The sequence below is a fragment of the Botryllus schlosseri genome, chromosome 8 (genome assembly GCF_051294905.1).
Source record: "Botryllus schlosseri isolate E-star chromosome 8, Bs_hap1, whole genome shotgun sequence".
Classification (NCBI taxonomy): Eukaryota; Metazoa; Chordata; class Ascidiacea; order Stolidobranchia; family Styelidae; genus Botryllus; species Botryllus schlosseri.
In genome coordinates, this window is record NC_137243.1 from 15,343,377 (window position 1) to 15,447,347 (window position 103,971).

Sequence of the window (103,971 nt, forward strand, 5' to 3'; positions counted from 1 at the left end):
TCGAGTCGAGTAATCGAATATCACTCGTTATGACGTCATAAAAGAATGTAATACGTCAAAACTCAAATATACTATGTACCGTTTATGCCCCCACAAGGAATATATTGCCTTTTATCCGTCTCATAAATGATAATTTGGTATTTTTCCGACCATACCGATTTCATTCCACTTGGTGACAATGTTGTGAGATCATCATGACTTCGGAAATGTGCTACGTCCAGTAATCTTCGTAGCTTCGTACTATATGTTTCGTATGCTACGATACCGCCAATCAAGGTTTCAAGGCTTCACCAGTGAAAATTAGTATCGAAACTATAATTCTCGTTGATAAATTAACTTTCAGTGGCGAGAAGCGTATAATTTCAGTACTCGAAAAAATCGTATTTTATTACTCGACTCGAATCATTAAAATAATACTCGATTCAGATTCGAGTACTCGAATCATTGTGCCCAGCCCTAGTGTTTATACCCGAGCGATACGAAAAAGGGTGGTTTGCACGAAAAAGGGTAGACTTGCGCAATGCGCGACAGGATAGCGAAGCTGGTGCAATGCGGTTGGGGGCGATTATTGCGCAATACGTCAAAGGATTATGATGGTAATCAAGCAATACGCGACAGAGAATTACGAAGCCAGGATATTGTGCAATCGTATGTGGGTCACATGGTAATCCCAGTACTACGAGCAAAGTGTAGTTCCTTCGTAACAGATACCTGAGGACATTGCACTAAGGGCCAGCGGTCTGCCACACTGGGAAGCGTTGTCTCGTATCGTGCGCAGCTCACAGTTCAAAATAAAATGACGTTTATGATCATGATATTTCATGTAGTATTTGTACTACTTTAATAAAATATTACTTATTCTTTTTGGTAACCATGAGCATCGCCCATGTAAGTCAGCGCGGCGTTGTACTAACCCAACGTAAAGTTTCAAAATCTAGAATGTTGTTCGCAGACTACAGGCTAGCAGGGTATTATTCGTCACCAGCACCGTAACTGCCGCACCCCAAACCCCCCAATTGGGGGGGGGGGCTGAGCTCGAAGGGGGCCCAAAATTATTTCGTGAATTAGCATAAATCAGAGAGTATTTTTTGAAAATCTGTGCAATTTTTTCGCGCTGCGCGCCAATTCAAGTAGCCATTTATCTATATTATTGGGTATTGGCCCATTACCGCGCCACGACCAACCAAGACATACAATAAAGTTTTAGGCCAGATAACATGCGACTTCAAGAAGTGTGCCAGAACGATCGGCAGCGAGAAAAGCTTGGCCGAAAAGGTCTATATATGCCCTTATGCAGACCGAAGACTTCTTTATATATGCTATACAAAATACATAGGTTTAATTGTCTATAGGCGCCTAAATGACTGGCGCCGAATGTTCCTGTCTTTGCAATCTGAACCTCACACGACAAATACCATCCTTCTGGGAAAAATTTTATGCCAGTGAAGAAATACCAATTCGAAATCGTGTGCGTCTCTTAGTTTAGAAGCCTACGTTTGGGCGATTCTATATTTTTTGATATAGCAGACCGGAAGTCACGAAATAACATCATGTAACGAAGTCATATCAACGGTTCCGCCCGCCCGAAGATATTTAATCATTATTTACGGGCCCTCCCGTTTTCAAGACATTTTACTCAGCTCTACCGGAAAATCTAATTACCTGAATAGAGAGGTCAATAAATCGATAGCATAATATTTATGCAATCGCCGATCTGATCGACCGATTTTATCATGAATTATCGAAAATTTTCGCGTTTCGCGCTGGCTCACAATACAGTTCAGATAATTTCGTGACAAACGCGAACAACGTGATGGGGGGGGGGTCGTTTTATCACCCTATGGGAGCCCTAGACCCACGTTTTTGGGGGCCTGACGAGATGCTGTTTCGTTCCTGCCAACGGGTATACGCCTGAAGATGTTTAATTATTATTGAGTGGTCCTACCTTTTCAAACACACCTCACTCAGCTCTACCGGCAAATCTGATTAGGTGAGTAGAGAGAAGATAAAAATTGATAACAATATATGCAATTCCTGATCATTCTGACCGAAGAAATCATGAATTCCAGAAATTTTTCGCGCTTCGTGCGCTTAGGCGACAAAAGCTGATTCACTGAAGAAAGTCTCAAAAAACATGATGAATAGCGGTAAACAGTGTATCGGCGGAGGGGGGTCTGGGGTTCGGTCTATAACCCTATGGGGGCCCAAGACCAAAGTTTGGGGGGGGGGCCTGACGAAGTGCTGTTACGGCCCTGTTCGTCACAATAACTACTAGGACTGTACGGTGAGGCGATGGCGACTTGGCATTGGATTTCCCAGCGCGGGAGGTATATTCTTGTTAACTCCTGCAAAATGCCACGGACAAAGAGGCATTTTCAGGAAAACAATAATTAAGATCAGAATTGAAATTAAAAACATAGGAACATTTCACAAATTAGATTAGAATTAGAGCATATGAAACATTTCACAAATTAGACTACTGGCATTTCGTTTTAACTATAGATAACTAAGGTAAACCTTTTTTACCTTAGTTACCTATATTTTAACTCAGTGAAATTAGACAGCTAGAATTATCTAGTCGTCCAAGTCTGCTTCAGAGAGGCTGTATTTCAGCTCAAGTTGTATAATTAGGAGCCTACGATAACATTACCCAATTTGGATTCGGACGTATTGTTCCTCAGTTAGCCAAGCTTTCTGACTTATTCTGAAAACGCTACATCACTTAACTCGAATCGGGATCGAATCACTCGGCTATTCCATTTTGCCCATTCCTAATCATTGGATCGCATTATTTCTACCACAACTCGAGCAGGAAAAAGATTTATTGAATACTATACAGGTACGTCGTACAGTCATAGTTATCGAGAAAATTCAAAAAATCATGGTGTCGGCTACAGACCGCGAAGATGCACGAAGGACAGATTGTCATCAATCCCAACCCATGTAGGTCGATCATAAAACGATAAGTCAAGGTAGTTCTTCGTAGCTGAAAAAACGGCTGTCTCCAAGGACATCGGGACTGCATATCGACCGGAAATGAACGCATCTATTTCGAAACGCGAACGAATAGCGCGGATTTCAATTAGTACTAGAAACCTTATCTCGGAATTGCAAGAAACGGAAAACTTGCTGACGATTCAGAATTACGTCATAATGTGATTAAAACGTCACAAACACAAAAATACCGAAGCGTATCGGACGTAAAGCATCACAGCGCGAAAGGGGCACAAAACTATCGAATGTATCTTCTAAAACACGGCGTTATAAATATGGAAAATGCACGGGAGGTAGTCTTGACACACTGCGAATTACGAGAACGATCGCGGTCCTTCGCCGGCCGCCATGTCGTCTTGGATATGCCCGTCGGCTTCTTCCTTCAAAATCTGATGCTTACGATTTGGCGAAAACGGCCTTCTTGGAGGGCCTGAGCGGAAATTACCGGAATTAAACAGCCGTATTAGAGTGAAAATCGTGAAGGGAACACTTACCTATATAGCTTAGAAGAATAGGTAAAAATATAAGCCCGTGCGCCGCGCCCAGCAGCACGATCGCGAGGTACATTCGGAAATAGAAGACGCGGAAAATCTGCGAGGTGCTGAATGCCAGTACCGTGATCCCGACAAACTTGGTAAGAGTGATACCGCTGAGCACCTGAAATAAAAAACAAGAAGCCGGTCAATTTCAGTCCAGACACTCCCAGAACTATCACAACAAGCATTGTATTCAATATTCATATTGCCAAATTTATTCCGCTTCAAGCTTTTCGACCGACTCACATGAGTAGGTCGAAAGTCAGTAATTGCAATTAAACGAATTTGAAATATCGATAACGCTAGATATTGTTCCAGAGTCAGTCGAAAAGCTTCCGAGAGTAATAAATTTGGCAATATGAATATATTGTTTGTTGCGATATTGAAGTTCTGTACAACAAAAGACCCCCTCACCGAACTGCCCATTTCGGACAGGGCCTCCTTGGAACGGAGCAGCCTCGTGGGCTGACTGCTGAGAGCGAAGGCTCGGGTGATGTGAGCGCAGAATTCCACCGATATGCCGACCGCCTTTCAAAAGAATCGGAAATGTTAGACGTGGGGCGAACACAGCCTGACTCAATTGGCACAGGAGGACCAGAGATGGTGAAAGTAGTCACTATTGCTACTCAGAGATAGGTAGAAGTAACGCTGTATATATCTTCTCAATGACAAGTATAACTAAAAATTTCCAGCATATTCAAAAACCTCTACAACTAGAAGTAGAAAATAGAACGTCTGTAGAGCACTTATGTATTCCAGAAAACACACTAGATGGGGGTATTTCGCCCATTCGATATGACACAAACTAATCCCAAATCTACTTTCTACCAGAAACCGAGAAGTGACTATTCTAGATTACTAATTGGTTCGCCGCTGCTTTAGATCGTAGAGCAGATCAATAGTAAAGCAATTCACAATGAATAAATAAAGACATTCGACTCCACAATCGATACAATGCCAACGGTACAAAAAATTGGCCACTTACCATGACGAGGTTCACCAAAGACACCGCGTTCAGAGGTATGCTCCACAAGTACATGACGCCGAACATGTTAAGAATGATCAGCGAAATGGTGAACACCACGTTCAAAGCCGACAGAACATCCAGGCCCATCATCAGCAAAACAATAATAAATATGACAAGAAGGGAAATGCCTGCGAACACAAATCGAACAGGCGGTCATAAATCTCCCCATATTAAATCTCCCCAATTTTTGCTACTTACCGAGATTGAAAATGGTGTCGTGAACGATAGTAAGGTATTGCTCGTAGTAGACATAAAATATCGAATAAGGGAACACTTCCACCGAGCTGTTCAAAGCGGCCGTCATATTTGCGGCGAGCGCGTTGGCTTGTTTCAAGCACGAGATGAAGTCGGAAGATGTCTTCGCCACAGTGTGATACGTCATGAAGTAGGTCGCTAAAGAAGATAGTCATTTGTTTTATTACCCCTCTAGACACTGCTGTCTATAAACATCGGTACCTCCTACATCCGTCTTCAGATCAGTGCCCGTGGTCGTCTTGTTGATGATTTTCACACCACTGCCATATGCTGCGTGGCCACTGAATGCAGAAACAAACGGTTTCAATGCCAAATTGATATCAACGCAGCAATATTCAGCGACATGACTAGCTGTATCGGAGAGTGAATGCATTGTCTTCCTATGGAATAACCACGGTCACGGTAAAGGTGCTCGTATAAATCCGAATTTATAGCAAAGCGACAGGGTCATTCAACTACAACCAGCAAAATTCATTTAGCAAGATAACCATACCCTTTGGCACACTGCGTCTCTGGGTTGTCGTTCAAAAACCACGGCAAGAACTCCATAAATTCTTCGGCGGTCGGCCGCGGATGTTTGCCGACTTGGTCCATGGATCGGCAATTCGTACAATTCGCAGTAGACGGGATGACCTACGAAATGTACAGTCGATTAACAATCAAAACATATGTTTCTATTCGTCTAGCAGGCACGGGGTGGCCGGTAACAAAGTACTTCACTTTTTTAGCCTACTCAATGTAGGTATCGCAAACGCTCACTACTTCGACAAGTTTTCAAGCAATTACTTTCTAATTCACCATAAATTAAATAGTTTCCGGCTTCATTAATCATTCCGCAATAGCCGTCTACAGAGGTGGTCAAATTAGTTAGCATTGGTTCCAAAAAGTAGATTTTGTCGAGGGCTAGCAGAGATCTCAAGTTGCATCTTCACGACTAACACAAAATGACAATGACAGTATAAAATAGGTGAATATCCAGCGAATATCCAGATACCGCCATTCCGGGCTATTCTGGCAAATCGTTATAACAATTTCACTTATAAAACCGCGCAAGCCTATCCTAAACCAAAACTACACTCTACCTGTAAAAAATTAGAATTTTTCCTACAAAAATGGTTGAGTATTCAAAAACATACCCGCTTGATTAGTGCAAGTCAGCAAAACCTACCACAGTACTTGAAAAAGTAGACCCACTGACTACGTCTGGTTGTATATACTTTGTCGTGTCATAAGTTAACGTCTTGACTGTACAACACGTGACAATTTCTGAACATTTTTATAGCCAGGGAAATCGCTGCTAACACGAGTGAGCAAACCGAATAATGTCCTACCGTCGCATTGCAGAACATGTCATTGTCATCGTTGTAATATCTGCAGCACGACGACTGCGGCTTGAGCCAGCTGAAATAGTCGTCTATCCAAGACGAGGCCTGGTACGCGATGGTGGAGCTGCAGGAAGCATAAAGGTTTCAAATTGATTCGCACCAGGGGTAACTACCTAGCCACTCACTAATTCGGCATTTGCGCCGCTGCCGATATTTTCTGCGTCAGTGAATTATCATTGCAGCCGTTTCCACCACAGATTTTATTAGATCCGTTCACTGTTTTATAATCGTATCCTTCGGGCACTACGAAATATACCGGAGCGCCGACCGCGAGGTAGCTAAAACGAAGGCAAACGGTTTAAAAGTTTACATTTGAGAAGTAAACAGCAGACCACCTACTTGCTGATGCCGTCAAAGTAATCTAAGACGTACGAGTCGCTGGGCATGGACAGGCTCTGATCCAAGCCAATCTCGATTTTGTGAAGCACAGCGCCGCTGAAACACGCGATTCCTGAGAAAAAAGGAGATTAAATATTAGAAATAATAAAAATATACTTGAAGAGCTAGTTGGAGGTACAGAACTTCAATATACATATATACAATACATACATATATTGAATAATATATTCATATTTGTGTGCCTTGCAGTCGAATTTTACCGAAATACACCAACCTAGCCTGTGCCAACAGAAGGAATCCTGTACCATCTAAAAATAGCACATTGAGCACAAGCGATCTCTCCGCCCTGATTATTCGAAATTTCGTATCAGTTACGTCATATTTGATTATACAATTGTTGATTTACAATTTTCTTTCCAATTCTCTACTAGTTGCTGACGATCACCCCTGACGAGTGTCAGCAAAAATATTTGAGCTTATTTCAATACGAATATACTGTTCAAAATTATACTTTTTCGAGATATCTAACTCTTGATGTTTACTTATGTATGTGTGTAGTCTTGATGAGATGCACCCGAAAAATTCCCAGGTTTCAAGACATGTATTCTTGCAGCGGGTGTTGTAATGAAACAAGATCAATTGGGACACAAGTCGAAGTATTTACAATGTCGAAGTGAGCACGCGTGAAATCCAATTAACAGAGTGAGCAATGTCCACTCTTTGGTGTGCGTGTGTGTACTACTGCATCAACAACACCCGGATTAAACATCAACGTTTATGCACATACTGATTTAATCTGCACCCGGCATGTTAGTTTTCGACCAAACTATGTAAGCAAAATAAACTAAAAATAGCACCCCGGCGAACACTAGTGGAGATTGATTGTAACCGACCGGTGACTAGGCACGAGTTCCTAAAATAACACAATGTGCACAATGCAGCATATTAGCACTATTCTGTGGAGATATCCGTCTCCATGCTGCTATTTACTGTTACCGTTCGCCTTCACTCAAGTTTCGTTATTTAACATAAAAAAACTTAGTCAAGCATATGTAAGGGCTTCATGGGAATTTAAAGTTGATTTAAAAAAAAAAAATGGATTAATTGAAAAATCCAGTTGCAAACAATTGGAGTCGTGTATACACTGCTGTAGTAACTTTTGACTTTGCATCAAATTGATTACGGTTACAGCAATCATCGACAACCGCGATCACATCCTCACCCATGAAAAAGACAAAGAAGATAGGCCGGACGTAGTCCCACAAGACAAAAGGGGCGACCACGCAACGCATGATTTTGTGTAGCAGCCCTTCTGAATTTTCCGGTGACGACGAGGTATCTTTCACGCAACAGCAGCAGTCGTACCGGTTGCTATTCTGTAAGTAAAGACAGTAGCTGACGAGAATGAACACAAAACTTTCAGCCACAAAGCCCAAGACCAATTACAAGAGTAGAGAAGTCGAACACGTAAAGAATGATAACGTTCGATTAAAAAGAAATTTCCAGGCTACCGTGCCCCACACGTCCTTACCTCTCTCTTTGCATCGAGCGCGAGAACGGCCACAAAGCAGGTCATTTGCAAGAGAAAGTCGGTAAGCACGGCCAGGCCCGCGAACAGAGAAAACGTGCGGACGGCAGGCATCGTAGACATACCACCTGTTACAAAACGAACAATTATTATGAATGTGTTTCAGTCCCCGAGCTTCAGAGTCGAAGTTTCGTTAAATTTTCTCCCGCCAGAGTCACCGAGTCACAGAAACTTTGCTCCACACTACGTAGTCGGAAAATACACACTGGCTGGAGTCAGAGTTTCCTAAAATGCCCCGAATCCGACACCAACCACTTAGAAACCAAATGATCTAATGGGTTACAGTTACACTTACAGAAATTTAATCAAGTTTCACACCTAGGCAGACCTTCACAAACGTAAATTCTTCCTATGAGTGCAGTTATATTTAAAAATGTTGATTTTCTTGGTAATAAAAACAATCAAATAGGTAACAAATGCATAATTTCCTGAAATGATTCACAAGAATGTTGGAGTCAAGAGTCAGTCGGTACTCGAGACAAAGTTATGTCCTCAAAAATATCAAAAGTTCAAAAGTCACGAATCATACCCAAGAAAAATGCCATCGATTCAGACAGCGACGACATCAGCATGCTGGGCGCCACGTCGCCCAATATCCGTCCGATTTGCTGCTCCACGCTTTCTCTCGGGTCCCTCTCGTCCCTGAAAAATAGTAGAACAGTCTCAGTAAGGGGCGATTCCCGTGCGTTTCCCCCGCAAAAAAACAGTACCTTTGGTAGTGTTGCACAAGAATGAAAATATTATCGACACCAACGGCGAGCACGAGAAACGGCACGACTTCCACGATAATCAACGTCAACGGCACCCCGGCGTAGCTGAAGATACCCAGAGACACGCCCACCGAGCAAAGCACGATGAGAACACCGCACAGGCCCACCGACAATTTCAACTCGATCTGTCGACGAAAAATATCAAATTTACACCCCGTGTCCCGATTTTTTTCTCGCGTGTGCGCATACCATGAGGCGTCCGAATTGCAGCGTTGAGAATTTGCCGAGGAATATCGCTACGTATCCGAACATGATGATGTACGACACGGCGATGGTGATCATGTCGGCGCCCGACTCGCGGTTGATTTCGTCCTCGATGGACCGTTCCGCCGAGAAGGAGATGTTCAGGTTGTCGCTCGAGTAATTTTTCATAAATTTCAGGTACCTGAAAAACGGGACGACGGCTTGGTAAGTTCTGTTCACTATCGAGTATGGATAAATTGAGTGACTCAATTACGAATAGAGTATATACTTCAAAACGAGTCGACTAGTCCAGTATAACTCATCATGATGTTATACGAGTATGGATGACGAGGAAGGTTCAAATATGTACATGTACGTACAAGTACATACAGTTTATGCGACCACAAAAAGAATGCCAATTCTACACCTCATTACAGATAATTTGGTATTTTTATGAACTTTAATAATATATGCACTTCATACGCAATATTGCAATTTGCAAAATACACCGCTCTAGTGCAATAACAATTGATTAATGACATCATGTATAAAAAAAGCCTTCTTCAGTGAATTCTTTATAGTATACCGAGAGATCAATGCGTTCTAGTTCCCGTCAACACCATTCGGGTACGATTGGCATTGAAAAATGTAGAAGTGAAATCTGGAAGTAGTGACCTCCAACCAGCAGTGCTGCATGAGAGTGCAATTTCTCAATTATACCTTGCGAATGCAATGTAGGATAATGCCATCCCTGTCCCATGGGGATGACACCAATAAAACTACCAATCCAGATCAATCAATCAATCAATCCAGAACTCTAAAAACCACAAATACAATCTTACTCTTTCTCCCACGCCAAGGCTCTGCCCAGCTTCAAAGGGTCGTTGTAAATGTTATTGACAGAAAAGGTGATAACCGCCGCGGTGGCGTTGAGATAATTTTTGCCGCCGAATCCGCCGAGGCCCACCCACGGAAAGACGGGACCGCCGTAGGTGCCGAGACAGCTCATGTGAAGTTTGGTTGTGTCATCGACGGACGTCGGACCACTGAAGGAAAAAAAACATGCGATGAAGACTTGCACAAAGAACGGTTGATCGATTGGAACGGATTCATTTCGTTCAAAACAGCGTTCAAAGGTCACTTGGCACATGGAGGACGAGTCTGGATTTCGTGTCAAAGTCCAAAAATGTTTGGTAAAAGGATATCGATACGAAATCGGCACAAATCAAAAAGCCATGCTTCCAAACATAATACCACCAACAGCTGTATCGACATATTGAAGATATTTGATTATTTGTTCTTGCCCATCAAATCAATAAGAAGTATCACGTGTCTTTACTCTTTACGAGTGCGAGCAAGAATTCAAGTTTTCCTCCCGCACAACAGCTTGCCCTACTTCTAATTCTCAACACCATTCGTTTATAGTCAGCGATTATACCAAGTTGCAGTTTGACCGCTTGGCGTGCCCATTCATAAAAGAACAATTCAGATTTTCTTTCTGCTTCTCAGATATCGCGTAATACGTCACACATTGAAACATGACTCAACGATTCATTGAGCGTTGCGAAAACAAAGTTTCGAAGTCCGGTGTTACTGAGAGCGATCCCATGACTGTAAACGTTTAAATTATGCAAAGCGCAGCAGAATAAGATTCCAATACGCTGTCGGATAGAGAGGTATAGAACACACCTCACGTGACATAACGGTAACACAGATTCCAAATCAGCATATTCTATTCTAGTACAAGGACTTTATGTTTATCACAAATCAGGAATCCTCGGGCAATTAAACGTATCTGTTACTGTACAGTAGGACTGTTCAAAAATGACTTTTTTTCTCAAATCGTACTGGCTACTTGATAAAATTGTTAGGTTACCTAATTTAAGCCTACACACAAAATTTGGTTCAATTCCAGCCAGTAACCGCTTTGCTACAGGAGAAGAAAGTTTCTATTCATTATATAAAAATAAATAAAAAAAATTAAAAAATTTCTGTTCACCCCATGAAAGTGTTGGGTTGTCTAAAGAAACGATGCTCACCAAATTTGGTTCAATTCCAACCAGTGGAAATGGAGTTATTGCCGTCGAAAAATTTGGATTTGAATAAAATAATATTTACAGTGGGCACCACCATACTAAATAATTAAAGAATTGGCCACCGTAAATACTATTTTATTCATAATCCAAAGACTTTATCGCCTTTATACCTTATTCAAATTTGTGATCAATTTTCAACTCACGGTGCATATCAATTTGGCAGTGCAGTGAACTTCGATGCCACTTATGTCGAAATTATTGACAATTGGTAATAAAATATACAACAGACACCGATTCAGCAATATCAAGCTCACTTGGTGCACGAAATCAGATGGTCGTGGAAATCGGCTTGAAGCCCGAAGAAGTCCGAGAAAGTTTTATGGAGGTTGGTTCGGTTGTTCTGGAACCAGTTCAACGGCGACATGATGGCACAGTTCTGATTGTAAGGCGCCAGCGGCTTCAAACAGATGTCTTCCAAGGTGATATTGCGATTTTCGTCAGGATAAAACGCGGTGATGTTTTCAACCGCCAGCTGGAGACTCAGAATCTGGCAAGAGGTAGAATCGATTTCAATTCACAATTTAAACTGTGCGCAGTTTGGCACGCTACCAAACAGTATAACCTGTGCCGCTACGATCAATACAACGCGTGTCTTAACGTCATTAGCAGTAGTGTACTGATGCCGAACAAATAGTTACTAGTGCAGGAGTAGTTGGATTCTACTTTAACAGCAAAAAGCGCAGCACACCTCATCAAGAACATCCCGAAATCCCAATATCGGTCCAAAATGGACGTATTTAATATCCTTCGGGTCCGTGCTGTCCGTGTACAGCTTGTAGTCCATGCCTGTCCAATTTTTTGCCACTATGATCAATTGCTCGGTCCTGAAAAAGACCGCAAGAAAACTATTGATACAGACACGAATTACTTAACAGCGGCAACACACAAACCTGTAAAAAGGCTCAAAATGACTGTCGAAGTACTCTTTCTGTATCCTAGCTTCGCTCTCTGGCGACGACCACAATTCTACAGGGTCGGTGGTCACTTGCATCTTCACAAGACCAGAGGTGCATACGGCGACAAAAACGACACCTGAATACAGCAGAGTGTAAAACTGCGACTGTAAGATTTCAACCAACAACAAAACCCACCGATCAGGATTATCAAATACGGGCGACTGGCACAAAAAGTACCCCACCGACTGAACACACTATGCAGGACCCTGTCCATCTTCATGCCTAGCTTGACGCAACTGGATGGAACATCATTGCTAACGACTTTCGGAGAGTAGTAGGGATCTGCGTTCTCTAACAGCGTGTTACCGTACGTCGATTTCTGATGCTTTGATTTGTAAATGTACGTAGACACATTGCTATACACTGTACAACGATTGAAGGTCGTAAGGCAAACTATTTTCGCGTCCCGCTACAGGCTACACTCACGGTATACGAAAGACAAAGACACAAACACAAATGTCATGACGACGTAATACCCGTCCAGTCCAAAGATAAGCCACGGTTTTGCTGGCGGTGGTGGAGAAGGAGGTGGCCCAGAGCAGCTGGCGGGACAGTCGTTACAGCTGCACCCACCTTAAACAAGAAGAATTTGATCATCTGGCTGTGGTACATGTATGCGACATGCAGACAGCTATCGCAATATCAAACATACAGCCGTATAGGCAGGCTTGCCATAACATCCTTATCAAATATTTGTCCTTATTTGAAGGGTGATGTCTTATAAAACTACGTTATCCTCATTTCTAAGAGTTGTCCTATTTTCACTCGTGTCCTTAGTTTGTCTTATTTTTGGCAATAACGCCACGACTAAAACTGGGCGAAAATGATGAACTTATCTTTGGCCATCAGTTTACAATTTACAAATTTCACGGTTACTCAAGTCAGAGTTTTTGGCTGTCCTTAGTTTTTGATCCATATATTGCTTTAGCATTGTTGCGATCGACCATTTGGCTAGTCCTGGGACAGGCCAACAGAATTGATTGGCTTGACACACGGTACACACTTGACTATGTAAATTTCTCCACAATCCACCACTATCTGAATCTAAGCCAATATGCATTCAAGGTTATAGTACTGAATACACAAGAAACAAGTAGGCCTACAGTTGTTGCTAAGCGGAATAGGACAAAGAAATATTTAGACTTCGAAATATAAATTGACCATAAATGTATTGGTAACCGTAAGATATCTATAACGTGAAATATATTCGTGCTGAATAGTTTCAACTCACCATCGCCACCGGGAACGCTCTGGTTGCACGGTATCGCTGGGGCGTTCATCGATCCCCCCTCATCTCCGGGCTTCAGGTAATTCACATCGATTTGAAACGGGGCAAATCCGTTGCTCGCTGAGTTCATGTAAGATATCCATTTCTGCAAATTTTGCAATGTGAAACAGATCATAGAACACGAAAGGAATCAAGCAGGAACGTACCTCGGCCGTGCATTTATCTGCGTACGGCCCGCAAAGTAAATCTACCGCCGGCGCATTGGTCGAGGGATTGGTAACGTGTTTGCATGAATCGAACATGCTTTCTGCGTAAACGGTGGAGATATTATAGTACATCCCGGTGACAAAAGTCTTGTCCGAGAAGCTGTGGTAATTCCCGGCAGCTATAAAAAAGTACGATTAGGAGTCCTGAAAAGGGCGGAAACCTGGTTAAACCCTACATCCGTTCTGGTACCCTGTCGGGTTGGTGTAGACACTTTGGTTCGGACTGCATGTCATGTAGCAGAAGAGCGATACAAAGTTATAAAAGCACGTCGGACATCTGGAGAAAGCCTGGTACGGCACTTGAATGTTCGATTTGATGGTGTTGAGTTGGGACGAATCGCAACATGTCCGTGTTTCGTTGCCTGCGAACACACACCAAAGAGAATCATCACGGTATGGAAATATATATATAAAACTACTGCTCAAAGAATTAGATGTGCATAAAATTGTCTAGAATTCACTCAGTAGCACAAATGTGACGCTTGTCGAGGCAGGCACAGGCACAAAACCAATTTCAACGATAGAGTAACGAAAACGAAAGGTAAATTAAACCTAGGGTTGTGATGGTTTGTACCTGAAGTCATAGGCAACTTTCAAGATAGGAATAACACTACATAGGACAGTCAACACTGCATGGATCTAAGTGAAACCATGAAGTGATTTTTAAGTTACGGATATCCCTTTTGGCCGCGACCATTTCATAAATAAACAAATAGATTGACAATTCTACAATTAATTAATATGACAGGACACTGTGTAGGCAACCCAGGCAATTTGGCTTTCCAAACAGAATTACCTCCTTAAGGTATATACAAACATAAGAAATTACGTAACACACAGGAAATGTAATGTCATTTCCTATGTGATTTGTAAACTGATTAACACAACCCTAATGTTGGATATTATTAGTCATATATGTCAAATTATGTCATTATTACCATTATAGAGCATTGGGCAAACTTCCAGCAGCAGATCAAGATCTTTTGAAGGCAATAAGGGAGCTTTATCGTTGCTGTAGCAGTTTAGATTCTTATTAGTCTGTGTGTTTGTGGCACATTCTCCATACATAATGCATCGTCCTTTTTCATGTTTCACTGTAGGATTACTCGCGACCACCAGTACCTGAAGTAAAACGCGATTGAATAGGCAACATTGTGTCAAGAGATACAAGTGTGGGTGAAACCATATTAAATAGTGGACATTAATAGGCCACAAAGCACATAGGCCAAAGATCAATGAGACCAAAGTTCAAACTATAGGCACAATATTGACATGCACAAACAAGCCAAGTGTGACATATCTGATACCCGAATCATATAACACCAATATCGGCAATATGCGAACCCGAATGATATAACACCAGTTTTGGCAATATGCAATCAGATCATTTCAAGTCTACATGCGTTCAAGGGTCAACCTACAATGATGAATAACAACTTATATACGCAGGTATAACTGTTCAAATTGACAATCATGTTCCTGTGGCACAGTCACCACTGTCACCAGTACATAATTAGATAACACAGGTACGATCTCTACTACAGGATTGTGAATGTGAAACAGCCATTACACCAGGGTCATATATGGATAACTGGGGGGCCATACTACATACATATATTCGACATAGGCTTTCTGTACGGTCGCCACTGAATTCCTGTTGAATTCGGCGCTTAGTGATTGTGATAATTAGTTACTATATACCCTCTTCATTAAACGATGGCTCATTCATGCACCGTAACCAATGCTATTGCTGCATAATAACTAAAGCTGGGCAAATTGAGTACCTACCTAATGACAAGTCTACACCATATTAAGAAAATTTGGTAGCCTACTATTGGTAATATCAGTACTCCCTGTCTAACAATTCACGATAACATTAATTTTGGAATTTTGGAATACAACATTGATGTATCGCTTTTACAAATAATGGCAGTTATTACGTTGCTAATTACATTTCTAATGACGAATTCACTGGTAACTTACTCTAGTTAAGTTTTTGCAAGCACACAATAATCTGGAATTTCACAAACATTAACAGTATCTCAATAGCAGATAAAATGAATAACCAGTGTGGCAAACAGCATTAATAAATTTCCTTTGAGTCACCAATTAATTTCATTTGTTCATTTAGTAATATTTTAGCTACTTTTATCTGTTCAGAACTCCACAAGATTGTGACAGAATGAAATCACAGTCAAAGTGTCTAAAAGGCTTGGTATAGTGCATCAATGACACTCCCATCACTTGTCGCTTAAGTCCTGATATCAGTTTGGACTCAATGAAAGTCAGTCAGTCAGTATATTTTTATTCATTTCACCAAGAAACACAACAGACAAATCGTTTGGGAGACGGCAGGCGACCGTTACGTTATTCAAGTAATCATAATTAAGCATAGCTGCATGTATCAGTAGGCCTACTCGGCATTCGGTAGTGACGTCTGACGTGAAACTATCATAGGCTACACATACAATTTGCCAAATGAAACGACACTTTCCATCACAGGTAATTCAAAAATGTTAACTCACTTGGACAACGAGAAGACACAGAGAACATATTGAAATCACACGATCCATATTGGACAGACCGACAACCAAAGCAGTCGGGCCACAAGCTATTGCAACTTGCACTGTCAAACCAACTAACAATCTGTAAAAGTAAAGAAAGAGTTGATGAAATAATTCTATTGGTCAACGGTCAATTATTGGCCAATGATACCCTAAATATAATGATTTTGAATCCCATTTTACACCATATAAAATACATGAAGTTCAACTTGAACTACTTCCCCATAAACAATCTTGCTGGTGGCAACTCAATCAGTGATCTCAATACAGTATACAGTAAAAGAATGAATATTGGATGAAAACTAATAAAACTGTGAATCACTCATTTCAATCAAGATTACACACTGATGTTTCCGACACTCCACAAATTCCGCGGCTGTCAATTACCAGGGCCGACGTATACTAGACAGTCTCACATTAACCGAGTGGTTGACGCATTTACAATTACGCAAAATTAACGCACGTTATATAGGCGTCATCACGATAGTCACTCACGACACAGTCACTAGACCAGCCTGCCGCTGGCTGTCTTTCAACAACTGACTACGGACAGCATATAACGCATTTAGTGCGATACTGGCTATAGTATAAACGAAAATAACGTAGCACCAACAACCCAGGATTCAGATTGTACTATACGACAAGCAAACAACGCGACCACGGCGTTACGTTAACGAAGCTTCTCCGCAGACCCGCCCCTGGATACCACCTAGAAATCACGCCACTTTTTACGTAATGAATGAGTTGTGTTCATCCAAGCATCACCACCAACATATTCAGAGTAATGTTTACATATCTCAGTGAAGAGAGAAATCATCTGTTATAGTGAGCACTAGATGGTGCAACTGCAGGGCTTCGGAGCAGCCGTAAATTTTAACTGCTCCAGCTCCGGCTCCGGAGCTTTCTTCTATCATACATTATCTCCGGCTCCAGCTCCGGAGCCGCATTATTACCACTGCTCCGGCTCCAGCTCCGGCTCCGACAATTATCGAATAAGTCTGTCTATATATAGACATGGGTGGCCAACCGGCGGCCCGCGGGCCGAATGTGACCCGCGAGAGTCTTTATTTTCATCGAACCAAAATACATAACAAGCGGCAGTGATGGTGGTACAGAAAATATGCGTGCACAGTATTCGGTATTAGATAGGAATGATCGATAAGACCGTGAAGGTCATCTAGTCTGATCACACCAGCATCAAACAGGTACACTTGACTCTGAACAGTCTGGCTGTAAAGAAATGTTTAGTTAAAGGAAAATAGAAAGAAAAATTAAACAACGGTGGCAAATGATCAATGAAGCAATGTCTGGGCGAGGTAGGGCAACAGTGTTAGTGTAACGACAAGAGGTGATCAAGTAGGGCTTTTTTGAATCTATTATAAGGCAATTCACGGATATGTGGTGGTAATGCATTCCAGATGATAGGTCCCGAGTAGTCGATAGATCTCTTAGTTAGGTTGCTATTGGGTGGGGGTAAGTAGATGTTTCCTTTAGACGAGGATCTCGTGTAATGGGAATGGACATGTTTAGCAGGTATGAAAAAGTCATCAAACACAGGAGGCAGACTATTGGAAAAATATTTGTGAACAACTTTTGATACTTCGAAGCGATATAGTTCATCAACTCGCAAAATTCGATGCTTACGGTAGTAAGGCGATAAATTGGTACGTAAAGGTACAGATGAGATCAGCCGTATCGCACGGTTTTGCAGGGTTCGAATTCTGCACAAAAATGTTGTGCATGCATTTCCCCATACTAGGATTCCATATTGCAGATGAGAGTGGAAAAGAGAGAAGTAGATGGTTCGTAGCACTGATCTGGAAACCAAAGATTGGAGACGGGTCATTATTCCCACACACCGAGCTAGTTTTGATATTGTGCATTCAATATGCTGCTTCCAAGACAATCTGGAATCAATGGTGACGCCGAGATATTTTGCTGAGTCACATATTGAGATTTGTTTATGATTGATGTTCACAGTGAAATCATGACTGGCATTATTTAAAACGAGCATCTCGGTCTTATCTGCATTCAAACTTAGTTTGTTTGCTTGGAGCCATCTCGACACTTTTGGGAGTTCCATATTCACAGATGCATGCAAACCATCGACAGTGTTGGAGGTTATGAAGAGGTGAGTATCATCAGCAAATAGCGTTGTGCGGAATAAAGATGCATTAACAATGTCGTTAATATAAATGAGGAAAAAAGTCGGTCCAAGGACTGAGCCTTGTGGCACTCCACAAGTTATATCTCTGGTAGTCGTTCTTAATGACCCCAGTTTAACAAATTGTTTGCGGTTTGCCAGGTAGCTTTCAAGTAGAGTTGCTGCAATACCCCTGATTTCATAGTGTTCTAGCTTGTATCTTAAGATTCTGTGGTTAACTGTGTCGAAAGCTTTGCGGAGATCGATAAAAATGCTGCAGCCACTTTCTTTTTGCCTGATGGTTTTGTAATAGTCCGTTACAATTGACAGTATTGCATGGTTGGTGTTGTGGTTGGATCTGAATCCATGCTGAGTCGGAGACAGTACTGCATTCAATTCAAAAAAGTTCTTTAGTCGGCAGTCAATCAGTTTCTCAAAAACCGTGGCAAGATTTGGCAAAACAGATATTGGTCGGTAGTTAGAAATTAGCTTTTTACAGCCTTTCTTAAACACTGGCATTACTCTGGCAGTTTTCAGTGCATCTGGGAAAATGCCTAGACGTATCGACTCATTAAAGAAAATGCATATAACATCACCAATAATATTAAAGACTAGCTTCAGAAAGTGAGTTGGGATGAGATCGGGTCCTACTGCTTTGTTACTTTTCATTTCAGATAATACGATCGCAACTTCTCCTTTACTTGTCGGCTCAAGAAAAATGGATTTCTGAGGGCCAGGACTCAAGTACGAGAGAAAGTCATCGGAGGAGTCTGGTATTGAAGCTGCAAGATCCGGACCAATGTTGCAAAAATACTGATTGAACTTTTCTGCTACTGCAAGCTGGTCTTTGATGATGCTGCCATTCTCGAGTAGCTCGATGTCATCAGCACTCTTGGGAGCATTACCTTTAGTTAGGTTGATAATTTCTCCAATGGTTTTCCATGTGTTCTTGGGATCTTTGGAGCACTCTTCAAATCTTTTTTGGAAGTATGCTTTTTTGGCATTTTCTTTCATATGCGTCACTTGGTTTGCATATTTTTTGTACACTTTTTTGCCTTCGATGGTGCCTTGCAGATAGTAGTGCTTATGCATCCAATCCCTTGTTTTGATCGCAACTAGTATGTCATGACCAATCCAGGGTTTCGATTTCAAGCGCCTTGCATTGCGGTTGACTTTCCTAATTGGGAAAGATGTGTCGAGGGCTGCCCGCAGTTCCTCAATAAATTTTTCAAAATGGCGGTTGTAGTTGTCAGTTGTGAGTGGAGGAATTTTGTAGTTGTTGAAGGTATTGCTGACAATTTCAATATATTCCTCAATACCGCGTGGGTTTAAGGGCGTTCGAGATTCAAATTCTTTAGCACAATGTGGCAGGGCCAATTTCATGTGGCAGATGATGGGATAGTGATCGGTCATACTGTGTTGGAGCACAAAAGGGGACAGGTGATATTGATGAGTGTTGCAGTAGAAGTGATCTAGTAGAGTTTTGGATTGATCAGCTATTCTTGTGGGTTCAGTAATTATCTGAGCTATTCCATAAGAATCAAGCATTTCACGGTACCTTGTGTTAAAGTTGGTGGTCTTCAGCAAATCAATATTTATGTCTCCCATAATAAATATTTGTTCGTTAGCTGCCGTTAGCGTTTCCAGAATATTTGAGAATTCGTCAAGAAAAGTCTCTTGCTTTGTTCCTGGGTGTTTGTAGATGACTGCCACTGTGAGAGCTTTTGGTACATGTACTCTGACAAATATATATTCTACGCCTTCGGTTTCAAATTTTACGTCGGGCATCATGTCATATCTCAGACCTTCGTTGATGTATAGTCCAACACCTCCAGCGTTCGTTTTAGATGGCGAGTGTAAAAAATTGAAACCTGTCAGGTTAACATTAGTCGTTGGATGTTCTTTCAACTTGGTCTCAGAGATTCCGATGATGGTTGGTGAGCAATTGAACATTTTAAACAGGGGGGGAATTTCATCTAGATGAGCTTGGAGGGATCTTGTGTTTAAGTGTGCAAGTAAAATTCCTTGAGATGATGGGATATCACTACTATTCGTTGAGTTGATAGATCTGCAGTTGCTCACGTTGAAAAAGTTTTGAGCCATTTTTTAGGGTGGGTTGCGTTTGCAGTGAGAGAGCAGTATAGCAGTTTCTATTTGAGTTTATCAAGGTCATCCTTTGACTCAATGTGGATTCTGGGTGCGCCATCATTCTTTTTCATGTAGATATTTCCATTTGCAGTCCAGAGGTATTTGAAGCTTTTTTTTTGTTTCGCAGCTCGCGCTTCAAAGAAAACATCTCTTCTGTAATTTGTTAAATTTTCGTTTAGGAAGAGTTGCTTCATTCCATCTACACCAAAGTCCTTGATATCCCTTTTGGCCTTTTTCACTTTGAGGAATTCTTTTTTTGGTTGCTCTGAAGAGAATTTGGCTATAACGGGTCCTGTTTTGTCCTTATTTTTGAAGCGCACTCTATAACACTGCACAATCTGTGGCGCAGTAATCTCAGCTTTCAAGGCGTTAGCTATTTTCATGATCGTTTCAGGCAGATTTTCTTTTTCGGAGTGGGGAACACCATGAAATTCCAGGTTGTTGTTTCGAGATTGCTGCTCCAGGTTGTCGTTGGTGCGTTCTAGGTCACATATTTTTTTGTTCAGGAATCTCATAGTTGACTCAATTTTTTCGTGTTCCTTGAGCATGGATTCTTGTGAGGCGAGTTCTAGATTTTTTTTGGTCTCCTCAAATTCTGCATTCATGAATTCCATGCCAGTCTTGCAAGATTCTATCTCTTTTCGCAGCTCTTCTACGGCAGAACCAGATTTTTTGATATCTTCAGCTGTAGTCTGCAGTTCTGAGATGATGTTGCGCAGTTCCTTGTTTTCTTCCTTTAACACTTTGACTTCAGCGAGTGTATCTTCCAGTTTTCTGTCCATCTTTTTCAGTCTCAGCAAGATGACATCTTCGTTTGTTCCGGGCTTTGTCATTTTGTTTCTTGGATGGGTATATAGCCTAGAATATAGCCTAGATTACTTTAAATCTTAATACAACCAACAACACACGAGCATGGATACACGTGAGCATAGGGAGGGTTTTGAGTGGGCCGCGAGGTAATTTCCTATTATATTATCGAAATCCTGTTATAATTTTCGAAAATGAATTGCTCAGATTGTGAACTTGCAAGGCCAACCTAAAATTACAAGTCTGGCTGCGACACTTGGGATGTTGATGACTAATATATCAGTTCCGACGCATTGGCAGATCCACGGTCCAGTCATATTTTTAGTAAATCGTCGTACATTACAATAAACTAATATAGTAGTGAAATTTTTCTTCACGCTTCGCGTATTTAATTGTCACACGATTTCTTGCTTGGTAGCCTACCCCCTCCTGAATATGAAAAAAACGCCTAATTTACCCGATTGAGTCTAACTGTATTCGCAATTACGGAGAAAGTCTTTTCGCGTTTGCGCTCGCAGAAAGATCGTCGACGATGAAATATAGGCACAAAATAATTGTCGCATATTACCGGAAACCTTCGATATCGATGTATCCAGACGCCGAATAGTCGTGTCCTTGCTAAATGAGCCCAGAGGGAGGTATACAGTAGACCCGCAATAAACTAAGTAATGATATTATTGACCTATAGGTCATTTATAGACTTTGAAAATTTTACTCGCTTGGCGCGGCTAGTGGACCGCGCACTCGTTCGTCAATTGCATGTGCGCCTTTAGCCGAAAAGGTTGGCCATCCCTGGTCTAGATTAATAATCTACCCATAGCTTAGTTATCCATCGTAATCTAGAGTCTGTCAGCCGTCAGTAACATCGGATGCAGCAACAAAGACATACGTGCCGCCGTGCCGGCTTGTGACGTCATAATGACTACTTGTCAATCGTAGATAACATCATAGTTGCACCAGAACGCACTTTACTCCATGCCATTGCTGCGAACAGCATTAAAATTCAGGCCTGCTGTTAAATTATGTGAAATCAGCAGATGTGGTTGGTGCATATAGCATCTTATGAAATACGTCGGAGCCGGAGCTACTCCTCAATAACGGGCTCCAGCTCCGGCTCCGGCTGAATTTTATGTAGAGCTCCGGCTCCGGCTCCAGCTCCGGTGAAAATACACGGCTCCGGGGCTGCGGCTCCTTGCTCCGGCTCCATGTCCAAAGCCCTGGGTGCAAGCACGCTTCGAGGATGTTGATCTTGACATAGTGTTCTAAGGAAATATGATCTAATGATCTTGGTAATCGAGTCAAGCTAAACTCGAAACTTCTTTCAGGTCTGGCGGACTGGCGCTGGCCTAGAAGTGGGCCGTGCTACAAGTCTGCAGCTACGAAATCAAAAATAAGGAATATCGGCCTTGTGTAAATGACCATGACCAGTGTAGTCGACAAACACCATGATTATCACATACAAACAAACAAACCCTTCCTATCTTTTTCTTTCAAGTAGTAGTGAAGTGACCCGAGTCTGATCTGTGATTTATTAACCGTCATCAAGGTTTACTTTACAGAGAGTCTTTATTTTCATCCAACAATATAGGCTATTTCATTATAAAACATGATAATTCATCTTCGTTCAGAATTTCTATCACCGTGTTGAAAGTATAATTTGACTGATGTGCATTTGATGTCATTTGGTACTGGCATCAGACGATAGGTTATCTTTAGTGCTCTGTGTGATACGTAGTGTACGAGCATAGCAATTTACAGCGTAGCATCGAGCACCAGCCATAAGAATTGCAATGTGTTTTATGTTACTCGTCCTTAGTAACTTGTGCTAAAATTATGTTGCTTTGTCTTAGCTGCTTACCGTTATCCTTCCTGCCAGCGCCCATAAGTGTCGTAAGCTGCGTTCCCGAGCTCAGAATAATTCGTGTGCCAGATTTTCATGACAGTCGTTTTCATTCAGTGTGTTTGTGTGATGTCTGCTCTTTATTACATCGCCTTGGCCCAGGGGATGCCTGATTTCAAAGACTATTCCAAGTCGTTTCAACACCTTCCTATCTTTTCATCGTATCGCAGTCATGTGGAGTTTTGAAGTGATGAAAATTCTTGATAAAACTGAACTGAAATTGGACAGTGTGTTTTTGTGTAGGCTATATGCCTTAAATTGGAATTCATCCTTTCTTCCAACATAGGCTTTGCAAATGTTGATTGGAAAATGCAATCCTGCCCGATTGTAATCACCAAACAATTGCCGCGACGCAAGCTATACTCGAACGGAACCCTTTTGTGTTTGTCGTGAACGACGAGTTACTGCGTGAATACGGACTTATTGTGTGTATTCTTACCTGCTTGATACACTCGTATTCTCGAAATGTAGCGCAATTTCTCTCGTGGAAGTCTAGTTTCACTTAGCTCATACGTCGAACCACGTTCTCATCTCATTCTCATTTGCTTGGTAATATCTCATGGTGGGTCGCAACATGAAACATGCATATCAAAAGCGGGTTGCAAACTGAAAAGGGTTGGGAAGGACTGCTCTAAAGGAAACCAAGATTTGTCGGGTCAGTCAATGTCTTGGAGCGCGAAAATAAAATGCGCCTATTTTTATGTTGAATAATATAATAATCTTGACCCGTCTTCGAGCTTTGCCCCTCCCCATTGAGAGGTTTGCGGTACGGCAGTTACCTGGCTACCTGGACCGGTTCTTATGACAATTGAAACGACCTCCTAATCGCTAAATATTATACATATGTTACTCATATATCTCTTTTCTAAAAATGAGAAAGAAATGTAAGAATTATGCCCATTCTGACAGAAGTGTAAGTATGACCTATCGTTTAATAATAAAATAGGATTCAATCCTATAATATATTTACTATAATAATCAAATTATGTCTCATTGATGTCTTTCAGTGCCGATTTTCAAAAATTGCGTTGAAGGCGTGCGGAACATATGTTAATCCAAATAGTCCTGTGTCGAAAGAGGGAGGCGCACATTTTGGATCAGGTTTCACTGAGAATTTTTGAAGTAGGCTGGCGAGGAATATGAACATTTCCATCTTCACTAGCTGGATGCCGAGACAATTTCGCGGGCCAATTGAGAAAGGGATCACACGATCACACGAAATGTATTTTCCTTCGGCATCGATGAATCTCTCCGGACGGAACTCCTTCGGATTTTCAAAGTCATCTTCATTGTAGTGGATGGCCCATATATTTACCATGACCTGAAACATCATTTAAGCCAATGAAGTAAGTTGCAGTGGTAATATATCTATCCGGTGTGGGCAGAATGGTCAAAGTAGTCAGAGTTGCTACTCAAGCATAAGTAACGGCGTAAATTTCTACTCAATTACAACTAAGTAGAGATTTCCAAGATGTGTCAAAAGTACTTTTATAGTTGAAGTAGAGAATGAAATGTGCGAGAAGTGATCAAGTAAATATTTTTGAAAAGTATAGATTTGGTCGAGGGTACGCGTTTATATTTAACTGTTGATTATTATAAATGACTTCATTAGAAATCCCAGGGTGCGCCTCTGCAATTAACGCAAAATGACGAAGGATGTTACAAATAGGTACAATCTTCAAAAACACCAGGGATATATAGAAGTCAGTCATTCCGGAGTTCTATATATCCCTGGAAACACGTTCAGAAATTACTGTGATGGGTATTTCACGAGGTTGTTGCGACCATTTTACACATCACAGTCACAAAGTGATGAAATGCCTACATCCCAAACCACTCTGTACTTTCAAAAATATAAAGTAGTTAGGCATAAAAGATGTTCAAGTCAAAGTGGAAGTAGTCAAAAACATTAACACTCGAGAAATAAGTGCAACTAGGCAAAATCTACGCGAAGAGAGTGTGTAATCACACGCCAAAGGTGTTACACTAAAACAGAACTTAACTCAGAACTATATCGCGGTTATAAATCCGACTTGCCTATACGTGCAAGCATCATTTGGATTAAAATGTTGTGTTTGATTTATACCTTGGTGTAAGTATGAGGTATGCTCTGGTTACTTTTACCACGGATGTATATTCACGCCCGTATCTTGGGTGGTACATATTGGTCTGGTATACATTTTTTCGCCAGGAGTGTTGAATATTTCGTAAGGGTAGAAGTATACATCGTTACTGGCCACCTCTGGATGGAAGCCATACTTGATTATAGCTATAGGCGCGAAGGCCTCACCGCAGTATCTTTTGGGATCTTGAACTTTCCTAGTTTTACATCAGCGGTCGTCCTTCTAGGCGCCATCAGCGGAAGGAGAGGGCGATGTCGTAGTACCTCTTGAACCCACGCGCAAAAGAACGGCATATGTTCGCGGTGGCGCATACTCGGGTGATCCTGTCCTAAAAGCAATAAATATATGTTAATCGCGTAAAACGCCCGGAAAGAAGAGGCGGTGTGAAATCGCTGCATGTAGGTACAGGTCGGTATTAACCAGACACTCTTTATCAACCCTACCTATATGTCAGTGGTAGCTCAGCAGTGTTGAATGAAACTACTCACTCTTCAGGCCTTCATTTTCTACTTCCTCTTGAAGTAGTTTTGACATGTCTTGTAAATAGCTACTTCTACTTGTAATTGAGTATATATTTATGACGTGACTAGTTGAGTACCATGCTGAATAATTTGACCACATATTGGCCTATACGTTGAAATATATGGAATTCGATTCACCAATCACGCTGTCAATTTCTTCCTGAAGTCTTTCCTGATATTGAGGCCAGTGTAGCAAGGAAAGCAGTGACCACCTTATGGAATTACTTGTTGTATCCGTACCGGCGACGAAAAGATCACGGACGTAGTGATATAACTGCCTTTCCTGGAGTTAAAAATATAGAGATGTTCAGAGATGTATACATGACAAACAAGCCTTGATGAGTCAGGGGTGAAGACGGCTTATTCTGCGTGGCGAGATAGCGTATAGTGGTATAAGCAACAGCTGCAACACCAATAGGTTGTGGATTCAAGTCTGACCGAGGTCGACTCTAGAATTCCTACACAAGTGTTGAAGATTATCTAGGCTCCTATCCTCGCCATCTCATCCGCGTAAGCGGTGTCTTAAAAAGCTATAAGTAGTAGTGGGCCGTGCTGCAAGTCGACAGCTACGGAGATATCGACCTGATGTCGACAAACGCCGTGAATACCACAAACAAATAAACCGCTTATTCTGCTTATGACGCGAAAAAAGGTCAACTCAACGCAAAGTGGAAACGCGGTGGAAACGCGGAAACCGGTTTTCCAATCACTTCCTCGGAAAGCCTCCCATACAATTTTTTGGAGTACTCAAGTATGTGTGGTAAATTAATATTAGGCCTACTCAATTACCCAATTTCCCCTCCAATTTAATTGTACTCTATGAAGTGATTTCTTTGAATACTGCTATACCTGTGTACCGTATACTTGTGGTAGGCCCTATATTGGGTCTAGCTCGCAAATTGAGACTTATACCAACGTAGAAAATTTCCGACAACTCGTCTATTCATGTAGCATGCAAAATAATTTGTTCGAGATTTTACATTCTCACAAATGGTGACACTATTTTATAGACAGCATAATTTTCAATATAGCTCTGAGCGATAACATTTCTTTGTAGTCAGCGATCAGCATTAAGGGATTTCTAAATTCTCGCACTTACCGTAAAGATATCCTGACTTTTGTCCTTATTCATCTCATTGATGAAAGCGTCGATAAAATCTCTTGATACCCCCTCCTTGAATGTGCGTTTGTGGTCCTGAACTATGCCACCAAGTGTGTCTGTTATGCAAGAGGAAGCGGTATTTTACGGAACTGGTAGTGAAGCCCGTTTTATGAATAAAGTGGTCTGTGTGGTCAAACGGTCGAACCGCTTCCTGGATCAGAGCTTCATACAATTTCCGAGTCGTCTCAGCTTCGCCGAATCACAAGATTTGACACAGCAGGGCCCCTTATGCAAATTTCTCCATCGCATAGTATTTACCTTTATACATGAGGATCAGAGAATCGGTTTTTGGAGCTTTATGAAGGTCCCGGCATTATGAAGCTACAAAGCCGATTTTGTGTCGCAAGAAGGAACATCTCAACAATCTCGGAATATTTCTCATATGTTTTGTGCTGTTGTTTTCGGTTATTTATATCCGAATTTATATGTCAACATCACTATCGGTATTGATAATCGACACTAATTCGAACGGATATTTCTACATTTTATACGTTATCCGTTGTGGACACATTGGACTTATTCCATTTCAGTTATCCTATCGCTACAATCATAGCAAGTATACCAAATATGGAGTCAAGGTCCTCAAATTGACGCTTGTAAGCTGCCCTGAACATCGGGAAAAATCGAAAGGTAGGAATCAATGTCATCAACGCCAACAAAGTCGCATCGATGCTATCTGAAAAGCTAAAAGTATATGGTATCGATATTGACGTCACCAGGCCATGTCTTGCATAATTGCAGGCCTGCATCAGAATGTAAACAAACCTTCTGCGCAGTCTTGAAACAATATTACGAAATCTTGGGTCATCGTAAGAGAACCTGGAGCCCATGACGATACTGCAAATTATGTTGGACACTGCATTTGTCAGCACTTCCTGGCAATTTACCGGTTTGTTCTTAATCTTTTCGAATTCGTGAATCATGTGCTCAGCCTCCGTGTGAATCCTAGCCTCCAAGCTGCTCTTGCCGAGACCAAATCTAAAAAAATAAGCAATAGGATTCGACATGTCATGCTTCTCTTAAGATCATTCCAGCTATCAAATCCTGTAATGAAAACAGAGTGCTGGGCTTTCTCCTGATTACCGCTCACCAATTGATTGTAATAATGCGTGTCCGTATATCAGTCATGCTACCAGTTTACCTCACAGCACAGAAAAGATGGGATAGTGATTTAAATGCAACGTCGAGTAAAGGTATATTCAAACCGTATTATTTGAATTACTGTAATGACAATATGGGTTCGTGTTTAAAAAGAACTGTATGACGATGATGAGACATCATAAAACTTGAAACAGTAGGTCACAAGCAATAATATCAAATATACATGAAATAAAGACCAATGCGGCAACGTATGGCTTAATAATGTAATTAAAAAACACTAGACGAAGATTAGTGATGACAATGAGTTTCCGCTTGAAAAAATTCGGCTAATAAATAGGAATATATAGCCCAATTGTATAATGATGTTCTGTAGTCCTTGCGCGTCTCTGTGTACACGACGAAGTCAGCTGTACTGGGAGCTAGTTAGCTGTATGGGGTTTTTGCAACATTTTTTACAGCTTCCGACAGCTTCCTATAAATACTCAGTCAGAAGTTTTGTAGTAGGCCTATGGTGTTTTAAGCTGTCTGGAGTAATCTTATATTGCAAATTTTGGCAACTTTTCTCCATTTTTTCATGCAACATTTCTGATTTTTCATGCTTTTTTTGCAACTTTTTTCAATTTTTCATGCAACTAACTTCTTACTGGAAATATTTGGCACTATATGTAAATAGATCGCTTGATTAATTCACTGTCGTTTAAATTTGAGGTCCTCTCTTGACGGACATGCAGGCTAGCCCGCCGAAAATTATATTTTCGCTGGGTCAATTTTTCAGGCTATTGACTTTGTCGAAATCGCCAACACTGAGTTTTGTTACAGTGTCTTGGATACGGATCGATTCCAGTATCTCATGCCCTAATAATTTCAAGGAACTTGTCCATAAATGCAAATTTTCAGTGCGACGTTTGTGAAAAATAAATGCAACATTTTACTGCTAATTTTGTGAAAAATATAAATGCAACTTTCCACGGATTTGACTACAACAAAAACTTACCCTAAATTGAGAATCAACTTATAGAATAAGTATTCAAGTTGAATAAATTATACTGCAATGTATGTGGTTCATCAGAAAAGTAAACGGTCCGGTCAAATTTTAGTTTCGTATTCGTGCCACCGTCAGCGTGACCCATTTATCGAAGACTCCGCTAACAATGTTCGCGCCCCTACACAAGGGTTTAACGACACTAATTTAATATGTCGGTCTCTTTCAGTTGAATGGAACTCACCCTGATAGAGTGACTAATCCAAATCTCCGAAGAGTTTTCCATGTTGGTCCGGAGTCCATCATTATGATTCCAAGACCCTCTGATATTCTCTTGGTAACAAGCAAATCAGGCCGCCCAGAAAACTTCTCGCTATTCTTCACAAGTGCCTGTACGAAAAATGTCGCGCTGGTAATAATCATTGTTATAACAACAGCTTATTACGATGCATCAATATAATCGATAATTTTGTTCCGGGAAAGACGACTGAACGTACATATGAGGTATGTTGATATTTAAGATGGAGTAAAATCCGGGAAAAGGTCAATTTTTCACAACATTGCGGTTGGTTGACTAAAAAAATAGATCCACTTTCGTTCGAACCACGAATTTCCTATTGAGTGTCACTCATGCCTATTTTCACTCGATTCCATCCACTATCTTAGCTCTAAAAGCTGTAAAGGAGGACGAATTGCCAAAAAGGAGGGCATTTAGGCGTCCTAGGGGAAATTTTCAAAAACCTGAAAAAGGAGGACAAATCCTCCTAAAGGAGGACGTATAGGGACCCTACGTTTTCGGAAAGACAAAAGTCTAACAATACATGGACGCAAATCCCCACTCCGATCCTATTGCTATGCGAATAGTCTAACATGTGTCATTCATTTTAGCCGCGCAATAAATATACTACATGCCATTTCCATATTACTATTGACTGCTATATTTTCGCGTGAGGAAATGTTAATGTATCCGTATGCATAATATAGTTCACTGTGACGTTGCCAATTCAAATGAAATGTTAGAAGCTAAATGATTTGTTAATGGAAGATTTGTACATAGTCTTTCATATCGGGCGACGTGCTGAAATATAACTTGGTGTGATGAATGTTTAAGTTCGATTTATTTGCAGAGTCTTATTGGTGACCGAGTATATAGGCTTGTAACATGTCACCTGTTGCACGCAGTGATCGACCAATGCGTTATGTATATTTAGCTATCAATATAATCGTCGCTTGACCGATGTGATGGGCATTGTTCAAGAATCCTATAATGAACATACGTTGAATACTTTTCCTAATCGGAATCTGCAGAAAGTATCTGCACCGTGCCATCTTCTTTTGTAGTCAGTATGTAATATGAATTGCAAATACGGCATCCGCCCTTGATATTCGATTTATAGGCTACATATAGTATAGCGTTATTCATTTTCATATGCCTATGCCTATATAAGGCCCATTCTATGCGAATCGCATAATTAAGGGATATCATAAAGGTTATCCATTGGTATATTGACTGTATAAAGTTATTTAAACCTATGAAACGGCGTTTCCGAAATCTGAAGAAGCAGCATGAAATTGTTGAATCTTACTTCGCGCGCTGACTGGTAATCGTTGATAATAACCCACTCCCTCCAACCCATCTGTATGGAAAACACGCTTCCATATTTCAAGGAGTGATGCAAGTATGTTATTGACGGATTCGGGGACATCGTCAGCATCGATCCTATACCAGGCAACCCAAGTGGCCCTGCCGGATAGTTTCGCCCATAGCTCTTTTTCAGCAGATATCGATATGTGTAAATCAAAATTAACGCAGTTAAACCTACAACGGCTAAAGCAGCATCCATTTCTATATTTTGTTGTGCGATAGAAAAATAAAGTCATAATTAACCGACCCGTTTAGGAATCCTTAGAACAAGGTATCCCTGAACCCGCGACAAGCAGAAACAGGTCGAAGTGATGGCAATGTTGAGCAAGCGACAAGATCTTGAGAACGACGAACTGACGATAAAAATAAGATACGACCAGCATCAAACAATATAATCTGAACGGGAACACCTTTCGGATGTAGGGATACAAAAGTAAAAGCCAGCCGTTATTCATGCAATACAATAAAGTGTAAAAGCTATGCAAACCTATACATCGTTTTTTAGTCAATTTCATTATAAGCGAAAAAGAGATATTTAAAAGGAGCGACAGCAAAAGATAGATGTTATATTCTTCACGTCAATGTTTCCCACACAGTCACACCTTCATCGTCCCACGTGATGTAGGCAACTAGCGTTGGCAGAGTTGACTGCGAATGTACATTGTACACAATATACTTATTTCGTCAGTATGCAAAACCTGGTATCCCGCGGTTTAAATTTTATCGGTTCTCTCGTCCGTGTACGGTACACTGTACGACGTACGTACAGTCGCAGGTTACAGTGACTTTTCAATCTTTTCATGGTTGCTTTGCTATATAATGTTAATAAACTGTACCGATACTTATGGTCTATCTATATAAACGGAATCACAACTGAAGACAAAGGCAATTCTAACAAACACACTTCCAGCAATCTCCCTTGCAAAGCCATCGAGGTGCAGTTTACTCCGTTTGTGACCAGCGATCAGCTGATCACCAACCGCGCAGCGGACATACCCCAGGCTGCTTGATTGAGCAATGAGCATATGTTATTGTGTATATTGTGTAGTGTAATCGTGTGCCGTCGCAAAAGTTCACGAGATCGGTTGTGTGCTAGGAAGGGTCAAAGGAAATAATGTTTTACTTTGTAAACACCATTACTGCCAATCAGCTATATTTCAGCAAATGATCGAGAGACACCATCTATGGGTTATAGGTGCGTATAACTATAGATAAGTAAGATAACTAACTTACGGATAGATACGCAACACCCGTCGTCACGCTCTCTTGCCCGGAGGAAATTACTGCTCAGCAATCTGAACCTGGCATAATTGCTAATCCCATAGCTGACGACCTGAGCGCTCAAATTAAATAGAGTTGATCTTATTTGAAAGCTACTGTCGCGTTGATTCTGAAAATATACATTAAAAGTTCATTAAGGGGATGGAACCAGCTCGAAATAGCCTTCAAAGTCTGAAAATCGGCATTGTTGCTAACAATAGCAGCGACGCAGCACAATGACCATAACAATGACCCTTGCATGGTTGCGATCGTTGACAACAATCAGATTTTTAGACTTTGAGGTGTATTTTGAGTGGATTCCGCTGCCCTGGTCAGATTTCAATGTATATTTTCGAAATCAGTGCGACAGTAGCTTTTAAATAAGATCAACTTTATTTAATTTGAGCACTCAGGTCATCAGCAATGGGATTAGCAATTATGCTGCGTTCAGAATGCTGAGTAGTAATTTCCTCCGGGCAAGCAAGCGTGACGACGGGTGTTGCGTATCTATCCGTAGGTTAGTTATCTATAGTATAACAAAGCTCCACTAGATATAGTCAATTCTAATTTAAATTTACAATACGAAGTTTTCCAAGTATCCGTGCATAGCTGATTGCTTAAGTAATATTTTCATTGTGTTAACATTAATATGCATATCAATCAATCAATCAATCAATCAATCAGGTTTATTAATATTTTCATCGTTTCAAAACATCACAAGACTGCGATACAATGAAAAGATAGGAAGGTGTCGAAACAACTTGGAGTAGCCATTAAGATCAGACACCCACCTTAGCCTAGCCTTAGCCTAGCCATAGTGACGTCACGAGTATCGGATCATTTTATCGTCTTTTATGCTCGGGAAATTGATACGGCTGGTATAATTTGACGCACTCGATATATTATACCCAGGGCAATTTTTTCGACCTAAAAACGGAAGATTTTGACCTTAAAAATCAGAATTTTGACATTTTTTGATCATAGAAAAACTTAATTTTGGCCAAATTTTTACTTAACGTATGCAAATCAGGTGTTTTCCCACATGATGTTAGAATTGTACTACTTATCTTCATTTCTGGTTCGAACTGTCTGTCCTAACGAAGTAGTTTGGCATGGAAAAACTTTTTTGACTCAAAAACTGACAAATTTATTTATGCGAAATCTGGCCCTATGAAGAATTCCAGTAGACATCACGTCTTATGGTAGAATAAATAATTAAAATTTGTTGTAGTAGCCTACAAAGAAAGGTACTGTCCTACATTCTCGGGTAGAAAGTGTCTGTCCTTACAAAGCAGCTTGCCAAGAATGGAACCTACAATCTCCATAATGGTCGTTGCCCCGAATATTTCAATGACTTCTTTACCTCTGAATCAAAAGCGCACAAGTACAACACACGCGCGTCAACGTCGTCCAAATATCATATGATCGACCGAAAAGATCATCGCTCTATCAAATATGCCGGACCTAATGTGTGGAACAGTATCCCGCCGGCCATCCGGCAGTCGACGAGCATGTGCACATTCAAGTCGAAATACAAGCAATTACTACTAAATAAATACAGTCCATCCTCAAGATTACCGGACCACGACTGACCTATCGATCTCGCTTCCCATGACATGCCGCCCTATTTCTTGTCGCTTCCTTTTCCATACTATCTTCTTTACTTTCATTCAGTGTGCATGCCTCCTCTTTACATCGCCTAGGCCAAGGTGGGTGTCCGATTCCATAGACAACTCCTAGTCGCTTCGACATCTTCCTTTCATTTCATTGTATCGCATTTTTTGTGGTGTATTGAACTGATAAAATTGCTAATAAACCAATGATGATGATGATGATGAGTACGCGGACGCATGTACTCCAAGATCATATAGAAGTGCCATTGCTGCAAAATCCAATTTTCATTTGCAGAGCCTCAGTGTAGTGGGTGCAGGGATTCTGCAGAGTGCAGACTGTTAATTGCGAAGTGGTAACTGTGTGCGTGTAAGTATCCGTCATATTATGTGCCAGAATATCCGTTCGTTCGGTCAGCCACCCACCGACTGAAGCGGCATACAAAATGTAATGCAGTATTTATCCTAACTATATAAGGATGGTATAGGAAGACTTGCAGCTAAAGTGCCTTACAAAACGGAGCTGTCTGAGTCAAAAATCATTTTTTACCTTACAGTCTGGCGTTGCCGTTGGTCTGTCATTCTGACCCACTGCGATTGATTTCGCAGTCACATTTCATTCCTGCATGGCAGCAGAATCTAGTACTGCAATATATCATTCGTATGTCATACCGTAGGCTATCGGGCTATGATATAGTTAAGGTCTAAGGTAAAAAAAATTTGTTTTAGAACTACTATTTAGAGTTTGGGTTAGCAATCTGTAAGTTGCCAAGTTTAGACCATGGACCCTGCTGAATGCCTGCTTGTTCTGGGAGATCAATCCAGGCCGTCCAAGATTTCAAAGAAAGCCACACACGATTCATTAAAAAATGAATTTCAAAACCAATATCCGCATCAAATTCATGATGCAGTTCCAGTAGTGTTGCAGATCTGGGACAATGATTGGAGTTATTGGGTAGACATACCGACCACTGATGATATTACATTGGTCTCTGGCAGCAAAGTAAGGATGATCCAGAGAAGTAATGTTGGTAAAAGATTGGGTAATTTGAGTCAAGATAGTTGTGCATTTTTTTGTTGTGATATGCAAGAGCGGTTCAGACCAGCTATTGCTCATTTCGAGGACATCGTTCTGGTATCAAAGAGGTTATTGGATGGTGCTTATGCACTCGATATACCTGTTCTTGTCACGGAGCAGTATCCAAAAGGATTACTAAAGACGGTTCCTGAATTGAACATCACAAAAGCAAATGCTGTTATCGAAAAGACGGTATTCTCAATGATGGTGCCGGAGATGGAAAAAAAGCTAGAAGAACTGGGTAACCTGCAAAGTGTTGTACTTTTTGGTGTTGAGGCGCATGTATGTATTCAACAAACAGCATTGGACCTGCTTGCTAGAGGAATCGAAGTTCATGTAGTGGCTGATGCTACTTCATCAAGATCTGATGTTGATAGGCACATCGCTTTCGAACGCTTGAGATCTCATGGAGCTATCATTACTACGGCAGAAACTGCCCTTCTGCAACTTGTGAAAGATAAAAATCATCCAAAGTTCAAGGAAATACAAGGGTTGATCAAGGCAACTCCTCCACAGAATGGGCTGTCAAGCTTGTGAACTAGCTATTCACCTGTTCCTTAACAAATTATGATTTATTATTGAAATTTGATCATGTCAGATTCTTCCTACTCGAGTAAAATAGATATGCAACATACTCTCAGTGTATTATAGAAAAGAAATATACTACAATTCCGTAATATTGATAGCATAATCACTAATCAGGTATTTAGACTTTTGTTTGCGAGGAACCATGTAAGTGCAAACATAACACCGGAAGGCCTATCTAAACTTGTACAATCATTCAGGAAATCATGTATTTTAGTGACAGGAAGGTGGAATTCTTCTATCATTTCTCCTTCGGATTCCAGGCCACCCCCATCCTGCACCTGTTGAGAAAAAAGTAGAAGTGCAAATAAGACACAAAAATGAATATAGCCTAAGCCACTAATGTTAACCCACCTTCATATCATTAGTGACTTCGACATAATAAAGCGACTGCACACTTCCATGAGTACCAACTCCCGACCTATTTACAGAGTATGGTTATTGCTTATACTAAATCTGAATGTAAATCATCTGATCATCGGTGTCTCACCTAAATCTAGAGATGAGTTTGAATTCTTCAGGTGACACTTTATACCCCGTTTCTTCTAATACCTCCATTGATGCTATTTCCTCAGTTGTCTTTCCTGATTTGTCTATTATGCCAGCACAGAGCTCGTACAAGAAGCCACGTTGAGCAGATACATCTTTTGATATCTCAACCACTAAATATGCAGAACCCGTTGTATTTTATGACAATATGTTTGGAGAAAAGTTAGCCTACCTGTTTTTTGAGTCTTCAAATCATTTCGGTTCTCGTGTTGCTTGTGGCATTCATGCATGTAGACAGCTAAAATTGGTCTCCCCGAATAATTATAACAGAACAAGGTGCTTGAAGGTCAACATTGCCACCTTACCTGGCCGAAACTGTCTAACCATTACAATGCAGTTGAGACTTGTGTTAAAAATCAGTATTGCCACACTGTTCAAGGAAAAACGATTGTTGAGAAAATCTATTATCAATGGGGTAAGACTTCAATACTTGCCTATCATGAACCCTGATGTAGTCCCATTTACGTTGTTTTCCACCCTAAAAGTATACCAGCCAGTTAACAGAGGTAACTATTTCGGGTAAATAATTCAAAGAAAAATACCTTCTGAGTGAAGACTACTTGCATAGGTCTTACGAAGGCCGACTCCCCGAGTTTCCCTACTGAGTGGATCTCCACTTCATCCATGTCTTTTCAAGAATTGCTTCGGATCAGAATATTGCCCAAAATCTATATGCCGTGGTCGTAGCTTGCAGCTATATGTGCGACGGAAGACCGTATTACATGGACGTGGTGAAAGACGACCGTATGCTAATATTGCTAACTGAATATAAAAGTCATGCCCGCTTAAATTCGTTGATCAAACTTTATGGTCAAGCAATACCATAGCAGTTAGCTACGTTGAAGATAATTATGGATGGATTGCTGAATTTAGGCGACTCAAATTTGCTGACGTACCATGGCGCGTGACAACCGCTTGGTAAATCATATACCTCGTAGCGGCTAGAATGTGTGCGGTCGCATACAGCTCACGCATTCTGTGTTGCAGCTCGTCGTGATTCCTAGCAAATCATGTCTAGCATAAAGCCAATCCGATATGGAGGAGTGATATACGTGAATGGAGATAAATTAGAAGAATACAAGAAATTGCATAGCGCCGTATGGCCAGATGTGCTGGATAGACTAACAAAAAGCAACATAAGAAATTTCACGATATATTACTGTAAACAGCTGGGTGTGCTCTTTTCTCATATGGAGTACATTGGAGAAGATGTCGAGAAGGACATGGCCGCGATAGCGGCGGACTCAAAAACAAAAGAGTGGTGGAAGGTGAGTTGTCAAAACCTAACCTCGTCAAACTACAGCAGGATTATGTCGCGAATCCGCAATTACGAGAATTCTATCTAATGGTCCTTGTCGCGTACGTGATAATGAGTTGTTGAGTTTGGGCTCTGCGGTATCGTGTTTGAGCGTCTTTCACTTGTCACATTTCACTCTGGTCGATATGATCAGCTCGGTAAGGTTCGGTTACTTAGCAATTTTCATCCGTTCCATACACCACAAAAATTGCGATACAATGAAAAGATAGGAATGTATAGAAACGACTTGGAGTAGTCTTTGGAATCAGACACCCACCTTGACCTAGGCGATCTAAAGAGAAGGCAGGCACACTGAATGAAAAAGTAAAAGAAGTTACAAGAGAAAAAAGCAAGCGACAAAAATGGGGTGGCATGTCACGGAAGGCGAGATCGATAGGTCAGGTCGTGGTCCGGTAATCTTGAGGACGGGATACTGTTCCACACGCCAGGTCCGGCATATTTGATAGAGCGATGATCTTTTCGGTCTGTGAAGATTTGTGTATCGGATCGATGACGTCTGCTGCACTGCGTAGTGTAAGTGATGAAATTGCAAATTGATTCAGCGTTCAAGTCTTCGATGTTCGTATTTTACGCGTGAACATTGTATGCTCAAGAACCCCAAAGTTGAATTACGAACGAAAATGGTCAAAATGACATATCGGTGTAGGTTGTATCAGTATAAGTTTATTATTATTTTCATCATTTCAAAACACCGCAAGACTGTGATACAATGAAAAGATAGGAAGTGTCGAAACCAGGGCTGCGGAGTCGGTAAATTTTACTACCAACTCCAACTCCGACTCCACATATTTTCAATGGACCGACTCCTGAGTCTTTAAATGTACCGACTCCGACTCCTGAGTCTTTAAACCTACCGACTCCGACAATATTACCAATTACCAATTATATACCACAGTGACGGTTAAATGACTATCATATAACCATTAAACAAATGCAAACATATAATTAACGATGGCATGTAAAATTGTTTCATTGTGACACAGCTCGAATTATTCACTATGCATGAAAGATTGCCTTTCTAAATATCCTTCCTTTTTTCATATTTTATCAGTTTTTATAGAGAGAGAGAGGGATATTTATTGATTTGTCCAACCGTAAAGAAAACAACATTGGCACATGAAACAACAATAGATGAACTTAACGGTATGGGACAGGGTGTGACCGATATGACGCTGTGTAGGGTCAACTGGTCTGATCACACCCTGCATTAACAAATACAAATATTGTGTCATAAATTTGGATGCATCTGGTTGGGATCAATCAATTCACTCAGCATAATAATAAAATACTAAAGAAACTACAAATTTGGTGTGAGACAAGCGGATCACGGACTCTCCAATAACCTAATATGTAGGCTATGTATCATTCAAACACGACATGTAGCCCATCCTGTACAATTAAAATGTAGATAAAACAATCGAAGTGTTGATCTTATGTATGAGTCAGCAACTATTACAGAGATGCATCTTATTCTTTTCTCATTACACACTGTACTGCTGATTACAAGCGCGCACACTCTCACTACTAATATGCATTGGTCATAAACGAAATTTAGGAAGTAGTCAAATAGCATATGTCTAGTCTACATGCACTTAGTCAAGTAATCAAGGATTAGGACTTTAAGTCTTTCTTAATCATTTGTTCGACCCAAGCAGCTAAGCTACACTGCAAATATTTTTAATTTTGTCAAGTGGGAAGGAGCGTTTGGTTATATTTACATCAATTTTACAACGAGACGATATATTTACTCTGTCACGATATCATGGTATAATTCCAAAAATTGCATCAATTTGTGACTGCATCGCGAAGATGCATATTGCTTCTTTCTTCCTCCATGCAACTGAATCGTAATTTGCAAACAATGTCCAATTTTATCTATGTCAGGGATGGCCAACCTTTTCGACCAAAGGGCAACATGAGATTTACGAACCATTGCGCGGGCAACTTGAATGTTGAAGACCTTTTTTTAGTGGTCCGATAGGAACGAACCGAATTATAGGTAGGCCTAACATTGAAAACAAGACTTATATAACTACGCTTTAAAATTGATAACAATTATGTCATGAAAAGTCCGTGTGCAACTGTACAGTGTGTAGTCGTGCCCTGGTCGCACGAAGCACGAAATATTTTCCAAGGCAATGAATGAATTCGATCAATACCCACGAGGTAATTCTCAAAATTAGTTATAACATCAGGTAAAATTGCATGGCCAACCAAAATTTGATTAGCCTGACCGCGAGATTTGATGATTAATAAAACATCAGTTCCGACGCATTGGCGTAACCAGGGTCCAACCACATTTATCGCAGATCTTCATATATGACCATAAAGTAGAATATTTCGTGGCAGATTTATTTGACTTGGAATTTTTCTTGGCACTTCGCATGATATTTTGTCACTCGATTTCTTGCTTTTAGTATTGGAGCCCCTCCTGAAAAATATAAATACGCGTAATTTACAGAATTGAGACTATAACTATATTCGCAATTAGGAGATACGGTGTCGTCCAACATGCGACTTAGCTTGTGCGCTCGCAGCGAGATCGTCGGTGATGAAACATTTGCACAAAATGATAGATGCATGTTCACCGAAACCTTCGATATTGCTATGTCTAAACGCCGAATAATCCTGTCCTTGCCAAATGAGCTCAGTGGTATACAGAGGCGACGACCAATATATGCAAGTAACATATTTATCGATCGAAATCATTCATTACCTTTGAAAAAATTATGTCGCGCCTCGCGCGACCACGACGTGGATGCACACTGCACAGTTGCACACAGAGTTTTCATGACATAATTGTTATCAATTTTAAAGTGTAGTAATATAAGTATTGTTTCAACGTTACCTAATTCGGTTCGCTCCTATCGGACGACTGAAAAATGGTCATCAACATTCAAGTGGCCCGCGCAATACTTCGTAAATCTCATGTAGCCCTATGGCCGACAAGGTTGGCCACCCCTGATATAGATAAAATTGGACATTATTTGCAAATTACAATTCAGTTGCATAGAGGAAGAAAATAGCAATATGCATCTTCGCGATGCAGTCCAAAATTGATGCAATTTTTGGGATTATACCATGATACTGTGACAGAGTAAATACATCGTCTGGTTTTGTAAAATTTTTAAATTGATATAAATATAACGAGACGCTGCTTCCCACTTGACAAAATTAAAAATATTTGTGGTGTAGCTCAGCTGCTTGGGTCGAAGAAATGATTAAGAAAGACTGCATTTCCTAGTCCATCAATACTTGAGTAAGTGCATGTAGACTAGACATATGCTATTTCACTATTTCCTAAATTTCGTTTTTGACCAATGTTTATTAGTAGTGAGAGTGTGTGTGCTTATAATCAGCAGGGTTGTAACCAAGTCACGAGGTTCCGAGTCACAAGTCAATGCACTTTTATAGTTTTGACTCGAGTCAAGTCGGGTCATTTTCAATTCATCACCGAGTCAAGTCCGAGTCCAAGTCACGGTGTAGAGTGTCGAGTCCGAGTCATAGTGTTTTGACTCGAGTCCGAGTCCAAGTCATTGTGTTGACTGATCAGTTCCGAGATAATGTCATGTGAAACCCACTTTTTACAACCCTGCTCGGTGATATCGATAGCTTCACATTCATAATACACTAACTTTCCTCACTTTTAACACTTTTTGGTAGCATTTTCAAGTACCAGTACTGACGGACGATATAACAACAGTGTGAAAACTTTACTATTCTTCGAAATTACAATGAAATGCCTGTCTTGGCAGACCCAGTCTCGAGTCATATGACTTGGTCCGAGTCATGCGCAATGACTCGAGTTCAAGTCGAGTCAATACACAAATTGACTCGAGTCAAGTCATTTTTCATTTTTAAGAAAATGACTCGAGTCAAGTCGCGTCATCAAAAATCGCGACTCGAGTCATTACAACCCTGATAATCAGTATAGTGTGTAATGAGAAAATTAGTAAGTTAGATCTCTGTATTAGTTGCTGACTAATACACACGAGCTACAATTCGATTGTTTTATCTACATTTTAATTATACAGGATTGGATATATGTCATGTTTGAATGATTCATATATATTAGGATATTAGAGACTCCATGTTATAAAATATGAAAAAAGGAAGGATATTTCGAAAGGCTTTCTTTCATGTTAATTGCATAATGAATAATTCGAGCTGTGCCACAATGGAACAATTTTCCATGCCTTCGTTAATCATGTGTTTGCATATGTTTAATGGCTATATGATAGTCATTTAAACGTCAATGTGGCATATAATTTTCAAAGTAAATTGGTAATACTGTTGGAGTCGGAGTCGGTGTTCTCTTAAGAATATAGTCAGAGCCGGAGTCAAGTCGGTACGTTTAAAGACTCAGGAGTCGCAGTCGTATACGGAAAATGTGTGGAGTTGGAGTTGGCGGAAGGCGTGATCGATATGTTAGGTGGTAGTTTGATAATCCTGAAGGCTGACTAGTGTTCATTTAGAATAAATTGCTTGTATTTCAACTTGTATGCGGATATGTATTGACTCTACCGCTGACCTAGACCTGTCGGGTTCATTTTCCCTTCGCTCCTGGCCCAGTCACCACATTCAGTTTCTGACATCCGTTTCAACATTTTGACAGGTATGCGAACCCTGTCAAAAACCCCTTCAGTGGGAGGGGCCACCGCCTTCCGAAGGGGGATCTGGTGGCGGTAACGATTGGTGGACTCCTCTGGAAGAAGTTTTCCATGACGGCCATACTCCCAAATCATTCAACTGATGGTTACAAAAGCAGCGTCGTATTACACGCGTACTATACCTGATCTCATACACTATCAACTCTGTATCGGATTATATCTCTTGCAGCCCAGCCCACTCTATATTTGCAACTTCCTATTATGTGGTTTCCTATCGTTGTTTTGTGGTCAGAGAATGGTCTGAAATGTGGCATGCAGCATTCCAGCAATATTCGTGCTCGTATAAGTTGTGAATTAAACGAAGATGGATGTAAAATTTAAACTTCGGAATTTGCTAGTGGGTATATCCGCGAAAAAAGTCATCAAATATTCTACTTCGCAAGGCATTCTGAACCTCTCTGCCGCACCAGAAACGTCCACGCCATCAATATAGCCTACCCAGGGATTTCAAGAACTAGAATGTTCTAGAAATCCCTGAGCCTACCAATTCTTTTTTACAGGATTCCATGCCCATTTGTGTTATCGATATGGTTATAATTCCGTCAGCAACGACATCGCAGACAAAACAGCTTCGGCATGCCCTGAACTGCCGTCTAAATAAATTTGACTGACACTCATTAAAACCAGGCCAGCATGCATAAATTTGTTCAATAAGTGTCGTTTCTGTGGAGCTAACTTTGACTCCGCATAGTTGAATTTCGTTTAATTTTGCATTGTGATGGAGTTGGTATTTGTGACGCAACCATGCTATCTGTCAAAACGAGACTGCAACTCAGGAGCAAGAGCAAGACAGCATTGTTGCGTCACAATGTCAAACTCCCTCAGCATGCAAAATTCAAGGCTGATTTTGGGGGTGTTTCAGGTAGGGTTACCATACGTCCTCCATTAGGAGGATTTGTCCTCCGTTTTCGGGTTTTTGAAAATGTCCCCCGAGGACGCCTAATTGTCCTCCTTTTTGGTGATTCGTCCTCCTTTACAGCTTTTAGAGCTAATATGATTGACAGAGTGTAGTGAGAATGGGCATAGATGACGCTAAATATGAAATTCGTGGTTCGACCAGCGGAGTCAAAGAATGAAAAATGTGGAAGAAAGACTGTATATTTCTGGAGCTGATCCGGAAAGTTTACCTTTTTTTAGTCAACCAGCCGCAAAGTCGGGAAAAATTTATCATTTTTTCCGAATTTTACCCCACAATCCTGAATCTGAAAATTTTGTCAGTGTCCTCCTTTGCCGGTTCCAAAATATGGTAACCCTAGTTTCAGGGCCATGGGCAGAATAAAATTTATTCGTAATCAGTACAGCAGCAGCTTTCCTTTGACACCAGTTTTAACAAATTTAGCGCTCGGCAAGCCGATCAAAAATGGTCGTTAAATTACCTTTGGCCCAATGGAAAGTATGACGTAACCCAAATGCAGTGAGCCGTTCAATCGCGCTGAGTAGGACTATAGATAACTAACCTACGTAGGTTAGTTATCTATAGCAGGACACAATCGCAACCACGCAAGGACCATTGTTATGGTCATTGTGCTGCGTCACTGCGATTGTTTAGAACAATGCCGATTTTCAGACTTTGAGGGGTATTTCGAGGGGGTTCCATTGCCCTGATCAGATTTTAATGTATATTATCAGAATCAACGCGACTGTAGCTTTCAAATAAGATCAACTTTATTAAATTTGAGCGCTCGGGTCGAAATCTATGGGATTGGCAATTACGTTGCCGTTCCATGCTATGAAGCGACAACAAATCTTCGACTGTAGCATCACTCGACCGTGAATCACGTGATGCGCATCTATCCGTAGGTTAGTTATCTATAGTAGTACCGCGGTACTGTACAACAAGTTACTAGTCTGCGCTCGAAATTATCGGACCACGATATCCCATATCTATATCTCCCACATACTAGGATATGCCACCTAATTTTCATGTTATTTTATATTCTGTTAGTTTTAAGCAAGTGGTTCATCATGACCATTTTACATGTTGGATTTAGGCTTACGTGTTCAAGGTCAAAGTGGGTTGTTTGATGTCGTCTTGGCTAATTCCTACCGATGGCAATCTTGTGATTATTATGAAATTATTGAGTAAGTAAGCCAAAAACGTCATTGCGAACGCTTCGCCCGCCTAGTTCGGCCAAGTCACGGTCGGATTACGCCTGGTCATGGAAACACGGCCGACATGTACAACGCATGCGTCATGGCCTTTCGGTCGTCCGTCGGCCGTGCATGGAAACGAAGTATATGATTCTACCTTCCAAAGAGCCATACATGTCAGTCAACTGTAAGTCACAATTCGTGATGTCATGGTAACACAAATTTGAACTCAGTACATGGAATTCGTCGTGTGCGCCATATTTACTCTTCAAAAACTCGTACTAATCATGCTGGTTCCCTTATTTGAGCAAATGAGCATGCGAAACTTGTGTTACATACATCTTTTGTAAGTTCTTGGTAATTGTATTACAATGAGAACCGTATGGCCAGGGGAGGCAGTGAGGCAGTGTTTCACCTGTCGTCGGGATTAGAGAAATAAAATTTTGAAACCTTCAATGAATTATTGGTATTTTCTATCGATATTCAAGAATGGCTACATTTTGAACATTTTTATTCATAAAGTCACGCCATTTGCGTATTTATTGTTCGAAAAAGCGCTAAAGGAGAGGTAGGCACAGGTGAGGCATGGACGGACCAAACCTCACCTGTGATAGCACAAATCCTCTTAAATATCTTAGAATATATGATAACTGAAAATAATCGAATGCAATCGTTGCACTAATTCCGAAAATCTAAATATCGATCGACTTCCCAATTCTCAAAGTATTCGGCGGTAACATAACGTTGTACTATACACGCCTACATTTTAACGGCAGTGCTACTAAGCTACTTAGTAATCAAGAACGTGGATGGCTATATGGCGTTGTGTCTTTGTATGTAATATGAATTTGTAATTGTGAGTGTCACTTTCATCGCAGTTCATTTTTCGCCGTAGATAGGGAAGACAATATGTATTTGAAAACAGCATTGTCATAGAGACGTCGCCATGTCTGCTATTCTTTTTGATCAACGTATCGTGCAAACCAAGATGTCGAGGCGGTCGCCGTCGCGATCGCAACTTAAATTTGATTATTTTGAAGAGTGGGGTCCGAGCCCCTGACCCTAAATACGTCACTGTCTTGACCTCTCAATGTGATGTTTATACTGCAATGAGAATAATTATTCTGACCGTGGTGAATAATTATTATCAAGTTCCTGCATATTGATAAATTAAGTACAAAAATTAAACAGTTGACAAAAGAGCCATATCTTATACCCAAAAGAGCCATATATGGCTCGCAAGACATAGGCTCCCGACCACTGGCCTATAGCATTCTAAATGATGCCAAACTCATTTAGGAATATCGATACGGCATATTGGTAATGTTTTATCCCACACGGGTCTGTCTACCAAAGATGCATTGAACGCGCGGATCTCCAATCAGAACAAATCCCGGATCACAAGAGAAGTAGCAGTAAGTGCCCACGCTTCCCGACCCTACGCGTACTCGCGCTCCATTATTTAGACCAGCAAGCTCCTCACAGCGACCTGTAAGTAGAGAAACTCCATAATGAGATTTACATCTGTATATATTTTCAGCAAACATGACTAATCTTTCACAACTATTATAGCGCGCACTCCAGAAATGATTAGATTTCCTCACGTCCGCATATTGGTGGATCAGCAGACCATCCAGTGGAATTGTTGCACGTAATTACGGCGTCTCCAATTAGTCGCACCCCGTCCGGACAGAAGTAGGTACATACGACCCCGTCTCCACTGCTTATACACGATTTTCCTCCCCGTTGAGATCCCATTGGGATATTATTACAAGGATGTCCTTGCCGATTTTTAGACGGCAAAGTTGCATGTGTATTCTTCGGCTTTCCTGGGACTGTCAACAACAGGTTGTACTCGATCAGTTACAATTTCAGGCTAATAGGGTTGCCATACGTTCGGACATGTCCGTAATTTCAGTGTTGAAACTGCGTCCGGGAGGAAATGCTAAAATATGCTTAAATGTCCGGAATTTTTCAGACTTGAAAGGAGCTGAAAATTTTTTCGTGAATCAACATAAACAATAACTTTTTCTGTGGCAGATTTATGCTACTTGAAATTTTTCTTCGCGCCATGCGCGATTTAGTGTCCCCTGCACTCGCAAAAAATACAATAAAAATATTTACAAAAATAACCTTCATTTGCGGAAATTAATCGCAATTATGAGAGACGATAAATATTCCTAGTGTCGATTAAGGCCGTTTTGATGCTTCAGTCAAAGACGTTGATTCTCAACCTGGGGATCATTTGCCTTTTTTCTGGGGATGTTGAACGTAATCAGCTTCCAAAATAGGCCGTGAGCAAGTCTGGGCAAAGGTGCTGACCGGCTTAGGTCCCGTGCTGACCTTTTTCAGTACTCAACTCACCTCACAAAATTTCGAGGTGAGCTATGGAACATTTTCAAATTAGAATTGAAGTCGCGATCATAAAAGGTTCGAAACCACCGGATGTGCAACCTACTGGTGCGGACCGGCATTTCGGCTCATGAATATAGTTTTATACGTGTGACATGGACAAGACTTATCGATGTACAATTATCCAGGGTTGTAATGACTCGAGTCATTTTCTCAAAATCCAGCAATGACTCGACTCGAGTCAATCTGTGTAATGACTCGACTTGGACTCGAGTCATTGCGAATGACTCGGACCAAGTCATATGATTCGAGACTCAGGCGGCCAAGACCGACATTTCATTGTAATTTCGAAGAATAGTACTCTAACCACACTATTGGTATTTCATCTATTTGTAGCGGTACGTGAAAATGCGACCAGAAAATGTTAAAAGGGAGAAAAATTAGTATATAAATGCGAACCGTTGGTTATCACCAAACAGTTTTAAAAAGTGGGTTAAACAAGACTTTAACTGGAAACTGAGCAGTCAATTTATTGGCTTGGACTCGAACTTGGGTCATAATACCATGACTCGGACTCGACCCTCTGCTCGCTGACTTGTACTCGGATGTGACTCGGTGGCAAATTGAAAATGACTCGACTTGACTCGAGTCACAACTATAAAGGTGAGATTGACTTGTGACTCGAAGCCTTGTGACTTGATTATAACCCTGCAATTATCGTCCCTGCATTATCGAAGTCATCACCTCCACCAGCTCTACCGCTATAACTCTAATCACGTGGGCGGAGAGAGGATTATAATATTATATAATATATCTAAGAACCAATGGTAATAACAGATTTCATTCACGAAATTTAACAATTTTTCGCGCTCGGCACGAATAGTAACCAGAGGCAAGCCCCTAAGAAGTAGAGTTTATCACCCTATGGTGACCCCAGACCAGAAGTTTTTTTTGGGTGGAAGGGGGCTGACAAAGTGTTGTTTCGGTCCTGGTTACAATATGTAGGCCTAACAACCACAGAACTGTGCCGACCAAACAGTGTTTACAGCAGCCAGGGTGTCAAACATACGACCAACCAGATACTTTTATACGGGTCGTGAAGAAGTTTATTGCAGACCATATGTGAGAATGCCAACCATATAGCATTCACCAGAGATCAAATTAGAGATGACCCAATAACATGAGAGATAATTCACGGCCTATGCCTAGAAATCCTCTCATCTTTACAATCGATAGGCAAAGCATTGATAGTGTGACATCAAATTGACAGACAATGTGTTTATACCTCATTTTAAAATCGACTAGCAAGCGCTAAAGAGTATCCGGATTTTGAACCACAAAAATAATGTAACCATAGGCTAAGGCTCACGGGCATCCTATATAATATCACCTGTGAATGAAATTATGGGCGATTCTGTAGTATTTCCTTCGACTGGAGCAGCTACACACGTCGGAGTGGGGCTGAAGAATGGCCTCAATCTTCTTTTGATTCTTCTACACGTACTTACGCTGTTGCCTTTCATGGCGTAACCTGTTTACGGCAGGTATACAAATGGAATTATAGATTCTTCGAATATATTATATAGACGTCAAATTATCATCCTTTTCATTTGGCAGCTACGACGTGTTGAGCTGCGTCACCATAGTTATAAAGATAGCGATCCTTCCAGGATCTATGAGTCACAATTAATTTGAATAACAAATGAGAATGGCATTTATTAGAATGACAAATAATAATTCAAGTTCAGGTCGGTCGGTTTTGTTTGACTGATAACTCGTTTGAATGACAGATGATTCGAGTTCATGTGTAGGTCGGTTTCATTTAAGTGACAATGCCTATAATCGACATTCGAGCAGATGTATTCTCCTTCTAATTTTTCGGACGACTCAAGTATGTTTTGCCTACCTACACTACTTGATCATGTGGTTACGTATTTGGACTACTTACACTTCTACTTATAACAGTTTTTCAGTAAAACACGTTGAATTTTGTAAAGTAAGAAAGTAGTTTAGGATATGTAACCATCATCAGAGGTAGTCATTTACGAAGTATTTCTACTTCTATCTTCCAGCTTTCAGTTTCCGAGGCAAAACTAGGCATTGAATACTTACTTTTTCAATTACTTAGAAGCCGTTACTTCCACGTCTATACTTGAGTACGAACGGTGACTACTCTGGCCAATGGCCACCTATGTCCATCATTTTTATGAGTAATATCGTTCTAATGACTGGGCGAAATAGCTCATCGCTGTTTTATTCCTCCTACTACTCTCAACATCAACATCTTAATTATTCTTAGCGGTTTCAAATGTTTCATCGTTCCACGGCACAAATGTTTTTTTGCATATCTGGACTTTATGTATAAAGTAGACGTAGCCTACTTAATGTTGCGCCTTTCCCGAAACAGCTATTTTGGGGTGTCTGAACTTGCGAGCAAAGCATAAACTCATGATGAATGAATAATTTTCCATCGTTTGGTGATTACAAATTTCTATATCTATACCTGTATAGTCTGATGGCCACAAATGAAGCAAAGGCTTGCTAAACCAATACTTATACAAATACGTACATATAGAACTCTGCACATTTGCAGTGTGCAGCAGTGTGCGATGTTCAGTGGATATTGTATATTATCATAGCCGGACTTGTACTACTGGATTTTCAAAATGCGCAACTAGAACTAGAACTAGAATTATACTCACTATTTTAAACTCGCAACTATAGAGATACAACTACTCACTTTTCAAAATCCGCAACTAGAACGAGAACTAACGACCTTTGAAAATCCGCAACTGTATCAACCACAGAACTATACCGGCGTTCCCAGACGCACACGTAATACATAGTAATGTAATAAATGTGTAGTGAGATGTGGAATGCGGTAGATTTTTGTTCTTGTGACTCAGTGAAAATTACGGGTTTCTCGAAAGCTTACATATGTGTGTAATTGAATAGTATATTCATATTAAAATGAACCCGAATATTTTCTGCTGACACTCGTCAGCGATAATCATCAGCAACTAGTAGAGAATAAATATGTGTGTAAGAATTCCCAGGTTATTAAAGGTTAAGAATCGCACTGAACTAGAGTTAATTCTAGAAATAGAACTACTCGTTTTTCAATATCCGAAGAGCTTCTTGTAGGCACAGAACTTCAATATACAATTGAATAATATATTCATATTGAAATGAACCCGATTATTTTCGGGTGACACTCGCCAGCGGTATTCGTCAGCAACTAGTAGAGAATTGGAAAGAACGCTGTAGCCTATATCAACAATCGTATCTCGAAATATGACGTCACCAGCATGAAATGAGGTCTGAAATAAAATAGCTGAAGAGCTTCTTGGAGGTACAGAACTTCAGTATACAATTAAATAGTATATTCATATTGAAATGAACCCGAATATTTTCGGCTGACACTCGCTTGTATGTTCTTTCCAATTCTCTACTAGTTGCTGACGATTACCCCTGACGAGTGTCAGCCGAAAATATTCGGGTTCATTTCAATATGAATATACTATTTAAAATAAAATAGCGCTCAATGTACTATTTTAAGACGGTACACGAATTCCTTTTGTTGACAAAGCTTGGGCTGATGTATTTTGATATGATTTTCAATATCCGCAACTAAAACAAGGACTATTACTAAAAAAACGTTAGTTAGTTGACTGTCAACAAACTATATGGAAAGTTTTTACATGTACTAGTATGATCAATTGATCATGGCATATCAATTCAACCTCTGATATGGAATATATCAAATGTTAGTTTGAGTATATTTTTAAAGTTCAGCTCGAGTGTCAATCGCGTCTCGAGGTCAAATTTAATCTGGCTTGCAGCGTTTGTCATAGAATGGCGCTTACTGCTAGAGACACGAACAGCTATTGCTTGCGAGGCAAGGTAATATATAGGGATACGATCCTGATGTCCAAACATGGAACACGAGTTTTGGGAACACAATAGAAATTGCGTATGATGCTGCTCGAAACAACTTAATTTATATATGTCACTCAAACTATAGATAACTAACCTTCGTAGGTTAGTTATCTATACTACTACGTAGGTTAGTTATCTATACTACTACGTAGGTTAGTTATCTATACTCAAACGAATAGAACGACAATTTTAGATGCGTCACTTAAAAACTCTCGATTACGTCACTTGCAGTTGATCGCTCATTCAGGGAATATCGCAATCCATTTGGAAGTATATAGCAGGCGCTACGAATCACCAAGTTGTATAGGATGGGATTGGAATTCTCTCTGCGTTATGCCTCAGCATGGACCGGCTCCGGGATCCACATTTTGCGGAGTAGCAACTGGAAGTTAAACTAGCCTATATGTAGCCGTCAGGTTGGCAATTTAGAGTTTTTAGAAAATCATATATGAGCCGCTGGAAATTTGTGACTCCAATGACCAGCACGTTACATATGATCGAGATTATTGGTTACGGTCATGAGCAGGACAGATCTTGACAAAATCAACAACATCCATAACATGCATGCATACATACCGAATTCACAAATGAACTGACAACTCGATCCAATTTCTCCTAGAAAATTTGTGAATGTGCATTCCATCTCGCCGTGAACAGGCGCGATTGGCTTCTTAACACATCGGTTCATTGGCCTACTGCGTCCTGATAATAATGTTACAAAACAATCAGTGCTTTTCCAAATGTACGTGACAATGAACCAACCTATGTTGACATCCCCTTGACACCAATTTTTTTTCTTGTGACATTCTAATCCACTGCAGCAGCATCGACAAACCGAATTCGGTCGCCTTTTCCGACATTGCAATTTATTCTATAGTGATATGCGTAGGGTTATACACATGTCCATTACAGCCGCAACCCTAAACCCATAATTGGCAGGGGGGGGGAGCTCGAACTGACACAAAATTATTTCGTAAATCAAAATAATGTCGAATATTTTTCGGCAGAATTATCTGCCTAAATATCTTTCTTCAAGTCTCGCGCGATTTAGCGTCACCAGTTTTATGGATTTTAGCATCAGTGCCTAAAAAAACTAAAACTAATAACCACAAAAACACATAAGTTACCGAAATGAGTCTAACTGTATTCGCAATTTTGAGAGAGAGGTATATTCTTGATGGTGCTTGAGGACGCAGGGATGCTTTAGTCTAGGGGTGTAAACCTGCTGGTCCGGGACAATCAGGCATACAGGCATTTCGGCTCATGAGAGTCATGAATAGTATTGAAGATGTGGCATGAACATGATTAAGCTGTACAGTAGAGTTGATAAAAAATAACTCTTTTTTTCCGGATTCCAGTAATTCACTGCTTGAATTGTCAGGTTACCCTACAAAGGGCTGCTCACCAAATTTGGTTCTATTCTAACTACTATAAGCCGCTAGAGACCCAATTAAAATTTTTAATTTATTATTATTATTTTCTGTCAACACCATGAAATTGTGGAGTTGTCTTCAAAAACGATGCAGAACAAATTTGACTCGATTCCAACCATAGAAGCGAAGTTATTAGTGCTTTTCATTCATAATTCTGGGAATACCCACCGCATGGCCTACTAAAAACTAGTAGACCATGCCCACCGTCAATGCTATTTTTGGAAATTCAGAACTTTCAACTGCACTTCTACAGATTGGAATTGAGTTAAATTTGATTTGCATCGTTTTTGAAGACAGCTCAACAATCTTATGAGGCTGACAGAAAAATTAAAAAAAGATCAATTTTTCATAATATATTAAAAATTTAAATTGACTCTGCGGCGGCTTATATTCGTTAGAATTTAATTAAATTTGGTGTGCACCGTTTTTTAGGGTAGCCTGACAATTTAATCAGTGAATCACTGGAATCTGGAAAAAGGTATTTTTGAACAACCCTACTCCATGCTTGCATGCTGACCTGAAGTTTGTCATTGTTGCAGGCTTGAGACTGTTTGCAACTTTTGGTGATCATTGATCTTCCTCGAAACCCACTGTGGTATCTTATTTCCGTTGCGCAAACCATCTGCATGAAGAAATTAGGCTATCAACCCACGGTTGAGCGGAAAGTATTGTGCTGTATAACGCGGATGTGACCCAATATCTCGAACCGTAGGGCAGGCATCGTTTCTCCACGACGTGATTGTTCGTCACAAGGCCAATTCTCCACGGGACAAAATTTGGGATGCTTTTGGGCGGTTCCGGGACCATGAGCAAAATAAAATACATACGTTCAAAATCAACCCGCAGTAGCTTTCAGTTAATGCCGGGCTTATCAAATTGTGCAGTTGTGCACCCGTTCAGAAAGGGCTATAGGTGCCCTCATTCTCTTTGAGCAGATGGAGATAGCCAGCGAGCTGTGCAAAGTGCTTGTGTCTGCGCACCTGGGAATGATACCATGATGCAACTAATACTTACTTCTTGATCAGATTGGCAAGTTATTATTTCGCCTTTCTGTACGCATTCGTCAACGGAACGAGCGTTCGTGCATCTAAGACAGTCCAATCCTACACAGGCAAGATGCAGAGATTTATAAAAATGATGACACTGATTTTTATAATTAGATACAATCCATGTTTTAGCTATTTCTTATGTCTTGGCCGAACGTTGAACAGACCTCTGGGCGGCATCTATCATGGAATGATTTCTAAAAATAATTGAATTATTTCAAAGCTCACCGTCAACATCGCTGAACGTAAACAAAAATCCAACAAGAAACGTTATTGTAGTTGTACAACACGGCCTCATATTTTCCACGACCTGCATCTTTTCCTCGCAATTTAGAAGTAAATAAATGGGCTTCTCGCAGTTGATGTCTTATGTGAGAGTCTACGTGACTCAGGGTGATCTCGAACGAATTGATTACTTCCGACTTGTGTCCAAATACGAGTCGAAGCTATTCGGTAGTGATTCAGAGATGAATAGGATTTCTACGCGAAGACATTCGCGGCGGAATCACGTGGTTGACCCGTGTGCGTACGATTGAACGTATGTCACGTGGCTTCATACCCTAATGTTGAGAGTAGCTAGTCTTCAATCCGTTGTGACATCACCTGCATAATAACTCCATTCCGTTTACAATTCAAAATTATCGACAAATTGTTTTGTAACATTTCATCGCGGAACCAGGGAAGCTTTCGACGCAATTTAAACATAATGTCTCGTCGGATCATAGGTTTTGTGAAGTATGGCATAATTAGTTCCAGGATATCACAGTTTTGTCATATTTTCTGCTGTCCATTGTAATGATAAGATCGAAGTAGAATATTCATGGACAATCAGTCACGCAGGTATTCATAAACACATGACATTAAGTGCTGAGAATTCAATGTCAATTCTGTATACCTGGCATGTATCCAACGGCATATGCTTTAGAAACACTCAGCACCAACGCAGCGCAAAATTCACAAGAAGTGAAGATGTAGGTTTACAGTTCCGCGACACGTGGCGCTTTGCCTTGATTAATACTCCCAGAATAATTTGTCATTTATTTGGTGATAATTAGAATTCACAGTAATAATAATTTTACTATAAGAATGTGCGATCGTGGATTTATCGTGAATAATATTTGATATCACTTGATTACTGTACTATGGTTGGACGAGTATTCATTTAAATTTAATACAAACGCAAAATCGGCGATCCTTCTTAATATAACGTCAAACCGTTGCTGTAACGGGATATCAGACGAAAATGCAGGTTTAAATGCTATAGGCTACTGACGATACCACAGGCAAAGCTATCTCGCCTTTTTCTTATCACACATGACTTTCATAAAATGAATGGTCGAGTGTTGTTGGATCTTGGGCTGTCGGTATTGGTGTCGGTTATTTAAGGATTCCATCATGAAGTTGGTCGTGTGCGTACTTGCCTTGTTGAGCGTCCTCGAAAAAGGTAAGTGGAACATGCTGCATTTCTCATCATTTTGCGTGTTGTTGTTACTGTTGTTTGTTAAACAACAAATTTGGTGCCTATCACCTGATGATCTTTTGCACCACGGTCGTGAATCATGTTAATCACATAAAATGTAGTTACGCTAAATAATTCCATATTACTGTAAATCCTTTCAACAACAGGGCTTGCACTGAAATGCTGGACCTGTAATCGTGCTTTGACGAACGAAGAATGTCAGATTAAGGGTTCAATCGCCACTTGTAAGCCAAATCAAGTAAGTTTAAATATGGGAAACTTGAACATCATCGGGGATATTTTTATGCTATACCATGAGGTCGATTACATTCCGGTGCCATTATTTATAGGAAATCTTTCTCTGAGAGCCTATTTTCCAATTTCAAAGGAAAATCGACAAGACAGGCAACGCGATTGCATATCAGCTTGCAAAATGTAATTATATAATAGAATAAATGCAACTATGCAATAGCTAGAACTATGGTTCCGCAATCATGTCACGTGCTGTGTTGGCGAGTATACTTTTTTAAATAAATACTAAAACAATAACATATTACTTGCTTCTGTGACATAGTATCCGATAGTGAGCCACGGTATCACTGTTGAAGTTTGTAAACATAATTTAACCGACAACATCGGGTGAAAAGAGGATACGAAATGGCAATAAATAGTTCTAAATCTCGATAAACCAGATAAACAAGATGGTTGCCGTAGGCAAGGAAACAAGTTTAGTACGTCATCCGTTTGTGGTGGCAATATATCTGACACCTCGGGTTGCAATATTATCCGTCGCAAAGCCCAACAACGCACTGGCAAAGCCTTCTGTTGTGGTCGGTAGTTTATTTTAAAGTCCGATCGTTTGATGCTAAACGCGATGATATTTCAGCATCCGTTCATCCTTTAAATTACTCTTATTCACACCTTTGATGGATGTGAATGCTTTCACGATGTCACTTCTTTCACAGGCTTGCGTAAATCAAGAAACCACCAGCGTCGACGGATCGAGATATCAGATTACGAAGCGCTGCCAGAATAAGCAATTCGAAGCGTGCCGTCTCAATGATCGAAGGGTATGAATCCTAGAAAGTTGTCTTTAACTGTACAGTGTACATGATGATAATTTTTGGCGTCATTGTTACGCAGAACCCGGGAAATTTCCGAACGTTCTGCAAGCAATTTCCTAAGAATACTATCTGTTCATGCTGCTGCGACACGGACCGCTGCAATGGCCCGCAGGTTGAATGCAAAAATGGTGAGTGATGTCACGTTACCGTAACATGCTCTGTCGGGTCGGGAAACTATATGTGGATCGCGAGTCAAATATGGCTCATTTGATGATGGCGAATGCGATTAGAAGAATAGAAGTCAACAATTTTCAAGTGGAGCAATGGCATGACAATCTTTTGTATAAATTGTCAAGAGAAAACTTACATCCGTATAGACGGTCGTTGCACGTTATGTTACATATTTCATCGTGAAGTAGCCAAACTATAACTCGACCACCGGTGTAAGCTTGGTATACACGCTAAATCAATTGTTTTGGCAGGCGGACCAAATAGATATAACAACTCATTCGGTATTGGTAACGGCGATACGTAATAATCATATGACGAACTGAAAGCAAATCGTGTTAAATGTCAGGATATGCATATTTTGGTGCTATTTTCAGAAGTGGTCACAGTAGTCAAGAAAGCTACTCAAGTAAAAATAGAAGTGGCGAAACTAAAATCTACTCAAGTACGAGTAGAAGTTGTCCTTTCAAAAGCATCCTAAAACTACTTCAGGTAGAAGTAGCGACGCTGAAATCTACTTGAGTAAGCAAGTAAATAAGTATAGTGAAAAGCAGTCGTAAATACACTCTTATGGGCAGTCAAAAGCCGGAAACTGAGCACTTCGAGCGGTACAGAGAGCTGGATTCGTGCTGCTCAGTACAAAGTTTCCACAGATTAGAATTAGACCGCATAGTGGGATGCAAATAATAGTTTTGCTTTGGAGAAGCGGCTCTTAACTTTTGTTTACCCTTGTACAGTTCAATTTCAAATAATGTCATGGAATTGTACCCTCCGCCTTATTGTAAGGCCTGTAGTTCACGCGAAAAGCAATACGGAGTTGTATCAAAAACGGCATTACCGATTTGCGCGGTGATTGTTACGTGAAACAACATAGCTCGTAAAATGCCATTTAATTTTACTTCGTAATTTTAAACAAAAGAACTCAGATTAATTAGAAGACCTCTCTGTAACGATACCGTGCATATATTTGATATATTTGATATAATTTGTCCATACAGTTTCAACGGTGGTTGACGCTCGACGGTCTAACGCTAAAAAGTCAAGTACTACTTTTCCCCTATTTGAACACTCGCTTTACGGCTAGAATGCTAGATTACGATTAGATATTCCTACTTTTTTTTCCGAGCCACATTGTCTGTGATGAAACATATCATATGGGTGACAATACAGTATGAAATTAACCTGCTATCTAAATGATACTGACCATCACTTCCGTGAAAATATACTTGTTATTCAATTTATATTTTGCGCGGAGCACGACGAAAATTCTGAACTTTCCTTAACTTTTGTGATAGTTACATTATTGTCGGTACTCCCAGGAAAAAAAGACCCTAAATTTCTCCTTCTCATTCTCTCTCTCTCTTTCATTGAAAGAATATAATACTTCTACTTCACAAACTGTTGATAAGTATATAAGTAGCGAAAAATTAGGTCAACTTGAGTAAGTACTGGAAGTAGATCAAAACTACTTGTGTACTTAAAAAAGTAGAAGTACTTCGTTACTGACCACCTCTGGTTATTTTGGCCCTTCATTCAGTTATTTTGTATTTTGTTACACTATATACCTTGTTCGTATTACATTCCTTGTCTGGTCCACATTTAAACTACCACTTGTAGCATATAGTTTGATTTCAGCAGATCGGGCCATCCAAGCTACATAGATTGTACCGTAAAATCTGTCGCAGGCTCCCCATTACCCAAAATTATGATCTTCGCCTGTACGAATATACGGTACATGAATCGTCCAAAATATACAGACGTCAATAGCGAGAGTTACACGGATTTCATTCCGACACAAATCGCTGGTGCCGAGGGTGATAACGGAAATCTGCTGTAGATACAACGTGTATAAATCAACGAACATGGCATCAGATTTAAATTTCATTGATCCACTGTACTTGTGACCTGTGATAATCACTATTTTTTTTAACCAAAATCCTTAAATTCCAGTTGTGACTTGCCGACAACCCAACAAACCAGGAAACGGCCGCATACAATGCCAACAACCAATCACCTACGGAAGCACTTGTAATATCATATGCAACAGGGGCTTCCGACGGGTTGGCCCGAAAACTGTAACCTGCACTAATGGAACAAGTCAAGGATACTGGAGTCCACGCCAATCGATCGCTTGTGTAACCGAGTCTAGACAGCCAACTCAACGACAACCGAGACGATGTCCAAAACTGATCGCGCCCGTCAACGGCGGCATGGTGTGCGAAAATCAAGGCCGCTTTAAGAGTGAAAGCTCATACAATTACATGGGTACCATATGCGCATTTAAATGCGATATCGGATATTTCCGCAGCGGATCGGACACGGCTCAGTGTCTGGATGGAGGCAGATGGAGTGTGATGGTTCCCAAATGTCAAAAAGGTACGTGCAATTCTCCTCCTCAAGACGCTAACCGTATCGACAGCTGCTCCGACGGTAATTATTTCGGAACCATATGCGATATGAGCTGTCGTGCAGGTCACAGGCTCGTGGGCGCATCATCAGTTTCGTGTCAAGTTTTAAATGAGCTTGTCAGACAGGGGCAATGGTCGACGGAATTCCCTCGCTGTGTCAAGGCAGAATGCAGGCCCCGATTAACGAGACCCGTAAACGGCGCCATGTCATGTACGCGAGGGAATACGCTTGGAAGCTTGTGTACCTTTTCGTGCAAAAAAGGATTCCAATTAACAGGCTTGGAAATGACCGTGAACGGCGCGGTCGAATGCGTCCAGACCGGAGACTCCGTCGTTTGGAATGGGGAAACCCCGCGATGCATGAGACTGCAATGCCCACGGCCTGACATGCCAGAAAACGGAAATGTAGTTTGCGGCGGAGATGGCCGCTTGGGTACCAAGTGCGTTTTCAGTTGCAATCCCGGGTTTGACTTGGTCGGGACTCCGAATGCAACAGTGCTAGGCGAATGCGTCCGTGCGGTTGGTGCCGGAGAGGTAACGGCTAAAATGACCGTTGAATCGATCGCGTGTGCTGAAGTACGCTGCCCGCCAGAACGAACGGCTCCGAAGAACGGACAGGTGTACTGTTCAAGAGTGAATTTACAAGACAGCATATGCATCTTTTCGTGCAATGAAGGTTACGATATGGACGGTACCACGGATAGAATGGTTACAAACATCTGCAACTACGCAGCCGACGGTGATGGAGTTGGAAGATGGAGCGCCGATCCTCCGACATGCGATACAAGGTTTTTTTGCGACGTGACACATGGTGATCCTGAAAACGGAGCCGTGGATTGTTCAGACGGTTCTTTCTCGGGAAGTATTTGCACATTTACATGCGATGACGGATTTGAGCTTTACGGTGCGTCGGTTATTACTTGTAGAGATAGAAAGTTCGATGGCGATGCCAAAGTGGAATGGACTGACGAAGCACCGGTATGCGTTGCTAGCACCTGTCCCGAGCTGTGGTACGATCAAACGAGCATGATGGTTTCTTGCAATCGTGAAAAACAAGCTAACGGCTATCCAGTCGGGACTGACTGCACGTACCAATGTTCTGATTCAATATACTTCATTGATGCAACAGACGGATCGGCGAAAGCTATCACGTGCACCTCGAAAAATACATGGAATACACCATCGGCGCCGAGATGTATCTTAAAGAAATGTCCGCGACTGCCGAAGTTAGAAAACGGAAACGAGCCGATGTGTAGCAGAAGCAACTTCGTATCGTCGACCTGCGTGTTCAAATGCAACTCCAAGTACTCATTATCTCACAACGAGGCAATCACCTGCGATTCTGGCGGACGAGGCGCCAAAGCCGGAAAATGGGATATTCAACCGCCAAAGTGTATACTGAACGAGTGTACGGAACTTCCACCAACTCCCCGCAGGGGCGTTGTGAGCTGCTCCAACGGCGCTAAACTTGGCTCGATGTGTACGCTGCAATGCGACTCCGGCTACGCCCCTAGAATTCCGGAAATCGACTGCCGAATGACGCAGCGCATGGTCGAAAGCAAAATGGTCGAAATGCCTTGGTTCGTGGATAGAGAGAACTTTTGCTGTTCCAAATGCCTGTCCGAGTTATACATAACTTTGGCCGTGAATGCTCGGTACGAACGCGGTCTTCAGGACGTGGTCGACTTTGTCAAGATATTTCTCCCGCAACTTTCCCAGCGCAACAACCGCATTGTGTTCTCTGCGTTCTTATACAACTCCGTGGTCGACCAAGAGACGGTGATCGACCGATTCGAATTGAAGGAAAGCGACAACCTGCCTGTTTTGTTGTCAATGCTCGTGGATTGGAGCGTGAAAAACGAGGGGAAAGGTAATATCTTGCTTGCTTTTTCCAAGTATTCGAGTAGATTTGCGTACTTCTCGTACTTACCACAGTGGTTGTGTTTTAGGCCACTTCCACTTCTACTTTGGACAACTTTCTAGATTACTTTGGATTTATAAAGTAGAAAGTAGTTTTAGGACAAATTTGCATCACTTTCATGATCGAAATTATTATACGAACCGAGTGAAACCGTCCCGGTATCACGGTAACTAAATATATGGAAGAGTGCACCTATATACGTGTGGCGCCATTTGTCATTATGTGTGACTCACGCAGATACATCTTACAATTTCCAGTAGCCATTTCCGATGAACTGGTGACAAAATGTGGCACCCTAATAAAATCTAAGTTTTAAAACTATTATTTGAGTAGTTTTCGGACCTTTCATTTACTATTTCCACTAGAAATTGTTTTGACAGGTCTTGGATATCGCTACCTCTAATTGTAGAAATGTAGGAATGTAGAGTAGAAATGTACGGCGTTCCTTCAACTTCTACTTCGTAACAAACGCTTTGCTTTGACCACCTCTGAGTATAGGCAAGTGGTAAAAGTGTTGGTGAAAACGATTTTGCGCTCTATAAGATTTCCCTGTCCTCTGACTTGAAACGAATAGTTTAAAGGGGTTCTAAATTGCATTCCCAAAATCGCGATGGCCGAAACTGTTGCTTACGTCACGCTAAATATTTTAAAACAGGAAACAACAAAGAGTGAACTTTACACAATCACTAAAATATTCCGTTGGGCTGATATGATACCAATACATTTCAAATTTTGCCGGATGGTCGCAATCTGCTGGTCCTGGGTATCATCTGACTGCATTGATGATCTTGCCCGTCGCTCAGTCAGACTCTGCATTTGGGATTTCCAGATCGATGTGAATTTTCCGCAATAATAAAAGTTTCTTGCGTATAGAGACAGGCATCAACCCTGTTGACAATCACTGTTTCACTCAATTGAGGTTGCATGTCTGAAAGATCGTATGCGCTAAGGCTGATATAACGTGTAATGAATAACATTGTCCGTTAATCTCGCGATGCAGCGTAGCCTACACAAGTGACATAGATAACGTGAAATATAACCTATATATATAGGCTATATATAATATATCGATGGTATTGCTGCGGCATACCCTTTTGTTCCACCAAGTGCCGGACATTCAACCTTGTCCCGTCACGGGATTTAGGATCGCCACATAAATACGACTTGTTTACGAAAACATCTTACACTATGTTACAATACATCGAGCACATATTTATGCATTGCATTTGACGTCTGTACACATCTTGAATTTAGAACCTAACGCCATGGGAGCCCTGCGGTACGCAAACTCGAATTTTTTCGCTACCTTGAACCCGGGTGCTGTAAATTATTTGATAATTGCCGGTGACGAATCTCCCAAATACGACACTGGTGCACAGCTACAAAGCATGGATGAGAGAGGGATCAATGTGAGTATTGAGTATAGTTATTAAATTAATTTTGTAGTGTTATAGTGTACTGTACACTGTACAATGTACACTATAGGCTACACTGTACGACTGTACGTGTACGTGTACATTGAGCTTACTCTCTGTTATTATGGAATTGATAATTTACATATTGGTGTTATAGTTAATATAATGTTAGAAATGTCAGAGTTTTGGAAAAGGGATGTACATTGTACAACCTGTTTGTCAAGAGGAAGATATTTTAATAACTTGGTGTGAGTGACCGCGGACCGCACACATGCTTTCTATGTAGTAGCCTAGTTGCAAAGCCCACCATCTAGTTAAGCATTGGTGACGGTATAGGGGCGATATATTGGACTTAAAGGAAATCGTGCAAAGCCCCAAAATATTTTTCAGGTTATTGAATACATTTTGTCAACATATTTATGCGCAAAGTTAACGCTGCCACATTTTTAGCAATTTTAGTGATTATGGCCCGTTTCTCAGCTCACTTGAGCTTAGTTTAAAACCTACCAGACGAAGTTAAATTAGACATACAGCCAATGTGCGGGCCACCGCACACCATTCAAAATTGGCACTTCTTCACGGGCAGCGCGGGTTGCACAGCCCTGTTACAGTGTGGAAATAAAGCTGAAGGCGAGTGAAAATTAATTAATATATTAGGTCCCACTGATCCAACTACCAGTTCCTAATCCTCCATTCATTTATGGAAAGAGACTGGCTGTTGTTTGTGTTACAACCCCGAAAGTGAGAGCTCTCCACGCTGTGCTGTATTCTGTCTTAATATTTGCATATAGGTTACCCGTCCGCTCATTTTCAGATAATTGCCGGCGTCACAAATGACTTTGCCAGAATAACATGGGGAAAGATTCTTGGAGACGATGGAACTGCAACCAATCTGAACGCGAATGAAATCATTAGCATAATGGATAACGCAGCTATTGACAGCGGATGTTCCACCCTATCCCCAGAATGCGCTTGATGAATGAATAATACCGACTACTGTGTTGGTATAGTGAATAGAGTACGAATTTCCGATTGATCCGTCTTTGTTCATTTCGATTACTATGAAATTGTCAAGAGTGAAAATAAGGTATCATGCAAATTTCTGCAGTCGACCAGACGACTAACAGATTATATAATGATTATCGATAATACGATCGATGAGCAATATCATAGATGGTTGTAATTCGTCAGAGCTTTACCCGATATTGAAATACTTACTGACATTGTTCTTTGGAGTGTTTGAAGCGAAACAGTGTGTGACAACGACTGAAAAGTTTTGGTACCGGTACATGTAACGAACTTTACACACAAGTGTACCTGACTGAAAGTCGTTCCTTGATCGTCGGTACACAACCGTACGCCCACTTACCGTCACTATACACGTGCTGTGGGTCGTAAGACACAACTTTGTCACAATATCTACTGATAGCCATCGAAAATGAATTTTCTGCCTTAATCGCGTCGAGTGAGTTCTAAAGTTAAGAAAGGCGTTCGGGGAATTTTGTAAAGGGTTAAGAAGTGGTGACGATTGACCTTGATACCACAGATAAACATGGATTGGAGTGGTAACTTGCGTGAATATATTTTATAGGGATGGTATAGTATAGGGTTACTATACGTCCTCTTTTAAGAGGATTTGTCCTCTTTTTTGACTTTTTTGAAAGTGCCCTCGGAGGACACCCTTTTGTCCTCTTTTTTGAGATTTTGTCCTCTTTTTTTATAATTTTGGTCATACTTATAGCAAAATCCGACTGAAATGCCGTAAAACAGCACCGAAGCGACGCTCCGGCGGGTATTTCGGGAGCTGAGCGGAAAAATGACCTTTTTTTTTAGTCAACCGACCACCAGGTGGGTAAAATTTACCATTGTTTGAGAATTTTCCTCCGGTTTTGCAAGTCTGCAAATTCTGAAAAATTGTCCTCTTTTTAGATTTCCAAAATATGGTAACCCTAGTATAGTAGCGTAGCAATACTCGACGCCGAATACATTGTCCGTCTGGCCTAGACCGTTGCGGCGTAAGCTTATATTCCCTTGCAAGTCCTCGTCGAAATTGTTGGCAAAGCGACGGAAGATATTGATTTTCAGGGAATATTATATCATTTGATTGCCCCAGTTGATACATTTGGCGACGTTCAAAACGTCATTATATACTTTCAGCATGGTAGCATTATGTGGCTTGAGTCGTCGCTAGGTATATCGTGTCGCCTACATTAATATAGGCTCTCATTTCACTGAAATGTAGGGTTGGAATTAGCAATATGACGTCACGTGACGTCATGAGGTTCACGTTCGCGTTCACACAAAACCATTCAAAAAGGTTCGCGTTAACACGAACCTGAACATTTCAGAGGTTCACACCATCCCTAATATTTTAGCTACAGTGCGAATGATGTGAGTTTCTGAGGAAAATGGTTGGTCCCAAAATGCTTTTCACACCTTCCCCTTGAATTTGAGACCGAATCATATTTAGAGCCCCTTCCGAAGTATGACTAAGAATAACCACGCATGGCGCATTGGTGGTAAAATTTATTGATTTCGATTTCGAAATGTTGTTATCTAGAGAGAAGCGGATATGTGTTAGTAAGGTTATGGCGTGCACTGTTCTCAGGAAGCACCACCAACATAGCTTGACAATAACGAATTCAGGCTTGCCCCCTGTCCATTGAAGGATTTTGCGAATATGACTCCCCAGCCGTCAGAGAGATATGATATTCTTTTTCGCCTGCACCATCGAGATGCTTTTGACGACGGTTGCGATACGGCCCCATGAGGTCATCTAGTCTGCGCCCCGGTTTTTTTCTCCTCCATGCTATCCGTGATTGCTGAGCGCCTAGGAGGATAGCTGCGGATACCAATTTTCGAGTCTTTGGTATGACCCGGCCGGGGATCGAACCCATGACCTACCGCTCTAGAAGCCGGACGCATAACCATTACACTATCTCACTCGGTGATCATGAATAATTGCACACGGTAAGAATTTGCAAATCTTAGGATGGTGAGAACGTTCGGCTAACTTTCGTGTTCGCATGAGAACCTCGATAATTCAGAAGTTCGCGTTCGCAAACGAACCTTGGTAGGTTCTATCCCGTGAATCATTTAGTGGATTGAAAACAGTTCCTATAATCTCGATATATGTGATCAAAATTCCATGAATATCTGCTTACTATATTACTCGCTGTGTCAGGGTGGCAGTAAAAAGAGGTGTGCATTTCAGTTTGGAATTTCTGGGATGTTTAGTTACCGAAACCTTTTAAAATGCATGTAACCCGAGATCGAGCTATTGCGTCATCAATAGAATAAAAAATACTATACAATACCATACATTGGGTTATAATTTTCATCTGAACAAGCTACACATACAATGTACAATGCGATAAGACACAATGCAATGTAACGAACAGATAGGAGGATGTCGAACGACACGCATCAGTAGCGATCCTTTACTCAAACATCCACCTCGGCCTAACATAACATAACATAACATAACATGGTTGGATTATATTTTTGATCTGAACAAGTCACACACAATGTACAATGCGATAAGACACAATGCGATGCCTAGATTGCCCGATATCACAGTTCTTTTTCGGTGTTGATCTTTTTGAAGCCGCGGCCCTTTCTACTAGTTCTTTCCATTCTTTGTGAGTGCTTTTTTTCTTCGGGTCTTTTTTTCTGGGCTTTTTTGTCGCCGTAAGAACGGCGACAGCGGGGGAAGAGGAGCCCAAATGAACCTCCGACGGGAATCGAACCGGGTCCGCCTATATAAGGACCATAATTTATCAATATCATGGTGAAATATATTATTAAAATGTATAATCAAGTCGCTGCAGTATTTGATTTTTACTGCGCATTTTATCAATATTTTATGAGGCATTCGCTGTTGAAACTTTCGTGGCCTCGTGGGTAACAGGTAATGTTGTCGCGGATCGGGGAACGTAGTTTGCCCACCTCTGATATAGTGTATTTTAACCTTTGCTAGGGTGCTAATTAAGTAGGCCTATAGCAGTGGTTCCCAACCTTTTCCCACCCACGTACTATCTCGAGGTTTTATTCAGTGCTCGCGTACCACCTACATAAGTTACGCGCCGAATGGGGTCAAAATGTTTCCACCGTATTGAGCTGCCGAAGGCAGCGAAACAGCGAATAAACTGTCCATTTTAAGGCGCAGTATATGATTCCTGTGGTGGATCCGTTTGAAATTCTTGTGGTCAAATATATTAAAACGGAAAGTGGTTAGGTAAGAACCCGGATGCTTTACGACCAGATCTCTTCCCCGTAGGCCGTCATTGGTGGCATTGCCGCAACCCACGACGACGACCTTACCACGACGACGACGCCTTCAAAAAAACTTCAGATCAGGGGTGGCCAACCTTTTCGGCCAATGGGCCACAGGAGATTTACGAACCATATAGCGCGGGCCACCACTTGAATGTTGATGACCATTTGTAGTTGTCCGATAGCAGTGAACCGGATTAGGTGACGATGAAAACAAAATGACTTACTTGACTACCCATCAACAAAATCGATAGCAATTATGTCATGAAAACTCGGTGTGCAACTGTGCAACCATTTCGCACGAAGCGCGCACATATTTCAAAGTCAATGCATGAATTCGGTAAATGATATTGCTACTTGCATATATTGCGGGTCACGTCTGTATATACCGCTGGCCCCCTGGCTACGCCAATGCGTCGGAACCGATATTTTAATCATCAACATTCCAAATGTCGTAGTCATGTTAATCAAATTTTGGTTGGCCTTGCAAGTTCAAAATAATTGCCTGGGCAATTTATTTTTTGCAAATATAACTAATTTCGAGAGTTACCTCGCGGGCCACTCAAAACCTTCTCGCGGGCCGCAGGCTGGCAGCCCCTGCTCTAAATCAACGCCACCTAACTAATAACTCTCTTCGGTCGAAAAACACAGAATCTACTCGCGTACCACCTGAAAAACCTTCGCGTATTACCACCAGTGGTACGAGCAGGACCGTAACAGCCGCACCCCAAACCCCCCAATTGGGGAGGGGGGCGAGCTCGAAGGAGGCCCAAAATTATTTCGTGAATTAGCATAAATTATAGAGTATTTTTCGAAAATTTATGCAACTATTTCAAAATTATTTCGCGCCACGCGCGATTTCAAGTAGCCAAATATCTTGATTATTGAATACTCTTCCCCCAAGAAAAAATACGCAAGATTTTTAGAAATGGGCATATCGGCGTTGACCATTACCGCGCCACGATGCACCAAGGCATATAAAGTTTTAGGATTTGAAATCGTATGATCTTTTAGGTTAGTACGTTTGGACGATTCTATATTTTTTTTTATTTAGCAGACAGGTCACGAAATAACATTGTGTAACGAAGTCATACCAACGGATCCGCCCACCCGAAGATGTTTAATTATTATTTACGGGCCCTACAGTTTCCATGACACCTCACTCAACTGTACTGGCAAATCTGATTACGTGAGCAGAGAGGACAAGAAATTGATAGCAATATATATGCAATTCCCGATTTTATCATGAATTACCGAAAATTGTCGCGCTTCGCGCTGGCTTACTAAGCTGTATGCAGCTATTATTTCGTGGCAGAAGCGAACAACATGATGGGGGTCTATGGGAGCCCAAGACTCAAGCCTATTTGGGGGGCCTGACGAAGTGCTCTTTCATTCCTGCCAACGGGTATACACCCGAAGATCTTTAATTATTATTGAGCGGTCCTACCTTTTCAAACACCACCTCACTCAGCTGTACTGGTAAATCAGATTAAATGAGCAGAGAGAGGATAAAAATTGATAGCAATATATATGCAATTTCCGATCATTTTGACCGATTCAATCATGAATTACAGAATTTCTCGCGCTTCGCGTGTTTTAGGCGATAAAAGCTGACTCACTAAACGGACACCCAATGTAGACGATAAGTAGCGATAAACAGCGTATAGCGTGAGGGAGGTCTGGGGGCTTCGCCCCCCCCCCAGAAGTTAGGTTTATCACCCCATGGGGGGCCCAAGACCAACGTGTTGGGGGGGGAGGCTGACGAAGTGCTGTTACGGCCCTACCACAGTTTGGGAACAACTGGACTATAGCATATTATGGGAAGGTGGGGCACATCGGGAACAAGGGCACAATGGTACATCATTGATATTTTAAAAACCCGACATCAAGAATAAACATACCTTCGATGATTTTTAGTGTCAAATCAGTTGTAATCCTGATGCTGTTTGTTTTCGCCTGTTTGAGAAAATGGCGAGTTTTTCTGTTTTGCTATAGGCTATGCTACCTTTCGATTGTGTTTCGGTGGGTATTTCTTGTTTATTGTGTTTAAAATTTGCACACAGCTTAGTTATAACAGTTTTTAATCACGCTGTATGCTACTTTAGGGGCATGCTTGCGATTTTAAAATTGATTGGTGGTTTTGTTCTGAAGAAGCGGGTAGGGCACATCGAAACATATCGGGAGCACAATGAACCCATTGATATCCTAATAATAAGGAATATTTATTTCAGGATCGTCCCCACGCCCCTTAATAATCATCCCGTGAAGTGTCACGCATTAAATGGAGTAAAGTTATTTCACCACCCCCAGTCCATCGACAAGCCTGCAGAGATCTCCATGCAAGTTTTCTTGCTATTCCAAACACTTCGAAATATGAACATAAACTGGTCTTTGACACCTGCTCATCGGTACTTTTCTTCAATTGTTCTCAGTGGTATCATATATTTTAATCCTGTCCCATTTCCCCACCGCTAGTCCCATTGTGCCTCGACTATGGGCATAATGGGACAAAATGCACGTTTTTCAAGTGGTTATGCTTTCGTAATTATTTCGTGTTTTCGAATCTATTTTCTTTAAAAATATGCAATTTATGTACGTTCAGCGGCTCGTTAAAGTTCACTTGTATTTCTGAATTTATGGCGAAAAATATGTTTTGGGCCTATTGTGCCCCACCTTCCGCTATGTGTCGATAATGAAATCTTGTGACCTGGGGCCAGTGGGGGTTGGATCGACATATTCCCGAGTCAGACTCCGAAGTCAGATCATGTTTCTTCTAAATAATATCCAGCTCGCTAGTTGCTAGTAGCCTACTCCACTAACTCCAGCCGTATATGAAAAGTACGAATCCTGCTCCGATCCGGCTCCGGCCAGAAACAAAAAAATCCGCCCACTTATCCACTGCGGCTTCGGCTCTATGCACGACACTACCCGCGGCGTCTGTCAAGTCCGGAAAGTCTTCTGCTACCCATTTGAAGTTGCTAAGTTGTGTACCCCATATTTTATAGCATGCATGATGATGCCATTTCAAAGTCTACTCCAAGTCGTTTCGATACCATCCAATGGATTCCTTGTATCGCAATCATGTGGCGTTTTGAAATGATAAAATTATTCATAAACTCATACTGACCCTGCTGCTCATCTTAAACGATTTTCGTATGGTATTAACGTTTCAATCATTAGATCATGTTAACGAGTAAACCTTACAGAAAAGTTCCTTTATACCGACAAGATAGCGTATTGGTTAAGCGTCCGGCTTCTTGATCGGTAGGTCGTGGGTTCGATTCCCGGCCGGGTCAGACCAAAGACCTGATTAGAAACACTGGTATCCATGGCTTCCCTGCTTGGCGCTCATGCATTACCGGGATAGCATGGAGGGGTGGTGCATGACTTAGAAAGCCGTAAAAGGCTATATCTGCACTTCCTTGTCCAGCGGCATATGCACATCATGCACTCATGGTATGCATATGCGCAGATCGTGTGTATGTGAATCATGAGTCGGTGTATATGCCGCAAAAACATCAAGGACAAAAATAAACTACGTCCTTTCCTGTCCTTTCCTTTCCTTTTCCGCTCTTCATATAGCCTACGACCTAGCAAATGCCCACTGATTGCTGGGCAGCTTTCAGACAGCTTTTCCCACTCACGAATGTCTTAAAGTATACAGTTCATTTTTGGAGTCTGGACATCGAATTTTCAATCGCGATTAGTCGTTGGGTGATTGGTGTAACTACTGCAATTGTAAGTGTATTATATCCAGGGATATCTAGAACTTCTAGAAATCCCTGATTATATCATTACTAATCTGCACCTATATGTCGAGAAAATTGCGAAGTTTTTTTTTATACAGTGCCTCAAACTAAAACTGTCAACAGTCTGCATTTCGCTGATCGCTGAAAAAATACGAACGGACGATATATAATACCTCACCTCCAGATGTCCTATGTCGGTCATAATCCCTGCTTCCGAAAGGAGCCATTTTACAGCCGAGAGAGTGCGCTGGGGAGCCTTACGAAATTTGGCAATTACATGGATCGGTGCGCGAGGTCTTGTAGTCGGCTTTTGTTTGCGTAGTGTTTCGATGCGCTTTCACGCGCTGTTGCAGTCTCGCACATTCGAGGTGGTATTGAGCAGGACCGGAGGCGATAGATAGGTGTCGCGTTGCATCCGATTTCGGGATCGTTCCCCTCGTTACTTTTCGTATTTACGGGCAGAAATGCTACAAGTAGGTTAATTGGAAGAAACACAGATTACGCCCACCTCGCCGTTCGAGTTGAAGCGAGGTGCACATTTCAGTGTTAGCGTCAGTCAGGTGAACTTGAGTTTACTTCTAAGACGAGCGCGATATTATTGGAAATGCTACCGAGGTCGTCCCATGTCTGCGGTCATTATCTGGGGTGCAGCGTGCGATGTCTAGCTTTTAATGCGATTCCCATAACTTTCGTGATCGTAAGTCGGAAACAAAACATTGGGATCGGCTTCTTCTTGAGAGCAATTCCAGGGCATATATTGAGATGCATGTGAGATCGCGGTCCTGATAGTGTCAATCGCAGGTGCACGGGAATGACATATATTTGTTACCTATGTCTATAATAACGGTGCCTGCTGCAAGATAAATTTTCGCCCGACATGCGGAGTGTCGACGTTTTATTTCGCAGTTTTAACTTTGCGTCGGCTTACTTTGGTCTGGAAATAGCGAGTCTTTAAGCGTGGCAGTGCACATAACCCAAATACAATATCTTGAAGTGTCCATGACGCCAAATCAATTTGGAAATATTGAACTTCGCCGCTCTTAATCACCAGTTCTATCGACGCCCGCACTAATCACATGCAATTAGATTGACAAGCGTCACGGAAACGGCTGTATTTGAACTTTTCAACTTTGGCCCGTCCTTCATCAATATCGCTTCGGGTTTGACATTTCTCTGCGCCCGAAGAGATTATTCCAATTCGTTATGCACCAGCGCCAGTTGACGCTTGCTCAGCTGTCAGTCAATAACGAGAAACGAGAAGGAAACAATATTAAGTTGCTATTGACATCTTTGATGTACCGACTGAGTATTTCAGTTCGACAGCGAGTGTACCGAGGTGATGCTACGGTCGGTATTAATTCTGTAGGTAGCGGGTAACTTGCGTCCGTGTAAATATGATGCGATTTACGATTCGTGTAATATGATAAGTACCATGTTGTGATTTTTATTTGCATTATATATCCCTCGACGTGCTATACCATGTTTACTGTCGCTAAATAGCTATGTAGTAGTTAATCGCATGATAGTGTTGCGATATTATGTACTTTCCGGTATTTTACGGAATTATACGACCGCGCTAGCATCAAATTGTAAATCAAGCCTATCTTTCGTGACTGCTGATAGAAGATATTGGTAGGTATCTGTCCTTGTCACATTTGTATAACTTGTAGCGCGTCGAGGATGTCGGAAATGCAGACACTGATTGTCGCGGTAAACCCATTCATTCCCGTGAGAGATATGCTGCTAGTCTGTATTTGTGTATTTATCGGAATTCCGTTGACTGCCGAATACATGCGCGTCTTATATCAGCTCTTTGGCTGTTGGCGAAAAGGAATTGAATTTCCATATCTATCAATGGGTACCGGTATATCAAATTTTTATGTAGCACCCTCTTCTCGCCACGCCATGTCTAGCGCGGTTCCCAGGCGAGCGGTTCCGTTTTTAGCGCAATGAATCGACACGCTCTTGGATTCCCCTGCCAAGATTGACTTGTTGGTTCTCTGCCCTACGTAATGATAGACGATATGAAACCAGTGTCAGTTTGATATTCTGTACGAGTGCGCATCAAAATTCATTACATGTCCCGCGCCATCTGGCAGTTACAAACGAGGCAAATGATTTCAATCATGCAATATTTCCTTGAGAACTAGAAATAAGCGTCTAGTCGGCTAATTTCTCGCAGTTTGGCGCTGATGCGTGGAGAGATTTCTCGTCGTGCAGCCCAATCACGTATGTATTCAAGTACGTACTTCTGCCGTGGTGGAATCGCGGCGGATACATCCGTAATTGATGAAAAAAGGGGAATGAGGAGGCCTCCCGCGTTGTAGCGATATGCGTGATGGATCGGGCCGCGTGTCACTGCGATTGATTGATTGACGTGTTTTCCATTCGCGGACAAACGGTGAAACCGTCACGCAAATAAAAATCTCTTGATAATGAAGCGATGTCAAAGAAATGTGAAGAGTCTAGCCTTCGGTCGAGAGCCCTCGACCGCTGCCAACAACCTTTTAACCCCGTCGCACCACATTGATCGGAGATGCGCGGAGTTGTTGTTTCGCGCTGCACCACTCGAAAATATATGTAGCTAGGGCCGTAAATCTATGTTTTATAACGACCTCGTCGCATTGCTACGTGCCGCTATCTCTCATTAACCAAATTCGGGCGAAATCATCGCGAGATACTAATTGCTTAGCTGTGTAATTTTCGCGTTAAGTTATATCTTATAATGCACAAAAGCATCCAACGATATGCCGGCGCGGCGATGCTTTTATCTTGATCCCGATAGTACGCTGGTCGTAAACGCTGTATCTCTTTATTTATCAGGTGTTAATTTGAGAAGTAAAATTTGCGAGGTTTAACGCGTTTTAACGTGTCGAGATTTATATCCGTCCCTGTCGCGCTAAGCTGCCCACTACGGGAATGAGAAGGACCACGGCTTTCTAATGCCTGAATGCTTGCTTCAAACTAAGGGTAGCGTCACGAGCCCTTTGAAGCGTCTGAGAAATTTGGAGATGCCAGGAGAAACCGCAAAGAGGAATTGCTTCTCTTCGGGAGCCCCGATGCAGCAGAGTGCCGACAGTCTGGGCAGGAAGATCAAAGCGGAGAGAGGCTGTGACGGTGACAGGCGGAACGCGTCGTCACTGCTTTACACGCTGGCTGCCGCAGCGGCATCGCGAGATTCGCCCCCTAATCTCGCTGTGAAACAGGAGAACAGATCGTCACCCAGGTGAGCCGCTGTTTTTTGATGCCGCGCGCTGCCCTTACTTGCATGTCTGTTATTGCTTCCGGTACTCGATGTCGGTGAATTTATGAACGAAGCTAATTGCGACTATTGCGTGCGTGATAACGCGTCTTTCATCGTGAGGTTTGGGTTGAAGTTGTGTTTGAACTTTGATGAAATGATTGAGATATATTTGAGAGGGGCTTTAACTAGGAATTTCGTTTATAAGCTTATATTTTCAAAGCTATATTTCAACTCTCGTCGCGTGTGTTCATTTGGAAGAGTCCGTTGCCGAGATACACATTATATTTACGGAAGGTTGCATCCTTATTCGTATTGCCAGTTATATATTGTAGTCCGAGTGATAGCATTCCGAAAATTCTATCAGGAGAATACACTGCTGGTGCAATTTTGAAATGCCAAGAGGCAAGAAAACGGTTACCCGACATTTCAGCATGCAACACTGGACTGACTGGAGTATGTGACTATATAACCCAAAACTAACACTATCCCAACGTCCCAACCCGCACCCTACTTCTAAACCACGGGCTCAACCAGGGTTGTAACCAAGTCGCAAGGCTCCGAGTCACAAGTAAATCTCAGTTTTATAGTTTTGACTCGAGTCAAGTCGAGTCATTTTCAATTCACCACCGGGTCAAGTCCAAGTCCAAGTCACCGAGCAGAGGGTCGAGTCCGAGTCATGGTATTATGACTCGAGTCGAGTCCAAGCCATTGTGTTGACTGCCCAGTTTCCAGTTGAAGGCTTGTTAAATCCACTTTATATAACTCTGTTTGGTGATATCGAATGGTTCGCATTTATAATATTCTAATTTTCGTCATTTTTAGCAGTTTCTGGACGCATTTTCAAGTACCAGTACCAATAGACGAAATCCCAATAGTGTGATTACTTAACAATTCCTCGAAATTACAATGAAACGTCGGTCTTGACCTTCTGAGTCTCGAGTCATATGACTTGGTTCGAGTCATGCGCAATGACTCCAGTCCAAGTCGAGTCAATACACAAGTCCGAGTCCGGGTCGAGTCATTTCCGTATTTTGAGAAAATGACTCGAGGCAAGTCGAGTCATCTGAAAAACGTGACTCGGATCGGACTCGAGTCATTACAACCCTGGGCTCAACTGTCGCATGCTATTTTGTTGCATGCTCATAAATGTCCAGATTGTTCACGGACTAAATGCAAAAAAACTAAAAAGCATCTGTTTTCTTATATTTGCCATCACGAAAATGCATATGAACAATTCTCTTTTCAGCGCGTGTGACTCGATCGGGGACTGCCACGACGCGTCGGACCAGACCACGGACACCGCGTCTAGGGACGACGCTCAATCGCACGCAAACGGTGCCGAACGGGACATGGATTCATACAACGCTTTCCAACAGAGGATGCAGCTTGGATCTGGCGGTGAAGATAAAAACGGTGAGAAAATTTTACGGCTCTCGCACCTGAAAGTCACGTGACCCCGCTGACTTTATCGCAACCGTTGCGGTTGGGATTATGTCGAAGTATGCAAAATAAAGGGATAGTGCATGGGCGTTGCAGTCTGCATTCTACAACTTACCGTAAGTCAGACAAATACCACTTGAGTTTGCATTTCGATGCGGATTGTCTAAGTGTATATGAGATAAAAAGTCGATGCAATGTTAGATATTCGACGTGAACGCGGTTCAACTCAGCGTCGAACAAAATGAAGTACAGATCTCGACTCTAAGTGGAAGGTTCTGACATGCATCGCGCATATAGATGCCGGCGTATAAACCGTCGCTTAATACCGGAGGCGCTATCGATAATAGAGACGGGTTGAGTGACCATCGTCAGGATTCGATTTCTTTATCGCCGCGCCAATCAAAGGCACCGCTCATCGCCTCGACCGATCGGATTTGTTATGCCTGACCCGCTTTGACCCATCGCGACCCGTGTTTGAGCTATCCATCAATCAAACGGCAAATTGCGATAGCGCGATAGTTTACGGAACGGCGTTTGTTAGCGGGAGATAAAGCAGGATAATTTATTACACGCCAGCCGTCTACGTATCAAACCCTCGTCTGTCAATGACAATGTGTCGACAGTGCCTCGCGCGCGAGATACGGCACACGCGCTAAAAGGCATCCCAAACAAGGTGTCATGCGATCGCCGTTCTATCGCCGTGTTTGTGAAGATAACGATGCCGGGCTAAGACCTTTTCGAGTTCAATTTAGGGTCGAGCGAACACGATTTCTGACTTTTGGCGGTGTGTTTAACTGTTTACGCCTATATCTTTCCCCTGCGAGGCGTATTTTACATAGAACAGGCAACGGGTGTTTACACAATCGAAAGCAGGATATTTCGTAGTCGCCGGTGTTTTATGAGGGACCGCACGATAATTGACATCATTCTCTTGTAATTCGACGGATGTGAGGAGACGGTCTCGCGCTTCGAGGAAGTTACTGCTGATTTTATCTGTAATCTGCCTTATCAACGTGTGTAAAATATTTGTGTTGCAAATTCGAGAGTGTTTCTTTCCGCTCTATGGGGAGGAGACCGCAACTCGAAACCGATAAAATCTGTGGAATATGCAACAGAATAATCAAAAGCTACTCCTGCACTCATGTTGTTTTAATTCCGCCATATTGTGTAATGGGGATGTCGTCAATATGTCATGTTACGCAGCGGTAATAGCTGAATCCGTGATTTTGCCAGGCGTATCCGAAATCATCGCGATTTATGAAAGATTTGTTTGCTCTGCGCACCAAAACACGCTTGAGAAGTTACCTGTCAGCAGTGATCAACGGAATTCCGAAAGAGGACCATTTCTCTAAAAAACAACACATTAATCCCCTCGGTATTTATTGGTCGGATCGGCGCGAATATTCTATACGCCGTGGCAGCTTAACAGCGTTTCTGTGAATGATGGCGTTGATTGCTGCGTTCAACGTGACTAGCGTTTTATATGTGCTCGTCTCAGCGCGATTTAGCTACCGGGTGTTACTGGAATCTGAACCCGCCGTTTGATGCACTGATGATTTTTCAATTATGTTTTCGACGGGTGCTGTGTTGGTTGCGAGTGTAAATGTACACCACGACGACAAGCCGTATATCACACGGTGCGGACGTTTCAATTAAATACCGCGCGCTGGTTTTAGCTTGTGCTGCTCGAGCAAAAACTTCATTTAAGTGTCACGTCCCGAGTGTCGCGTTTCTTCTCCTCCTGTCAATGCGTGTCTGAAATGATAACCCATCATCGTACCAGCAGTCTCGCGTGACTGCCCGTTCCATTCATTGATACGCCTATCATGTACTTGTGTACATGGGCTGGTAATACATGTCTGCGGATTGAGATATATTCCGAATTCAGGAAGAAACCATTCTGTTTAATTGAATGGTTGACGCGTTTTGAATTATTGGCGATTTGCCGTTGACTGTAAGTGAACTGGATTGACTCGCTGCGAACTCGATGCGACTGAGGTTAATTTCATCCAATTTTCTTATTAGAAGGTATATTTTTGTGGGAGGCCGTCACCACGCGATGCTGATATTTATGGACACACTGAGTGATTTTTGTAGCTGACGGCTGACGATTGTATTTCCATGACTAGCCTCGTGACACAGTGTGAAATTTCCTATGCGGAGAGTACACAAACCGGTATAATCCGCGGGGCCATTACGGCTTCCATTTCAAAGGGCCGCAAATTCTTGATCGGTGCGTTTGGGTGCCTTTATATTCATAGCCTGTTGTGCCTTCGAGCCTTTAATCCCTCTATTTTGTTACGCAGCACGCACACTTTAAAACGAGCTAATCGCGACACTTGTCAATCATACTGAGACCGTCCGCCCGCTCAGGAATAATAAGGTTGGCTTTCCCGCTGAGAGACAAGCCAACGGAATCGGCCGAAAGTAGGATTCGCGCGATTGATTGATTGATTGACTGACCAAAATCCCGTGTTTACTTATAAAAACGTCCGGATTATGCCATGAATAGTGCTGCTTTTATCTGCGCCGTAGATGTGTGCTAGATTAAGACGTCGCTGGAAGGATTGCTGTGACGTGTGGCAATATCACAGTATTCAAGCTTTGCTGCGAGTCTTTTCTCAAAATACCAAGATTATTGCTGAAGTTTTGTGTTCTTCTCATCATACCGCCATGTCGCGTAATCTCTGCCAATGTGGTCAATAGACAGATTATAAGACTGTGTTTGGATCCTACAGCACGCCGAGTTTCAATTGTGACTTCGTGTTTTGCGATTGCATGATGATGACGACATAAAGATGTTATGTCATGATGCAATCTTTCTGGTCGTCCGCATTCGCCTTTAGGTAGATTCATATTTTTTTGCCAAACCAGTGAAAATACGGTACGGACCAGGATGACCGCGAGGCCTTAGTACACAGTTGCCACCTTTACTGGTTCTTCGTATCGATGCCGGCCATTGTGGATATTTCTGGCGTATTACATACCTAACATTCGATGACAGCATTACGAGAATAGTATTCAGTTTTGAAAAGCTTCTAGCGATTCATATATCACTCCCTGGAAATATTGGCATAAGGGTTATGAGGGTCGGCCACCCGGTAACCTTGTCATTTCCGCTCGTTGAGCCGTTGACACAAGTCAATTTTTCACGGCCACGCGGATGTCATTCCCCAATCAAGTTATGTTTTCCGCTTCCTAGAGCGCGAAACGTGACTTGAAGTCTGTCACGAACTCGTAAAGTCATTTATTAAATACCGAAACATATTAAGTGATGTTTTGAAGCGATATTACATCACTGTCTTTCAGAAAGTTAATCACTATACAAAAGAGTTTTCGTGTGTCGGATAAGTCTTTTCCGGCGAATAGCAAAAACAAATAGTCGCGTTCTTTAATTCTTGTTTGACGGGAGAAAGAGTGAGCGGATATCTTCCCTGCGATGCTCTATCGAGTTGACGCCTGAAAGAAAGAATACTGATTTGATATTGAAGTGGTGCCAGGGGTTGATTCGAGCGTGTTGTGACTAGAGCCAGACTGATATTGGATTTTTGGGCCGATACCGATCAAACCGATATCTATCACCTTCACAGGTAACACCGATATTTCAATAAGGTGAAATCAGCCTCAAAAGGCCCATTTTCAAAACTTCAGGGCATTTATTTCAACAGCTTTATAGCCCTTGTCATACTTGAACATGAAATAAACTAGAAAGGCTGCATCTGGGCACCTTGAAAGTGTAAGATATATGAAATATAGCAATATTCGTTGTCTAACCTGGGCCTACGTTCCCTAAGTATCGTAAGCCCCAGTCTAGCGGTCAAGAATTATAGTTTTATGACTTGATACCATCATGTTGTGATGTCACGAAAATTGCCGACATTTTTTCACCTACAATGGCCGATACCGATCATTCTTTCAAAGTCTAATATCGACTCGATATTATCGGCGAACCGATATTCGGTCGGGCTCTAGTTGTGACAGCCGTGTCCCCGTGTCAATGACAGTTTACGATTGTGCGCACTCCCACATTTCGAGATCGGAGTATTTTGCCCTTGCGATACACAACGTTGTATGACTAGTGAGTGATCTTTCTTTTGGTCGTTTTAAGCCTGATTGGAGTACATGCTGAAGTTACAGTACGGCGGTGTCAATTAGCTATATGCTTTCGTTCGAACCACTTTATTCAATATCAGTATTGCCCGTTTTTATATCCATAACGAAGCCAGGATCAATCATGTTTTCATGGCTATCTGCTGGGAATAAAATATAGTCAATGTTTAGGTTGACCGCACGTCTATCTTTGTCGATGAAGTCTTCAGTTAATGTGTGAAATCTAACCTTCGTTACGTTGTTCCCATACTGAACTACGTGGGAAGCATTCGACAAACCCATCGATCAGATTTTGCGGAAATGCGAATCCGTTCTATCCGGAGCATCTGCGTTTGACCAGCAGATTTTCCGACCACGTTTCGAGTTACACCTCGCGGGCCATGACGCCGTCAATTTGACTTTGATCGAGCGGGGATGTCGCCTGTTTCGTGTTCTTGTATGTCCTTAGCCGTGTAACATGGTACACAGCAGGGTAGTATCGATTTGCTGTCGATTGTAAGGTGACCGACAACCGAGAGACCTGTGTTTGCCATTTCAAACCTTCAATCAAACCCTCTCTAAACGAATCGGGGATTTGTCGCCCAGTACTCAGCCGAGATCGCACGCCCGATATTCCGATATCAAACTCGCGTGTTATCTTTGGCGCGGTACTCTCGTCAGCGTAGGTGCTCCATTTTAAAAATCCCGTCCGTGCCAGCATACGTCCCCGAAACCGGCATTGCGGTAACGCGATATTCGCCGCATCAATCTTGCTCGTACAGCCGTCGGCAAGACCGATGGCGCAACTGACAGCTGGCAGCGGGTGGAAGAGCTTGCCACGGAAATTGAAGCCGCTTGAAGGACGCGCCTGGTACCAATGTGACAAGATTTATTGAAGTGCAATTCATCACGGCTTTGCGATTAGCTTGTTCGAATGGGCGGGACCTGTCGCAGAAGGAAACGGTTGGACGTAAATTTCCGTAATGCTCTTCCTACTCCGATCCTTCGGCATGCTATAAACCTGAAATAACATATGGTCATCACTACAAGATTGCCTTAGAAGATTGTTCTTAAGAAGATGGCGGTGCCCCTGGTACTGTTCTAGAATCGGACTCCGCGCCATTCAGGTTAATTGTTGTATCGGTGAGGATGCGTCACAGAAGCACAGGACAAATAACGTATCGGCGTATCGGCGGAAAAGAGGTTGTGTTCAGGGCATGATATCTCGTCTTTCAAGTCTTCCGAGCTTCCATTTATTGTCTCCGTGGCGTGATGCTCCACAATCGTGCCATTAATCATTCTTCCTTCCACGTACTCGACTCTATACATGTCATCCGACATTGTCTTACTGTTCAACAAATCTACTGATAATAATGTGTTTTCGAGTGTCTGCAAATCGTGTTGTGTGCATCGCGCATTCGCTGGCTGCGTGTCGAGATTTGGAGATTGCGCACCGTAATATTGTAGAAGACCTGTCACAAGGATAGCTTAGATCAGGATACGTTACAGTGTTTACAGATTGGCTGTAATCAGTGGTGTTTTTTCAATTGATATGATTATAGTAGTAATATCTTGCAAGCTTGATTGGCTGACACTCACTTAACCTGTGTTGGTGATGCTGATCCACATGAGCAATATCCCTATGTCGATATGGAAGGATGATTTAAGTTGAATTTAACTGATGTCTGGGTCTTATTGAGTCCTCCGACAGACATGTACCAATTTAACCAGTGGAGATGATAACAGAAACGGTTTAATAGAAGTGAGCCTCACTCGCAACCCGTGGTAGCGGCTTGTCAGTTCCACCTTTCTGCGCGGACAGCGTGAGCAATCTCAGCGATTTATATTACATAATTTATCTGTGCATTCGCTAGAACGTATCGATATGTTTTAGTGTTGCCGAAGCAGAACAACCAGCTGCATTTAATGGAAGCGATGATGCAAAGACAGCGTCAGCTGTACGAGGAATATGGCCACAGCAATTGGATGAAAATGCAGGTAACGAGCTCACATTCAGGAAATATAATGGGGTGATTGATATCGGATAAAATACTTGGACTTTGTTGACGTTGATGTAAAACGTGCGATTAGATCGGTAATACGTTGCGATGTCAATTTCTCCCGTCCATGTGCTATTTTCGTGTCGTGTCCGTCGTGTTTATAAGTGCTTGTCAAAAGCGGACAGAAAGATTCGATTATTTTTAGCGGTGTTAATCACTGTCGTAAACAGTGTCAAATCTGAAACCCGCGTTTATCCGGCTAATCTAGCACGGCTCTCGCCACAATTGCGGCGGTATCTTGATCTGAAATCGTAGCATAGTCGTGTTTATCGTACACTCGGAATAAAGTTCAGCGAGCATTAGTAATTGCTATTGTCTATCAGCAATTTTTTTATGCGAAGGTAATTGAAATATACGTATCTGTCTGCGGCCGTCCCTTGGCTGCTCCAAACACTCGCTGGGGCTCGGTCGGCATAACGAGGTTATTCGAGGAAATTGAATGAGCCGATGACAGATTGTCAGCAGTCGTGTGTCCTTTTGAACTTATCCGAGTTTGACACGAGGATTGACGAGTCCGTATTTTCTCCCGTTGCGTTTTGAGCATAAACACGCGTCCGGCAGAATTCTTCTATGCTTTTAAGCGCATTTTTCTTTGCATACAACAACAATAATGTCCAAACACAATAATAAATGTGAAAGCATAGATTTCCGAATTTAATTTGTCTCGCATTGTGTTTACGCTTGCCCGACTGTTGATTACCGCGGCTTTTTATGAATTGCAACGAAAATTTCAATTTGTAGCGTGACCACACTTAATCACGAATTTGCATCATCGCGTTGCCCCATTACTCCCGATAACGACATTTTGCCGCGGCAAATGATGCGATTTCCTCTCGTTTTGAGTGTTTTTACGGTTTCAAACGCAGAGAAACGACAGCAATTGTCTCAGCAAGAGCAAAGCCAAGCGGTACCGATGGTGCGTTCAGAAGGACCAGGAAAGCGACGCGACGGAAGAGAGTCACGTGAATTCGTCGGCAGCGCACCTGGGCGCGTCGTCCGAACACCATCCGCCGGTGAACAGCAAGAAGAAAATGCAGCCGAAGCGTAGCAGCGCCGCCACGAACGGACCGATGCACGTAAGGCAATTGCTGTTGTATCCAAAACTGTGCTGGCAGTTATTTGGAAATCATTAGCGCAGCTCGTATTTCTGCGAATATACGCGTAGGCGAGGAATTTACGTTTGGATTTGAAATATGCGCGCGATATTGTTTGAAGATTTCACCACACTCGCCAATTGTAATGCCAAGTTATTTTCATGTAGTACCTACCAATCTCACTTTCTATTCCATCAATTATTCAGAACGATCCATGCATCGCTCATTTGAATGACGGCCAGCAATCGCTTTCGCGACTTCGGACTTTTGAGGTTATTAAAACACTGGACGCGGTCCGTTTTCGATGTTGAATAACTTGCGTAGGCGTGATTTCGGGGCGCCAGAAATTGACTGTGGTCAAACGCGTCGGATTGACTTTGAATTGCTATGTAACAATAATGCTTCATGAATATTATCGATCGAAGAGTCAAGCAGTGCCTAACGGTGTAGCAATATTACTGGTTTGATATTTTCCATCTTATTGTGTCGATAATTTCAAAACATCGGACTAAAAACAGCTAACCTTTAACACTGCCGCACGGCAGTATTATTCCGCCATAAACGTGTTCAAGTGCTAGCTGTTAGTTCCAGGCGTTGTTATTGCAAGCACGGCCTTATGGAGTGATGTATTCGTGACTGGTGACAAGTGCTTGCGCGGTTCCAAAGCTAATTAATCCCTCTGTAATCACGCTCTGGCCGTGGATGTGCCGTCCTCTTTTCGATGTACTACACGGCCTTGTCGAAATTCCGCGCCTGTCTCATTTCCATGTAAGCGAATGATTGATGCGATAAACAAGAGCTTTCTAAATGAGACATGTCACTTTCTAGCATGTCGCAGCGCTGGTGCTTTCACGATTATCGGCAATGTTCGTATGATGAATGTGCGGGTTTTGATTGTTTTTATGTTTTAATAATTTCGTTGGAAAGTACATAAAGCGGCGGTTTTCAATTTCTAAATTGATACAATGCGATGAACGGCCCATTGTGGCATATGATTTTCTCCAAAAGACATTGCATATCTACACATCAGATCTTATTGGCTGGACCGTCTGTAAGGCATCGCCAACAATTTACCCTTGATACAACACACAGTCATTTTTATAATGCGGATCGTTATTCCGACTGCTCGAAGATAATCGACAACCGGTCGTCAAACTATATCCGTTTGATGTGGGTGTCGTTCCATTGAAGGTCGGACGTTTGTCTATAAAAAATTACAAAAAGTTCATATCGCCACTCTCTACTGCGATAATCGCGATGACAGTCTTCATCTGCCGGAATCGTATATTTTCCCAGAGTGTCCTGTTTGTATAGCGGCCTTTCATCTGTCGTTTTGACGTGTTTGACAAGCGTTTCTCTCGTTCAGGATAAGCTTTACGGGACCGTTTTCACTGGTGCTAGCAAATTCCGTTGTCGGGACTGCGGGAAGTCGTTTACGACGCTACTCGACCTCACCGTCCACATGAGCAGAACGGGTCATTACCGAGATCAAAACGTTGCGGAAATGAAAGGTGCGCGTGCCTTATATTTGCGATTTTGACCCCATACGCTGCAGCGTTTGCTAATCGACCGCAGGTAACGACGATGAGGCTAACGGCAAGTTTGCCAAACCGAAAAAGCGATCCATCATGGAGTTAGACGAGAAAGAATCGGCGGAAAAGGTTCTGAAATGCCTCGGGTGCGGACATTCGTTCGACTCTCTCCAGGTACTGAATATCGCGCGTTTTTTTCTATTCGGATAATATTCTAATTTCTCTCCCATTCCAGGATCTTACGGTGCACATGATAAAAACCAAACACTACGAGGACGTACCCACTCTGCGACTTTACAGTCAGAAACAAGACTATCCGGCCATGCCTTCGAGCAGCGGGCCGTCGCCGTCCGAGGATAAATCAAACTCAACCATAAACTCTCAATTGAGCTGTGCTAACAATCCGGCCTACCCTGTCCGTGACACTCTGCCAGAATCGGTACAAGTTTCGAGCGGTTATCACGACGCGGCGGCGCATGGTTTTATGAGCAACCCTGCGTTTTCAAGTTCTTTTACCGGCCACCCTAACTTCGCTAACATGTTGAACATGGCGGCTCTCAGACTTTTGGGTACGTTCCCACCGTACATGATGCAAATGCCTTTTCCGAACGCGATGGCCGGTTACGATATGGCGTACGCCGCTGCCGCCGCTAGGATGTTTTTGTCCTCGCCTTGGCTTGGGCAGCTTCCTGGGATGACTCCGGGAAGCGTGTTCCCGCCATTTTTGAATCCTGCCGCTATGCAGTCGGCAATGTTTAGTCAACCGGGCCAGCAATCTCCGTTTTCTTCCGATCACAGCAACGTACCGCCGCATTCTTCATCCAGTTTATCTTCAAGGGGCGCGTATATACCCAGTCCGGATCGCGTGAACGCACAGAGCAGTCGAGAATGGGATGATAGCGAAAGACCGCAGTATCTCCGTTGCGTACAGTGCGGGGATTCTTTCGACTCTTTCCAGAAAATGACGGATCACATGCGCGAGACCACGCACTTTCCAATCGCCATGACGCCACCCAATGAGGACGCGCGGCGTGTGTCACGTGGTTCCTCGAGCGTTGAGCCGGTTGCGCGTTCCTCGCCTCGCGACAATGCGTGCATCGCATCCGCGTCTCCATTAGAACAACTCGCCAAGTTTGCCAACGGTAAATCTCTTTCCGACATGAAAGACGACTCGATGGTGCGTCATCGGCAAGATGCTAGTAACTCGCACCGGAATTCACATTGTTCCGGATCGCCCGGGTTCAGCAGCCCACGTTCCGCGCGAAAATCGCCTGTTGATATCTTGACCAACGATCGTTACATCCGACCGCCCACTCCACAGAAAGGCAACGAAGCCGGCCTCACCGGTTCCGATTTCATAAAATCTCTGGAATCCACGATACAAAGCGCGATAAGCCGCGTGAACCAGCCGTGCGCCTCGCCGCCTTCTGAGCAAAACCAAGTCAGCGCGCGGTCTAGGGAAGCTGTCTGCACTCAGAAATCGAAAAAGCAGTATCTGCTGCAGTCCGTCGCGCCACCAAACGCACGCGTTCACAGAAAATCGCTTCCGAACGATCCGATCTTGTCGCACGCGACCGCGGACGACCGCGATACGAGTGCGCAGGAAAGATCTGCGTCTGACGGAGAGGAATATTACCGCAGGTGTTTCGAGTCTAGAGACAGAAAAATAGATGAAACTGTGTCGTCCGCTTCGCCGCCGTTGGACCTCACTAATCGAGGCGTGTCCGACGCGTCCGTTGCGTGTGTAAATAACGGATCGCACCTAGACTCCGCCGTGAAACGTGCGCGACCGACGGATGAAGGTTCGTGCCCGTCTAATGCGCGGAAGCGATGGGAGAAGAAGAAAATGAAAGCTTCCTCGCCTCCGTCGCCAAAAAAGTCGAGAAAAGATACCGTAGACACCCGTGACGCGTCTCCAGCTTCGGTGTTTTCGAATAGCGGATCCGACCCGATAGCGGAAATGCAGAAGATCGTCAATTCCACGGATGCTGCTACGGACCATAGGCTGAGCGACACTAAACAGCGGTCCAACGCGGCGGGACAGAAGAGGAAAACGGGCACGCCTCCGAACGGTGTTGGTGACGGGAAGTTTTACAGACCCAACTCTGTTCTGTCCGACTTGGTGCGACACGACGACGACGAACGCGCCTCAAACATCAACCCGTTGATGCAGATGGAGCATCTCGTGAATCTTAAGTTAGGTTCCGGGAGCTCTCTAGAATCGTCGAATTTAGACAGGAAGGTAAACATCGCCAAAACGTATCTGCCAGCTCAATCCGACTCTGGTTACCAGTCGGCGAACGGAGCCAGTCCGATGTCGGCGTTGCTGAATCTTTTTCAAGGCACAGCCGGCCTGCGTAGCTTCTCCGGTCCCGACGCAACGTGGAAGGATCCCGAGAAACGCATCGGCATCACGCAACATAATCACGACAAGCCGTCGAACTCGCCGGACCCCCACTGTCGCTCGCAAGCGAGCCGGCTCGACGAGAAAATGGCTGAAATATTCAGCAGCATGATCGCTAAGGAGCGCTCCGCGCGTGGAAACGACGGGAAGTCCCGTGACGCGTCGCAATCGCTTTCTGTTCCGCAGCGAATTCAACTGCAGGCGTTCTTCGCGTATCACTACGGCAAGGAGGAGCGGATACGGGACGAGGATTTGAAGTCGCTATCGGGCGAGTGCGGGATATCGGTCGGCGGTATAAAGGTGAGAGGCAGTTCACAGCGGGCCCGGTTTTCGGTTTGACGGATTATGACAGGTTGTCGTTTCGCGTTCGCGTAATAGGCCACTCGAACAGGACCTGACCCTTTGGGATTGTAATAGGGAAATGTAGAGCTTATCTGATGGCATTTCGGTCACTCCGCCACTTCGAGCGGCTCTTGAACTTTCTTTGGCATCCGCAACCAAACGAGTATGCTGAATTCGTAGACGGATTGCCGCGCGTCGGGTACCCATACACATACAAGTGTAATTCAAAGTCGGGCGTGTATTTTACCCTGTTGCTAGATATTGCAAGCGTCCAAAGTTCTCGAAATACCCAGTCTGTGTTATTTTGCGTAAGCTGCATTCTCGCTGCCCTTCGGTTGTTGGAATTCTCACAACTTTGTTTGATTCATTGCAAATTCCAACTGTTGACTATAGTGGCTATGAACTGGTCGGGTAGGGCAAAGCGTGTACCTTTTGCTCATTGCAGCATTTGTGTTTTGTTTGTTGGGATATTTGATTGCCTCCTTTTTTTAAATCCCCAGACGGCGTCCATTAAAGCATTGTAACCTATAATAGACCTTTTCATTACGGGCCTATTTATTGTGCTTGTTGATGATCGTGTGTGTGCTACCGTTAAGTGCAATAACCTTTCAATATATCTGAATGGAAGTACGTAGTGAATAGAAATTGCGAATGGAGCAACGTTCGGACAAACGCTACTTGAGTTGGGGATCTGGAAGTCACTTGTTTTCAAACCGACGCCTGTACGATTTTGAATATTTAGTGTCAACACAAGTTGATCTTATCGATTGGGTCGCTTTGTCGGAAAATTCAATCCAAGATGAGAGGTAATTATCAGGTCAAGTGCGGCGCGCACTCACAGACTCTACTAAAATCATTCCTTTTCATCTAGCGGCGTTCCGTACCGAAACACGATGGACCTTGTAAAATTTTAACGCGCGCTAAAACGTCGATAGTTACTATTAGTTGGAGACTGTAAAATATCGGGCAAATGTGATTGGAGGTCGGAGATTAGGCTTTGCGCGAACGCTGAAATCACGAATCGTGATTTTTTCACGAAATTATAGTACCTTTACCGAAATATAACCGACGCAAGTCATTATTATGCCTGTCCCTTCCCCTTTGTTACTTGTCGTCCCGGGTATCATCCGTCATGTAGAACACGCCGTCGTAATGAAAGCGCGCGTCATAAAGTCCCCCTTTGAAGGCGCGGAGCGCGGTTGCTGAGGATTAGCAGTCGACAAGTCCTAGGCGACTTCCTATGCGTTGCGCGTACCCATGAGCGATATTAATCTCCATCCACAGCAGTTTCCTCACGACTTGATAAGAGCTCGTGATTGATGAGATTTAATAACGCGAATCGTACATCACACTGGAAATCAGGCGCTGACATTTTCGCTCTATTGATTGTTGCACGGCCTATGTCGGGTTTTATGGCATACGGCGTTTGATTGACTACGTCACCGCGCCACCTGGTTGGCCTTTTTGCTTTCGCCGTTTGGAAGCGTTAATAATAATCAGCGCTGTGTTTGCCAGTTACCATGTAACGGCACCATTTCCTAAACTACTAACGGGACATCAATCAAGGAATCTGACAACCGTAGCTGCCGGCATTTGGATATCAAATGACTAAAAAGAGCTTTGCTATTATCCGCCATCTGTATCGAATATATCTAATGCCGAAATTGATTTTCGGTAAAATTGCGTCGGCGCGGGCCGACATCAATCAAACGCCGATGAATCGCGTCATCAAAGCGCTTATAACAAATTTGACGGGCCGCGCAATAAATCTCTCGTCCTAATAAATTTCGGTGCTGCTTTTTCAAGCCCGCGGTTATGTGTGTAGGCTCGTGAAAGTGTGGTGAATTTATGTCGCAAAACTTAACGACGACAAATGTCGTTTGGCGGCCTGTCGCGCAAAGTACTGTTTTTATCGCCGTGCGCTATATTTCGGCATCGTGTCGCCCCCAAATCAACTGTTTGTCGGCGCAAATTGACGACTTTCTAAGCATCGACTTACTGATACTGGCAATGTAGTCGTTGCCGGGATATTCTAGAAAATTGCTCTGTCACGCAGCAGCTAGAACCAAGTTGTCGTTACAGCGACATCTCGGATACTTATTAATACGGTAATATTACAGTGATTACGCGGCGTGATGAATATTAAACTCGGCTGTATTGATACCGTCATTAATTTTACATGTCATTTATTGCCCGCTAAATTCCGAATAATTATATCCTGTATCCGGCTGCGAGAAAAGGTTTACCGTTGCGCAGAAAAAATGTCGCCGTCCTTAAACGGTGGTCTATGCACAATGTGCAATTGCACATAGATATATTCTGTACTGACCACAGTCAATCAGAGCTCCTTGCGCCCGGGAAGAACGGCTCCTATTTCGATTGTATGCATAGCGGAGATTTGGGATTGTGACCTATGGAACTTATCGATTTCGTCGAGCTGAAGGTTACAAACAAAATGTCTGCGTCGACCCAAAGTTACTTCGTGTCCCCAAAACAGACCATATTTGGTACACGCACGGAAGTGGCGGAAGTCGGTGTTCGTTGCGTGTTAAATAGAGCATATGTTAACATGCAGATTTAAACAAATTGACCGATTGAGACCACACCAGGGTCATCATAGCGAACTATCGAATTATTTTCATTACCACAGTGTTATCGGATCTGCTCCATACAAACATATTGCGTTCTCACCGGTTATTTAAAAATATTTTAAGATCCTTTTTCAAAACAACGCTACCAGAAATACAGTCGTTCGGTACGATATTTCAACACAGCGGTGTAGGTAGAGCAAAGGCAATTGATGGGTAGAGATTAGTTATAAAATCGTAACTTTAATACTAGTTTTAGTGTATATTGCATACGTCTAGGTTTTCTGAATGCCCCGGTTACGCGGTAGGCTTGTTATTCCTGCCGCGCGCGCCTGTAAGTAAATCGCGTCATGTTCCTTTGCAGCGTTGGATTCAAGACACCAACGGCGCGCTCGCGGAAAAGAAAAAGTCCGATTTCGTGCTGCTGTCGGAATCCGGTTGCAGCCCGGCGTTCTCCTGCACGGCCTGCGCGTCCAAGTCGGGCCAGCGACTGTCTGCCAGGGATTTCCTGCACCATCTATCAATTCATATGCGTAAGTAATCGGAGTGGATGTAAATTTCCTTCCTGAGACAAGCGATTATTGACATTATTGCTCGCAGACTGTGCGGGTTTCGCATGCCGCTTATGAGTCATTATGCGATCGCACTTTGAGATGCAAATTAAATGCAAAACGCGCCATTTCTGTCGGTCCGCGCCCGTAACTCGTGACTCCGTTTCAGGTGACATCAGGGCCGAGTGCTATGACAGCGCTGTCGCGTCTGGTCGAAACACCGATGAAGGTGGATACAAGCCTGAAATGAAGTTCAAAGGAGAAGTACATTTCAAGTAAGGACGAATAACTGAAATGTCAACGTTACTTACCATCAAATTCGTAGCTCGATACGAAGACCGTTTTCTCTCCTCTCATGACCAACAATGTTTACGTCCATGTCTTCAAGCAATTTGACATGAGCGGCGTTGAGATCGCTTGTCCGCATGTTCGAAAGTAGTTCTGAATTGCGGCGCTCCATTAAATTGTATAACGGTGCCGAGTCATTTCTAGGACGACTGTGACGTTCTCTGTGTTTGAGCGCATTAGCAGCGTATCTACCGCCTGTGTTTTGATGACGTGTCACCTGCAGCACGATTCTGTGTTATAAAATCGGCCCGGAGAACGGACTTCCTCGGTAGAAAGACTCCAACACTCGTTTTCAAACGAGTCTAAACCTTGTGAATAATCTCTGTCGCTTCATAAACCACAGGAGCTGGTATTGAGGATAATAATGCATTAAAGTAATGGAGTAAGTAATGTAAGTAAAGTTAAGTAATGCAATGAAAGTAACTGAGTGTAAAGTTTACGTTGCAGTAACAATCCATATCCGATTGTGTGGTAAAATATCGATATTCCTGTTTCGGGACTGACATTGGCACATCACGACCACGCATTGTAAATTATTATTTAATAATAAAATTATGTTAAGGTGCTGTTAACAGCGTTGGTCTTTTGCACCACAAGCCAATAAATTCCATCAACAACACTATCTAACTTGCTAGTTCAGTATAGGATATTGTAAATAAATGGCGGAAAGATGCGTATTAGCCAGATTCCCACTATGCCGTAGCGCGCAATTCAGGCCATTACCACTCTATGCTACCAAATTTTGCTTTCACGCCCATTCCAATGCGTTAAAAATAGTCAAATACACCAGTCCACGTGGAGATCTGTCTTAGCACTCCCGGCGTTGTAGTGTGATTTTATTAAGTGTATACCACCCACCATTTAGCGTCTTCTTCGAGTGGTACTCAATACAGAAACCACCCCACCCTTGGGACATATCTCCATAAGAATTGATGCATATTTGAGTCGTTTCTGCCGATTGGAATGGGCGTGAAAACAAAATTTGACATCACAAAGTGCAATTAACCCGATTCGAACGGTAAATTTTGGCGGAAATCGGCGAATGCACAATTTTCGTTACAGTGCGTCCTGGCGGCAGAGGCCTCACGCTATTTCAAGCTATATATTTATGGTGCGAGTCCTACGGATCGAATATATTATTCTTTAATCAATCATGCCGTTGACTGTTGAATCGCTTTACACAAACCCTTGCGTTTTCGGAAGAAAACAGCTTTTCAACGCCTGTTCGGCGCTCGCGCATGATCAAACACCACGATATGTTTTGTCACCGCTAACATATCGCACAGGCGCGCCGGTGCGTCATAAATTTCACCATGTAGGACGCCCTTCGGTTTGATTTTCCGTTCCCTGTAACGAATCGGTCGATGACATCCGTCGACAGTCGATACCGACGTTTGGACATTGGTAATCGAATATGAAACGTGCATTGTCGCGGAGCTAGCGGTACTTCTGTGGCCATTATTACCGATAATGGATGTAAAACATTCGAAGAAATTAGTCGTCCATTATTCAAATTCGAATCGCTATCTTCACGTTAATGCGACCGACTATAATTGGCCGCGCGAATTGAGCACTAATCAGCCCTCGTGAACTGCCTCATTAATCCTGTCGCGCGACTTCGGAATGAAATTTCGTTCGCGGTCAACGATACGCGCAATCCGGCCTGTCAAGATTTTCTCGCCGTTAAAATGCTGGTTTATTTTCTCGCCGGCGGAGCGCACATTTTAAAATGGGGGTTGCGTGAATCAGCCGGCGCCCGCCTGTGTTGGATATGTCAGAATCGATTTCGAGATGTCGATAAAATGAAATCTTAAACACCGAAACGGAATTTGAATCATCGCCCGTCTGTATATAGGCGTGTGAGAAAAGCGGCTCCCGTCTTGACACGGCGTTTTTATTCGCGGATTTAATTCCTCGGCGGTTAGCTCCTATATCTGACAAGCCTTTCGCGCCGGTATCTGTGTTTTCCATCACGGGATCTTCCGCAACATCAAGGTGTCTTCCTGCGCCCGCATCCATTTCGGGCGATGGACGGCTCTCACGAATTAGATGGAATCGCTTTTGTTTTGGTTGATTTGTATGAATTTTTCACGCCGGTCGGAAATCGTGTTTGCAATTAATAATTTAAAAAACCGACCGTGCTGCGAGACGCCTTTTATTTTATGGGGATTGGGGATTAAAGAGTCACAAACGCGGCGGCCGTACAGATAGGATGTTTACCTCGCCCGCAATCAACGTGCCTAATCTCAGCGTTGGCTTGGGAAATTTAAAATAAAAGCGTTCGTTTGTTTGACGTGAGAGAGATTGGATGGGAGTGATTGGATGGGAATGCGGCGCGCTATCTACGGTAGATGCACGCCGGCTCTCAGCTCGGTTCAGTTTATTAATGATTTAATCGTTTCAAAACTCCTCATGATTGCGATAAAATGAAAATATAGAGGAAGGAATCAAACGACTTGTAATTTTTTTATTCAGAGACCCACCTTGGCCTAAATTCCGAGAACATGTAAATAGGAGTCATGTAGAGTGCACTGAATCAAAAGTAGCATAAGATGGCATAAAAAGGACACGCGATGAAAATGAAGTAGCGTGTGTCGGTGGACGAAGCCGATGTAACATCTTAGTCGGGAAATTTCGGGCGCTGTCATTCAGTAGAATCTGCTTGTATTTTGATTCGAATGTGGACATGCTCGATCGGCGGAATGCTGTTCCACAGTCGCAGTCCGGCATTCTTGATAGCGACGCATCATTCCTACCCGCCTATGTATTCCGTCTAGTGTTTTGTGAATATCTACGCCGATTCTAGGACTTCTTAAAACGTTTGTGGTTCAACCACATGTATTTTTATATTCTCTTTGGTTGCTTTATATTCAGTGTGTACTGTATAATATACATGCGCAATTGTGCATGTCTCTTATTTACATCTTCTAGGCCAAAATGGGTGCCTGATTAAAAAATTGCTCCAAGTCGTTTCGACTCCTTCCCAGCTATTTATTGTATTGCAGTCTTGTGGTGTAATGAATTGACTAAATTAATAATAAAACTGATGCTGCGTAATCGTTCGTCATAAACTGAACCAGCACACTTCGACGTGAGACGTATCAGTTAATTCCAGATAAAGGCCTGTTTATTTATAATGTCGCACAACCGACCATTAGTCCATCAAACCGACTATTTGCGATCGATTCGGATTGACACATCCGATATCATTCATACCTGGCGAAGGCTTGATTGTCGTCTCGTGCTTTTTGACCGCTAATTCGCGTTGCGACGATGCTAACCAGCCGCGGCATATTAAAAACGACCAATCTTAATGACAGGTCTTTAAAGTCGGATCGTTCCGCGACCGGCGAGGCCCGGTTTTCGTTAACAGCCCACGTTGCCGGATCGCGTGTCAGAGCGACGGAGTCTCCGGATCCGGACGCGGTTGCTGGGCAACCTCGCGGCCGCGTTGACGTGATTGAAGAGAGCCCGATCAAAGCACCCGGATGAGTTATTATGCCGGAACCCGGTAACCGGGTTATAAAAGTGAGTCGTCTTTCTTTGTTTTATCCGATTGAAAGCGCGGGTTGTGCTTGTGTCCACGGCTGCTCACCGCCGGATTTACGGGGTCAAGTTATTGCCAACGTGGAGGTAAAGTTTAACAATCGGCGCTGTTTCGATCCATCCATCACACGAGTGGGAATGGGCGGATGGTGCCTCGTTCTCGCGTTTCCTGCGTTTCTAAATTGGTGGTTTCGGTGCGGCGTGGGACGCCATCGATCAATCCACCTGACAAACTCTTGCGATAAACGTCGACTGTTTAGCGTGGATGGCTGGATTTATACTATAATCTGCATCGCAAGTCCAAAAGAATTTTTATATAGTTTCAATAGTTTCTTCCAAAGATGAGACATTTCTGTCAATAGTGATCGACCCTCGCAGTCGCCACAAAGCACTAATAAATAGTTTTAGCCCCGTAAATAGGACACTAATTTGAATAACGCGTAACTGGTAACATTTTCTTGTTGCCGCTAAAATGATGCATATTTGAATTATACAAGTTATGACCAGGGCAACTTTTGTTTCAATAAAATCGCGAGAAAGTTGCACTTAATTTAAACAAAAGATGCTGTAAAAAGTTGCATTTAATGTTTTCGTTGAATTTTTAGTGCGTGAGATGCTTGGTTCCTGCATAGCTCTCAAATTTGTTACTTTGCCATTTTACTGACGGTCTGGCGACTAGCGAGACCGCCAAAAATTACATTCTTATCAGCGCCTTAATGCCCCCTCCGATATTGCCCGATATTGATCAGTCCTAGAGTCATGGGTATGACGACATTTTCAGTCCATATTCGATGTACTGATTCTAATTAACACGGGAGCCGCAGGAGAACCGGAAGGCGTTTCAGTTCCCAGATTTCAGATCTAGCGTATACCAATATTCGTACATCCATATGCTCGTGTATACGTCATTCGGTACCTTTTAGATTTCAGAAAACGTAAGCAAGGGTCATGGGGTGCTACGCGTTAAATTCGGATGCGATAGATGTGCGTAAATTTTAAGTATTCCATTTATACAAGTTTTCTACCGTGTCTTTGCGTATTCCGCGCGTGTTTTGAACGTGACAAGGCGGATTGTGACGATATTCCTTCTGCGAATTCGACGCGAGATGTGCGTTCGGGGTTCAGACAAAACACGGCCCGAATAAACTTATGTTAGATATTTTCATGTTGAAGGCCGTCATTGTGGCATACATGTGATAGGTCATTCGCTCCGCGGTGGAATGTAAAAGTGGATGTATGGCAAGCTCCAAATAAACTTGCCATGATACAGAGGGGAATTCTTCCCAACTATGTGACATCTGCGCTGGATGTTCGACTTTGAATTTCCCGACACTTGCTGTTCACGGTGATTGATAACGTCGTATTCAAAATGGTCGTCCGACATTTGAGCATGCGACACAATGAAAAACGACACTTTTCCATGCCACACTTTAGCGCGTGACCCCAAAATTAACCCTTATCATGACCCCAACCCTAACCTCAACTGTGACCCTCATGCTCAAGTGTCACATGCCCAAATGTGAGTTGCTATTGTGTCGCATGCTGAATTGCTGATACGCCCGCGGACCATAACGGTGTTCTCACCAATTTTCTCTTTGCTTCCAGACAGTACTAAAGCGTTCCTATCGGAGGTCTTATTCTGTGCCGGTTATAGCTCAAGAAATCAGACTTGTAACTTATGCACGGAGAACAATACGTTATTATTACGTTCAACACGGCCATCATTATTGGCGAGGTACTGGACAACACTGTGCTGGTAGAAATAAAGTTGACTGTCGCGGGACGAGGCTACACCTGGAGACTTCTGTCTCACGATATAGTCGCGTTCTATATGTTCTTGCCTTATTTATTTTACCCTGGTCTTCCTTCGATGATTATTCTCGTGGTGTTCTTTACATGTTTCATATGACGTTTGAAATACATGTTAGTTTTTATCGGTAATCCTTGTGACTGTCGCGTATCAGAACACGAAATCGTGCGTAGTGGCTATAGTGGTAATTTTAGTGTCAGGATGCATGTTGTGTAAGGAAGGTACACCTCGCTTGCGGCAGGGCGTGTTATATGACTTCAGAGTCTGGAGTGTGAATTTCACGGCAGCAAGGGCCCATTTTCCATTAATCGCGGTCCGCGCCTGTCCCGAATGTCTTGTATCCGTGAGATATTCTTATCGAGAGTCTGTTGGCAATCTAATCACCGTCTCGCCAGCATATGATTTCACTCCTTCATTATTAGCGTCGCGTTTTGCCGATGCCGTTGTCGGAAATAGACAGATAAGAGTTTGGGTGCGAAAGGTAACCCTGCGACAGTTGAAATTCTTCGAATTCTTTCATTGTCAACTTTACTGTTGAAATGGCTTGTTCAAGTGTTCATCCGTCGTAATGCGTACAGTGAATTAGCATGGAAATCACTTTGCGATTCGATATGACTGAGGCGTACACGCTTCAAATGACTCTTTATAGACGCGAGGGAATTATCGTGTTAGAGAAATTCTCGTTGATTCCGCTCGGTAACACGATTAGCTCTTTTATCTTCTATTTAATCGGACAAGGAACTATGTATATCTGATAGTTGTGCCATTTGCAATAACAAGACTGCTCGGGACGTATCTCAGTGTGGCGACCTTGTAATTATCCGAAGTCTGTAAATACCAGACGCCGTGGAAAATATGTGCCTAATTCGACCTAAATGTAATTTATTTTCGTTTGATATCACGATGAAAAATTTTGCTACATAACGACGAGGGATCTTTGAACTACACGCTCATAAATCATAGCCATATGCGGCTCAGATTATGTTCAAGATAGCGTCACCGCCAGGTGGTAATCACAAAGGCTGTGAGATGTCATTTGGGGAGATATTTAGATTGCTGTCAATCTAGTCTCGGTAGTTAGAAGGAGAAACGGACGGACGCTTGATAAACACTGTTCCGAATGGGGCAAATTGGAAGAGGTGAAATCGTAGCTGGCTATTACGCTATATTTATACCATGCATCAATACATTTCACTTTAATACCGTTGACATCTATTGATGTCAATCAGTGGTGTTGAAGTAGTCGTGGATTTGCGCTTAAACTAGTATTACTGTCAAGAATTTGAGTACCAGACAATTCACAATGTCGTGTAGATTTGAGTCCCGGGCCACGCGCATGCCGTCGTAAGCCGGCTGGCCAAATATTTGAGGGCGTTTGAAAGGTTAAGCTGATTCGAAGAATGAGCTAGGTAAACGTAAGCGGATTAATGCAATATGCGTTTCCATCATAATACAACAGGATCTAGTGGCTTTTGATGACTTCATTGATTATTCAAAGGCCCGGTACATTTGAGTGCTAATAGGCTACCACACAAAGTCTGTAACAGGCATGAAATGTCTCTGGATTGGAAGTCTACAATGAACCTGGCCGAGACGGTTCCTCCATAACAAATTGCAGAGTAACATGTTCAAATGCATGGGGCGATGGACGATCGTGGATAGCTTCCAGCACGCTACTTTAGTGTTTCATACCAGGCATGGCACGATTACTGCACCAATGTAATCGATTACGATTACTTCTGAAATGCATGATTACGATTACAGTAAAATCTTGCTGTAGTGTAGTCCAATACGATTACAGAGAATAGTATAGTCATCGGCGTTTGAAAGGTTAGGCTGATTCGAAGAATGAGCTAGGTAAACGTAAGCGGATTAATGCAATATGCGTTTCCATCATCATAATACAACAGGATCTAGTGGCTTTTGATGACTTCATTGATTATTCAAAGGCCCGGTACATTTGAGTGCTAATAGGCTACCACACAAAGTCTGTAACAGGCATGAAATGTCTCTGGAAGTCTACAATGAACCTGGCCGAGACGGTTCCTCCATAACAAATTGCAGAGTAACATGTTCAAATGCATGGGGCGATGGACGATCGTGGATAGCTTCCACCACGCTACTTTAGTGTTTCATACCAGGCATGGCACGATTACTGCACCAATGTAATCGATTACGATTACTTCTGAAACGCACGATTACGATTACAGTAAAATCTGGCTGTAGTCGAATACGATTACATGGAATAGTATAGTCGTGATCATTCACGAATCGATTGCATTTATTGCTTCATTTAATGTAATCCAAGCCCTCAGCGGATATTCGAAGACAATACGGTTGAGTTAAGGATGCATCATGAGATGATTTTTTTTTCTTAAATAGTCGCGTCATTTGCTTGTTGCGTGACAATACATACGAAGTAGAACTTCATCTCAGACAACTTGACGCTACCAATAATTTGCTTTCTAGCTACTATCAGATATCAGTACGTAGAGGTATTATTATTATTATTTTCAGACATTGGAGTGGTACTTATTGTCAAAATCATCCACTGACATGTCTACGTCAGTAGTAAATCTCAAACTGCGGCACCAAATTATTTCAAAATCGGATTGTAGGTAGCACACCCTGGCTCTTCATTAGGGCTGTTCAAAAATAACTTTTTTTCTGGACTCCAGCCATTCAGTCATTAAATTGTCAGGTTACCCTAAAAAACCCTGCACACCAAATTTGGTTCAATTCTAACAAGTATAGGGCTCCGCAGATCCAATTAAAAAATTTTAATTTAAACAGGAAAATTAAAAATAAATTTCAAATTTTTCTGTCAACCCCATGAAATTGTTGAGCTGTCTTCAGAGATGATGCAAAACAAATTAGACTCAATTCCAACTAGTAGAAGCGGAGTTATTAGAGTTTTTCGTTGATAATTCTCGGATTATCCACCAATCAAGGAAAATCCGAGAATTATCAACGAAAAACTTCAATAACTCCATGTGCCTAATAGCAATGAAACGAAGTGTCCATCATTGTAGGGCTTACATTGCTGATAGTACAGTTTCACTCATACAGCGCCATGTTTCAGTTTGGATCGGACAAAAGGGGGGAATGGTAAGAGCGAATTATAGCAGGGTTGGTGTACGTCTGCAGAACAGGTCACATATGGAGGTATATTCTTTCCTATGATTTCTCTGTATAATAGGTCTGGTCCTAAAAATATTTCTTTTCAAATTTCACTGGCGTTGTTCATAACTTCTTAGGTTGCCTAAACCAACTCTGCACACCAAATGTCGCTCAATTCCAACCCGCGTAACATAGGACGAATTATAATTCGAAATTTCAACCATTTTATAAAGAATATATATATATTAACGGTGGCGAATTTCGTCACATCGCCATCACTTCACATCGTTTTCCAAGGATGTCCGAAGAAGAATGATACTTTTTTCGTGCGTTTTCATCTTGAAAAGGGCCTGTGACAAAGTTTGGTTAAGGACATTGCAAATCAATGAACAAAATGATGACACTGATTCGCTGGAGATTTGTCAACTGCATTGGGATAAACTCGGTAAAACGACGACGTCAAGCTGGTGTCATCGATTTGGTTTTGGGAAGATGGATAAGGATATCCCCAATTGCAAATAAATTTCTTATATATTTTATTCATGGCGTTTCCAAGGGCCTTGGTGAAATCGGAAATTGTAGCAGCAGCCATCAGAGATGGTTTTTGTGATTCGATTGGATGATCGATTACCAATCAAAATTCTTGGCATCTTTTAATATTCAAATTGCTATACGAACAGCTTGTGTACGAGACTTTTTCGTCTACGTAGAAACCAACCCCACGATCGGACTTTTGAGCCGGCTATATTTGAAATTGTAATCTTGAAGGTTCACATTATTTTTGATCGCCACAAAGTTAGGTTTGCTGTTCAGGGCAATAAGAAGGTTTCTATAGTTCACCATTTGCATCCCGTGTATTGCCCGATATGCGGGAAGAATATCTCCCATAAATTAAACTTGAGAAAGCATGTGCTCGGACACTATACGAAGTAACTAAGTACAATTGTTCAGTTTATGGTCACAAGTTTACCGCAAAAAAATGGTTTGGAATATCACATGAATGGTCAAGAGAACTTTCGAACTGAAATAGGTACGATTCTGAGGTGTGCGGAAAATGTCTACTACCAAGACGGCAAGCTACGGAATAAAAAGGAATGAGATTGGCTTGGTGTGAATGACCATAGCAGTCGACAAACACCATGAATACCACAAACAACAAGAACAACAACATGATGAAGTTGCGACCCTGTGATATTCGAATTAGTGTACTCCTAATTTTGATAGACTGTGTGGATATTATTGGTTACGACACAATCAGTGAGCATTGAGCAATTGGCAATGATGTAATAATGAGCAGAGATATTCACAAATCCGACGCTCCATCTGTAAATAATTTGTTACACATTTGCTTGATCAGTTTATAGGATGGTCCTCGCAAAACTGAAAAGCTTTGTAATCGTCCTTTTGCAAGCAATCGATGCTGTATCAATTTTGTAGGATAATAATCGGGGTTTCATAATATCGCATCCTATAAGGCAAAATTTGTACCCACACTTCGTTGTTCTGCTTATATCGATAATTGTAGGAACGACATCAATATATTTGATTCAAGATTGCATGGTTCCATCCAATAGTGGGGACTACTGTATGGAAACGTGAAATTTGAGTTAACATCTGATAAGCTTTTGTACTTCCATCGCTAAATTAAGTACCAAGATGCTCATGTGTTATGTAAATTAATTTCATAGTTTGCTGATCTGGCATTTGGCCATCTGCAATTCAAGGAATCACAACTCGAAACATTCTTAATCCTATCACACCAACACAAACACTCCCCGATATCTTCTTCGGTTGAGTAAACCCCACTTTCTCGAACACCCATCCACATCATACTTTCGTCAGGGTTCCGCACATCAAATAATACCTTTTTGATACAAAAGTATTCAGATGTAGGCGGCTCCATATCTCATCACTCTGAAGTTGAAGATGAATTATGTAACAGGTTGAAGGTAACAAACAACCATGACAGGCCGGCATGAAGTTTGACGTCATAGACACGCGTTTCGTGATAACAAAAATCTATTGAGCGCATATATCACGGAATGGACTTCGCGTCGAGTACCCTTCCGCGTTTTGAGTTGATGTCGGCGACTTCGAGCATGTTGTTTACAGCGGATGACCCACACGCTCATATCAGACCCACACGACCACGGCCATTTATCAATCCTACAGCGCGCTTGACGACGGACGTCCACATCGGGCGTACCTTCTGACGAGAAGTCTCTATAAAAGCGACGACTGATCCGAGGTAACGTCTTCAAACGTGATGCGGGCTCATTGCGAATCACATATTATTCCTCATACTTTTCCAATCGTGTCTGTCAATCTGTCAGCACATTCCTTGCGAGCGGATAAAAACTTTACTCGCGCAGGGTGAAGTCTACGCACGCATCATCATCAGTATTAATCTGGTTGACGCTGGATGGCGAACGGTGCGTTTTTCTTCTTAAACGGCTTAACCGAAGTCAATTTATCACCTGCTTTGCAGGCTAAATAGAAGATACGCGGGGCCTCCCGCGTTGCTGTGATTCCCTCTGATAGATAGGTCGTAATGTTGTAGTGGAATGATTGACGGAGTATTCTCGACGTGAAGCGAGCAGCATTTGACTAAGAGCCATCCCTCACATGTGCCTACAATGGAAAATCTCTTTGAAATCTTGTCCGGCAATTTGGTATGACGCCATCTGAGTAGGTAATGGAGTAGGTCTGTTGCGATATCGCGCCCAATCCGTCATTCATTATTCCAATTCGGTCATGCCATTCAAGTTAGTTTGTTTCATTTTGATACACTTCGAGGATACTTGAAATGCTTTCTCGTGTTGAAAAATGTCAAATATTACAGCGCGGTATTGATGCCGGATATTAAACGATCATGTGCCACCTGTTGTAGCCAGGTTGCAGGGATACTTATATGCCATACTGGTTATCATAACATTTTGTATTCATTTCCAAAATTTGCACTGGGAAGATTACAAAACCGGCAATATCGCGCAGTACGAACGGTAAATCAACCACTAGTCGGTCTTTTTTACGGAATTATTATTTCTTAATATTGCCCGGGCCATCTAGTCATTCCTATTGACACGGGTGGGGTTTATGTTGATGTATATATGACCCTTTGTTGACCGTTCTGTGACTGATCAATCAACGTATAACAGTGAACTGATGGTCGATTTACTAAATGTCATGTTCTAATGAGAAAAGAAGACATATATATCACAATTAGGTCTTTTTGATATGATACTACAATTCATCACTGATAGTCTGTCATCGCAGCTTGATACAAGAGCGTTCCCTTTATTTGGTGCAATGGAAGGTCATATTCTTCCATAGAGACTTTCCAACCGGGGTAATAAATGTCTGCAACGCGTCAATTCGCGTCTAGGTTATGGTGGGGTCATCACATAGTCCCTGATGGCTGACAAGAGATTTGTTGACTGAATAATATATCATCCGTGTTGATAAGAATTCTATGCGCTTGCGTATAGAATCGTGTTTGCCCGGGCTATCTAAAGACCGCGGTCCGGCACTCCAATGCAGTGATGTAGATATATGCTCAACTAATTCTCGCTCATCGATAGAAATGATTCGGCAAATCATTCATTACTGCGCGGAAGTGCAAACAGCAGTCTTATCGTATTTCAACTGACATATGTTCTCTTGACATATGTTCTTGAAATCGTGAGAAAATGTCTTTACGTCGCTCTTGATCGATGGGGGAGTCGGCTAACATGATTGTCGAGATAAGTATCCCGATCGGAGATGGAAGTGCGCGTATTCAGATGTGTACTTAGTCTTGACATGGACACACAAAAGACAAAGGAAGCTATCTGTCGCTGTCGTTATTGAAAGGTGAATGGAGCTCTCGTTTTAATTATAAATGGGCGCATTTCAAAACATGGACTTCCCGTGAAATATGATTGAAATGATTTCGCTTCGGATCCATACTCCGTGTGTGGTAACCAAACAACGCAATCTTGCTTGCGCGAAGTTTCATATCCGATCACTCTGTCAGATGAGCACCCCATATCGGGAAGTCGTGGTTCGTATGAGTCATGGAAGATCGTGTCCACCGTTAAGTGATAAGAACTGCCTGCAGATCATACTAATATTTTGCACGCTGCCAATGACATTTGACTGATGCCATTTCGATCATCATGATAAGCCGGGCAGTAAAAAATTCTAATACCCATATCCCGCAAAACACAATACGCAGAGACAAAATATTTTTGTTACTTATGCAGGAAGCGGTATCTTGATACTATATGCTAATACGCATTCGTATTGCATGTGTGGATTTTGGAATTCAGTCAAGGTCAGGTCACATATCGGCGTAAAGAAGCAAATATTGCCGGGTTTGAATCGGGCCAAGATTTTCCATTTCATATGAGAAATTTCACTGCGAAAAATAGTGAGTTTGGACCATACAATTACGGTAAACTCCTTGGCGTTGACTGTAATAGATTACCAACATAACGTGGTCGTATCCACCATTGCCTGTGCAAAAGTTACCCGTGTATATTCTTTATAAGCGAGAAGGTTAAAACTCACTTCAACTTCGTCCCCATATATTAGAAGAAAGGCAAATCACATGCATGTTTTTAACTCAGTGAATCATTCACAAACCAGCGTTTTGATTCGGGTCGGAATCCAATATTGTTCCCTGTTTCATGCCCATGGAACACGCGTGTCGACCTTATAGCTTATGACTAGGGCCATTTAAAGTCATTAAAGTCATATTTTTTTCTATGCAACAGTAAGTCGTGAAATCAATTTTAACGCAAAAACCGCATCCATATGGGGTATATTAAGAAAGTTATAAAGTCATATAAAGTCATATTTTCCTGGTTAGGTCATATTTGAGTTATAAAGTCATATTGTTGTATACTTTAAATAAAAAGTGCCAATTGAAGCAATTACGAACTAAGAAAGTAAGGAATTTCTGATTGAACGAAGGCAAACTGTAAGGTTAGCCTACATAACATTACTGTCGCAGACCTATGAGTTCACACATTGCATTATGAGGTCACACATTGCATTGTGTTGCTGCACAATCTGTTTTTCTACTGTGCACTGAAGTGGGATGTCATTTAAAGTTCAGAGATTCCCACAAGTGAAAGAAATAGTCAACGCATGGGAAGCTGAAGGAGTTATTGTAAAGAGCGTCAAAGATTCAGTGAACGATCCAAAGTTGACGAGTCAGTTAACAGAAATATGCATACACTACAATATTTCAAACTTGATACTGAAAATGGAAAGTTGTACGTACACTATCAAAGACGCTCATGCTGATCTAAATGCTCTCGATTTCGGAAAAGATCCGCTTGGGCTCAAAAATTACTTCAAGAAGCGATTGGACAAAAACGATGTGAAACAAATTATGGAGCTACCAAGACAAGACATTTCACCAGCGCTGTATGCAAAACCAACATCAGCGTCTGTGGAACGCTCATTTTCCTTACTAAAGTCATTTTTACGTCCAAATCGTAACTTAAAAGACTCCAATATTCCACACTACATGAAACTGTACTACAAAAATGGTTTAAAATAAAAATGGATGTGCATTACTGTTATGTTGTTCATGTTTTACTCGTCAGTTCCATGAGTGACGTTGGTTACGTGTAAAAATACACAATTTTCGCATAAAGTCATATAAAGTCATATTTTCCCAAAAATAAAGTCATATAATTGATTTTTTAAGGTCATATAAAAATGGCCCTACTTATGACTCATCATAATCATCCAGCTACGACACAATCATTTGCAATGCAATGCAATCATTTGAATGCCGGACAGTCTAATTTCTCCTATCCGGTTTCAACTATATAGAGGTGGTCAAAGTAGTCAGCAATACTACTCAAGTAGAAGTAGCGATTCCAAGATAAACCTTGTACTTCAAGCAGAAGTAGAAAATGTAGGGGAGATGTGGTACCGATGGATCATCAATTGCACAATGATCTCTGGCCCCCAAATCTTCAGCCGATACGAGCAATTCTTTTGCTGGCTCAACATTTTGATACAAGCTATACCTACCGGACAGATATACATGAATATTTTCCCTTGGAAAAAATGTTTATGAACGTTCAAAATTTGTTGCTCGAGCGTATCATCGGCCCCCACCCGGTTGGTCGGAAGGAACACGACCTGGGGTGGCGAGATAGCGCAGTGGTATAATCCGCGGCTGTAACACCAATGGGTTGCGGGTTCGAGTCCGACCGAGGTCGACTTCTTAGTTCCTATACCTAAGTGTTGGAGGTTTATCTAGGCTCCTCCTCGCCACCTCATCCGCGTAAGCCGTGTCATACAAAAAGCCTAGAAGTGGGCCGTGCTACAGGTCGGCAGATACGGAATCAGATATATTATAAACAATATCGGCCTGGTGTAAATGACCATAGTTGTCGACACACACCATGAATACTACAAAACAAACAAACACGACCTGGGGACCTATGAGACATACGCTCAAAAGCGTGAGCGAACATATTGAATTTCAATGCTAAGGCGCGAACTTGCTATATGATATTCTTGCTTCTCCAAATACCATGCATGTCGAGGTAATGTTCGCATCTAGACTCGGGTAAATAGCACTTAAACTGGAAATGTTGACTGTCATCAACTGTCAGGAGAGTGAGTT

At 42.2% G+C, this 103,971-nt stretch overlaps 8 protein-coding genes and 1 long non-coding RNA gene across 12 annotated transcripts; 4 read left to right on the forward strand and 5 right to left on the reverse strand.

The window, feature by feature from the left end:
• Positions 1–2,804: 2,804 nt before the first annotated feature.
• On the reverse strand, positions 2,805–16,302 carry LOC145444452 (NPC intracellular cholesterol transporter 1-like). The gene is made up of 26 exons (XM_080322437.1): positions 16,149–16,302; positions 14,562–14,745; positions 13,800–13,985; positions 13,564–13,742; positions 13,361–13,502; positions 12,556–12,702; positions 12,265–12,492; positions 12,064–12,205; positions 11,862–11,997; positions 11,428–11,660; positions 9,920–10,123; positions 9,084–9,279; positions 8,835–9,019; positions 8,654–8,766; positions 8,068–8,192; positions 7,759–7,912; positions 6,537–6,648; positions 6,323–6,475; positions 6,144–6,261; positions 5,306–5,445; positions 5,014–5,093; positions 4,756–4,950; positions 4,516–4,685; positions 3,945–4,058; positions 3,489–3,651; positions 2,805–3,424 (listed from the first exon to the last, which is right to left on the reverse strand). The coding sequence occupies exons 1-26, from the start codon at positions 16,194–16,196 to the stop codon at positions 3,309–3,311; spliced, it is 3,963 nt and encodes a 1,320-aa protein (XP_080178563.1). The 5' UTR covers positions 16,197–16,302; the 3' UTR covers positions 2,805–3,308.
• A 7,404-nt stretch (positions 16,303–23,706) lies between these two features.
• LOC145445361 (cytochrome P450 2H1-like) lies at positions 23,707–31,438 on the reverse strand. Of its 2 annotated transcripts, XM_080323555.1 has the most exons (8): positions 30,661–31,433; positions 29,319–29,464; positions 27,757–27,969; positions 27,554–27,675; positions 26,929–27,047; positions 25,968–26,112; positions 25,476–25,636; positions 23,707–24,506 (listed from the first exon to the last, which is right to left on the reverse strand). In XM_080323555.1, the coding sequence occupies exons 1-8, from the start codon at positions 30,916–30,918 to the stop codon at positions 24,189–24,191; spliced, it is 1,482 nt and encodes a 493-aa protein (XP_080179681.1). In that variant the 5' UTR covers positions 30,919–31,433; the 3' UTR covers positions 23,707–24,188. The 2 variants fall into 2 exon arrangements, with proteins under 2 accessions (XP_080179681.1, XP_080179680.1); XM_080323554.1 differs by having other exon boundaries at positions 27,554–27,969; positions 30,661–31,438.
• A 2,858-nt stretch (positions 31,439–34,296) lies between these two features.
• LOC145444286 (isochorismatase domain-containing protein 1-like) lies at positions 34,297–35,301 on the forward strand. Its single transcript, XM_080322231.1, has one exon. The coding sequence runs from the start codon at positions 34,371–34,373 to the stop codon at positions 35,202–35,204; it is 834 nt and encodes a 277-aa protein (XP_080178357.1). The 5' UTR covers positions 34,297–34,370; the 3' UTR covers positions 35,205–35,301.
• LOC145444287 (uridine diphosphate glucose pyrophosphatase NUDT14-like) lies at positions 35,291–36,589 on the reverse strand. Its single transcript, XM_080322232.1, has 7 exons — positions 36,344–36,589; positions 36,236–36,279; positions 36,107–36,171; positions 35,974–36,039; positions 35,743–35,914; positions 35,607–35,673; positions 35,291–35,533 (listed from the first exon to the last, which is right to left on the reverse strand). The coding sequence occupies exons 1-7, from the start codon at positions 36,425–36,427 to the stop codon at positions 35,366–35,368; spliced, it is 666 nt and encodes a 221-aa protein (XP_080178358.1). The 5' UTR covers positions 36,428–36,589; the 3' UTR covers positions 35,291–35,365.
• A 127-nt stretch (positions 36,590–36,716) lies between these two features.
• On the forward strand, positions 36,717–42,111 carry LOC145444288 (L-rhamnose mutarotase-like). The gene is made up of 2 exons (XM_080322233.1): positions 36,717–37,069; positions 41,735–42,111. The coding sequence occupies exons 1-2, from the start codon at positions 36,812–36,814 to the stop codon at positions 41,870–41,872; spliced, it is 396 nt and encodes a 131-aa protein (XP_080178359.1). The 5' UTR covers positions 36,717–36,811; the 3' UTR covers positions 41,873–42,111.
• Positions 42,112–44,955: 2,844 nt separating this feature from the next.
• On the reverse strand, positions 44,956–53,347 carry LOC145444285 (P-selectin-like). Its single transcript, XM_080322230.1, has 8 exons — positions 52,879–53,347; positions 52,619–52,707; positions 52,122–52,226; positions 50,934–51,042; positions 50,748–50,873; positions 47,623–47,763; positions 45,485–45,715; positions 44,956–45,369 (listed from the first exon to the last, which is right to left on the reverse strand). The coding sequence occupies exons 1-8, from the start codon at positions 52,964–52,966 to the stop codon at positions 45,209–45,211; spliced, it is 1,050 nt and encodes a 349-aa protein (XP_080178356.1). The 5' UTR covers positions 52,967–53,347; the 3' UTR covers positions 44,956–45,208.
• A 589-nt stretch (positions 53,348–53,936) lies between these two features.
• LOC145444289 (P-selectin-like) lies at positions 53,937–62,181 on the forward strand. Its single transcript, XM_080322234.1, has 7 exons — positions 53,937–54,094; positions 54,277–54,368; positions 55,075–55,179; positions 55,253–55,361; positions 57,352–59,679; positions 60,985–61,139; positions 61,960–62,181. Exons 1-7 carry the CDS (start codon positions 53,983–53,985, stop codon positions 62,119–62,121), a joined length of 3,063 nt encoding a protein of 1,020 aa, XP_080178360.1. The 5' UTR covers positions 53,937–53,982; the 3' UTR covers positions 62,122–62,181.
• Positions 62,182–69,524: 7,343 nt separating this feature from the next.
• LOC145445580 (uncharacterized) lies at positions 69,525–94,348 on the forward strand. Of its 2 annotated transcripts, none has more exons than XM_080323771.1 (11): positions 69,525–72,395; positions 73,660–73,826; positions 79,837–79,940; positions 80,869–81,078; positions 82,463–82,607; positions 82,672–82,802; positions 82,864–85,332; positions 88,327–88,495; positions 88,683–88,788; positions 92,182–92,396; positions 94,017–94,348. In XM_080323771.1, the coding sequence occupies exons 1-10, from the start codon at positions 72,112–72,114 to the stop codon at positions 92,351–92,353; spliced, it is 3,957 nt and encodes a 1,318-aa protein (XP_080179897.1). In that variant the 5' UTR covers positions 69,525–72,111; the 3' UTR covers positions 92,354–92,396; positions 94,017–94,348. The 2 variants fall into 2 exon arrangements, with proteins under 2 accessions (XP_080179897.1, XP_080179898.1); XM_080323772.1 differs by having other exon boundaries at positions 92,182–92,389; positions 94,013–94,348.
• Positions 94,349–97,285: 2,937 nt separating this feature from the next.
• On the reverse strand, positions 97,286–99,939 carry LOC145445581 (uncharacterized). Of its 2 annotated transcripts, none has more exons than XR_013917089.1 (2): positions 98,832–99,939; positions 97,286–97,687 (listed from the first exon to the last, which is right to left on the reverse strand). It is a non-coding gene; the product is annotated as an uncharacterized LOC145445581 (long non-coding RNA). The 2 variants fall into 2 exon arrangements; XR_013917088.1 differs by having other exon boundaries at positions 99,108–99,928.
• Between the last annotated feature and the right edge of the window lie 4,032 nt (positions 99,940–103,971).

Bases quoted from the DNA above. Each gene is read 5' to 3' on its own strand.
- LOC145444289 (XM_080322234.1), top strand. From the start codon at position 53,983: ATGGTCGAGTGTTGTTGGATCTTGGGCTGTCGGTATTGGTGTCGGTTA. The intron at 55,180-55,252 runs GTATGAATCCTA...ATTGTTACGCAG, and splicing joins GCCGTCTCAATGATCGAAGG to AACCCGGGAAATTTCCGAAC. The intron at 61,140-61,959 runs GTGAGTATTGAG...GCTCATTTTCAG, and splicing joins TGGATGAGAGAGGGATCAAT to ATAATTGCCGGCGTCACAAA.
- LOC145444287 (XM_080322232.1), bottom strand. From the start codon at position 36,427: ATGGATGAAGTGGAGATCCACTCAGTAGGGAAACTCGGGGAGTCGGCC. The intron at 36,040-36,106 runs GTAAGGTGGCAA...GACCAATTTTAG, and splicing joins GGTTAGACAGTTTCGGCCAG to CTGTCTACATGCATGAATGC. The intron at 35,915-35,973 runs GTAGGCTAACTT...CTGCATATTTAG, and splicing joins TTTGAAGACTCAAAAAACAG to TGGTTGAGATATCAAAAGAT.
- LOC145444286 (XM_080322231.1), top strand. From the start codon at position 34,371: ATGGACCCTGCTGAATGCCTGCTTGTTCTGGGAGATCAATCCAGGCCG.
- LOC145445580 (XM_080323771.1), top strand. From the start codon at position 72,112: ATGCCTGAATGCTTGCTTCAAACTAAGGGTAGCGTCACGAGCCCTTTG. The intron at 79,941-80,868 runs GTAACGAGCTCA...TTTCAAACGCAG, and splicing joins GCAATTGGATGAAAATGCAG to AGAAACGACAGCAATTGTCT. The intron at 82,803-82,863 runs GTACTGAATATC...CTCCCATTCCAG, and splicing joins ATTCGTTCGACTCTCTCCAG to GATCTTACGGTGCACATGAT.
- LOC145445361 (XM_080323554.1), bottom strand. From the start codon at position 30,918: ATGGATGCTGCTTTAGCCGTTGTAGGTTTAACTGCGTTAATTTTGATT. The intron at 27,048-27,553 runs GTATACTTGCTA...CTTGCATAACAG, and splicing joins GGACCTTGACTCCATATTTG to ACACACTTGGTGGCATAGTT. The intron at 26,113-26,928 runs GTAAGTGCGAGA...TTTTAACTCCAG, and splicing joins AAAGTCAGGATATCTTTACG to GAAAGGCAGTTATATCACTA.
- LOC145444285 (XM_080322230.1), bottom strand. From the start codon at position 52,966: ATGCAGGTCGTGGAAAATATGAGGCCGTGTTGTACAACTACAATAACG. The intron at 52,708-52,878 runs GTGAGCTTTGAA...TTGCCTGTGTAG, and splicing joins TACGTTCAGCGATGTTGACG to GATTGGACTGTCTTAGATGC. The intron at 45,370-45,484 runs GTGAGGAAATCT...CTCTACTTACAG, and splicing joins TGATCCACCAATATGCGGAC to GTCGCTGTGAGGAGCTTGCT.
- LOC145444452 (XM_080322437.1), bottom strand. From the start codon at position 16,196: ATGGATCGTGTGATTTCAATATGTTCTCTGTGTCTTCTCGTTGTCCAA. The intron at 14,746-16,148 runs GTGAGTTAACAT...GTTTTACTTCAG, and splicing joins TGTGTCTTCTCGTTGTCCAA to GTACTGGTGGTCGCGAGTAA. The intron at 9,280-9,919 runs GTAAGATTGTAT...CCCGTTTTTCAG, and splicing joins GCCTTGGCGTGGGAGAAAGA to GTACCTGAAATTTATGAAAA.
- LOC145444288 (XM_080322233.1), top strand. From the start codon at position 36,812: ATGTCTAGCATAAAGCCAATCCGATATGGAGGAGTGATATACGTGAAT. The intron at 37,070-41,734 runs GTGAGTTGTCAA...ACATTTTGACAG, and splicing joins AAACAAAAGAGTGGTGGAAG to GTATGCGAACCCTGTCAAAA.